Source organism: Phlebotomus papatasi, chromosome 1 (genome assembly GCF_024763615.1).
Source record: "Phlebotomus papatasi isolate M1 chromosome 1, Ppap_2.1, whole genome shotgun sequence".
Lineage (NCBI taxonomy): Eukaryota > Metazoa > Arthropoda > Insecta > Diptera > Psychodidae > Phlebotomus > Phlebotomus papatasi.
The window spans coordinates 11,136,494-11,279,803 of NC_077222.1; the positions used below are offsets into that span (position 1 = coordinate 11,136,494).

General features: G+C 35.7%; 10 protein-coding genes across 12 annotated transcripts; 6 read left to right on the top strand and 4 right to left on the bottom strand.

Annotated features, from left to right (window-relative positions):
* The first annotated feature begins 4,780 nt into the window (after window positions 1-4,780).
* LOC129798474 (zinc finger protein 271-like) lies at window positions 4,781-7,659 on the top strand. Its single transcript, XM_055841630.1, has 2 exons — window positions 4,781-7,081; window positions 7,149-7,659. Exons 1-2 carry the CDS (start codon window positions 4,854-4,856, stop codon window positions 7,495-7,497), a joined length of 2,577 nt encoding a protein of 858 aa, XP_055697605.1. The 5' UTR covers window positions 4,781-4,853; the 3' UTR covers window positions 7,498-7,659.
* Window positions 7,498-19,953, bottom strand: LOC129798475 (RNA polymerase I-specific transcription initiation factor RRN3). Its single transcript, XM_055841631.1, has 2 exons — window positions 18,097-19,953; window positions 7,498-7,763 (listed from the first exon to the last, which is right to left on the bottom strand). The coding sequence occupies exons 1-2, from the start codon at window positions 19,659-19,661 to the stop codon at window positions 7,544-7,546; spliced, it is 1,785 nt and encodes a 594-aa protein (XP_055697606.1). The 5' UTR covers window positions 19,662-19,953; the 3' UTR covers window positions 7,498-7,543.
* A 2,524-nt stretch (window positions 19,954-22,477) lies between these two features.
* On the top strand, window positions 22,478-28,700 carry LOC129798476 (probable cytosolic Fe-S cluster assembly factor GK14772). The gene is made up of 5 exons (XM_055841632.1): window positions 22,478-22,640; window positions 22,733-22,828; window positions 22,897-23,566; window positions 27,924-28,137; window positions 28,208-28,700. Exons 1-5 carry the CDS (start codon window positions 22,578-22,580, stop codon window positions 28,602-28,604), a joined length of 1,440 nt encoding a protein of 479 aa, XP_055697607.1. The 5' UTR covers window positions 22,478-22,577; the 3' UTR covers window positions 28,605-28,700.
* A 5,538-nt stretch (window positions 28,701-34,238) lies between these two features.
* LOC129798477 (probable chitinase 10) lies at window positions 34,239-46,668 on the top strand. Its single transcript, XM_055841633.1, has 5 exons — window positions 34,239-34,692; window positions 34,773-35,227; window positions 35,292-38,558; window positions 40,392-42,589; window positions 45,843-46,668. The coding sequence occupies exons 1-5, from the start codon at window positions 34,403-34,405 to the stop codon at window positions 46,593-46,595; spliced, it is 6,963 nt and encodes a 2,320-aa protein (XP_055697608.1). The 5' UTR covers window positions 34,239-34,402; the 3' UTR covers window positions 46,596-46,668.
* Window positions 46,669-59,050: 12,382 nt separating this feature from the next.
* LOC129798479 (glutamate dehydrogenase, mitochondrial) lies at window positions 59,051-77,982 on the top strand. The gene is made up of 5 exons (XM_055841635.1): window positions 59,051-59,422; window positions 59,599-60,071; window positions 72,147-72,901; window positions 76,962-77,166; window positions 77,248-77,982. Exons 2-5 carry the CDS (start codon window positions 59,660-59,662, stop codon window positions 77,517-77,519), a joined length of 1,644 nt encoding a protein of 547 aa, XP_055697610.1. The 5' UTR covers window positions 59,051-59,422; window positions 59,599-59,659; the 3' UTR covers window positions 77,520-77,982.
* A 4,164-nt stretch (window positions 77,983-82,146) lies between these two features.
* LOC129798478 (DNA polymerase eta) lies at window positions 82,147-88,986 on the bottom strand. Its single transcript, XM_055841634.1, has 3 exons — window positions 88,692-88,986; window positions 87,833-88,621; window positions 82,147-83,440 (listed from the first exon to the last, which is right to left on the bottom strand). Exons 1-3 carry the CDS (start codon window positions 88,847-88,849, stop codon window positions 82,177-82,179), a joined length of 2,211 nt encoding a protein of 736 aa, XP_055697609.1. The 5' UTR covers window positions 88,850-88,986; the 3' UTR covers window positions 82,147-82,176.
* A 115-nt stretch (window positions 88,987-89,101) lies between these two features.
* LOC129798482 (ubiquitin-like domain-containing CTD phosphatase 1) lies at window positions 89,102-90,257 on the top strand. Its single transcript, XM_055841638.1, has 2 exons — window positions 89,102-89,339; window positions 89,403-90,257. The coding sequence occupies exons 1-2, from the start codon at window positions 89,174-89,176 to the stop codon at window positions 90,191-90,193; spliced, it is 957 nt and encodes a 318-aa protein (XP_055697613.1). The 5' UTR covers window positions 89,102-89,173; the 3' UTR covers window positions 90,194-90,257.
* Window positions 90,258-93,201: 2,944 nt separating this feature from the next.
* LOC129798480 (DNA-binding protein Ets97D) lies at window positions 93,202-94,982 on the bottom strand. Of its 2 annotated transcripts, XM_055841636.1 has the most exons (4): window positions 94,801-94,981; window positions 94,534-94,736; window positions 94,336-94,468; window positions 93,202-94,272 (listed from the first exon to the last, which is right to left on the bottom strand). In XM_055841636.1, exons 1-4 carry the CDS (start codon window positions 94,907-94,909, stop codon window positions 93,356-93,358), a joined length of 1,362 nt encoding a protein of 453 aa, XP_055697611.1. In that variant the 5' UTR covers window positions 94,910-94,981; the 3' UTR covers window positions 93,202-93,355. The 2 variants fall into 2 exon arrangements, with proteins under 2 accessions (XP_055697611.1, XP_055697612.1); XM_055841637.1 differs by having other exon boundaries at window positions 93,202-94,468; window positions 94,801-94,982.
* A 2,940-nt stretch (window positions 94,983-97,922) lies between these two features.
* On the bottom strand, window positions 97,923-106,012 carry LOC129798483 (structural maintenance of chromosomes protein 2). The gene is made up of 3 exons (XM_055841639.1): window positions 105,768-106,012; window positions 104,454-105,671; window positions 97,923-100,108 (listed from the first exon to the last, which is right to left on the bottom strand). The coding sequence occupies exons 1-3, from the start codon at window positions 105,933-105,935 to the stop codon at window positions 97,979-97,981; spliced, it is 3,516 nt and encodes a 1,171-aa protein (XP_055697614.1). The 5' UTR covers window positions 105,936-106,012; the 3' UTR covers window positions 97,923-97,978.
* Window positions 106,013-106,237: 225 nt separating this feature from the next.
* On the top strand, window positions 106,238-123,098 carry LOC129798484 (5-aminolevulinate synthase, erythroid-specific, mitochondrial). 2 transcript variants are annotated; one of them, XM_055841642.1, is made up of 3 exons: window positions 106,238-106,402; window positions 111,797-112,247; window positions 121,692-123,098. In XM_055841642.1, the coding sequence occupies exons 2-3, from the start codon at window positions 111,827-111,829 to the stop codon at window positions 122,915-122,917; spliced, it is 1,647 nt and encodes a 548-aa protein (XP_055697617.1). In that variant the 5' UTR covers window positions 106,238-106,402; window positions 111,797-111,826; the 3' UTR covers window positions 122,918-123,098. The 2 variants fall into 2 exon arrangements, with proteins under 2 accessions (XP_055697617.1, XP_055697616.1); XM_055841641.1 differs by having other exon boundaries at window positions 106,249-106,402; window positions 111,761-112,247.
* The last annotated feature ends 20,212 nt before the right edge of the window (window positions 123,099-143,310 follow it).

Genomic DNA, 143,310 nt, shown 5'->3' on the forward strand with positions numbered 1-143,310 from the left:
AGGTATTATTTACAAGCCTGGGCCTAATACACTCATTGGAACTATCATTTTAGTGAAACAAACTATCAAAAAAAATTTTAATTTTTCTGAAGTGTTACTTTTTCTTTGGTAATAAAATAGTTGGAAAAACCATTTTATCGATATGGAAACTATAAAATCCGATGTAAAAAGAGAAATGTGGTGCTCCACGACCCCATACATTGAATTGGCCGGTAAGGCTAACTTGCCTAGAATGCTGTGAATTTTTTTCTGTATAGTCTATAATTTTTCAAAAAACTTAATAAAATTGAAAATTGACTAAGAAGTGTACAATGAATGCAATTTTTAAACATATTAGCTGCAAAATAAGATTAAATTTTAAAATTTAACAATGGAAAATCGATTTAAGTAAATGATTGAGTTTAATGGCATATATGGACGATATTTTATCCTAGGCAATTTTAATATCCAATGTGGTCCCAATGTGGTGACCCAATGTGGTCATATTAGTAAAAAGATGTTTTTTTTTTAATCAAAATGTATAATATTATACTTATTTAAAGTTCATTAGCCGAGGAACAATAAATATATTTTCACTTATAAAGAAAATTAATTAATCTGCAACATTATTCGATTCTAATTTTTCTATTACAAATGTTTGACAAATCTGAGTTGTCGACACTGTACCAGTCGGGTAAAAGTATCTACGTCACTGGCGGTTCGATCTGGCCCACCTTATACTTGAAACATCTTGGGTTTTACTGACGTAAATTTTGTTCCTAAAAGCAATACTTTCGAAAGCCTGATGATGTTATCTCTTCACTTAATTCTCAGGCAATTATTTCAGATAGCAATAACATAGTGTAGAGGTAAGAGTGACAGAGCTTAGAGTTGTCCGAAGTAATTTCAATAACATCAATAACAGTTTTATAAACATATTCATTACATTATTTTTATAATACACTTCATAAAATTTTGCAATCTAAGGACACTTCTTTGAACGTCCTATAGTGCTAAAATTGTATGTATACAACTGCATGTAGATAAAGATTAAGGTCAATATTCTAGAAAACTGTATTGAAATTCTTATATATTGCATGTTAGTCATTCCCAAAAACACAATTTTCTATCTGGATGATTTAAATGGGTGGAAATTCCATCGAGAGGGATGGAAAGTCATCTTTCTCGCTAAGCCATCTCTGGCAAAGCTAATTTTCGCTCAAGAAGAGCAGAAATTAAAATATTTCAATCGGTCAATAATCACAAATCAAGTCTCTATCGTGTCAACCCCATAAAAGACACCCTATTTTGCCATAAATTATAATTATAAAAAACAGAACAGCAGTGCCTCTGAGGATGAATTTTATATCCTGGGGGTTAGGGGGAGGCCCATTAAGAATCCACAGAGTGTTTCTGAGATGTGTAAATTTTACTTGAAAGGCTCAGACGAATTTTTGCCCTTGCCAAGATTTTTTTTCGTTATATTTTCTTCAGCGGGATAATTATTTTATTGTGCTCACAGTGAAAATTGAGAAAATCCTAATCTTTTTTCACTCAAACGCTGAAACGGAACCACCGGAACCACCCTTTCTTGGGATGAAGCTCATTTTAAGATCCAACAATGCCCGTGAATTGCCGTGAATTAGAGAAAAGGCACCATGGAAGACACTTAGCTATTTGCAATAAATTTGCCATGCCTCATAAAAAGATGTGGCAGTATTTTCAGCAGCGAATAGGGTTGTTTTCCCGCCAAAAATACCGCGTCGCATTTTCACGAATAAATGAAAGCGCGTTCGATTGAAACATTATTGCGTCAATTCTGTGAACAAATTAAAACATTATCCTTTCGCAACTATTTTCGGTATTTGCATCAACTCTCGGTATCCCTTTCACTCTTTCTCTTTAATTTTGCTGGACAATAATTTACATAGGGGAAACCGGGGCACCACCAAACACGGGGTACCACCAAACACTGCGATTTTTTAATCGGAAATTGAATATAAGAGGACAAGACCGATAGGAATTTATAGGCACTATAGAGATGCTTGTCCACTGAAGGAATGATCGAGATAGTCCAAGTAGTTTAGAAATAAAAATTCGTGTTTGGTGGTACCCCGTGTTTGGTGGTGCCCCAGTTTCCCCTAACTCTGTTGCGAATTGCGATTCAATAAGTTCCTGGTGCAATTGTTTGTTTTAATTTCATAATTAATTGGAACTTTATTATGAACAGTTTTGTTAAAATTCGAGGAATATTATTAAAAGCATTACAGGAAGTAAGAAGATATCATCTTAATGCCCCGTACCGTCTTAAGGATTAGTCAAGTTATGACTTAGTTTAGAGGAATTATAAACAAAAAATAATTAAACAGAATTCTTGAAATATTTTTAATTAAGCAATCCAGCTTGTTTTCTGTAGGGGAATTCTGTAAAGTCTGACAATGCCATATGACAAATTTTCGTGGTAAAATTCGAGAGCAGGACAGTATTAATGGTCAGTGAGCATTGAATGACCAGTGCAAGGAGCTCTATGAAGCTCTGAGTAATTGATATAAATCCCATTTTCCAATAGTTTGCCTATTTTACCACATAAAAAAAATTAAAATTTGTCATATAACATTGTCATACTGTTATAGAATTCCCGTACTGGTCAGTGTAGACATGAATGCTTCTAGGGAAGACTTTCAAGCTTGGCACACACTCTGGTTTCGAACAGTTCATATTTTTCCCATATTCTTTTAATGAATCTGACCTAATAACAATATAAGTATCTTAATAGCTAATCTTAAGTTTCACATTTCCTGTAAAGATTAAGTGTTCGAAGCCAAAGTATGTGCGAAACCTGAAAGCATTAAGCTAACCTAATAGTTTTTTTTCAAAGCCTGAGGATTAGCAACATTTATGTTAAGATTTTTGTTTTTTTATTTCATAAAACAAGGTATTTTTATTTTAGGAAATTTTTAAGACGGTTGAAATAAAATTATCATTTTTTAGGACCATAAAATTCTTTACGTGTACATTTTTTATAAATCAGATACCTTTAAAACAAGGTTAAAACCTCCAGGGCGAATATTGCATCAGGATTAAATAAAAGAATTATTTATATTCGAGTTTCTCACATGAAACTATAGTTTCATGTGAAACTCGTTTAATTAGTTATTATAATTAAAGTTTAAGGCTTTAGTTTAAGGCTTTAAGGAAAAAGTTTAAATCATATTTCCGGGGTTTTCTATTGAAGAATATGCAGACACTTCAGAAAAACCCTTTTTGTTCACGAAATAGGTAATTATTTCATTTAAAAACTTCAAGAAATTTTACCAATAAAGATTAGCACATAATTTAGCTAAACAAAACGAATAAACAACAGTCACCTTATTGTGTTTTTCATTGGAAAAAATGGTCGATCGATGAAAAATTCGATGGTGAAAAGGTACACTTTTGATTTTTCTGAGAAATTAACAAATTAAAATTTGTGAATATGAACGGATTTTCGCTATATTTGGAGCAAAATTAACTAAATAATGAAACTGTGGTATAAAAAATATATACAGTAGACTCTAGCTAATTCGGCTCTTTTAAGATCGGGCTACTTTTTAATTCGGGCAACAGTTAAATTTGAAAAAAGTTTATTGACATTTTTGAAGTTCGATCGTGCCCCACTTGAGCTTTACTGTCTTTTTTTAACTTTAAAACTTTCTATAAATATGAATTTATACTAATTGTATAGAGGACAGATAGTCCTCCAATAAATCGAATATTGTTTTCCAATAAATTGAATTGAATTGAATTATCGAATGAAGCAAATATGCTCAAATTTGACATGGTTTGTCTTAGTTCTGATGTGTTTTTGCATTATTATGTACGGCGTTATCACACTTGCACATTAAAATTTTAATGTGATTCACATTAATTGTCGCTTGTGAGCGTCCAAATATCTTATTTGTGTCTTTGAGTCATTTAATATTTGGGGTTTTTCTATTTATTGATAAAGAAGTGGACTTGGCCTGCAAAAATAAGTTTAAATTTACCTAAATCATAAATATTTTTCACATTAAAAAATTAAAGAGAAAATCGCATTAATGCTTTTACATCAAATTTTGCGGGCCAAGTCTACCTTTTTATCAACAAATAGATCAAATTTTGAATATAAAATGATTCAAACACACAAATTACACATTTAGACGCTCACAAGCGACAATTGATGTGAATCATATTAAAATTTTAATGTGCAAGTGTGATAACACAGTTAAGGGGTTTTCATGATATTTATAATAAATATGAGTATGTGAAATTAATATGTGGATACAGATGAGCAAAAAAACGTTGCATTTCAAAAGGTTCGTTGCCCGAGAATTTCTCTCTAATTCGGGTGGCATTTTGGTCCCAAATGCCCGAATTTGAGAGAGTCTACTGTAAATATAATAATTTAGTACTGTATGTATTTATTGTGAAAACAATGATGTTTCCATTTTGAGTAGCGAAAAATTTCCATTTGGAGCAGGTTCTGAATTAGCTTAATTTTACTACTTACCAAAAATCTTTACCTTTATGGAGACTTAATTTTAAAATAAAAAAGTATTGCAATTTTATTATATTCAAAAACTAAAAGCAACCTAAATAATTTTTAATTTATGAGTGAATAGGGTAAATAGTAATTAAAAATGAAGTTGATTTTCTAAAAAGATTTTTTTAAGTTTTTACGAATTTCGTAGGAAATTGCATGCAATCGATGCAATCCATGCAACTTAGTTAACGGACAAATTTCAAATTGAAGTAAAATGTTCTTTGGGTAATCCTTCAGTCTGCTAAATAATTTTGACAATGTGAGTTTTGTTTTTGTTTTGATTACGTGGGAAAACTTAATTTTTCACACCAAAATGCACAATCCTGACCAGAATCTTCCGTCCAGTGAGACTCTGATATACGTGTGTAATGAAGAAGCCCAAGATCAGGCGAAGAACATCAGAGATCATGAAAATCTGCAAAATCTCGAAAGTTCTGTACCTGAAGGAGCACCTGGAAGCTTACAATCCCCAAAAGTACAATTCCCCTGCCACCTGTGCCATCAGAACTTCAGTAGGAAGAGCCTCCTGAAGCTGCACCGGAAGTCTCATCAGCTGTCAAAGCCCTATAATTGCAAGGAATGCTCCAGCGGCTTCAACAATCTCGACAACTTCTTGCTCCACATGGTGACGCACAAGACTCCTCCAGTCCGATGTCCTACCTGCAAGGTTGAATTCCAACGAAGATCCAGCATCCGGGGACATATTAAACTGCATTTTAAGAGTGAAAATCTGACTTGTGCGAAATGTGAAGGTGTCTTTTCATTTCAAATGGACCTCCAGGAGCACTCTAAGGAGTGTCTGGGGAAGGAGAGAGTTCCGGCTGAAAAGCCATTTGAGTGTTCAGTTTGCCAGAAAACTTTTGGGAAGAAAAGTGTCCTGAATCGGCATTTATTGATTCACACGGGGAAGAAACCTTTCCGCTGTGACATTTGCCGGCAGACTTTCACCCAGAAAAGCTCCCTGGTGGTCCACAAAGTCATCCACACGGGTGATAGACCCCATCAGTGCCCTAAATGCTCCCTCAGCTTCATCCAGAAGACCAATTTGCAGTGTCACTTGAAAAGACTTCACAGCAGTGACAGCCAGAAGTTTCCATGCAAAGAATGCTCCTGCAGCTTCCGGAAACTAAGTGCTCTGAGTCTCCATGTCAAGAAGATTCACCAGAAAGCTCAGGAGGAACTGGGGAAGGGAAATTCTGGAGAAGATGAGCAGGGGAAGTTTGTGAAGTTCACGGAATTCCGGGAAGATGGAACCAAAGTTCTGCATGCAGTAAAGGAGCTCCGGGAGGGAAATAGAAAGGTTCTGGAGTGCAATTTCTGCCAGAGGAAGTTGGAGGATTTCTGTGGGTGGCTTCAGCATCGACAGGAGCATGTGAAACCGCATCCGGAAGCCAAGAAACTGCCGGAAGGGCCGGAAAGAGCCCTGCCTGGCCGGAAGAGGCAGTTTCCGGAAGAAGCTGAAGAAAAAAAGACAGAGCCAGCGACAATTGTGTTCCAATGCAGCCGGTGCCCTTTGAGCTTCAGCCAGAAGACAAAATTTACTGCCCACTTGCGCCAGCACAACAGAGAACTCTCCCTGGAGCGAAAACTGAAGGCTGTGACGGAGACTATTGTCGCTAGGCCGCATCAGTGTACAATTTGTCCCATGAGATTCACGAAGAACTGTCACTTGAGGGAGCATCTGATGCGACATCAGAACATCCGGCCGTTCCAGTGCGCAGTTTGTGGGAAAACTTTCTCCACCAGAACCATCCTCGAGGTCCATGGACGCTGCCACACTGGCCAGAAACCCTACTGCTGCCTAATGTGCGACAGGATGTTCACAACAGCATCCGCCTGCAGGAGGCATGCAGAAGTCCACAGCGTTGAGAAGAAATACGAATGCCAGAAATGCAGGAAGAGGTTCAAAACCCAGGAATCCTTTAGGAAACACTCAATAATTCACGATGGGATGGTGCAGCAGGTGGATAAGGCTCCGGTAGAGTCAGAAAATACCCCTCAAATTCCTCTTCCTGAACTCACAGACCCCGTCCGGGAAGAAATTGTCCTTCAGCAGCCACTTGAGAATATTCCGGAAATTGATGGTCAGTGGCTGGATGAAAATCAACCAAAAACCTTTATAGTCATCCTGGATGATCAGAACTTCGAGCCTGTTGAGGAATTTCTGCCTGTTTTGGATGATACTGTGAGAAATTCACAGGAATTGTCACCTAACCTCATAAAAATCAGTCCGGTCGATGGGGAAACTGACAGTACAACAATCTTCTCTTGGACACCGCAGAAGCGTCAGAAACCACCTGAAGAGGAATATATACTTCCTTCGCTCGAGCCCATTGCCCTTCCTGCCCAGGAAATCCCTCAAATCAGTGAAAAATCCCGGAATGAAAAAAACTACAAGAAATGCCCGAATTGTTCGAAGAAATTCATCAAGCCAATTGATCTCCGAAGGCATCTGAGGACTCACACAGGAGAGCGTCCCTTTCGCTGTGAGGAATGTGGGAAATCCTTTTCCCTGGAATCCACCCTGAGGAATCACCGAAGGTAGGTCCTTCTTTCGAAAAATCCGCTTTTGACGCATTCAAATAACTTCCTGGACTTTTTCCACCAGGATCCACTCAAATGACAAACCAAAGTTCACCTGCGTGACTTGCTTGAAGGACTTCTCCTCCAAGGACAACCTAAAAACCCACCTGACCGTCCACACGGGAGTAAAGTCCTTCGAGTGCCTCTACTGCGACAAACGCTTCCGGACGCTGTCCAACAGGAATGCCCACCACTCCACCCACCTCAAAAAAATCAACAGCACAATCCAGGCAGAAGCAGAAAACTCCCTAAGAACAGTTCCCTCCTCCAGGGAAGTACTCTCGAGCCCTGAAACCCTCACTGAAGACCCTGAAAACCCTGAAGTCCCTGAAAACCTTCCCCCTCTCATTCCCATCCAATCTCAAACACTGTGATTCAAATAATTTATCAAGATTTATTAGAAAAATCTTATTTTTTGATTTATGCGTGAAATCCCGGCGACAGACTGTAGCCAAATTGCATTTCGGGACTCTTGGCCAGATCGCTAGAGGATACCTTCACGCGTTTTTCCGCAATAAAGTCATCTTCATCACCAATTGTGTCTTTCCTTTTTCGCCTAGCTTCATCTTCCTCAACTGGCTTTTCCTCAGCCTCGCTCGCTTGGTATTTCAGGTAAATCTTCTCGATGTACTTTGAGGATCTGAAAAGAAGAGCCGTTAAAATTTGAATTTCGCAAGGGGGAAACAATCCAGCTCCGTGGTGTACAAATAAAAAAAAATTCAGAGAATTTCAATTTTAATTTGAAAAAAATTAATAGACCTTGATATTTTTTTTCAATAAAATCTGATATCTTTTTAATTAAAAAGGGGAATGAAAAATAATTTAAAATATCCTAAATCTAAATAGATTCAATAGAAAAAGGCAGGGGCATGACATTTCCTATGTTTCTAGCGAGCCGAAAAAACTTTTGAGTTTATTAGCTGTTTTCTGTCATTGTATAATGAATTAGCAAAAAATACTAATACACAATAAAAGCCAATTCAATAACGAAGAGGCAACCGAAAACCTTAAATTGGCAATCTACATAGTTTTGGAGATATCTCGTGAAATGTGTCCGAAAACAGGGAAAAATTACACTAAAACTGATCGCATTTTTCAGAGCTAATGTAACCCTCCTGGAAAAAGGAGTGGCAAAGCATCCCAACCTTTGAGAAGTTCTCGAATTCATGACTTAAATAGTATACCTCAAAAGTACTTTCCGATCATTTATCATTTACCGGTTCTCAAACGATTTGAACCGATTCATAAATCACTCTAAAGATCGAACAAAATAGTTTGAAGAGTAATAAAATTGATTTTCGGACAAAAATTACTTATCGGTTCACGACTGATTTGAATCGATTTTATAAATCACTCAAAACATAACCGATTTATGATCATCATCAAAAATGAGCGAGTTTCTCGCAAAATATGCATCGAATGGGTGTGATAAATTTCAAGTATAGTAAGGCCATGTAACTGCGACGATTGCAAAACTCGGATGCCACAACTGATTTAACTCCGATAAATCCACTTTAAATATAATTTATATTTTTATTCCCATAATTAATCACTGCAGTAACATGATATAACTATTCTAATTTAAGAAAAACCAAAAATTATATTTTTATCGATTTAATAAGTGGGTGAAACAAATATATTTCAAACTCGGGTCACCTGGATTTGTACTAAAAATTTCGTTTCCAAGAAAGTTTTGCTGTGAATGGGAATTGATGGAATAAAACTTTAAAAAAATGTTTTTGAAATAATATCTTCTCATTTTTATGCATTAAACTTTTCCTTAAAATGAGCATCCGAGTTTCATCGAATTCAACGAAGTTAGAAAAAAAGCATCGCAGTAACATTCTTGCGCATATATTAATATTATCGTAATTTTATTAATTTTCTTCAATATTATTGCTAAAATTCATTTTTTTATCATGATTCTAAATGAAACAAAGAATAATTCTATTGATTTGGAATGGGGAAAAAATATTTCATCAGTTCAGAAACGAGCGTTAAAATCGTACTTTCTGAAAAGCATCGGAATTACCTCGCTTTATAATAGTTTCGATATTTTAATGCAGAACTGTAAATGTAAGGACTTTAAACAATTTGTAGGTTATTTACAGCATAGACTCACATTGCTGACCATAAAGATGAATAAAAACAAATACAGTACCCGTTCTCTAATCCAGATCAGCGTAATCCGGACTAGTTCTCGGCGGTTACATTTAAAATAATTTTGAGGTTATGTATACATGTGTGTTCAGCAATGAAAATGAATTATCCTGTGATGTTTTTGTTTAATAAATGAAGTACAATAGCCTAGAATTCTATAATTATGTCTTTGAATCTTTAAATCTTTACGTCGAACAAATTCAAAAAATCCATCCGGATTACAAAGCGGGCATTGTAACAAAGTACAGTAGACTCTCTCAAATTCGGGCATTTGGGACCGAAATGTCACCCAAATTAGAGAGAAATTCTGGCGACAAACTTTTGGAAATGCAACGATTTTTTATTTATCTGCATACACAGTTTACACACTCATAATATCGTAAATTGCATGAAAACCACACACCATGCCAAATTTGAGCATATTTGATTCATTTGAGAATTATAATCAAATTTGAAAAATGACAACAAATTTTTTTCAAATGTAACCGCTGCCCGAATTAAAAAGTAGCCCGATCCTTAAAGAGCGGAACTAGCGAGAGTCTACTGTATCATAACAAAAATCTGTAATTCATTAAGATCCAATGCTTACCTTATTTAGTATTCAAAGTTCTTAATTTTTTGTTACAAGACAAATAGAAAAGCAATATTGATTTGTTCCAAGGCATATTGTACAATTTTGCCTTCAAATCTGAAGGTACGTGCCTCTGAATCTAGAAAAAGTTTCTGAAAATATTGCTATCGAAACATCAAACGAGGTATTATTTATAAGCCTGACTGTCAGTTCGATTTGGCCCACCTTATACTTGAAACGAAACATCTTGGCTGACCATACTCCTAGATATAAATCTTAGATATAATATATCTATATCTCCAATTTATTTTGAATTGTGAGGTTATGTTGGATTTACTCTAAAAAAAATCCATAATTAAAAAGGTAATAGGAATACGGCAATGGTTTTAGGGCAGAATCATATAGACAATAAAATGCTCGCCGTAGCCTCACCGTATTTCGTTAATTTACGCATTTTCATTGCAATTCTTACGCAAATTCTCGATTAACGTAATACCTTATGTCATACTAGGCGGCACTAGGTGAAAATAATATAAGAAAATTGAAGAAATAAAACGAAAATTCGATAAACGGTGAGCAAAAAGAACTGTACGATTCTTACAGTTTTTTTGCTCACCGTTTATCGCATTTTCGTTTTATTTCTTAATTTTCTTATATTATTTTCACCTAGTGCCACCGAGTATGACGAGTATGACATAAGAAGGTAATACAATAATGGAAAATTTGTGTAAGAATTGCAATGAAAATGCGTTAATTAACGAAATACGGTAAGGCTACGGCGAGCATTTTATTGTCAATGTGATTCTGCCCTTAAGATTAGAGTCTCAAAGGAATAGTAGCGGAGATGACGTACGGAACACTTTTTTTTTGGAAAAGCTGGAATCTGAGACTTTTTTTCAGAGAGTACCTCTTGAATTTTCTTTTTCGATGTCCAACTATAGAGCCACTGAGAACAGCTGTAAAAGTGTGCTTCCACTAACGAAAAGTATTTTTTCAGATTCTTTTCAAGTGTTCATTCTGTGTTCTTTCAAGATGATCAATAAAACAATGAAAAATAAAACACCATTCGAATACTTTTATTGCTTATTTTTCAGCTTTTTCACCAATTTTCATTAAATGTACAGTAATGGTTGCTTCCGGTGGCAAATTGCTGTAGATAAAATTTCTTTGATGATCGCAATAATCAACAAATTTTTGTGTGTAAATAGGTTCAGCTCCCAGTTTCCTTATCATTTTCTTCCCATCATCTGTGACTGAAAGGTCTACGGTATATTTGAATCCCAGCAGAACTGCATGATCAATACTCTGTTGCATGAGTTTTATACCCAATGATAGTTTTCTGTAGTCCGGTCGAAGAGTACCTATAGACAGGTATAGGGCGTCTTTTACGTTGTATCTTTGTCCTATTTTTGCTTGAAGTTTCATTTCTTCAGCAAAAATTATTCCACTTAGATCATTTGGGTATCCTCGCAGAGTGACAAGATCATTGAGCTTCTTGACATACTCACGTGATTCGTCTTCATTGAACTTGTTTGCTAGGGCTACTCCAATTAGTTCTTGTTTTTCATCATCAGTGAAAGCGAGTACTGAAGTTCCTGATTCCATGGTTTTGGCATAGTGTTCCCTGTTTTCAGGAGATTGAGATGGTATTGCACGTTGATAAGTGGGAATGAGTGGGAGGAAGTTCTTTTTGAGGAATTCCATTACTGATTCGAAGTCTCCCCTTTCAGCTAATCGAATTAGAATTGGACGATTTTTTATGCACAACCTAGACCATCCTGACACACTCATTTTGGAAATAATACTGAGCTACATTGACTTATCTTCGTCGTTGAATTGTCTTCTTATCTCTCATTCTTACACTTCATCTGTAAATTATCTTCTATCGGACAACTTTATCTCTGAATTATCAAATACACCACCAAAATAGACTGTAAGAAAATATTTTAGAACTCTGCAAAGATTATTATAGAATAGCGAAAGTTTTCAGGGTCATAACTGCAATCTAATTGGAAGAATTTGTCTGATAGCAGAAAATTTACAGCTGAAGTTAGAAAATTAAAGATAAGAAGATAATTAAACGACCCAGATAAGCCAATGGCTCAGTATCATTGTTACCATGAACGTGTCAAGATTGTGCTTAAAAAATCGCCCAATGCTAATTCGATTAGCTGAAAAGGATGATTTTGGTCAAGTATTGGAATTCCTGAAAAAGAATTTTCTTCCGCTACTTCCTACGTATCAAACAGGAATACCATCTCAATCTCCAGAGAATAGGGAACACTACACAAAAATCATGGGATTAGGAACTTCAGTGCTCGCTTTCACCGATGACACAAAGCAAGAACTGATTGGAGTAGCTTTAGCAAACAAGTTCAATGAAGACATATCCCGTGAGTATCTCAAGAAACTGAAAGATCTTTCCATTCAGCGAGGATACCCAAATGATCTAAGTGGAATAATTTTTGCTGAAGAAATGAAACTTCAAGCAAAAATTGGAGAAAGACACAATGTTAAAGAAGCACTTTACATGGCCGTGGGATGCATTCGATCGGATTTCAAGAGACTTTCACTGGGTAGAATTATCGTGCAGAAATCTATTCATCATGGAGCTCAAATGGGCTTGAAAGTTGCCATAGAACTTTCCTATACAGACGAAGGAAAGAAAGCGATAGAAAAATTGGGATTTGAACCTATTTACACACAAAAATTTGTTGATTATCGCGATCATCAAGGAAAATTCATTTACAGCACTGTTTCGCCTGAAGCTAGAGTTATTGTACATCATATGAAAATTTCCATGAAATAAACTTATAATATTTTATTATAACTAAATGGTTGGAATTATTACATAAAACAACGATAAAACTCTCATATTCTTTTATGGCATTTCATAGTTAATTTAGTCTTCAAAAAAGATTATTCATCATATTTAACAACACTTGCCTGACGGCATATAATTTTTAGTTGAATATAAAAGAAAGGAGAGTTAAGAGACAGACTCTTCAGGCAAAGGTAACACCTCAGTATCGCTGCGACTATGACCATCTTTAAATTGTGCTTGAAAAATCGCCCAATGCTAATTCGATTAGCTGAAAAGGGAGACTACGATCTAGTAATGGATTTCCTAAAAAAGTACTTCTTCCCATCGGTTCCGACCTATCAATCGGGATTACCAGCTCAATCCCCAGAGAATAGGGCACACTACTCCCAAACCATGGAATCAGGGACTTCAGTGCTCGCTTTCACCGATAACACGAAGCAAGAACTGATTGGTATAAGCTTAGCGAATAAATTCAATGAAGACGAATCCCGTGAGTATCTCAAGAAACTCAAAGAACTGTCCACTTTGCGAGGATACCCAAACGATCTCAGTTCATTGATTTTCGCTGAAGAAATGAAACTTAACGCAAAAATAGGAGAAAAGTACAACATTAAAGAAGCAATATACCTATCTATATGTAGTGTTCGATCGGATTTTATGAAACTATCACTGGGTAAATTTCTCATACAGCAAAGTATTGAGCAAGGATATCAATTAGGATTCCGTCTTGCAATTGGACTTTTAGTTACAGAAGAAGGAAAGAAAGTAACAAAAGCAGTAGGAGGTGTACCAATTTACACCCAAAAATTTATTAATTATCGCGATCATCAAGGAAATTTTATATACAGCCATCTTTCACCGGAAGCAAACATTACTGTCAATGCTATGAGACTTGGTAAAAAATAAGTTAAAGTTGTGCAATAAAGTGTGTCTCTTCAAATTGTTTTAGAGATTTTACCTTGTTTATTTTTTTATTTCTCATTTGAAAGTAAGCGTATTATGTTTCCACACGTATCTCATGCTCTGACGCAAAATCTCTGGTTTTTCATGAAAATGAAAAAGAATAAAAGGACCATTTGAGCGAACGTTGCTTACCAAGGTTCGCACATTGGATGGTATAGGTTCGTCATTGCATTTTTTCCTGAAATAGTTCTTACTCAATTGAAAATTATTTATCTATTGTTAGATATGACCATGTTCTTTTAAGATCGGGCTACTTTTTAATTCGGGCAGCAGTTAGGGTAAATGTCCTAATCCAAAACCATTTCCAAACGCTTTAACTTTGACAGAAGATTCAACACATTAAGTTCATATTTTTTCTGAAGAGAATTACATAAATTTTCTCCTTGACTCTTCTAGAATGTTACTCTTTAGTGAAAATTCTTTAGATATAATTTGAAAACTTTTTAAATACAAGAAAAATACGCGAGTGTAAAATGTTCTATTGGAAACATATTAATTCAAATGGAGACAAGGGAAAGTTTCTAATTGGAGACAAACAGTGTAAGTGAAACCGCGACGAAAAGCTTCCAAAACCTTGTTGAGTTGCTCTTGAGTGCAGGATTTGTTCTTATTCCTGTTCTTTTCTCCTTTCCCATCTAAAACAATAAGTAAATCTCTCCAAAAAATATATTTCCGGGGTTTCCTATTGAAGCATTTGCAGAAACTTCAGAAAAACCCTTTTTGTTCATGAAATAGGTAATTATTTCATTTGAAAACTTCACGTACCGTTAACAATAAAGATAAACACTTAATTTAGCTAAAATTAGTCAGAAATATGTCATAAATGTTAAACAAAACGAATAAACAACAATCACCACATTGTGTTTTTCATTGGAACACATGGTCGATCGGTGAAAAATTCAATGGTGATAAGGTACACTTTTAATTTTTCTGAGAAATTAACAAATTAAAATTTGTGAATATGAATGGATTTTCACTTTATTTGGAGCAAAATTAACTAAATAATGAAACTGAGGTATAGGAAATATATACAGTGCCCGCTCTCTAATCCGGATCGCCGTAATCCGGACGAGTTATCGACGGTTACATTTAAAATCATTTTGAGTTTATGTATGCACGAGTATTCAGCAACAATTCAGCAATGAAAATGAATTATCCTGTGATGTTTTTGTTTAATAAATGAAGTATAATAGCATAGAATTCTCTAATTATGTCTTTTCAAACTTCTTTAAAACTTTTATTCTAATTCTAGAAAAAAACTTGTGTTATATTTTCGAGACGTTGAACAAATTCAAAAAAATCATCCGGATTACGAAGCGGACATCTGTCATATTGTCTCCCAATCATCCGGATTACGAAGCGGGCACTGTAAATATAATAATAAGGTACTGTATTTATCATGAAAACAGTGACGTTTCCATTTGGAGTAGCGAAAAATTTCCATTTGAAGCAGGTTTTAAATTAGCTTAATTTACCATATCACTTATTTATTTATCACTCTTTTTTTATATCACTTATTATTGTTATACGATCACAGTTTTTGAATTATTATATGCTCACTTTTATTTTTTTTTTGTTTCCCCCCTTACCTGTCCCCCCCTACCAAGGTCTTAGGCCTTTAGGCCTATTTTGACCAGTATCCTGTGTTGAAAATCCTTTAAAAACCAAAAACGTCCACAAAAATATATACCAAAATCATCAATCTATAAATTAAAATATCTCCCAAATACTGAGGAAAAACAATAAATATTTAAGACGGGAACTTTACACATTAATGGCCGTACTGTGCTCACTTTTATTTCTTTGATATTATTTGTAGATCTCTTTATAATATGTTTCTTCGTTTGCTATTTTAAGAATATTTTATATGCTCAGTTTTTCATTATTAATGCACTTATACTTTTCTCTTATATCATTAAATATTCTGCATTGGATCACTATTTGATTTATATCTTCCACGATTTCGTACTTATCGAATAATTCTGTGTCTTCTTTTTTTATTAGTTTTAGAAACTTCTTGTCACAGCAATGTCCACTTCTAATCCTTTGGATTATTTTTATTTGATCACTTCTTAAATTTATATTTTTGAACCATAGTTTTTTTTCTAATATTCAATGTCTGATTTCATGGTTGAATTTTCCTTTAGTTTCACAATTTTTTTTCCACAAATTTGTCTTTTTTCACATGAATTCTTTTCTTGTTCTGTCCACATCTTTTCTATTTAAGCTACATTCGATACATATCGCGGATTTTCGTGGCTCGCGAAGTTTCTCGCGGGTCGCGAAATTTTTCGCGGGTTTTCGTGGCTTGCGAAGTTTTTCGCGGATTTTCGCCGGTCGCGAAAAACTTCGCGGATTTTCACGGGTCTCGAAATTTTTCGCGGATTTTTGTGGCTCGCAAAATTTTCCGTTGTTTTTCGCGGATTTTCTCGGGTCGCGAAATTTTTCGCGGATTTTAGCGATTCAAGTTTGAGGCCTCTATCTCTCATAGTTTGCGAGAAAATCGACTTTAAAGTTGTTTAGACGTTTTTATGTATTTCTCTTCGATTTTTTTTTTCATTTTCAAGTGAAATTTTTGTCAATCTCTGATAGATTCCGAGAAAATCGACTTTAAAGATTTTTTAGACATTTTTAAACATTTCTCATCCATTTTTTTTTTTCATTCCTTTAAGAATTATTTAACGAAATTTGCATTATTTACTGGCACTGGCTTTTTTCTAATTACAGTAGACTCTCGCTCAATCGGCTCTTTTTCAATCGGGCGAAAAATTTGTTGACAATTTTCACGTTTAATTATGAAGCTAATTTGCTCAAATTCGCTGTAGTTCTTCCTATTTTATCGTGATTCTTTATAATTGAGCGCTTTTTGTGGAATTTACAAAGACTTAGACGCCCAAATCTATCAATAAACCGGATGACATTTTGCCCCAAATGCCCAATTGAGAGAGTCTACTGTATGTACGTGACTTCTGAATGTAAGGTTATGTAAGATCTAACTTAAAAAGTACAAGTGCAAACACCGGCATAAAGTAAAATTATAACCTGAAAAACTCAAAATTTGTAAAAGATTCGCTAAATTCTCAAAGAAGGATTTATAGAACTTTTCTTTCTAACCTCAATTTGTTAGATATTCATTCAAATTTTTTAGGTTATTTAGGACATTTTAAGGCAATCTTTACTAATTTTAATGGCGCTGGCACACCTCTTCAATTTAGTGAAATTCAATCGATTGAAATTTTAACCTCTTATTCTTTTAAACTGAAATAAGATAGGGTGGAATAACCGGCTATCGCCATGTTTAGGAAAAAATTAAATTCATTTAATCATAACTTTTGAATCCTTGTTACAAGATAAGTCAAATTTGACACAAAGTTACTTAGATGTATTGGCTCTAGATACGTGAAAATAATAATCCTAGAACGCTGGACTACTTAAAAAACTGATTTTTATTAATAATGCAAAAATAACCATTTCGTCGCCACTTTTTACCACTTTTCGCCAGTTTTGTAAAATTTGTAACCACTTCTCGCCACCCACTTGAAAAGAACCACACTCGGTTATTTTAGGCAATGCTATGAAAAGAATACATTCACCATTTCTCTTTCCTTGTGATCACTTTATTATTAGTCTCTTTAAATGATTTTTCTTCACTTTTATTTGAGAAATCAAATTATGGGGCTTTTGCAGAAAGTAAACAATGCAGATTTGACAACTGAAGTGTTAGCGTCGCCTATTGAAAAGATATGGCGACAGGTGGTAAAATCAATTCCAGAATATTACCGCTTCTCGCCATGCCTCATTTTTATACAAAAATAATATAAAATGAAATATTAATTGACTAAATACAAATTTTATGTATTCCACAAATGCAATTAAATATTCAATAGACAAATTATTTACCTAAATAGGTATTTTTGGCCTGATGAAAATTTGACGACACTTAGTACATTTGGTAAGAGATGTTGGATTCGATGCACTTGCTTAAAATATTGCTCTAAAAAGTGATCAAAATCGTGAATCCAAAACGAATAATTATTATTTTTCGATTCTATGCGTAGAAGCAGAAACAATACAAAAAAATTGCGACTCATTTATTTCATAAATTGCGAAAAATAGCGATTTCAATGTAAGTGGCGAGAAGTGGGGCACTGGCGAGAAGTGGGGCACTGGCGAGAACTGGTGATTCCACCCTATGTTTGTCTCTTTCAATTTTCCAATTTCAATTTTAAATTTCATTTGACAGAAAGAGACAGCTGTATCTGATCTCAGTTTGAAAGTGTAAAAGGTAAAATTTCAATAAAAATCGATTGAATTTCATTAAATTGAAAAGGTGTGCCAGCGTCATAAGGAAATTTAGGTCCCATAAAAAAGTTTTTCTATGTACACCTCAAATGCTGACTTGCTCTCCCTTGATATTTTTTTGAAAATTTTTTTTGTAGGAAATTTTTTACTTACTTTTTGAGAAGAAACGGATCAAAGGGGAAAAAGGTGTCTAGGGACTCTTCAGGCATCTCTACGTCACTCATGTAGACAGTGGCCAGTTTCTTCCTGGCATTGCGCTCCAGGATCGTGTGGCAGTAGGTCAGTTGATGAGCTCTCGTGACTCCGGCAAATGCTGTGGCGATGGGAGGGAGGCAAACTCTGAGTGGATTGAGTGGCGAGGTGACAATGGCTGACAGATGGAGGGATTGCAGGAACATGAGGCTCTTCTTGTCACTGGTCAAATCCCGACTCCGGAAAGCTATTACGTAGAAGATGGCCTGGCAGATGGAGAAGAAGACTCCATGGGCCCGGATTGAGCCATCGCTGCGGGAGGAGTCGTAGCCGGAGATGTATTGATGGGCAAAGCCACAGAATTCCTTTAGCATCTGCCTCAGGAGTTCCAGGGGCAGGAATTTTGCCCTGGCCATGAGGCTGGCAATGTAGAAAATTGAGACTTGGCGGATAGCCGGAGCCACATTGGGATTGCACACTTTGGCCCAGAGATTGCTGACGAAGTGCTGGACGAAGGCCGGTCGGAGGCTCATGGTGTAGAAGATGAAGAACTGAATGTGATGGGGATTGTGAGCAGGAAGGATTACTGTCTCAAAGACATTCATTATGCTTCTAAATGTCTGCTCTGAGGATGTTGAATTTGTGGTAAATGTCTGTTCTAGGAATTGGAAAAGTTTCCCCAGGCAGATGTCCAGGGATTCTGCCAGGGAATTCTTCATTTCATCCGGTCTGTACTCCCGGACATCGTCCATTTCAAAGATATCCTCCATCTCTTCCTCATCTTCTGCCTCTTCAATCTCATTCCTCGGAGCATTGACGTCGACTTTCAGGAGACGTGTCAGGACAATTTTGAGGATGTCTTCTGTGAACACGGGCTGGTAGCTGAGCATCCAGAAGATGTTGTGAATGTAGCCACTGAGAATGTGCGGGGAGCGTTTGAAGTAGGGAAAGAGGGTATCGATGGCTCGAATGATCACAGAAGATGCCATTGGAATTAATTCTACTAGCTTAGCCAGTACCTCATGGACATCATTCAATTTCTCCCGGATTTCCTCATTGGGAGTCCCAAGAGGCCAATTAACAGCTGCATTTTCCTCAGGAATCCACGTACTAACTAGTCTATCAATCCCATGTCGAGCATATTTATTGTGGGTCACTAGCAATTCCAGCAGGAAACCTTTGAATTCTTCCCGGATCTCCGGACTCTTCTCTGTCCAATTCAGGGAGAGAATTGTCTCGACAAATCCTTTGAATTCTGGCTTTAGCAGATGTATACACTCTTTGGAATTCCTCACTATCCTCAAGAAGATATCATCCGTCAGCACGGAAGTCTTCATCATCATGATATATTCCTCATAGTCGGCAAAATTGCCCTCCATGGCATTCTTGAGGACATCCTGCACAGTCTTCTGACATGTTATGCTAAATCTCACCTTATTCTGCACCTCCTGGAACGCCCGATCACGTCCAATCGTAGAATGATCCTTCAGGATGGACGTTAGTGTCCTTTCACTGATTACTGACATTTTTCCTGGCGTTCCTGGCCCATGTGCTTCCACGAGGTTAGACAATGTTTGGCTTATTTTCCCCAAAAACACTCTGTATCTCACTATTTATTCACTTCCTACACACTCCTTGGTATCCCTTCTATCACTTTTCACTAAATTCACTGGAAAATTGAACAGTTTTCCCAAAGATTTCACAATTTTTTGCAACTTCCTAAATAGCACAGCTGAGCACACCCTAAATTAAATGCGTACTGCGGAAATTGTCCTACTGAAGGTCGACGGAAAAATCCAACAAACTGCTAGAAAAGGCCTATTCGAACAAATCTTACTGAAAATGGAAAAATTTTTGCTTTTGACAAAAATGATAAGAAAATATCAGAAAATACCTGAGAAAAACACTTTCAGAGCCGTAAAATTCTATAAAATTGAACAAAATTCAACAAAATAAATTTCAAATGGGCTCACTCCAACGGTGGCCATGTTCAGTGTTGCCAACTGAAGGAGATTTTCCCTCGATTTAGTAGAGTGGGCATCTAGCTCCTCGCGTCATTTAGGGTCATATGACCCGGGGAAAAAACAATTTTTTTGACTTATTTACATTAATTGAAATCTATCGGTTTGTGCACGACATCATAATAGAAGGATGTAAGATTCTTGGTTAATTTTCTCAAGACTCCAGATATTCAGGAAAAGAAAATATTTGAGATCAAAAATCACGAATTTCGAACTTTGTGAAATGACTTTTCTTTTCCAAAATTTTTAATATTAATTTTTTTTTTCAGCAAAAAGTTCTTTAGAGACACAAAATAGAATATCCAAAGAATGTATGTTGCATATTTTGATATAATAAACTACTCTCAATTTTCCAGAAAAGCGTGTAGAATTTTCCGGGTCATATATGACCCTATTGTCTCCAAGGGTAACAGTGTTCTCGTCCCAAACCTATAGCGAAATATACAGTAGACTCTCACTCAATCGGCTTTTTTTCAATCAGGCGAAAAATTTTGTTGACAATTTTCACGATTAATTATGAAGCTAATTCGATCAAATTCGCTGTATTTCTTCCTATTTTATCGTGATTCTTTATAATTGAGCGCTTTTTGTGGAATTTACAAAGGCTTTGACGCTAAATTCTATCGCTAAATCGGATGACATTTTGCCCCATATTCCCGATTGAGAGAGAGTCTACTGTAGTTGGGACATTGTTATTCTTTGTGAAATGCAGGTGGGACATCTTGCTCCTGGACATTTCATCTTATATCTGATGAATTATAACATATTCTACAATATTTTAGAGTATTCTGCAAGCGTCTCATATTGTGCAATTGTATTGTGTGTGAATAAATATGTGGATAAGTTTATTTTTGCCAAATACCACTCAAAATATTGTGACAGTGACTGTTCAAGGGACTACCATTAAGATTTCTTGAACACCAGGAGTACAGTGTTCATCAAGACAATCCAGTTTGCCATGGTTTTGGCCAAATTAGTAACTTCAAGCAAAAAAAAACTGTTAAAAAGCCCGTGATATAGATTTTGAAAATGGTATGTACACTTCCCTTGAGAGGTGTGATTAGGAGAGAATCATACCTAACCGAGCTCTTAACTGACCGTCAGAATGCAGGGAAAAAATGGTTTTCCGAGTGTCAAAAAAACATGTGTTAGAAAAATAGCTTAAAATTGATTTTTAATGCGTGATATCTCCTACAAACGGTGAAAACAAGTAGATGAAAGTCTCATCTAAGTAGTTGATGCCCAAATTTTTGTGTCCGGTGTAATGTTTTTGGGGAAAATGAGGCTCACAGAGGTGGGAAAAAATGGTACGAAGCTGAGTTAACCAGGGCACATTCGTAAAAATGCCGCTACATTTTCATTTTCCTGTAGAGGAAAATCCAAGGACTTCCAGGAATTTTGTGAGGCAGAATTATGAACCCAATAAACAAGATATTTTTTTGATATACAGTAGAGTCTCGCTATAGGCCATCGCTCTATAGTCCACAATTTATCGACCGTTGATTTCAAAACACTGATTTTAAGTTAGGTTATGTTTTTTAGTATGCGACATGCATAATTATTTTAATATTTTTGGCAAACTTTATTAAGTAGTTGTGATAATTGTGATCCACAATGAAGAAAGCAAGGACAAGTACCACAATCGCAAGAAAGTGGAAGCCGTCGAGCAATTTCAATTCAATACTAAAAATCATTGATAATTTTAAAAAATTACATGGACTATAGTGCGACCCAAGTGTCAAATTTGAAACCAAATATGGACTATAGCGAGACTCTACTGTAGTGATATAATTGATTCGATGTGTGTGGCATTCAGTAAAAAATCTCAAATCTTGGACTCCTTTTTTAATACGAACCTTCAAAACCTTCCCCTACGCACACAATAAATATCCTTGACAAGGCAATACTCCCGGTGAATATTCAAATACAGTGCCCGCTTTGTAATCCCGATGATTGGGAGACAAAATGACAGATGTCCGCTTCGTAATCCGGATGGATTTTTTGAATTTGTTCAACGTCTCGAGAATATAATACAGTTATTTTTTTGTAGAATTAGAATAAAAGTTTTAAAGAAGATTAAAAAGACATAATTAGAGAATTCTATGCTACTATACTTCATTTATTAAACAGAAACATCACAGGATAATTAATTTTCATTGCTGAACACACACGCATACATGACGTGACCTCAAAATTATTTTAAATGTAACCATCGATAACTCGTCCGGATTACGGCGATCCGGATTAGAGAGCGGGCACTGTACAAACATTTGAAATTTAGAAGATTTTTGGGAGATTTGAGCATCTCATGTTGGCAACACTGGCCATGTTTGAAAATCTTCTATCTCTTTCCCACGCAGGCTGTGAAGTTTTTGTTTTTGTGTTTTTTCTCAGAATTTCCACTAATTTTCCAAGTGAATCATGTCAGGATTCAGTGGAGCCCTCCAGCTGACTGATCTGGATGACTTTATAACACCGTCTCAGGTAAAAAATGCGCTTTCCCTCCATTCCTTTGAGACTTCCCGGACTTCCCCAAGGCCTTGCAGTGTCACTGTAATTTTCCCTTTTCTGCCCAGGAATGCATAAAACCCGTGCAGATTGAGAGCAAGAAGAGCCAGACGGGATCTAAGATCAAAATACAGGAAGATGGAGCATACTATGTGGACTCAGAAGTGAGTTTTTCGCAAAATTCCCAGTTTTTCACAACATAACCTCACTTTCCCACTCCTGGAACTTTCAGATTGGCCTCCAGAAGCTCCAAAAGGTGGAGATTACTTTGTCCGATTGCCTGGCATGCTCTGGGTGCATCACATCAGCTGAGAGTGTCCTGATCACGCAACAGAGCCAGGAAGAACTCCTTCGAGTACTCAGTGAAAATGAGGACAAGAGAAAATCTGGGCAGGAGACCAAGCTCATTGTCTTTACGGTATCACAACAGCCAATCCTCTCCCTCGCGAAGAAATACAATCTCTCCGTTACCGAATGCACTTCCCGCCTGGCAGGATACTTCAAATCTCTGGGAGCTGACATGGTTCTCAGCACAAAGATTGCCGATGATCTCGCCCTGATCGAATGCCGGGATGAATTCCTGGCACGATACCTGGCAGAGAGGAGTGGGGAGAAGCACAAAAATCTCCCCATGCTGTCATCCTCCTGTCCAGGATGGGTTTGCTATGCAGAGAAAACGCATGGGAATTTTATCCTGCCCTACATCTCCACCACGAGATCCCCCCAGCAGATCATGGGGATACTGGTCAAGGAGGGCCTGGCGGAAAAGGAAAAAGTGCCCAGGGACAGGATCTACCATGTGACTGTGATGCCGTGCTATGATAAAAAACTGGAGGCTTCCCGCGGGGATTTCTTCGATGAAGTGTCCCAATCCAGAGAAGTCGACTGTGTAATAACATCCAGTAAGTACCATTCCCTTTGAACTCTCTATTTTCCACTTGAAATTATTTTTCCTGCCAAAGAAAAATACCGATTACTTTGAGAAAACATTTTTTTTAATTCTCTGAGAAAAAATAGGCTACGATTAACTTTTTTTCGTCATAACTTTAACACTTTTCGGGTATAAAAATATATCAACATTTTTTAATGTTAATTTTACACCTTTTTAAGGGTAAAATTAACATGAAAAAGGGTAACTTTAACCCATAATACACCTAAAAAGCATAATATTTACACCGATTTCGGATCAATACTGCAGGATAAAATTAAGATTTCCGGAATGTTATTTTAACTTTTTCGGATTTCTCTCAGTGTTATATAGAATTGGTAAAAAATCGATTTTTGTGCATGACTACAAACTAAAAGAATGGCCAAATCCTGGAATATTTTTTGCAAGAACCGAAATAATTCCTGAGCAAAGGTATTTTTGACCAAAAAAAATAGAAATCCGGAAAGAGTTAAACCCTGTTTCTTTTGAGTCTTGGAAAATATTCCTTACAGGTTCGTGTTTTAGATATGATCTCAATACCTTTTTAAATTTCTCGTAGTTGTGTCTCGGCTAAAATAGAAAATCTAGCAGATTTTTTTAAATAAATAAATAAAAAGAAAGAGGAAATAGGCCAAGATTCAAGATTGTTAGTTATCACGGCTGATCAATATTTTCTACGAAAAAACTCAGAATTTCGGAAATATTTTAAGCATGAAGAGAAGATATTCAAAAGAGTTTTATAACCCGAAAGACAGGCAAAAACTGAAGAGGAGTGCTGCACTGAATGATGAGAATTTGAATTAGAATGGAATGTTTTGAATCAGTTCGCCTTCGTTAAAATTGTCCTTGAAGGTTTGTTGCTGAGATAAAATTTCCCGAATGACTGTTATAATAACCCAAAGTGTGTCTTGGCTAAAATAGAAAGTCATAGTCTCCCGAATCTCTTCCGGTTGAGCTTCTCGCACTTTATCTGCTTTGGCTGGCTACACTGAGAGAAATCCGAAAAAGTCAAAATAACATTCCGGAAATGTTAATTTTACCCTGCAGTATTAATCCAGAATCGGTGTAAATATTACCCTATTTAGGTGTATTATGGGTTAAAGGTACCATTTTTTCATGTTGATTTTACCCTCAAAAGTTGTAAAATTAACATTAAAAATGTTGATATATTTTTACACCCGAAAAGTGTTAAAGTTATGACGAAAAAAATTAATCGTACCCTCTTTTTTTCTCAGTGTATGACTGGAAGGTCTTCCTCTGCCATGATCATCAAGATTATTGATTAACCGGCCTCAGGAAGACCCTTTTGTCATTCACTGTAGTACACATACTCTATCTTCTTCATTCTCTGTATCCCTATAAGCGTTATCGCAAATAGAAGCTCAATCAATGGCCAATTCCAAAAATACCGAAAATAAACAATAAAATTTTCTATTCCCTTTCGAAATAATGTAAAATAGTAACGAGGAGTGGTTCATTGACAGAAATAGAAAATGGAAATATATAAATATTTAATTTTATTAATATTAATATTAATGAAATTTCAAATCGGTTGCAAGAGAGAGAATGCGAAAATCTGGTCAAGTTCATGAACGCAGTCAGTCAAATTGGTAAATGTATTTATTGCTCGAACTCACAGAGAGCAGAGCAATGTCTATAATCAGCTTCGTTTTCAACCTGTTACCGATCTGGAGCGTAAACGGAAAGAGATATCAACTTCCTTATTGGAGGTCTTCTTCGGACGGAGATTCTCAATGAAAAACCATTACTTCCAATGGTTTTTTCTTTCCCTCCTGCAATCCCTCCAAAACTTTGTATTTTAATTTATTTCAAAAACGCCAAATAAATTCGTATATGACCGAAAAATTTTCGATATCGAATGTTCGAATGTCAAAGTTGAATCACTCTGGAGGACGTAATTTAAAATCCGGGTGCTTCGGTCCCAATCGGTAATGAATCATTATCTTTGTTATTAAATATTCTTTTTTTCTGTCCGTAAACTTGTAACCCAACTAGAGGCCAAATTTCCGGTCTTAGAAGAACCGAAAAAATGTTCGACATCGAATGTTCGAATGTCGAAGTTAAAGCACTTTGAAGGACATATTTCGCAACCGATTTGGTTATATTTGGATTTTTTAGAAAGGTCTTGAAATTTCCAACTTAATTGCATCGGTCCCAATCGGTAATGAATCGGTAAAGTACCCGTAAATGACTTTATCTTTGTTAAATATTCTTTTTTTTCTGTCCGTATACTTGTAAGCCAACTAGAGGCCAAATTTTCGGTATTGAAGGTACCCCCACATAATTCGACCTAGAGATCAATACAGTAAACTCTCACTAAATCGGCTCTTTTTCCATCGGGCGACAAATTTTGTTGACAATTTTCACGTTTAATTATGAAGCTAATTTGCTCAAATTCGCTGTAGTTCTTCCTATTTTATCGTGATTCTTTATTATTATTATTATTAATCGTATCGAGATATTTATTACAAGGTAATCATTTTTACAATGTCATATCCCGTGTTGGAAGAATTTGCGAAGTCCATTGTAGACCGCCCAGGAGCGCCTTCCCGTAGTGTGGTGAATGCTTCTTCCATGCTCCCGGAGTTGTTGGGCGAGGCGGTGCATTTTTATTACGTTATATTACAGTGAAAATGTCTTTTTCTTAACATTCAGATCTTTGCACCGGGCGGGACTCGAACTCACAACAGTGAATCGAGCCAGGGAATCGATCCGCCCAAGAGCCAACGGTCTTGCCTATTGCGCCACTGATTCCCCTGATTGATAATTGAGCGATTTTTAATATATATAATTGAGCGGAAATACAAATCCTTCTGCAACGACTCGAGTGCGAGTAAGAGTTTCGAAAATTTGCCTTCTGTTTTGAGTGACAATTTTTCAATCGTAATTCAAAACGGAAGTCCCTGCTTTATAATTATTCTCAAAAACCAATTTTTTGAATTATAAATAGGCCAAATAGCCTAAAAATCGGTTCCGATCAAAATTCCGAAAGCCTAAATCCGGGGACGAAATTATACGGAGGATAATGTGTGGAAAAATTTCCCAAAATACAGAAAATTTCCCTTTTCCTTCAGCAACCGCGTACACACACAATCGTGGGAGTATCCTTAACACTTTTAAAAATTCGGGATTTTGGATTTCGTAATTTTGACGTTCCGGATTTCGCCTCATTTGGGATTTTGGCATTCTGGATTTTGGATTTTCAGGATTACGCTCTATTCGGTATTTTGGCGTTCGGTTTTTTTACCCTCCCGCGATTTCTGGCCTTCGGGATTTGAACCTTTTCAGGATTTTGGCGTCTAAGATAGTGGTGCTTGGGATTTTAGCGTTTAGGATTTTGGCTTTTCTAGTTTTCGGCTTTCGGGATTTTAGCTTTCAGGTTTTTGGCTTTCGGAATTTCAGTCCTTTCGGCATTTTGGCGTATTCCAAATTTTGGCGTCAGGAATTTTGGTTTTGGGGATTTTTTTGGCCCTTTCGGGATTTTAGCGTTCAGGATTTTGGCTTTCGGAATTTTAGTCTTTTCGGGATTTCGGCCTATTCCAAATTTTGGCGTCCGGAATTTTGGTTTTGGGGATTTTTTGGCCCTTTTGGGATTTTAGCGTTCAGGTTTTTGGCTTTCGTAATTTTAGTATTTTCGGGATTTCGGCCTATTCCAAATTTTGGCGTCCGGAATTTTGGTTTTGGGGATTTTTTGGCCCTTTCGGGATTCTAGCATTCAGGATTTTGGCTTTCGGAATTTTAGTCTTTTCGGGATTTCGGCATATTCCAAATTTTGGCGTTTGGAATTTTAGTTTTGGGGATTTCTTTGGCGCTTCCGGGATTTGAGCGTTCAGGATTTTGTCTTTCGTAATTTTAGTCTTTTCGGGATTTCGGCCTATTCCAAATTTTGGCATCCGAAATTTTGGTTTTTCAAGATTTTGTTCCATTTTGGATTTTGGTTTTTGGGATTTTTTCTCCCTTTCGCGATTTTGGCTTTTGGAATTTTGAGGTTTGGGATTTTTATAACAAATTTCAATTTATTTAATAAAGTTTTCTGAAGGAAAACTCATTTAATCAAAGGTTTTATAAAGTATTCAAGTTTGAGTAATAACGGCCACCGCCGTCTTAGTAATCAAACCGATCTTTAACCAGGTCAAATCCAAAAAATAGTGCATTGAATAGCATTTGATTGAAACAAACAGTGATTAAATTAGCCCCAAAAGAGCCCCATCTTTCCCATCTTTTCACTGGAAAATCATTAAATCGAGCATCCAGCAAAATCTGGTTCACTTTGAAATACCTTTGAAATGCTCGAAATGATTTTCTTTCAGTTGAAATTGAGCAAATGCTTCTGAAAGACGGGAAATCATTGAGTGACATTGAGGGTAGGGCTTTTGACTGGCCCTGGCCCCTACCTGAGCCCCATACTCAAATCTGGGCCAATGAGACATCAGGATCTGGAGGATACTGTGAGCACATCTTCAAGTACGCTGTGAAACAGCTTTTCAATGAATCCATTGAGAAGCTGGAATTCAAGAGTTTGAGGTGAGTTCTTTTTTAATAGGGATTTTTCTGGGGTTTTTTTTTTGCTGATCTGAGGGATGGGTTTTTGTAGAAATCCCGACTTCCGGGAGATATCCTTTGAACGTGGAGGTGAAACCATTCGTTTTGCCATTGCCAATGGCTTCAGAAATATCCAGAATTTGGTGCAGAAGCTGAAAAGGGGGAAGTCTATTTATCATTTTGTGGAGATAATGGCTTGTCCATCTGGGTGCTTGAATGGAGGGGCTCAAGTGAGGCCAGAACAGGGAGTGTCCACGAGAGAATTGTGTGGGAGTCTGGAGAAATTGTACAGTGATCTGCCACAGTCGAATCCGGATGATTTTGAGGGGCAAAAGAGGATTTACAATGTCTTCTTTGGGGGATATCAAAGCGATAAGGCTTCAGCTAAACTTCATACAAAATATCATGCTGTGGAGAAGATGAATACAGCTTTGAACATAAAATGGTAAAAAGGAATTCTTGTGGGGGATGCAGATGAAACCAAAAGTAATAAAAAAGATGTTAATTTCCTTTTTTGAAGAGAAAAATGCATTTGTGAGAAACAAGTTTTGAGTATTTTGTGCGGATTTTATGATAATCATCCAGGTTGATGATCTTGTTGTTTTTTCTTTTCGTTCGGCAAATTTACATAAAAATGGGAAGTGGGAATCTCAAGATGAAACTAATGAAGAGAGTCTGGAGGAAAGAAGTTTTTTTTTTGGTTGCGATTGGAAGACGGAAGAAAAGCCCACAGAAATGTTGCTCGAAAAACCTGAAGAAGGTGACTAACCTCATGATTGCGCAACAGAGAGAAGCTCATTTAAAATACGTAAGATTGTCTACCAGAATGTCTGGGCAAGAGTGAATTCCTCAGTGATTCTCCCGGCCAAGTCAAATCGTAAACAATCCCAAGGACGTTCAGTGTCTCTCTTGCTCTGTCCAAGAAAAAAAAAGCCGCTAATGTTCCTTCTTGCGGCAGAAGTAGCATAAAATTTAAATGTTGATGAAATCCTCCTGTTGATACGACAGATTATCGTCTCTTTTTGGGGAGTGTTAATGTCCTCTGGAGCCATCGTCAATAAAGTAGAATCCAAGAACAAGAACAAGAAGCAGAAGAGAGGAGAAAACAAGAGAACAAAACGAGTTTGTCACCAGAATATTGAGTATTTTATGGAGGTATCCAAGAAAGGCGGGTGGCAGGTTTTCTTGGGCCTATAAAAGTAGCGTCTCACAGTAAGAACGGAAACAGTATTTTGTGAAGTGCCAGTGGAAGCAGAACTCTCTCTATAAAGTGCAGTGTGAAAAAACTCTATTCTAAAAAGCCTTGAAAAATCAGTGATTTCTACCTCATAATTTTGTGGAAATTTTTTTCTCTCTTAAAAAAGTAAAATGTGAAAGTTCTGGGAACAGTTCTGAGTGATCAGTGTCGTGAAAATTTAATTTTAGAGACTAGTCAGTGAGTTATTTATGAGTTTTCCATCAGCAAGTGATCGAATTCGAGGAGATATCATTCAGAAATATTCGATTTATTCGTTTTTATAAAATTCCTTATGAATGTCCACCGCCGTCTTAACGTTATTTCTAAGGTCCAAGACGGAAAATGAAATGAATCAAAAGCAATTTTTAAGGGTTTTGTGATAAAAACTAAAAATTCGTGCATAATATTGAATTTGATCTTCAAGAAAAAGTCAGTGAGGAGCCCAGATTAATTTATTGTAGCTGAGATTCTCCACAGTGCCCTTGGAATACATGCAAATTCGATTTTGAGTTGATTTTAGGGGTAAAGAATCGCATCGAGAAAACTGTTCTTGGCAATCGAAATGGATAAAATTAGCACGACGCATTCCGAGTTGCATGGACTCCGAGGTCCCCCATAAAGAATCTCAGCTACCATAAGCCGATTTGGGTTTATCAGTAGTCATTTTCTCTCTTAGATAGTTTGAGCTAGGTTTTTCAGGACAATCTGTCCTTCCGGTGAGCGTCGGAATTTGTTGATCAAATCCTATGAATCAAACACACAAATATCACCAGAGCTTTCGACACTTATCGTGTCTTTCTCAGTGGTTATTGGTTGGTCTTTTCTTTAGGATTTTTGTCACTAATTCCTCTACTTTCTTATCAGTTTTGAATTTGATTAGGAGCATAAGAGAGTAGAGGAATTAGTGACAAAAATCCTAAAGAAAAGACCAACCAATAACCACTGAGGAAGACACGATAAGTGCCGAAAGCTATGGTGAAATTGTGTGTTTGATTCATAGGATTTGATCAACAAATTCCGACGCTCACCAGAAGGACAGATTGTCCTGAAAAATCCAGCTCAGTTACACCACCGTTGGCTATCCCTTTATACTTAGATAGTTTGAGTACAGAGGGCCAACAAAAGAAAAATAGTCCGGTAAATTTGGATACAGAGGAAAATACCCATGCTTTCAATGGCCCCTAGCTTCATAATGGCTAAATTTTTCCTGTTTCTCAATAAATATGACTCACCGCACCAATATTTTATAAACTAGGGGACAGTGTCCTGTTTTTAAAATACACTACGGAGTCACATTTATTCAGAAACATAGAAAAAATTTAGTCATTATGTAGATTGAGATCGCAGGGATCTGTAAAAACCGTTTGAAACCGAATAAACCTCAAAATAAGTTTGTTCATGAAGCGTTTTGACAATTGACGTACAAGTTTCATTTGACGTTTTTTCGGTTTCAAACGGTTCTTGCACACCTCTGGTGTAAAGCATTGGCACTTTCCCTAGTAATGGTCGGGGTACATTGAAGTAGAATGGGGACGTATGTGATCTTTCGAAAACTGACAATCTCTTACTAAAATTTTATCGAAATCGTTTCATAATGTCTCCTGCATACCTTTTAGATCAGTAAAATGTCATGAAATCAAAATTTGCGTCTCTTTTTTTCTCAAAAAATTCGTATAAGTCTGTCCTACTCTTTCGGACTCAAAATTGAACTCACCTAAATTTAATTTTGTATGATGTTCAAAACAAGAAGAAGAGTACGAGAAAGTAGGACAGAAATATGCAAAACGTTAGAGGAAAAAAAAAGATCTGAATTTCGAATTCAAGAAATTTTCCTGATCTAAAAGGTGTGCCGAAACCACAAAAACCGAAAATACAGTTCGGTCAAGACATTTTTGAATATACCTCAGGTCAAAGAACATCGAGGGAGCAGTGCGACAAAGTGCAACCCACCGTTATGCGGGCTTCAGATCTAGGCTTAGCCATGTGGCTTAAATTGTCTAATTTCTTATCGGTTAAGTTTTTTTTTGGAAAATTTTGACTTTATTAGATTATTAAGTGCAAATGACCTATTAATTTCTGAAAAATCAATAAGAACGGTTGTTCTTGAAGGTTTTGGGAGCCTCGGGAACTGGGCTTTCCTCTGGTCTGAAGATTAATAAACAAAATTAATAAACAATTAAATTTTTTTATTTGACAGACCATTTTCTTCTTTTACGCGAATCTAAATGCCTGAAGAAATAATTTTTTAAATATTTTTCTTAAGTTTTATTTTCTTTTATTTTTTTTAATCTACGAAGAACTCTTTAGGAAAAATCAAAAATTTGAAAAAAAAACTCAAAATTTATTAACGATTTATTAAATATTTGGAAATTATGTCAAAAAAGAACGAAAACTTGAAAAAAATATAATTTTTAAGTGCGTAAACCTTTTACACGTTTCTTAATAATAATAAAAAAAGAACTATAAGAATAATTCAAAATTTTAAGGAAGAAATAAAAGATTTTCAAAAATCAAAATTTCTTTACCAGTTTTTAAATCTTTAGAAACTACCTTTAAATAGCTAAGGAATATCTCAAAGAATTCCAAGAAATATTTTTAAAAACCCCAAAAATTATTTGCCAAATCGCTGTTTTTAAATCTTTCGAAAATATCCAAAATTCATAAAAATAAGAAAAAATACAAACTAAAACGAAAAAATAGAGATCGGTGACTTTCGTGCAAAGCTAAAATTTTTTAAAAGATATCTTTCAAAAGAAAACTTTAAGAATTCTGAATTCTGAAGAAAAATCTAAAATGTGGCAAATGTGATCTTCTAAAATCTTCTAATGGAAAATTATAATTTCAACAGGTTCAGACCGTAGGCTTAGCCCAGTTTCTGAAGGTCTCGAAGTCCTATATAACTAGAAATTTTAGTGGTTTTTCAGAATCTAATCAATCCAAATCAATCATTTGCTTTTAATATCTAATCGGATCCCGATCAAGATCCTGAATTCTTAAAAGTGTCATATTCACTCCCACAATGGCACCGGCCCTTGCTGAATGCTACGGGAAATTTTTCTCCGTATAATTTCGTTCCTTTCAGGATTTTTACCGCCATTCGGTAATCTGGCGATCGAGATTTCGGCTTCCAGGATTTTGGCCGGCACCGATCTTATCATAAGTCAAAAGTTTTCCAAAAAGCTTCTTTGATCAGAAAATAGAGAAGCTAAGCCTGGATAAGCCAGGTTTGAAGCCCATAGAAGCGGTGTTCTGAAGATTTTAAACGAAGTTTTGAATAATTAGAAGTATTGAAGGGTCTCACGTGAGCTGAGCACACGTTGTGACTTATGCCCCCTATACACTAGGAGCAACTTCTTTAAAAAATGCCCTTTTAAAGAAAATTTCCCCTATTCTTGTAGACAGAAACGTCAGAATTTAAAAAAAGGCAATTTTTGACAAAACTTACTTCTAGTGTGTAGACCTAGGATGATTAACTAACGGATGGAGCATTTTAATTCACAAATGGTACATTTTTCTGAAATTCTTTATAATTTTTAAGTCTTAGATCCCACAAAAATAAATATAACACGAAATGGTAGCCACATATACAGAGAATATATTTTTATTGAATTTAAAATTTTACTGGTGTTACAGATAGAAAATTTTTCAGAGAAATTCAAAAAATTGCGAATTTTACGTCTTTTTCATAAAGGTTTTATAAACTGTTATACTCGTGCAATCATTATAAATTTTATGCTAATAACATAACATTAGATACTCTTTCATTTGGTAAAAGTTTTAAAATGATTGCATTTGGTTTTATACCAAAACTAAAAAACCACTTAAGAAAAAATATACCATATTTTTGTACGAAAAATGTATGAGAATGCTCTGCTCTGCTGTAGACACCATTAAGTACTTCTCATATGTGTTGCTCACATGAAGTATACGGCGAAATGTGAAATTCTGTAAAGCATGGAACTGACCCTAAACCAAGCACTGTGCAGCATCCCTCAGGCAGGGTATACATAAAAGCTGGCCCGCAAGAATATTTTCACAAAGTAAGGATCTTATCGACGATCTAAGAACTCAGATCAAGAACGTTTTAAATTTTCTGTTTTAGCAAGAAATTCTAGATATTTTTTGATCGCGATCTTGATCTTGTCTTTGAAAATCAAAGAATGATGATCAAAAGATCGCGATCTTTTCAGATCAAGAATTCCTCTGTGATCTATAAGGCGACCCTATTCATAAGAGACAACTCTTATGAAAGCAGATCACCTCCCAGAAAGATTCCCAAAAAAAAACAGAATGGTCAGAGGAGAGTGTGTGATGTTGTCGTACCGGTTTTGACAAACACTCCAGGTTAAATCGATCAATGAACTTGCGTGAAATGAATACTAAAAGTGCCATCGACCCTCGGGGATCACGTCCCAATGGCAAAATGAGCATCTCCCGGGGAATGGAAGTTAACAAAAGATATATAGGAAAAAAAAAGAGAAGATCGAGAAAGCAAAATATGCAAAAGACATGTTCTCGCGTTCTCACCCACAAAACAAGGCTTTTTGCCGTTGCTCTCGCGCATAAATTATGCATTTTTTTCACCTTTAGCTAAAGTGTTTAGAGTTGATTAGGAAACAATTGGCGATCGATGATCAATGTTGATTTAATGTGAAACTATTCCTATTATAACAATTGATTTTAATTGTTATGTGTTACTTTTCTGTTTTTTAATGGAATCTTAGTAGGGAGATTCCGTCACCTTCGGAATTTTTAACAGTGATTGAATAATTGAGGGGTATTTCTCACTTGATCGGTTAGAATTTTTCCTAGGGGCGCTATACGAGATCATTTTAAGTTTTCACTCTCGCTGATTGAGTTCTCCCTCGTTAGACGATCAGTAATGCTGATGGAAGAATTCTCAATGAAGATTTATGCACTAAGTTCGCAAAGTTAATTGATCAATCATCGGTGATTATCTACTTTATAGCTTCTTCCGATTTGAACAGCTGGTGCTTAAGTTGATTCAGTATGAAAATGAAGTGTTTGTTCTTCGTGGTGAGTAAAACAGGTGTTTACTGTGATTTTTCTGTGTCGCTGAAATCAAAAGTGATCATCTTTTCTCAGGTATTCCTCATTTTTGCTAAAGCCGAGGTCAAGCACGAACCCGAACCTGGTACCCCAACCTTTGTCCGGTCTTCTGTGGAGAGTCCTCCGGCTCCTGATAGGGGCAAACTCAAAGAAGACTATACAGAATATCAACCATTTGGCTACAAATTCCTCCCACTGCGGAGTGCTGTTGAAAGTGCTCCGAGCGTGTCGTAAGTTTGAAAAGAGTCAATTGGGGTCTTGTGATTTTGGCCATGACACTCACGTAGGTGTTCTTCATTCCAATTTCAAGACTGTCTGAACGGATACCGTTACGAGACGCTGTAGAGGCTCGACCGGTGTATGATGATGAACCCAAGAAGAGGCGGAAGAGAGCAAGTTTCTACGATGCTTTTTTAGTACCCAACCCTTACTCCCTGACTGAACCCCAACCCTATAGGATCGGTTCACCCTATCAACAACTAGTTGATCTTTCTGATGTCGGCCAGTACAGTCAACTCATTCAACAACCCCTCCATGATCCTGTCCCATTAGCCCTCAGGCGTAGGGGAGAACCCAAAAGGTCCCAGGAACAGAAGGTCCTATGTTACTTCACCAACTGGGCCTTCTACAGGAAGAACGATGGGAAATTTTTTCCTGAACTCATTGACCCCTCGCTCTGCAGCTATGTCATCTACACCTTTGCTACCCTGGACATCGATAAGCTGACTATGAAGGAGTTTGATCCCTGGGCGGATCTGGAAAATGGTTTGTTCGATCAAGGAACTTGATCGGTAAACAAAGATTTGCTATCCTTGTTTTCGCTTTTTAGATCTCTACAGACGGACAACAAAACTTGACGTCCCGGTTCTTCTAGCTATTGGAGGCTGGACTGACTCAACCGGTGACAAGTACTCCCGTCTTGCGGCTAGTCCCTCAGCTCGGGGTAATTTTATCCGCAATGCCGTTACCTTCCTCAAGCAGTTCAATTTCAGTGGGTTGCTCTTCGACTGGAACTACCCCAAATGCTGGCAGAGCAACTGCAAGAAGGGACCATCGGCAGATAAAACGAATTTTGCAAAGTTTATGGAAGAAATGTCGGCTGAATTCCGACGTCAGGATCCTCCTATGACTTTGGGAGTTTCCCTGTCTGGGTACATCGAAGTGATCAAGGAGGCCTATGATCTAAAATCTCTGTCTCAGAGTGCGGACTTTATGCCTGTGATGACGTATGACTACCACGGAGCATGGGAAGGGAAGACTGGACATGTGAGTCCTCTGTTTGCTAGACCAGGAGATAGGTTCCCGCAGTACAACGTAGACTACACTATGCAAGAACTCGTTAAGATGGGTGCATACAGAGAGAAGCTGATCATGGGAATTCCTTTCTACGGTCAAACGTTCACTCTCAAAGAACAAAGTAGGGGGAGTATCGTCCTGGAAGGAGTCGAAACAAGAGGTGCAGGAAATGCAGGAGAGTTCACTAGGCAACCTGGTATGCTGGCATATTACGAAATTTGTGACAGGATCAGGAAGCAGAAGTGGCAATCCGGAAGGGATAATGCTGAAAAGTCTGGTCCATTTGCATGGAGAGACAACCAATGGGTTGGATATGAAGATCCCACGAGTATCGCTAGGAAGACAAAGTATGTTAGAGATGAAGGCTTCGGAGGAGTTATGGCTTGGACGGTTGATTTGGATGACTTCATGAATCGCTGTTGTCATGAATCATTCCCTCTGCTCAAAGCCATCAACCGCGGACTGGGAAGATTGAATTCCCAAGCTCCAGTTGCTGGAGATTGCACAAGACCGCCAACCCCTGTTACCCCAGTTCCACCTGTTATGACAACAGTGGGAGAAAATGGTGTTGATAGCATGCATCATCATACGGGATGGCCAGCTTGGACTTCAACTTCATCAACTGCGGGATCTTCAACGCCAGAGGTCACAACCAGTTCGGAATCCACAACAACCACACAAACTGTCTGGTGGTCTCCTACAACTACAACAACAACCACAACAACAGCTGCTCCTACGACTACAACAACAAGACCTACTACAACCAGACGTCCAACAACTGCAGCCCCAACTGTCATTCCTCCGCCAGTAAATGTAATGCCAATGCCTCATCCTGAGAATAAAAAATGCGAAGGACATCAGCATATTCCGAATGACAAAGATTGCTCATCGTACTACCGTTGTTCCCAAGGGGAGTTCATACTACAACAATGTGCAGCAGGACTGCACTGGAATCAAATGAATAATGTCTGCGATTGGCCGGCAAATGCTAAGTGTACGAAGGATTTGGATATTACTACAACAACCCCACCTAGGAGAACAACTCCACCTGCTACAACTAGATTTACAACAACACCTCCTAAGAGGACAACAACAACCGCAACTACAACAACTCAAGTTGCTTTCATTACGCATCCAACGGAGAAGCCATCAGATGATTCGCAACCATGTATTTCTGGCCAGTACTATCCCCACAAAGACTGTTCCAGGTACTACATCTGTGTCAACGGCAAGAAGGTAACTCAGATCTGTCCACCAGGTCTGCAGTATCAATACCAAGCATCAACATGCGACTGGGCAGATAAAGTCAAGTGTATGTCTGTTAATGAATACTTCAAACGACTTGGCTACAAAGCGGTGCAAGAGGGAGACTCTTGCGAGGAAGGAACCTATGCTCCTTTCCCAGGTGACTGTACCCAGTACCTCAGATGCATCCACAGTCGCTATGATATTATGACATGCGCCGATGGATTGCACTGGAATAACAATTTGAAGAATTGCGACTGGCCAAAAAGATCCGGATGCAAGGATGAAAGACCCAGCCAAGCTGACACTACCCTAGATCATAGGGAACCTCAGGGTCAACCTCCTAAAGAAGAGGATCATCCTCCAGTTCAGGAACTTGATGGGGAAACCGTTCCTGAGTCAACAAATCTAAAACCGTTCTCTGGATACTACAAGATGGTTTGCTACTTCACCAATTGGGCTTGGTATAGGAGGGGTCTAGGGAAGTACGTCCCAGAGGATATTGACACAAATCTCTGCACTCACGTTGTTTACGGGTTTGCCGTATTGGATTACTCAGAACTCGTCCTAAGGACCCACGATTCCTGGGCAGATATTGACAATAAGTTCTACGAGAGAGTGTCAGGAATGAAGAAGAGGGGAGTTAAGGTGAGCCTGGCCCTTGGTGGATGGAATGATTCGCAAGGTGATAAATACAGTCGCTTAGTTAGATCTCCAGCATCTAGGAAGAAATTTATTGAACATGCCCTACTCTTTATCGACAAGTATGGGTTTGAGGGACTGGACCTGGACTGGGAATACCCAGTTTGCTGGCAAGTTGACTGCAAGAAGGGTTATCCTGATGAGAAGCAAGGGTTTGCCGACCTAGTTCGGGAGTTGTCCGAAGCTTTCAAGCCCAAAGGATACCTTCTGTCTACAGCTGTATCTCCTAGCAAAATGGTCATTGATGCTGGGTACGATGTCCCTACCCTAGCAAGGTACTTTGACTGGATTGCTGTGATGACGTACGATTTCCACGGACAATGGGATAAGCAGACGGGTCATGTGGCTCCTCTCTACTACCATCCCGAAGATGAAGTTCCACACTTCAATGCAAACTTCTCACTGCACTACTGGATCGAGAAAGGGGCTCCTGCTAGGAAGATCGTCATGGGAATGCCTCTCTACGGCCAGAGTTTCACCCTGGCGGATGCAAAGAACAACGGACTCAATGCAAAGGCTCCAGGACCCGGACAAGCTGGAGAATTCACAAAGGCAGCTGGATTTTTGGCATACTATGAGATCTGTGATAGGATCAAGAACCGAGGATGGCATGTGGTGAAGGATGAACAAGGAAGGATGGGACCCTATGCTTACCATGGGAACCAGTGGGTGTCTTTCGATGATCAGGAAACACTGAAGAGAAAGGCTCAGCTCGTGAGATCCATGGATCTCGGAGGTGGAATGATTTGGGCACTGGATCTCGATGACTTCAAGAATCGTTGTGGACAAGGGAAGCATCCACTGCTTACGGTGATCAGGGAAGCTCTCAGGGATCCTCCGGCTGGCAAAGAACGTGAGTGATCTTATACATTTTGTCCCTCATTCATTATTTTGAAACTTTGAAAAAAGCATCTTCGAAATTTTTGGAAAATCACTGAAATTTTTGAAATCTATAACAATATGCATGAAATTTTGGAAATTTTCGTGAATTTTTAATGAAATTTTGTATTTTTTTGTTAAAATTTTATCCCAGTTATTTTAATTATTCCTTTTGAAGGCTTCAGCGTAACTCGACAAAATTAGGCTTTAAAATTTTGGAAATTTTCCTGAAATTTCAATAAAATTTTGTAGGTTTTGACTAAACTTTTTACTAATATTTTGTTTATTCCTTTTGCAATCTTTAACGTAAATCGACCAAGTTAGGCTTTGAAATTTTAAAAATTTTCATAAAATATCAATGAAATTTTGCATTTTTTGTCGAATTTTTTCCCTAATTTTAATTTTGTTGTTCCTGTTGATATCTTCAATTCAACTTGACCAAGTTAGGTTTTGAAACTTTGGAAAATTTCGTAAAATTTCAATGAAATTTTGTATTTTTTTGTCGAATGTTTTCATATCTTTGTTTTGGTTATTCCCATTGATATCTCCAGTTCAACTTGACCAATTTAGGCTTTGAAATTTTGGAAATTTTCGTGAAATTTCATTGAATTTTTGTATTTTTTTGCCGAAAAGTTTATTACTAATCTTTTGTTTATTCTTTTTGAAATCTTCAACTTTACTTGACCAAGTTAGACTTTGAATTTTGGAAATTTTCGTGAAATTTCATTGAAATTTTGCATTTTTTGTCGAAACGTTTTTTACTAATATTTTGTTTATTCCTTTTGAAATCTTCAACTTCATTCGACCAAGTTAGGCTTTGAAATTTTGGAAAACTTCGTGAAATATCAATGAAATTTTGCATTTTTGTCGAATTTTCCCCTAATTTTTATTTTGTTATTCCTATTGACATCTTCAGTTCAACTTGACAAATTCAGGGTTTAAAATTTTAGAAAATTTCCTGAAATTTGAATGAAATTTTGTATTTTTTGACGAAACTTGTTTTTTGCTAATATTTTGTTTATTCCTTTTAAAATCTTCAACGTTAGTCGACCAATTTAGGCTTTGAAATTTTGGAAATTTTCGTGAAATTTCAATGAAATTTTGTAGTTTTTGGTCGAATTTTTTCATAACTTTGTATAGGTTATTCCCATTGATATCTCCAGTTCAACTTGACAAATTCAGGCTTTGAAATTTAGGAAAGTTTCGTGAAATTTTAATGAAATTTTATATTTTTTGCCGAAACTTTTATTTACTAATATTTTGTTTATTCCTTTTAAAATCTTCAACTTTACTCGACCAAGTTATGCTTTGAAATTTTGGAAAATTTCGTGAAATTTCAATGAAATTTTGTATTTTTTTGTCGAATTTTTCCTTAAATTTTATTTTATTATTCCTATTGATATCTTCAATTCAACTTGACGAAGTTAGGCTTTGAAATTTTGGAAATTTTCATTGAATTTCAACGAAATTTTGTATCTTTTTGTCGAAACGTTTTTAACTAATATTTTGTTTATTTCTTTTTTAAATGTTCAACTTTACTCGACCAAGTTAGGCTTTGAAATTTTGAAAATTTTCATGAAATTTCAATGAAATTTTGTATTTTTTTGTCGAAACGTGTTTTACTAATATTTTGTTTATTCCTTTTAAAATCTTCAAGTTCATTCGACAAAGTTAGGATTTGAAATTTTGGAAATTTTCATGAAATATAATTGAAATTTACTATTTAACGATGAAATTTTCAAATTAGTTTGTTTTCTGACCAATTATGGTCTTGAAATTTTGCAAATTTTCGTATATTTTTCATCAGCTCCCCCTCAAACTTCCACAATGCCCAAGCCAGAAGAGCCAGTTGTAGATACAGCCGTGGAGAATGTTCCAGAAGCCCCTCAGGTTAAACCTGAAGGTCCTGCTCACTATGCTGAGGAATCTGTTGATGTTGAGTCTGATGACTCTGCGGAGATTTCCAATGAAGTCCAAAATGACTTCAAGGTGGTCTGTTACTTCACCAATTGGGCATGGTATCGTCAGGGTGGTGGAAAATTTGTGCCGGAAGATATTGATCCGGAACTCTGTACGCACATTGTTTATGGTTTTGCTGTGCTCAATCGGGAAACCCTGACGATCCAGCCACATGATTCCTGGGCTGATCTGGACAATAAGTTCTACGAGAGAGTTGTGGCGTTCAAGAAGAAGGGTGTTAAGGTGACAATGGCCATTGGGGGATGGAATGATTCTGCTGGAGATAAATACAGTCGATTGGTACTGAGTCCATCGGCTAGGAGTAGATTTGTGCAGCATGTGAGGGAATTTATTGAGAAATATGGATTTGATGGGTTGGATCTGGATTGGGAGTACCCTGTTTGCTGGCAGGTGGATTGCAATAAGGGATCGTCGAATGAGAAGGAAGGTTTTGTGGAATTGGTGAGGGAGTTGTCTAGGGAATTCCGGAAGAAGGGATTACTTCTGTCTTCGGCGGTTTCTCCGAGCAAGAAAGTTGTCGATGAAGGATATGAAGTAGCTGCTCTGTCGCAGTATTTTGATTGGATTGCCGTGATGACGTACGATTTCCATGGACAATGGGATAAACAGACGGGGCATGTGGCTCCGATGTATCAACATCCGTCCGATTACGAACCGACTTTCAATGCGAACTTCTCAATAAATTATTGGATTGAGAAGGGAGCGGATCGGAGGAAGATCGTCATGGGAATGCCAATGTACGGGCAGTCATTCTCTCTGGCTGAAGGGAATCGCCATACCCTGAATTCTCCGACTTACGGAGGAGGAGAAGCCGGAGAAGCGACGAGAGCTCGAGGATTCCTCGCCTACTACGAGATCTGCTCGAATATTCGGCAGAGGAATTGGCACGTGGTCAGAGACAAGAAAGGAAGGATGGGTCCGTATGCGTACAATCGGGATCAATGGGTATCCTTCGATGATGTCGCCATGATCCGGCACAAGAGTGAATACGTCAAGGCGATGGGATTGGGAGGAGCAATGATTTGGGCTCTGGATCTCGATGACTTCCGCAATGTCTGCCAATGCGAAGAGTATCCACTTCTAAGGACTATCAATCGCGTCCTTAGAAGGTATCCAAGTCCAGCTCCGAAATGCGTCCTGGAATCCCAAACGGAGTATGAGGATGACGATAGAACTCCTCCTGCTCCAACTACTTCAACGACAACTGAGAGAATCACCAGGAAAACCACACAGACTCCTCCCAAAAGAACCTCCACGGCAGCAACGGCCACGCCTGAAGGAGTTCCAGAAGATTCCCAGCCATCCCAAGGCAGCCTGGAGAATCAATCCTGTTCAGGAGACTCGATGATGCCCCATGAAGGTGACTGCAATAAATACTACATCTGCCAATTTGGACACTACGCCATTCAGAGATGCCCTCAGAATCTTCACTGGAACCGAGATCACTGCGACTGGCCAGACGCTGCGAAATGCCAACCCGGCGGAGACACAACAAATCGCCCTCTGGCCACCAGGAAGACAACAAAACAGCCCACAACTTCCACAGAATCCACCCAAGAACTCCTCACCGTTGTCACAGAAAAAACAACTCAAGCTCCAGAACTGCCACCAATTGAGTCCCCGTCAGATCCAAGTGGCATGAAAGTGGTCTGCTACTTCACCAATTGGGCTTGGTATCGTCCAGGAGAGGGCAAATACACTCCAGATGATATTGATCCAAATCTCTGTACGCACATCGTTTACGGATTTGCCGTGCTAAACAGGGATACTCTGACGATCAAGACTCACGATTCCTGGGCAGATATCGACAATCGCTTCTACGAGAGAGTGGTGGAGTACAAGAGGAAGGGCATCAAGGTGACTCTGGCCATTGGCGGCTGGAATGATTCCCTAGGAGACAAATACAGTCGCCTAGTGAGGAATCCACAAGCCAGAGCAACATTTGTTCGAAATGTAGCGGAGTTCATTGAGAAGTACGGATTCGACGGGCTGGATCTCGACTGGGAATACCCAGTTTGCTGGCAGGTAAGACCTAAGAGGTGACCAAGAAAAAAAAAGAGATTCGGGATCTCTAAACATCGAATAATCCGCGAAATCTCTTTTTCACTTTGTCCGTTTATTTTTGAAAATCGTCGCTTGCATCACTTAATGTCGTATGAAGTTTTTTACCGTTGATAATTTATTAATAATTTCAAGACCTTTTCAGCAAATATTAGGGTAAATGTCCTAATTCAAAACCATTAAGTTCATATTTTTTCTGAAGAGAATTACTTAAATTTGCTCCTTGACTCTTCTAGAATGTGACTGTTTAGTGAAAATTCTTTAGATATATTTTGAAAACATATTAATCCAAATGGAGACAAGGGAAAGTTTCTAATTGGAGACAAACTGTAAGTCAAGGGGGTAGGCAGTTTGATAAAATGTGAAGTTACTTCTCATTTGGTCTCATTCTCGCAATTTTCTAACTCATTTGAAGTAATTACATTAAAAAAAAATTTCTTAGTTCACTGAAAAAAAATGAGAGCTATATCAAATAAGTCACCAATTTTTAATTTACAGTAAACTAAGATATGTAAAACCCATATAAATAATGTTGCTTCTTTTCTACAGTCTTAAGTTTTAATTATTTCAAGCAGTTCACAAAAATATCAATTGATTTATTAATTTCAACATTTTTTTTAAACAAGGCATTTTTCGAGTAGTGTACTAACGGTCGACTTCAATTAGGTAACGCTTTGTGTTCAAGTAATAACTTTCGCTGAATCACACTATTCTTCTCGATTCACTCAAGAAAATGTTCATAGTTCTGTTTTAATTTCCGGGGATACCATAAGATACACCTTTTTGGAAACCTTGAAAAAGCCACTTTCGATGGACATATATTATACGGCTCAAAACTTTTTGGGAAAAAATCCCCAAGCAATTCTATACGAAAATTATTCACTTGCAAGACAACAATTTCATCGTAATTTTTCTAGAATTTCTGCTGAAATTATTGCTCTACATTCTATACAGCATTTCATGGTCGAATTTATACTTTCATTTAACTAACTCTTCGCAATCTTCGCTTTGAAAATTAATAATTTGTATAAAATAAAACAATTGTCCAATACCTTCTACAGAGAGTGAGACGGTCGATATGTTCCCCAATGTCTCTCTCTGTCAGCAGTACCTTGAGTGTCTTTCATGAAAGTCCATATAGAAAAAATAAGTGGCTACCCCCGTGCTATCATCATTCTCCCCAACGGCATCCGTCTTCAACCCGACCTGGTAAAAAACCGGAAAGGATTATGCACTCCCCATTCTCCTGTTCTATCTTAACCCCCAAGGCGGTAGACATGTTCTATATCACAGTGCGTTGTGTGCATTCTGATACACACAGTATCGCTTTATATCACGATAGGCCAGCCTCGGTTTGTGGATCTAGGCAGTGAATATGTATTTGTATTCGCCTGAATTCTATATCTCGAAACTTATTTCCTATACCAACCTCTCTATTTAGGCGGTTCATTGTCAATGCATAGGCATTACTTTTCAATTTACTCACTATAGGAATTCGAGATTAATACAACAGCTGAAAAATCTGCAGCTGCCAGAGACACTACTCTATTCACTGATCCACGGCGGTAGTGCCCATCGTGGAGGGTATCAGAGAATAAATGCCCCGGGGACGGTGACGAGTTTGAAGCGCTTGGATTTTTACACCTGAAACCCTGAAATCACCGTCTCCATGATCGCTATTGAGTTTTACTATCGATTAATGGCGTACAGTAGGCAATCGATGCCGATAGACAAGATTCAGTATTCTTGCGACGCAACCAATGTGTGACATTGCTTGCGGCGCATAACACGAAAACTCTTCAAAAAATTAAATCGTATATACGATAAATTTTGGCTGTTGAAAAATGGTTCGCACATGTTAATCATAGTATACTCCGAAAAAAACTGTTTTGTCAAATTAACAAGAAAAGTTTGTCAAAAGCGTTCTTCCATAGAGAATTTGAAAAAGTTCTGTCAAATCGGAGGCCAACTGGATCTTGCTAAAAGTTTGTCAAAAGTGTGTTTTCCATATAAAATGGAAGAAAAAGTTTTGTCAAATTGGTAAATAACATCCTCTTAACAAAATTTCAACAAAATCCATTTGTTCGTTTAACAAGACATGTTTTTCAGAGTATATATGAAAAAAACAAATGTATTTTCTGAAAGATAATTGTATTCGGATTATTCTAGGATTTTCGTTTTTTTTAGTCCAATGACTTCTCGAATTCTCGCACCTTTTTCTTAATTCCCTTTATTAAAAACTTGACAAACCCGTCTCCACAGTCTCAGAGGGATTTGTTCCACTTTCTCTCGAAATCAAGCAAGTTTTCAGATATCTGACTCTTCTTCCTGAGATTTGTCTTCAAAATTCCCCAGAATTTCCCAATCTTCCGCAGTGTAGAACGAGTTAAACATATTTTTCACAACCTTAGAATCCTTTGAGAAGATAATCGCTGAGTTTTCGCAACCCTGTTTTAGTTCTTTGACAGTGTTTGTCGATCCGATGGAGAGCAAACTGAGCTTTGTAGGTTATTATCAAAATAATCCTTTTCTTGATTTTATGAACCATGTTCCAAGGTATTCCCATCTTCTTGCCAACATCACGCATGGGAAGATTGAGTTGCTTCTAGAAAACCTCAAGAACTTTCTTTTCCATCCTCTGCTCCTGAGTCTCAGGCTTTCAGTCACTTCCTTATGACTTCTGAGCAACATTCTTCAGTTTCTTGAACTGAATTACAATCTTCCTGACTACTACAAGAGAACAAGAGAATCCTTGTTGGGCCACCACCACCAGTCGCGCTACTTTGCCCGATTTCCAAGACCTCGGTTATTTTAATCTCACAATTTTTTAACAAGATTTTCACCAAAAGAAAGCTCATTAAAATCCCTTCAAACGACACTGAAGAAAAAAAACAAAATCTGCGATTGACTTTATATCAAGCGTTGGCCAAAATTTTTCGTATTACACGTTTTATTTACGTGCCCTGTGCGGAAAGCATACCTCGCGGTGTCTCTTTCTTAGACTTTTTTTTGATAGAAGCCCAGAGAAGCCACAGTAACCTCATTTTCTGCATTCAATTTATTGAAAACAAAGTTAAAAAATTATTTTTAAAAAATTAAATGAACCACAAATATTGTATAAAAAAAATCGCCAAAATTCTCTTACGACATTTAGTGATGCAAGCGACGATCTTAATTTTTAAATCAGGCAAAATAATGCGACTTGAAAATCCTTTAGGTGGAATGCGACAAGGGATACCCAGATGAGAAGCAAGGTTTTGCGGATTTGGTTAAAGAACTGGCCCAGGAATTCCGTCCACGAGGATGGCTCCTGTCCTCAGCTGTCTCTCCCAGCAAAATGGTCATCGACAAGGGCTACGATGTGCCCACTCTTGCTGACTACTTTGACTGGATCGCCGTGATGACGTACGATTTCCACGGGAACTGGGACAAGCAAACTGGCCACGTGGCTCCGCTCTACTACTACCCAGGGGATACCTATGACTACTTCAATGCCAACTTCTCCATCAATTACTGGATCGAGAAGGGAGCTCCGCCCAGCAAACTCGTCATGGGGCTCCCGCTCTACGGACAGAGCTTCAGTCTGGCTGATCCCTCGAAACGCGGCCTCAATGAGAAATCCTATGGACCTGGAGAGGCTGGAGAGTTCACGAGGGCCGGAGGATTCCTGGCCTACTATGAGATCTGTCAGAGAGCAAATAGCGGAGGATGGACAGTTGTCAGGGATTCTCAGGGGAGAATCGGTCCGTATGCTTACAAAGGCAATCAATGGGTGTCCTATGATGATGTCAGCGAAGTCCGGAGGAAGGCTCAGTTCATCCGGGAGATGAAATTGGGCGGAGGAATGATCTGGGCACTGGATCTCGATGATTTCCGTGGGAGATGTGGATGTGGGAAGCATCCGCTGCTTAGGACTCTCAACCAGGAATTGAGGGGAATTTCTGGTCAGAGAGCTCGCGACTGCACATAAATCATCTCATTAATCTAATTATTTGTATCTCAGGCAGCCAAAAGCCTCAAATAAACAAATCCAGAATTTCTAATTTGACTTTTTTTTCTGCTAGATTGGCCAGGAAATTTCTCTTCTCGTTTCGGTTTTCTTGTGGCGTGAATTGGAAAGATTGACTCAAGAGATTATATTTCTTGATGGTTCGTCGAAATGGTTTTCTATTCATCTTCTTGGAAGCCAGACAAAGCAAAGTTGGTGGGAGATAAATGGAGTTAACGTTTTTTTGGCTCATTAGAACCAATTAAAAGGCTTGTTTTTTCTTCTCTGAGATCGTTAGAATATGGTTGTGAATTAAAAGATCTTATTGTGTTAACTCTTGTGTGACGATTGAATAATATTTATTATGCCCAGCGCACAGTAACTTTTGTTTGTAAACATGTTTTTAAAATTTCCTATGAGAGTGAGCGAGATGACTAGATCTAGATCTCACTCACTGTCATCGAAATGTAAAAAATATGTTTACTAAACAAAAGTTACTGTGCGTTGGCCATTATGCCCAACGCACAATAACTTTTGTTTTGTAACATGTTTTTGACATTTCAATGAGAGTGAGTGGGATCTAGCTAGATATATCTCTTTCGTCTCCTTTGGAACTCTGGGTACCCATGGAAACAACATTTTTTTTAGACTATCTAGAATCGATAAAAATCCGATTCTTCTGGATAAGTACAAATTATAAGGATATCCAAATCTAGGATATTTTTTACAGGATCCTAATTAACTCCTGAGCTTAGATATTTTTGGTCAAAAATCGTGAATTTTCGATTTTCTGCCTCCTTGCAGATATTGTGACTTTTTTTTATATTTCTAGACCAGAATAAGAAAAAACCTTTCGGGGCCAATAAGTATGACAACTAACAATTACAGATTACATAAATTCGAATAACAATTTTTTCTTAAATTTTCAAAAAACTTGTTCAAACTTTATGGGTACTCTCGTCCCCAAAAATCTAGAGGTCAAATGTAAGTGAGTTTTACTGAAATTCGTTCGCTGGATAAATTGTGGTCCGGAAATAGATATTCATCTCACTCATTCTCATGGGAAATTTTGAACACATGTTTACAAACAAAAGTTACTGTGCGTTGAACATTATTCTAAAAGGAAAAGGTTATTGTAGAAACTAGAGACTGACTGACTAGATCTTAAGTGTTTCAGAAAGTCAAGTGAATTCTCTACAATTTCTTTTTCTTGAAAGGATCGGTAGTGAAGTCGGCAATAGACGCAGAATGCACGATCTTGTGACAACCATTTCACAACTGATATGAGCCGATTTATAAACCACTTAGGAAACCGCTCAAAATAAGTGCCTAAAAATTAATATGATTGATTTTTAGACAAAAGTTGTTTTTCGTCTTATAACCAGTTCATGACCGATTGGAATCAGTTTAGGCTTGTCAGGAATTCCAAGACCTTTCCAACGAGCCTAAAATGACACCATTCGGATGAGAAATGCGCTCCGTAGAGCCTTTTAAACCTTTGACCTTGGAAAACCGTTATTAGGTCCTCTACTAAGTTTTTAACCTTTTTGATCAACGAAACATGAAAGATTTCAAGTGAAATACGAAAACTAATTCATTCAAATTATTGGCTCTTGCTAGCTACACATTTTTACCATCTTTTGGCATTATGACTGATGCAATCGAGTTCAGAATCAAAAGATCTTTCAAAAAAGTCTAAATTTGTCGAAATCCGTTAAAGATTAGCCCCCCCCCCAGGTCGGTTGACCTTTGACCTTGAATAATTCAAGATGGCGAATTTTCCGGTGATAGGTGTCTAAGGGCGAAATGTTCAGCTGGACTACCTCCGAAACAGATCCGAAAATGAACGAAATCGTCAGGGCAAATTTTTTGCAAAATTAGAAAAATCTCATTTTTTTTGCCTATTTTTGGGGGAAAGGGAACGCATGAAAAGGAAGGGGGGAAAACTAAAGAGGTTTGGTTCGAGATAAGGTCATTTGAGGAGGGGTCATCGAAGACCGGAAGTTGATATCTCTTACCGTTTAAATTTCATATGGGTCAAAAGACGGAAAAAGTGCGAAAAACAGTATTTTCAAAATAAATCTATTACCGTTACTTTCCCGATCCATCACCGATTGTGACCGATGCAGTCGGGTTCAGAATTAAAAGATTTTTCAAAAAAGGTCCAAATTTGTCCAAATCCGTTATGAAATTAGGTCCTCCAGGTTGGTTGACATTTGTCCTTGAATAATTCAAGATGGCGAATTTTCCTGTGATAATGTCTAAGGACGAAATGTTCAGCTGGACTACCTCCATAACATATCCAAAAATGAACGAAATCGCCAGGGCCAATTTTTTGCAAAGTCAAAAAACATGTTTTTGGTGGGCATAAATGGGGTGAGGGGAATTTGGATAAGTTAGTTAGATAGAGAATGTTGACTTGTGGGGGGTCACCGAAAACCGGAAGTCAATATCTCTTACCGTTTGGCAGCTAGGATGGAGTGAAGTTGAAAAAAACACGATTGTTATTTGAAGTTCGAGCAGTTAAAAATTATAACTTAAAATTTCAAGAAGATTCGTTGTTTGTTTTTCCTTCAAAAAAATCTCGAAAATAGCTCGTTTTTAGCTTCCTAATTAGGGTGACCCCCTTAAACGGAAGTACACAGTGCCCCGGCATTCTGTACATACCCGGTACCGAAGAAACCCGCGTGAAATGGCTTTATTTCCTTTATTTAAATCCGTTTTTAAAATAATGACAGTAACAATTGTAAAAGTTCTTTTAACTGATTAAAATTAAAACCTTAAAACTTTGCAGATGTAAATTGTAATAAGCTTTAATTAATTATTTTTTTTAAATAAACTTTAGAGCAAGGTCAAGTTGCAACTCCAATGCTAAGCACAACAAAGCCTCTAATCATTCTGTAAATACAAAGTTAATCTGTATACGTATAGCTTAATGAGCGCAATCATTAAACAAATTATTTACCTTTCATCTTTATCTACTTTCTTCCCAACTCTACTTTACATATTGATTAGAAAGATAATGCAATTGCAGGAGAGAAGAGAGAAATCCAGGGCATTTGGAACAATTGAGAGAAAATTGCTGTGAGAATTTCCAAGTGCATCCAAAGAGAGAAAGTTCAAGCGGAAATATTCAATTTTAACTCAATTGAGTTTTATTTATTCTTATCTTTTTTTATCAGAGTAACTCTTCTACATTTCCTTAGCAATTTTCTTCATCATTTTCACTGCCATTTTTCACTTTGAATCGGTCTTCTTGGGTGTGGATTTGCAGGAGCATTGGCAGGATGCATCACACTTGCAGCTGCTTCCGCACTTGTCTTGGGTACACTTGCAATCTGGAACGATAATTGGGCACTTATAGCACTTCCTGAAACACTTCTTAACTCCAAGAAATTTAAAGAGAACTCCTTACCATTTCCACATCCTCCGCACGGCATTTTGAATGATTTCTGGGTTTTTTTTTTTTTGCTTGCTTACTTTAAAGTTCTGGAGTAGTAGTGCTCTCCTGGTGATCTCTGTTGTCTTACTGAGTGGTTTTCGTGTTGCTGAGAGATTTTATAGACTGCGCTTGTGCTGAGAGTTGGACTGGAGAGAAGGAAACTTTTACAAATCCATCATTGGTGCCGGCTGCACAACTCTTGTCTCTTCTTTTATTTTGATTCTCACCCAAACAAGAGGCTTAGCAAACAGCGACTGGGGAGGGCCGAGGGGGCGGCCTACAACAATCTTGCTCAAAGAATCTCCAAGAGGCGGCAGATTTTCTTGGACAGATTCCATCAATTGGTGGCCTTTTTGGGAACAGTTAGGAGAAAGAATAGCCCAAGGTTATTTTCTCATTGAGGTCATTCACATTTAAAAGAGATCAATAGGCGATCATTGGGTGGTTCTTGTTTCTTATTGAAAGGCTTTTGGAGTGTTCTATTGCGACTCATGAGCTTCTAAAAAATAGTTTAGATTGGAAATTATGCAGTTTTGGGGGCTTTTACCCAAGGAAGGCTTCTTCAGAATGTTGAGATACTTTACTTACCGGGATAATCGTTGACCTTCAAATGATCTTCAAGATCATTCTATACTCTTTTGGCATTTTCATCTTGATAATGCGATATGCAACTTAAAGTTTTATATTCTATTATTTTCTATTCCTATATTTTATTTATTATATTGAGTTTGGGCTCGATTTTGAGAAATGATTTTCTTAAAAACAAAGAAAAGAATAGATAATAAGATTAAGAAGTCAAACTGAAATATCATTTAGAAAATTTTACAAATATTTCTCATAAAGTTGTTAAACCAGTATTAATTAAAATTACCATTTTTAGATCTTTAAAACACAAAAATATTATAAAATAAGGACTTTATTATAGAATTTTAATATTTATTGTCCATGATAGAGAAAACAAAAGATTATTACTGTTCATTAAATGCACAATTTTTATAATTTTTAATTCGAAAAAATATATAATAGCCGTACTCACTATGGCGCTGTTATCTTGTAATATCGTTATCTCGTTATCTCGTTATGTTCTTGTAATAGCCGTACTCACTATGGCGTTGTTATCTCGTAATCTCCGTAATCTGTTATCTTGTTATAATTTTTCATTTATAAAAGCCGTACTCACTATGGCGCTGTTATCTTGTAATCTCGTTATATCGTTATCTCGTTATGTTCTCGTAATAGCCGTACTCACTATGGCGCTGTTATCTTGTAATATCGTTATCTCGTTATCTCGTTATGTTCTTGTAATAGCCGTACTCACTATGGCGTTGTTATCTCGTAATCTCCGTAATCTGTTATCTTGTTATAATTTTTCATTTATAAAAGCCGTACTCACTATGGCGCTGTTATCTTGTAATCTCGTTATATCGTTATCTCGTTATGTTCTCGTAATAGCCGTACTCACTATGGCGCTGTTATCTTGTAATATCGTTATCTCGTTATCTCGTTATGTTCTCGTAATGTATTTTATAAATGAAAAATTATAACAAGATAACAGATTACGGAGATTACGAGATAACAACGCCATAGTGAGTACGGCTAATATTTGTAATGCTATATTACTGCTAATGATTAGGAATCATTGTATCTCTTTAGAATGTACCTTTTTTTAGTATAACATTCTTTTCAATATCAATAGCATTCAAAATCTTTTCAATATTTTGCCTTAGGGCCCTAGACAAATTTATGCCCTAGACTTACTGCTTCAGCCGAGATGCGGTTTAGTACAAAATAATGGAAATGCAGTCTAATAATTATTTTAAAACACTGATTTTCTGTTTTTTTATATTATTTATATATTTATATTTAGAAGCTTCTATATTTTTGTAAAATGTTGAACTTTACGAAAACAGCTAGTAAAATCATTTCTTCAATCATTATTTTGTGTTATTTTTGTTTTATAAAAAAGAATTATTGGACGTAGAAAGTTTTCCCATAAGCTTGCATGAACTATGGTCCTTAACGTATTTTTAAAACTTCAAACCATCTTAGAATTCATCCAATGCGAAGTCGAAATCTTATCAATATAACTCTTATGTACGATACGTTATTATTATCTTGAATTCACTAGTAAATGATTATATAGTTGTGTTACTTTGCGAACATTCGAAGTAGCATATTCAGAATGCGATGGATATCCCTAAAGCCAGTTCAATTAAATTAGTTTGTAAATTGATAAATTGATAGACGGGTTTTTCTGCATATATAGTAAGTCTCAAAACATCGAATCTCCTTTGTACGGTGTCTAATCACTAAAAAGCTAAAAATCACTTTTTTAGCTCGATTTTTTTAAATTGTATAAAAATTATGCAATGTTTTAGCAGGACTCTGCAATTTTTATTCTTTTGAAAATTCAATAGAAAATGTGATTTGCGAACTTGGAACTTGGAGCTTCGTAGAGCTTTTAGAATAGATTTGGACTTAATTCATACTAAATTATTAAACTCTGGTTTAGAGTTTTTCACATCATTAGGGTTAAAATTCTGTTTAAAAATGAAAGTTTATTTTAATATTTATATATGTGAAAGATCTTTTAGAATATTTTATAAGATATTAATTTTTATTTTAACCTTTAAAGCTCCTAAGTAGTCATTTTGCGTATTTTTGATTAAAAGTTCTAACAACCGCTTGAAGAAGTCTAAATTTCATGAATATATACATTGTTGCATTATCTCAATGATAAGATTTTTTCTGACATTGTATTGTTATGGTTTGTAGACTTTGGTCTAAGAAGCTTCTTGGAGCTTTCAAAGCTGTTCAGTTAAAGACGTAGGATTTTATTAATAATAGGGGTAAATTGGCAGACTATCCTCATGAAACCGTCCTTCATACGTAAAGTATAATAGTTTCCTCGAAAATTTAAAAAAAAATCTAATTTTAAATAATTTTAATTTAGTTAAAAATCTAATTTTTATAAAAACTTTGAGGAAAAAATTCACTTAGAAACTGTTCAAGGAAATTCTGTTTTTTTAATCGACTTCTGCACCGATTTTAACGATTATAACGACTACTGGATTCTCTCTAAAACGTTCTCATAGGATTCATTAGCTTTTTATTGGAGAAAATACCGTTTTAAACTTGATAATAATGTTCCAGAAAAATGTTCTTAGATCAAAAACACCTTACATCTTACCTTAAAATTCCTTACACTTCCAAATAAATCAGCATAAATCATATGACCATTTTTGGGTGCAAATTTCGATAATGAAAAGTATTCTTTTGTGTGTTTAAAAAAAAATAATTAAAATCTAAGGTTTTTGGCGGATTTTGTAAGCTAAATGCTTTAAATAAAGCCACTAAGAAAACTTAGCGAGAAATAGATTAAAAATTTAATAAAAATGCTCTTTACGAATCACAAAAACTTTTTAAAAGTTTTTTTTTTCCAAAAAATCAAAGCTAATGTTGAAAGATCTAGACTAGAGACATTCCTAAGGAAAGAGATAAGCTTCTTCAAATTCTCTCAAAAAGCCTATTTTAAAATTAAAAAAAAATAGATTTTGTGCTACGCGTTTGAAACAAATACCTAGGGTGGAATAACCGGCTATCGCCATGTTTAGGAAAAAATTAAATTCATTTAATCATAACTTTTGAATCCTTGTTACAAGATAAGTCAAATTTGACACAAAGTTACTTAGATGTATTGGCTCTAGATACGTGAAAACAATAATCCTAGAACATAACGCTGGACTACTTGAAAAACTGATTTTTATTAATAATGCAAAAATAACCATTTCGTCGCCACTTTTTACCACTTTTCGCCAGTTTTGTAAAATTTGTAACCACTTCTCGCCACCCACTTGAAAAGAACCACACTCGGTTATTTTAGGAATTGCTATGAAAAGAATACATTCACCATTTCTCTTTCCATGTGATCACTTTATTATTACTCTCTTTAAATGATTTTTCTTCACTTTTATTTGAGAAATCAAATTATGGGGCTTTTGCAGAAAGTAAACAATGCAGATTTGACAACTGAGAATGTACGAAGTGAAGTTAGCGTCGACTATTGAAAAGATATGGCGACAGGTGGTAAAATCAATTCCAGAATATTACCACTTATCGCCATGCCTCATTTTTATACAAAAATAATATAAAATGAAATATTAATTGACTAAATACAAATTTTATGTATTCAACAAGTGCAATTAAATATTCAATAGACAAATTATTTACCCAAATAGGTATTTTTGGCCTGATGAAAATTTGACGACACTTAGTACATTTGGTAAGAGATGTTGAATTCGATGCACTTGCTTAAAATATTGCTTTAAAAGGTGAACAAAATCGTGAATCCAAAACGAATAATTATTATTTTTCGATTCTATGCGTAGAAGCAGAAACAATACAAAAAAAATTGCGACTCATTTATTTCATAAATTGCGAAAAATAGCGATTTCAATGTAAGTGGCGAGAAGTGGGGCACTGGCGAGAACTGGTGATTCCAATACGGTTTTTAATCCCATATAAATTACTTCGGGTTTTTTGGATGGTTTAGTCATCAAAAGAAATTTAAAAAGAGTAAAAGCGCTTTGGGCGAACGTTCTTAAGGTGAGCTAAATTCTGATGTTCTTGAATATGATTTTTGGTTTTATTCCTTTTTATTTGTTTGAATATCGAGTAAGGTACGGGCAACGGTCTTTCCCTGCCCTTCTTTGCTATTCCGAAGATCACCAATTTGTATAAGAAGTTCTATTTATATTTATAGAATATTTTATCATGTTTTTTTTTATTACATTTGTAAAAAAAAAAACAGATAAAAGTTTATGTTTTATTTAACATCTTGTTTTATTATCTCCATGATAAGACCTTTTCTGACAATGTATTTCACTTACTTTTGCTTTAGATAATTTATTTGGCTTTCTAAAATACAAAAGAACGTTAATATTTTATAAGAATTGCAGATTCTGTATAGGGGGAAGTGGGGAACCTTTGAAATGGGGCAGCTTTGAAATTGAGCCTTTTCTCATATTTCTAAATTAAATTGAGCCTTATCCTGATGTAATTTAGCTTTGCAATTGATTTGTTGAGCTAAATCATATCACAATAAGGTCCAGTTTTATTTCAAAATAGGGGAAGAAGCCCAATCTCAAAGCTGCCCCAATGCAAATTTGCTGTTTTCCCCCTATGGGGAGATGGGGCTACTTTGAACTGTGGGGCTACATTGTTATACGAGTTTTTTTTGCATATTTGTAATAGAAAGTGAGTTTTAACAAGATGTATTTTCGATAGACAAAATAATTGTGGACCTAAATAAAATAATTGTAAGGACCAGCTCCATTTAAAAATAAATGAAAAAGTCGTAGGGGGGAGTGGGGAACCTTTGAAAGTGGGGCAACTTTGAAATTGGGATTTTTCTCTTATTTTTAAATAAAATTGAGCTTAATCGTGATATAAATTTAAGTGCACAAACAGATTCAGGGCCGTAGCGCTGGGGTGAGGAGGCATTGAGGGGCAATACCCTACATTAAAACTTCCGATGCTCTACCTTAAAAACCAAAAACTAAGATAATGTTCTAACTAACTGTTCGTAGTATGATAAGGTAGAGAAGAAATCAATATCCTTAAATGGCCTGATACATCTAATCTAATAGAGTTATCGATTGAAGTGCTTAATGAAATCGGTTAAAATCGTATGGAAAGTCAAACGATAATTTTGTAAAAAAATTTAAATATTTTCTCAAACATCTTTTAAAAATAAAATAGAATATTTATCCATCTATTTGGCATTGTTATTAATGAGTTGAAATTGCAGTTATTTGATGATTAATTAAATGAAATAATGTTTTTCAATGGTTCTGAGCAAAACGAGCGTAAAGGTTCTTACATTTCTTACACAATAAACTCAATATATTTCCTTTTCTCATTTACGCATTCTCTGTAATAATATAATAATTTCTCAATTTTTTTCAGCATATTAAAAAAATATTTAATTTAAGCTCAGGCATATAAATGTACAACATTAACATAACCTATATTTTCTAAATTCTTGATTTAAAATTTTTAAAAATTTAGTCATTGAAACCTTATTTTTGGAGACTTTAAAAAAAAAGAAATTTTTCGGTAAAGAAGTTTTCTCGGAATTGGTCCATTTAAAGTCCAAAAATCAAATAGGGGGAGGCTTTGATCGTTCGCACATACGCTACCTTCAGACACTTCATATTTCTCCCATATTCCTTTATGAATCTCACATATGGCTATATATTGTAATAGCTAACCTTAAATCCCATCTTTCCTGAAAAAATTGAGAGTCTAATCCTTTTTTCCTAGTTTCAGGAAACAAAAAATAAAAACAGGTCCAAAACTGTAATTTTGCTGTGCAATATTTCATACGATTGTGCAGAATTAATATCACTTTTCTGAAAAACTACTATCACAAAGGGTAGAAGGGTTATTAGGAATCAGATTTATGTAAAAATCTTTTAGGCTGAACAGGCACTTTTTGTGGGTGGAACAAAATTCACAAACTTGACTCAGATTCATCGATCGCATATAGAAGACTGCTTCTTTCAGATATTTTCCAGGAAACTTCATTTTAGATACGATCCCTCATATTCACATCTATTGTAATCTACCGATTTGATCCACCACTAAAAAGGAAAACTTAAAAATCGTAAAGTTGATAAACAAGAAGTAATTTGACTCAAATAGGCTGCAGTTGAGTAATTATTAAGCAATTTTGCATTTCTTTGATATAAAAATATTTTTCAAGCTTGCACAAACTGAATGTGCAATGAAAGAATCACATCTGCAATAAGCTCATACAGTTTACAACTGGTTTTTTGACAATCTTTGACATAACCTCACTATTGTGTTGTTTTGCATGACAAAGAAAAGAAATTGTCCGTGAGAAGCTGTTTTGTGAAAATTTTAGCTTGTTCACCTGCTGAAGCTCAATATCTGAGCTAAATCCCGATTCCTGCAGCTGCAGGAACAGAGAAATCTTCAATGATGCGCATTCAAACGTTTTTGTGCATATCCGGCTCCGTGGAGGAATGGTGGAATCTTGTGTGGTCTTCTCGCTTGCAGAGTTTTAGTCAATTTTTAGCTTTAAAAACTTATTGATTCGTGTAAATTTGGTGATATTTGGACTTTTTAAGAAAGTATTCATCAGATTTAACCGTTTCCGGAGTGAAATTCTCGTAGAACCAATCAAAAAAATGGTTTTTAATGTCAATAAAACATCTCTCAGAAAAGTTTCAAAAAAGTGATATTAAAATGTTTTATTCTATATAAAAATGGTTTAATCAAGTAGATTAGAGTTCCCTTTAAACAATGATGTGCAACTTTTAGTGTCCGGTGCAAAATTTACGGTGAAAATGGGGTGTTCAATGATGGCGTGAATCGTGTGCGATAATAGAAACTTGATTCATCTATCGGATAAATCGCCATTAAATTTTCATTTTCCTCTGGAGGAAAATCTAAGGATTTCCTGGAATTTTGTTTGGTGGGATTATAAACCTTATAAGTAAGACATTTTTTTGGCATAGTTGGAGAATCCATACAGTTTGCATGGTAGTCAGAAAAAATCACTGAACTTGAACATCATTTTTGTATGCGAAAGTTCAAAGCCTCCCCCTATTTCCAGTTAGCTGATAAGTTAAACTAATCCTTAAACGAAAGATTTTATGTTCACTTGATCACAACGTATTCTACATTCTACAAAGACAAAACATAGTTTAACGGCGTTATCACACTTACATATTAAAATTTTAATGTGATTCACATTAATTGTCGCTTTTGAGCGTCCAAATATGTTATTTGTGTCTTTCAGTCACTTAATATTTCTGGTTTTTCTATTTATTGATAAAGAAGTGGACTTGGCCTGCAAAAATAAGTTTAAATTTACCTAAAACATAAATATTTTTCACATTAAAAAATTAAAGAGAAAATCGCATTAATTTTTCGCATTAAAGCTATAAATCAATTTATATCAAATTTTGCGGGCCAAGTCTACCTTTTTATCAACAAATAGATCAAATTTTGTGAATATAAAATGATTCAAACACACAAATTATACATTTGGACTCTCACCACCGACAATTAATGTGAATCATATTAAAATTTTAATGTACAAGTGTGAAAACACAGTAAAACACGTCAAAACTGGTATTTTTGTGTATGAAATTTTCTTAAAAATTCAAATTTCATTTTTTGAAATTTTTTTCGTTCAAAGACTATAGTTTAACTCATCAGGTAACAGGAAATATTTGGTTTTTGGTTTCCAGATGAATTAATTCCGAGAAATCTTGTCCAACGAAAAGTATGTTTTTTTCAAGCCCCAAAGGATAAATTTTTAAAAGAAAATTTCAAGAAACAGTTTAAATGTTGTACTTTTATATGCGTAAGAGCTTGAATTAATTATATTTTTTACTATTTTCAAAAGAAATTAGAACAAAATCTGCTGTTTTTTTTTTGTCAATTTTGACCCACATAACCATATGTATCGAAGAATTAGATTTTTTTTTAAAATTTGTCTTTGAATAATTTTTTTTTTTGTTTTACTTCATTCACTCACATTCAAATGAAGTGGACGGAAATTGACTAACCAAAATAGACTAATCAAAAGCCTACCTTAAATTCAACTCTAGCTACGGCCCTGAACAGATTGAGAAGCTAAATTACATTATGATATGGCTCAGTTTAACTTAAACTTGGAAGAAAAATCCCAATTTCAAAGGTGCCCCACTTCCCTCTATCACAATCTAGCCCCACAGTTCAAAATAGCCCCACTTCCCCCTATAGACTTTCTCACATTCTGACCCTCAATTCCACCCATTTGTATAAATCGTATTCCTTTTGTAAAAATATTGATTTTTTCGCTAGCATTTACTAAATTTTCTAGAGTTTAAGATTTTTGTTTCATTGGGATTAGAGAATTTCCCTGATCCTTCCAATTTCCCTCCATAAACTGCGCAATTTCAACGTCCCAAACCAAGTCACATTTGCCCTTGAAACTTGTCTGAAATCTCACGAGTAAAGTCTTTGTTTGATATTGTCTGAATCATTTTGGAATCTCTGTGGCTACAGTCTTCAGTATTTACTAGAAATTTATAACTTTCGCCCACAAATCCCGAGTGATCTCTCTTGAAAGTCTTGGAACTCTTGAAAAGCACGTGGTGGTGTCCGTTAAATCTTGTGGAAATTTGAATTTTTCCCCAAGGATGGCGCCATAAATTCGCGAATTGAAACATCCACTAGAGGCGCTGGTGCAGGTAGTGTGCTTTTGTGGGACGGAAAATTGCGGGGGGCGTTTTTTTGTTCAGTGGAGTGAAATTGAAAGTCTCCGGCGCTGCGAGGGGCTCCTATCTCGGTGAGTATCCAACTGACACACACACTGCCCACCAATTCAGCACACACGTGCGTACGCGAGTGGCCGGGAAGGGGGGAGAAAATGTGCTAAAAAAATTCTGATGGGGCGTGACGTCATCGACATGGGCACTAAAATCGTGTCCGGACGATTTTGTCCGGCGCTGTCGTGAATTTCAGTGTTGGTCGCGCTGTCGTTGGGTTTGCTTGGAAGAAGAAAAATCGCGGGAGATTTGTGAAGATGTACCACCTGAGGAGTATTGTGAGGCATACGGCTGTCCGGAAGGAATTGGCTGCTGTTGCCAGGTGTGCCCCAGTGGCCTCGTGGCAGGTATCTCGTGGGTATGCTGATCATCAGATCCCCGAGAGACTCAAGGATGTTGGCTCAGCCAAGAATCCCAAATTCTTCGACATGGTGGAGTACTTCTTCCACCGTGCCTGTCAGATTGCCGAGGACAAACTGGTGGAGGACATGAAGGGACGCATCAGTGTTGAGGAGAAAAAGAAGAAGGTCAAGGGTATTCTCATGCTCATGCAGAACTGCGATCACATCATCGAGATCTCCTTCCCGCTGAGACGTGACTCTGGGGATTATGAGATGATCCTCGGCTACCGTGCCCAGCACAGTACCCATCGAACGCCCACGAAAGGAGGTAAGTCTCATTCTTTGCAAAATTCTCTTTCAGGGCCCTCATCGTCATCAGCTGCGAGCTGAAAGTGATTTTTTTTTCTCATCGCGGGTCAGTGATTATCTCACCTTCTCTCTTGTGCTCATTCTTCTTCTTCGCCTTCTCGGAAGATGTGAACGGCTTTAAAAGTGTTGGGGAATTAGCTGATGGGATTCTAGCACGATTTCTCGAGAGATAAAAAAGAATCATTGAATCGCGAAGTTTAGGGGCAATAATCGCGAAAATTGTGAACGCTTTGGGAGGTTTCCAAACCTAGAAATATTTTTTTTTTATTTGCTCAGATTTAAATAGGGCAAGTGTGCCAAATTTCGGCCAGCTTGCAATTCCGGCCACCTTTTTCCTCGAATTTCCATGATTTTTTAGTTTTTGCAAACTCTAGAGATTATGCAATGCAAAAGAATAACAAAAAAATGTAGATTCGACAATGAGATGACGTGAAAAAAATATTGGAAGAATTCCTTAAGTGCAAGGAACTATGAGAATGAAGGTGGCCGAAATAGGGCACCAAATTTTTATTCATTTTAAAATGTATTAAGAATGATTTTATAATAAATAAAGACAGTAAACTCTTTACAAGGTTCCAAGCAACATTCTTTAAGAAAAAAGAATAAAAAAAATCAATTTGAATTTAAAATATTACATTTCAAACTCTAGACTTTGACGCTCGTATGCAACTATACCGAAATTTGGCACACTTACCCTAGGTTTTATTATTTCTTTTTAAAGTATTTTTTTTAATCAAAGAATCAGAGAAAAATTGGTATTCAATAATCTGAAAATCAGATGAATTCCTCGTTCGTATAAATTCTTTTCAGAATAATATTGATATTTTCTCAAAAATCAAGTTCAAAACTTGAAAAAAATACTAAGCCGAGACACACACCGGCAAGCACTTAACCCTTTAAGGACGATTGGAACACCGGTGTCCCATAAAGAAAATAATTTTTCCTGACTACCTAAAGTTATTTTTTTCTTATGTCTGTACATAATTGTAAAGTAGAAGGTTGAAGGAATCTAGAATATTTTTTGCAAGTCTCTAGCCATTTGCTGTATAGTAAAAATTTAAGCTCAAATATGGCGATTTTTTAAATTCTCAAATTCATAAATGATTTTATTTATTTTTTATACTTTCAGTTTTTTTTAAGCAAAACCCTTTTGGCAATGAAAACTAGAATACTCATACGTAATATTTTTCATTAAAGCGAAAAATATTATTCATTGGTATTGTTAGAAAAATTACTTAAATTTTTGGACTATTTTTGTTCCTATCGTTCATATAAGCACAAAACACACCAAATGAGACTCTGTCGGACTTTCCAAGGTTAGATGTTAGACTTATCATTGATTATGTTTCCCAGTTTAATTTTTATTGTTGATTTTCAGTCCGTAAAAAGTGTCTCGTCGTTAAAGGGTTAAAATAGTCCAAGATGTTTAGTAACGATAACCACAAGAGCGCCGCTGTAAGAAAATTATTTATTGCTTACCGAACCAAAAAAAAATATTGCAAAGCAATTTTGATCTTCTTGGAAAAGCGAACATTTGCGTTAGCACAGACAGCTACCGGTTTTAGTGAGAGTCTCAGTTATGTAAAAAAAATCTTAGCATGATGTATTTTTTTGAAGAGAAAACTAGCTTTTGGGATAGAAAAATTAAGAATAAAAACTATCTCTAATTTGAAACTAAACATAAAATATTAAAAAGAAATATTTTGAAAATTTGAAATCCACAAGATTTAAATTCCTTCAAGGCCTCTACGCATTGAGAGCAATTTTCGTCAATAATTGATTTTTTGAATGAAGTCGTCTGCACTGATATCCGGAGAAACGTCAAAATTCTGTCAGAAATAAAATTTCTAATGAACGAAAATTGCTTTCAATGTGTAGAAATCCTCAAGGCTTGCTTAATTTAGCCACAGATCGTAACTTTTCTAAATTTATACTTTATTTTACTTGCTTTTTGTTAACAAAACGAGAGAAACATTTAGGAACTGGGTTAAATATTCAGTTTCTAAATCACGTTTCTTTGCGAAAGTTTCTTCTTTAAGGCAGGATTCAAACTTGAATATATAAATTCGAAATTATTCTTTTGAAATAAAAAATATCCTGATGAGATTTGCCTACTTTCTGGGGCACAAAATATCCCTTTTCGAAAGCTTAGTGAGCAATATTCTCCATAGAAATCACCCTTTCGAATATATCGCTGAATCCAAAGGATTGACATTAGCTCTGAAAAAATGTGACCGATTTTAGTGTAAATTTTTCCCTGTTTTCGTACACATTTCACAAGATATATCCAAAACTACGTAGGTTACCAATTTGTAGTTTTCGGTTGCGCGTTCAATATTAAGTTAGCTTTTATTTTGTATTTATATTTTTTGCTAATTCATTTTACACTGACAGAAAACAGCTAATAAACCCAAAAGTTTTTTCGGCACGCTAAAAACATATGGGAAACATAGGAACACTGAGAGAAATCCGAATAAATTAAAATAACATTTCGGAAATGTTAATTTTACCCTGCAGTATTGATCCAAAATCGGTGTAAATATTACCCTTTTTAGATGTATTGGGGGTTAAAGTTACCCTTCTTCATGTTAATTTTACCCTTAAAAAGGTGTAAAATTAACAATAAAAAATGTTGATATATTTTTACACCTAAAAAGCGTTAAAGTTCTGAGAAAAAAATGTTAATCGCACCCTCTTTTTTTCTCAGTGAAATGTCATGCCCCTGGCTGAATCTTTCACATTACGTAATCAAATTGCAAAATGAGTCTGCTCATTGAGCAGACTCAATCTGCTCAAGCAGTGCTCAATCTTTCAAAGAAAAAAAAGTGGTTGAAAAATTTTATACAGGGTCTTTCTTTTTTACGTCATCGTCACCATAATTATTAATCCCTTTGATTTCCTGTCCCATTATTGTTAAATATATTCTTCGAAATATTTCGAAATTATATAGAAAGTTTGAAAAGTTTTTTATTTTAGCCAAGACACATTTGGGATTGTTATAACAGAATATGGAAAGATTTTATCATAGAAACGAACCATTCGGCACTTATCATTCGAAAAATACCTTTCGAAATAAAAATATCTCACTGAACAGAGCCCAAATACAAGTAGATTTTGATTCTCCAATAGTGTCTTGGATAAAAGGTAAATGGAAGTCTCTTTGCACAAAAAGTCGTTGATGTTCGAAGAATTCAAATTCAATTTCGAATTTTTATATTAAAATTTCGAACAAGATGGGGAAAATTTATCAAATATCACACTAAAAAGCTGGCAAAAGAGTTACTCAGTGATTATGGAGTGATTAAATAATGAGACAAGAACAGTAAGCATCGCTGTTCTGTTTTTTTTTTTCCTCACAAAAATATGAAGACCGACATTTTGACACTTGTGAGCACTTCGAAATTCGAACAGAAAGTCTCTTTTTTGGATCTTCAGATAGATTTTCGAATTTTTCAAGATCTACTTGTGGATGGTAATACTTTCTCTCACAGTGTCTATTTCTGACCTACTGGTGCACAAAAATAACTCTTCGAAAGCTCAATCAGCACTATTCGAATATTTCGAATATCTAAGATCTAAGCTTTCAAACAATCAGCTGTTTTTATGACGAATATCAAATGCTATCAAGGTTTTCTCCAATGCCAATTTCTCAAGATTGGAAATTCTGCTAATATGGAATATGATCGATGTGATTATGCACAATTTCAATATGAATCTTAACGATACTCAAAAATACTGAACTAAAATTCGTAACAAACAACAAATTTGTAACGATTCGAAATAAAATATAATGTCTTGCAGACTTTCTATTTTAGTCGAGACACAATTGAAAGTGTTATAACAGCTAACTGAGACATTTTATTCAGACACAATCTACAATCGGAGATTTTCCAAAACCCACTGGTGCATAGCACAGTAGAATGTATTTTTAAAATACCCTCGTTTAAAAACAATCTAAAAAATGTGCAATGGCATTGAGGGTTCATATAATAGTGATTCTTTGAAAAGCACCAGAAAAATATTCATCTAGCGGCTCATTCCTGAAATAAAATTTCTAAACGACTGTTATAATCCCCCAAGTGTGTCTCTTTTATTTCGAAAGACGGACATAGAATTACGAAACGAAATTGAAACGTTTCACTTTGTTTCACAATCTTTCTTTCGGAGGATCCCCTATAATTTCTTTCTAACCTAAGACACACTTGCCATGTTATCTCAGAAACAAACCACTAGGGCAGTTTATCCAAGACTCACATAGTAGAATTTCTTTTTAAATATCCGTTTAAATGGGGCCTAGGGTAAGATGGGTAATTCGGAATCATGTTCATTTTGGATTTTTGAGATTTTCTCACTGTTTCAGATGGTCAAAGAGAAAAAGAAAACCACGAAGAAGTACAAGACTTTACATTCGAGAGTACTTCTTCGTCGTTTTTTTCTTCCTTTTGTCATCTAAAACTGATAGGAAACTTCAAAGTTCCGAATTAGACATTGTTACAAATTACCCCATTTTACACTAAATGCTTTAAAATGCACTGAAAGTACTTTTTATTCACAAACTAATTTAATAATATTAACAATTTATAGGTGTAAAAATATATCAACATTTTTTAATGTTAATTTTACACCTTTTTAAGGGTAAAATTAACATGAAAAAAGGTAACTTTAACCCCTAATACACCTAAAAAGGGTAATATTTACACCGATTTCGGATCACTATTGCAGGGTAAAATAAACATTTCCAGAATATTATTTTAACTTTTTCGGATTTCTCAATGCGGTAACAGAATTGAACGAATTAAACTTAAGCCCAATATCTGCTTCATGCATAACGAGAATTTTTGCATTAATAAATTCTAGTTTTGATAAACAATTTACATGATTAAAATTCATGATCAATTACAATTCAAAAGCCATATAAAATTATCTCGGAGGCTTCCTCTTTGGACTAGAAAAGCTCTGTTTTAGCTCTGTCGTCACAAACGGAAAAATTCACTGTGTCTCTGTATTCCAAATGCCCGGGCCTGACCTATAATTAATTCCACATGATTCTAAGTCATTTGGAAATATTTATTGTTCAAATGAAATCCATGACCATGAAATGTGCCTTCTTGATGGGGGGAACTTTCTCGGAGAATAAGTTCATTAAGAAAAAGCCAAGTAAATGTGGGTCAAGTCTCGTGATATCAATTGGGATTCTCATCAAATCACTGTGAGTGCGAAATTTTCTTCAATCTTCACAGTGCACCTTCTCTATTTCTATATCACCACAGAGATGTCACAGAGAGAATTACTCTTCATTTTCTTGTGCCTATACGAGAATGTATGGGATTTTCGTCTGAGAAAAGTCGCGCGAAAACATTTCCAAGGTCTCTTCTCTCTAAAACTTCTCTCACATCGTGTCAGGCGCGTCAGGTCCATTCTAAAAAGATTGGTCATCGAACATTTTGGGGCTGGCGTAACAGGTTTCACAGCAAAAAACACACAATTTTTCTGTCGTCTATCGCGAGGGAATCGTCTTCGCGGTTGCCATGTGTCTTACCTGGTTTCCCTCCACTCCAACTTCCTCCTCCACGGCCATCAAGAGCGCAAAACAACAAAAACTGTATCAACTTTTTATGTAATAGGTCTCCCTAATTAATTACAAGTGGCTTCACACATTCTACATGTGAAAGTGAAATGAGGGCAACATTCCCCTGATTGATGTATTTTTAGAAAAAAAAAACAAATACATTGGTGAATCTTTATCACTTTCGCCTGATTGCATTCGATATGATCTTTTCTTTTGTGGGCGTATTTTTTATTAGATTTTTTTTGGACAGCGAGAGAGGGAGAAAACCTTGATAAAGAACTTTTTAAGTCACCTTTGGGGCTTTTCAGTGCTGCATTTCTGAAAAGCGTGTGACTTTTTGTCACATTTCACATAAGAATCTTATCATTTGTCCGTGATCTCACACTAATTGTTCAAGTTTAACTTTATCACAAATACTACGCGATATTGGAAAATCCCAAGGGGTGAAGAGCTCTGGTCAGATGGTACTTGAAAAGTGTCCAATGGAAAGGCAAGCTACACTGAGAAAAAAAAGAGGGTGCGATTAACCTTTTTTCCTCATGACTTTAATACTTTTTAGATGTAAAAATATATCAACAGTTTTTAATGTTAATTTTACACCTTTTTAAGGGTAAAATTAACATGAAAAAGGGTAACTTTAACCCCTAATACACCTAAAAAGCATAATATTTACACCGTTTTTGGATCAATAATGCAGGGTAAAATTAACATTTCCGGAATGTTATTTTAACTTTTTCGGATTTCTCTCAGTGTAGGGTAAGATGGGGTAATTTGGAATCATGTCTAATTTGGAACTTTGAGATTTTCTCACTGTTTCAGATGGTCAAAGAGAAAAAGAAAAAAAAACCACAAAGTGCAAGACTTTACATTCAGGCAAAGGTGTGCAAGAAACGTTTGAAACCAAACAAACGTCAAATTAAAATTGTACGTCAAATGTCAAAACGCTAACTGGTTCGAATCTTAGGAGAGCTTTTTCGAAAATGCGATTTTGGTAGCCGTGACATTGTCATTTCAGTTCACGTGACATTGTCAGAAGTCACATATTTGAGACTTCTGGCAATTTAAATGACAATGAATTTTGTTAAACAAATCAACCATGACGTACTGTATTTTAATAAAATCAAGTAAAGGGATTTCATTAAAAAATCAATGAATTGCCTTTTCGAACTCATATGATATGACAAAAAAGCTCGATTGGCATTGTCAGGTTTCGAACTCACGCGTGACAATGTCACGAAAATTACAGAATTCCGCTACTGGACAAACTTATTTTGACGTCTATTCAGTTTCAAACGATTCTTGCTGACCCCTACATTCAGGAGTAACAAGTAGCTATTGAAAAATTCGAAAATCTATTTGAAAAGCTAAAAAAGAGACATTTACATCTTGAGCAATTCGAATTTCGAAGTGCTCAAGTGTCAAAATGTATTGGTCTTCACATTGTTGTGAGGTAAAACACAAAGCAACGACGTTTATTCTTTTTGCCCCATTATTTAATTACTCTATAATCACTAAGTAACTCTTTCGCGAGCTTTTTAGTGCAATATTTCATAAATTTTCCCCATCTTGTTCGAAAATTAATATAAAAATTTGAAATTAAATTTGAATTCTTCGAACATCAACGACTTTGTGTGCAAATAGAGTTCCATTTACCTTTTATTAACATTTTATTTATTAATTAACCTTTTATTTTTTAATTAACATGAAAAAGGTTAACTTTAAGCCCCAATACACCTAAAAAGGGTAATATTTACCCTTTTCCTTTACTCCCTTGATCCTAAATCCTCAGTCTATGATAGTTTGGGCTGATCCTTTACTGCCAAATTTTTCGAGCTGAGTATTCTCCAGGATCAGCCTGTGTCTATTTTCGGCATAAAGGCCAGATGCTCTGCTTTTAAGGTCAGTGAAGGAAGGTTTCATCCATTTCATCAATTTTGGACAGACAGAGACGATTTTCTAAAATCCCATAAATTCTCTGTTTTGAAGTGAAACTCTGAGCTCTGCGTCAATCTCGCAAATAAAATATTTCACTTAAATGCATATACTTTGCTCACAAGAATTATAGCCTTAAAGCGAAAAATCATCTTGTAGCGAATAGCACATCAAATTTAAATTAATAGCCCTCTTGAACATTCTAGAAACGAAATTTGCTAGTTTTGAGCTGTCAAAAATTCAGCTTCCTGATTGACTGATACTGACAGTTGATGACAGCAGCTGTCAAAAATTTTCAGTACACATTAAGCGATTTGGTTTAAATATTAGATGAGATCATATATTCTGTCAGTAGAAGAGGTAAAAAGTTTGGAGTGGTATATCTCAGCTCCTGATGAACATAATTGGATGAGTGAACTATTGTTGGAAAGCTTGGTTCATTAGCTTTCAGAATCTGGTATATGTAATTGGCTATGGGTAAATCATGGTCATCAGAACCATTTATGTCGAAGAAGACACTTTTTGCAGCGTCATTTTTGACCATCTCCTGCTGGGACCAGGAGTGACCCACAATTCTCGCACTTGGACTGTTCGTTAGAGGAACTCAAAGGGTATAATTTGTAGAAGAAACTTTTTTTTGGACATCTTACTTTTTTTTATTCATCGACTTTTGCAAGAATTTTAACATTTTACACGCAAGGAAAAAATTACAAAAATCCTAAAAGAGTGGTTTCTGGAGGGGAAGGATAGACGTGGGGATGAAATTGATATGATATTTGGATTCCTTGGATCAACTAATGGGGGAGTACTTAGAACATTCCAAGTCGATATCTTCATTAGTTTGTCCAGAAAATGAGATAAAAGGATTTCTGTCATTTTTTTCTATGCGTATAAAATGTTAAAATTCTTGCAAAAGTCGATGAATAAAAAAAAGTAAGACGTCCAAAAAAAAAGTTTCTTCCACAAATTATACCTTTTGAGTTCCTCCAACAAACAGTCCATGTGCGAGAATTGTGGGTCACTCCTGGTCCCAGCAGTAGATGGTCAAAAATGACGCTGCAAAAAGTGTCTTCTTCGACATAAATGGTTCTGGATGACCATGATTTACCCATAGCCAATTACATATACCAGATTCTGAAAGCTAATGAACCAAGCTTTCCAACAATAGTTCACTCATCCAATTATGTTCATCAGGAGCTGAGATATACCACTCCAAACTTTTTACCTCTTCTACTGACAGAATATATGATCTCATCTAATATTTCGAGGGAATAAATCTACCTAATTGACGGTAAAACTTACTTTTCTATATTTATTATAACTTTATAGAATATTACAAATTCATACAATCACCGTAAGTGGCGCTAAAGTACATTTTCTTATTCAAATTCTTCCGTTAAACAAATTGAACCAAGATAGCAACTGAGATATTAAATAATTTGATGAATAATGAATAGTTTAGGAGAGAGAATGAATTGAATAATTTTTCCTGTTTGGTCCAGATGGAAGCGGATAGTGAGACAAATTGATTTTGAAATGAGAAATAAGCCCCTTGAAAAAATATTCCTCTATTTTGTGCTTATCGTTTTGCGCGTAGAAAAGTGCTGGAAAACAATCATAAATTTGTGCCTTGTTGAGACTAAAAATTTTTATTGTAGCACTTACATAAGTTTGTTCTTCCTCCCCAAATGACGGAGTTTCCGACTGCGCGATAAAGGCAGCAATTCAAGAGGGATTTTGATGATCCAAGCGAGGTGTGGATTTCATAAGGTTTCACATGGTTTCTGACTCTATTTCCAATGCCAATTTGCTACTGCACAAGTTCAGGAAAATGTGTCTCAATTAGAGGCTATCGCACTTGATGTTCAGGGAGCACGACAAAAAAGCATCAAATCATTTAATTGACCCCATAGAGATTATCAATTTACAAAGAAGAAAAAAAAGATGGAAGAACGTTTTTTGGTTAATCTGAGCAAATAATCTGGTTATAATTCGTTGAAGTATTTTTTTTGGTAGTCAGCACACTTCCAAGAGATGAAGAGAAAAAAAATGAGCAAAATGATGAGAAACAATAAATTGTGATTTTCTCGTGAGATATCTCTCTGTAACTAAGGAGTCTCTGTTCAGTGTTAATGGAATTATTTGTCAATTATTGTCACTTGATAACTGGTGTGTTTTTCAATCATTTGTAGCATTTGTTGAAGCAATTATCGTGATTCAAGATGAATCAACATGCACGAGAAAAATAGCTTTGGAAATTGAGGTGAACAAAAACAAATAACAAATTTTCCACACGCATTCAGAATTCTGAGACAAATATTTGCTTGGTATTATTGAGAAGTTGCAGGAGAAATCTGCTTTTATAAATTCGAATTATCAAGATTGAATTCGAGAGTCAAAATTATCCTGGATTTTTGATTGGATAACATTGATAGCTCATGTGACAGCTAGATGACATTTTAAAGTGACAGCTGTCAATTATTCTGAAATAGTTATTCTTCCAAATAAATAGTTTTGGAATCGCCCAAAAAATCCAATGTCAGATCTTGATAAGGGATGCTACTAAATTTTTATTTGATATTTATTATCTGTTTTCTCGCATTTGTAATTTATTATTCACCTTGAAAAAGATACGTCCATTGCCGTCTTAACATTATTAACCCCCTTTAAGAGTAATATCAATATTTTTGATTTTATAGCTAAAAGTAAGATTTTCAATTCAAATATTTGTTACAATTTCAAATTTATATATTTCTTTAGTAATCACATTTATTTCTATTGTGATGTGACATTCCTGTGATATTTTTTTAAACGTCACAAGATTTGACAATAGCTGTCAGTAAATTTCTAACCTATTTTTCTAGCATTGTGATTTTGACTTAACCTAAAAAATAATTTAGATTTTAAATTTTGAATTGCAAAAAACTTGATTTTCTTTAAAAATCTCATTTTTTTAATAAGTAATCACAAATTAAAAAAAAAAAAAAACAATAAAAAACAATCTATTATTACTTTTAATTAATTTTACAAAGATTTTTATAGTCGTAAGAAACGCAATGGGTTTTCAGGCAGTTTAGAACATTCTGAGTATCTTAGAATTATTTTAGTTTGTACAAAAGTCTCTAAAGAACCAGTTTAAATAAGACGAATTTTTCAAAATTGCTGTATTTCTTATTTCTGACCTCTTCTCTAATTTTTCTTAAAAATCTTTATGTTTTCTAAGGATTTCCTTGCAACAAATATTTGATAAAACAATTTTAAATCGCTGAAAAGAAATTATTTTAAATCTTTCGAACATTCTATGTAATAATATAGTTTTCTGATTGACAGAAACTGACAGCTTGATGACAGTTGTCAAATAATTTTCCGTTACAAATTTGAAGCACACCCAAGAGAAAAAATGTATGTATGTATGTATGTTTATTTACAACTTAATGAGCAGAAATATAAAATATTATATGTCATTAAGGATTAAGGATACCTAGCTTAAGCTGTTTGGCACCTATAAAAGAAATAAATACTACGCGTGCGCAGCCTGTCACGATCGAGTGTACAGTGACCCAATGACGTTCTTAACAGCTTCCGAGTCCGACATGAAAAGCCACTCTTCCAGTGCAGCTCTACTTAGAGGGTAAATCATGCGCAAGAGATTATTTACAAGTAATGGAGCAGAGTATTTGAAAAATTTGAAATCTTTCTGATCTAATTTCCCATTTTTCCTTAACAATGAACAGTGCTCAATATTGAACTCTAATTTTTATAAATTAAATTAAATTTTATTCCTGAAACCTTTATTTTTAGAATCTTTAAAACATTTAAAAAGAATCAAATCTTGAGAAAGTGTATCGGAAAAATTATCAAAAATGCAATTCACTTCCTAAGTTTAAATTGACAGTTTGATGACAGCTGTCAAAAAATTCTCTATTTTAATAAAAGTCAATTTTGCAATACATTTTCAGCTTTACTTTGAATATATTTCAAAGGTTAGAAAATGTCAAAATTACATTCACTTTTATGGCTAAAATGACAGCTTATTGACAGCTGTCAAATAATTCTGTTTCATTTGTTAGGTACATCGCACGTTTAAAAAACCTCATAAATCTTTCAAGAGTTTCATTGAGTTTTTGGTTTAGATGCCCTTCTAATTCCCCGTTTTTTCTTAACACTGAGCAGTAGCAGTACTCAAATTTGAACTTTAAAATAAGATTCTTTATAATTTTTATAAATTAAATTATATTTTATTTCTAAAGCCTTTATTTTTGAAGCGTTTCAAATATTTAAAAAGAAAATGTATCGAAAAACATTGTCAAAAATGCAATGTACTTCCTAAGTTTAAATTGACAGTTTGATGACAGCTGTCAAATAATTTTCCGTTACATATTCAAAAAAAAAAAGAAAATGTACAAAGACAATTTACGGGTATCGCGTTTGTCTTGTAATTGAGAAAAAAACAAACACACCTTTTAAGCTAAATCATCTGATGTCTTGCTAACTATTTGCGTGCTATTTGTGTGACTCGCTCACACCTTCCAGGTATTCGTTTCTCAATGGATGTGTCGCGTGACGAAGTGAAGGCCTTATCGGCACTCATGACGTTCAAGTGTGCCTGTGTCGATGTGCCATTTGGTGGCGCAAAGGCCGGCATTAAGATCAATCCAAAGGAATACTCTGAGCATGAATTGGAGAAGATCACACGGCGTTTTGCCCTGGAATTGGCCAAGAAGGGCTTCATTGGGCCGGGTGTTGATGTTCCGGCTCCGGACATGGGTACGGGAGAGCGTGAGATGAGTTGGATTGCTGACACGTATGCCAAGACAATTGGCCATCAAGATATCAATGCTCATGCCTGTGTCACGGGAAAACCAATCAATCAGGGTGGTATTCATGGGCGTGTCTCAGCCACTGGACGTGGTGTCTTCCACGGTCTTGAGAATTTCATCAATGAAGCCAATTACATGAGTATGATTGGCACAACGCCCGGTTGGGGTGGTAAGACTTTCATTGTCCAGGGCTTTGGTAATGTAGGTCTGCACACATGCAGGTACCTCGTTCGTGCTGGAGCCACATGTGTTGGAGTCATTGAACACGATGGCTCCATCATGAATCCCAATGGTATTGATCCCAAAGAATTGGAAGACTACAGAAATGAGAATGGCACGATTAATGGCTTCCCCGGAGCTGAAGCATACAAAGGAGAGAATCTGATGTATGAACCCTGTGACATCTTCATTCCAGCTGCCGTGGAAAAAGTCATTACCAGTGACAATGCTCATCTGATTCAAGCAAAGGTAAGTTCCTCCTGAAACAACATCCCCCTAAAATCATCTCTAAAATCCATCTCTGAACTAAAGAATTTGACACAAGAACCAAGAGAAAAAAAATCATGATCATTTCCCCCAAAGAGATATTTATAGCCCAGCATCAACCATTTTTATAATCACAGAATTGTATGTTGTCTTATTTTTGTCGAATAGTTAATGTTTTCCTCTCCTGCAAAATTTTATACTCTCATTACACTCTACAACTTCTCGTTGATTTTTGCTGAATTGCATCAAAATTTTGCACACGTTCTGGATTTAGTTAGAAGATAGATAGATAGAGAAAGAGAGAGAGATTTTCGATTCAGACATTTTCCGCAAAAGTTATGAGATCATGTGGTCATGATGGATAACAGCTCGAGTAAAAATTATGTAACGCGAGGAAAATAAATAGAACCGATTAGTACAGTGCCCCAATGAGAAATTGATACACATTGCGACACTTTTCTTTCGGGCAGTTACTGCAGAAAATGCAATACAATGAGCAATTCTTCGTTAAGTGACGACTGGCGCATTTGATGCAACTGCATCTGGTTTCTACATTCAACTTGCGCATGTCCAAATTTCTTACATACATTGCATTCAATTTTAGTATTTATTTATTTATTTAATTCATGTCCCTGTATACTAATAATACATTATGGGGCTGTACATAATATAATTTATTTGGGCATTTGTTTACAATGCTAATCAAGAATCTGCTAATTTGATAGATTTGTTAGTAATGTAGAAAATTTATAAACAGAATCAATGTAAACTGAATGCGTAATTTTGGCGATCCTAATACAAATTTTGCGCTACTTTTGGAAAGGATGATACTTCAGAAATGAGACGCTCAGAGCAGAAGTGGACTGTTTGAATAGGGAAATGCATATAAAGGAGACCACTTCTGCTCTGAGCGTCTCAAATATGAACTTTTAAGCTGGACAATTTTTCCTGAAATTCCACTGAAAAATAAATAGTGGCAGTATTTATCGCAAAGAAGAATTCAGTGAAATATAATAAACACGAGCAAAATGTGTTGTTGTTTGGGAAAGGAAAAACCAAGATTCGTCTCAGTTGTAAATTCCAGAGAGATGAATAATAATGACAATAATAATAAAAATATATTTATTTCCAAAAATATAATTATCCATTTTGCAATTCGGAAAAGAAGAAACAAAAACAATAATAAAGTAACTAAAAAGAAGAAATAATTGAGGCGCTCAGAGCAAAAAACTCTAAGTCGTATGCATTTCCCTATTAAAGTAGCGTTTTTTGCTCTGAGCTCCTCAATTATAACCCTAAGCTTCTCAGACTTCGTTTTCAAAAACAAAAATCCCAAAAGCAGCTGCACAGAAGTGTCTGTCATTCAGGACACTTAAAAGCAAGTTCTTAACTCTTTCGTCTCTTTTGGGACTCTGAGTACCCAAAGAAGCATATGAATATTCTATGAAAAACAATGTTTTTTTAATTATTCAGAATTTATAAAAATCCAATTCTTGCGGATGATTCTATAAGGATGTCCAAATGTAAGATATTTTTTTGTAGAACCTCAATTAATTCCTGAGTTTAGATATTTTTGATTAAAAAATGGTGAAATTGGCTTGCAGCATATGCTGCGGTCCGGAAAGAGTTAACCCTTTAACTCTTTCGTCTCTTTTGGGACTCTGAGTACCCAAAGCAGCATATGAATGTTCTGTGAAAAATAATGTTTTTTAATTATTCAGAACTGATAAAAATCCTATTCTTGTGGATGATTACAAACTATAAGGATGTCCAAATGTAAGATATTTTTTGTAAGACCTCAATTAATTCCTGAGCTTAGATATTTTTGATTAAAAAATTGTGAAATTGGCTTGCAGCATATGTTGCGGTCCGGAAAAAGTTAACCCATTAAGGACGATTAGAACACCAATGTCCCAAAAAAAATCCTACGGCTTTCTAAGATTAAGTTTTGCTCTAAGAAGTCAGAAAAAGTAATTTTTTCGGACCCTCAATTTTTGACCCATTCGTCCTTAAAGGAATAAGGTTGAAGCCTGAATTAGAAGGACAAAAATTAAAGAAAAGACCAAGCTTCATGAAATGTTCAGCATATGTTTATACATATTTCAAGTGCTTAACTTAAATTTTTTCTAAAAAAAATATTACAAATTGGCGGAATAAAGCACCTCGTCGCAGCACTTCCTAATTGGCGGGAAATCTACAGCACGTAATTTTTGTCTGAGTTCGATCTTAATCATCACAAAATTTCATGTTCCTCGATCGGCCCAAACGTTCTAATGGTTCTAATTGTCAAAATTTTAAAAATGATTACATTTTGGATCCTCTCGTGAAATGCTACTTCCCCTTCTAACATCGTAAGTTCATAAAACCATCGCTAGGGGCGCTATTATTAAAAAGAAAATTTTTCAATTTTCTAAGTTAAATAAATCAAAAATTCCATTGTGCATCGGACTGACATTTTAGTATGTTGTAGCCGCAGATTATACTTATCAAACAAAAAAAATACTTAAGTCGATCCATAACCCCTGACCCGAGCTATAAGGGGTCAAAGTTCGAATATTGACCGGCCACTATATCCGGTTCTAACTAACATTTTGAGCTAAATTTTGGGTTTTTGGTTTCATCTCGATGAGCACTTTCAGATGGAAGTTCAAAAAGTCACCAAATGAGGCGCTGCGATAGCGTAAAAATTCATCAAAATTCTAACTCATTTTTCTCAAAAACGGCATTGTGCAAGTTAATCAAATTTTAGAGTGTTATATTCCAGTCCAGGACGTTTCCAAAAATGGGGCGTAGGTGCGCTGTGATTATAATAGAACCGGAGATATGAGGGGTCAAAGTTCACGAAATTCAAAAAAATCATTTCTCCGGTTCTATTTAACCGATTTTGATGAGTGAGGGCTCAAACGAAAGATCTCACAAAATTCTACAACTTTCTAGAACATTTGAACTTCATAGGACCAACACCAGGGGCGCCACAGTCGAAAAACCAATTTGAATATCACATAACCTCAATTATCTCGACTGTCTCTGAATCGATTTTGATGATTACTTCAACATAATTGTAGAGGACATTTGTGTCTACATTTCTATACTTTTGAGATGCTTTGTCATTGTCATCTCTTTTTATTAAGAAATTCTTTGTTCCCATTTGGTTTTGCGAAAAATTCCCATTTAGTTTAGATGCAGAATTACTCCAATTCTGTATCCTGGTAGCAAGGGTTTCCGAAATCTCAGAATTTTTCAAAATTGCAGATCCCGGGTTTGAAATATTTCACTCACTCCGAATTTCGGAATTCTGGAATCTCGAAAATCTCTGGACTAGGTAAATCCCGGGATCCTGTAAATCCGGGACCCCGAAAATCCCAGGCGGTATCCTGGGATCTCAATATTTAGGAATTTCAGGATCCCGAAATTCCGTTTTATCAATGGTATCAATGGTATTATTGGGGTTAATCCCAATCCTAAAAAGGGTTGAAATCCCCGGATATCGAGACCCCGGCGGAATCCCGTATTGGCTAGTGAGTTTTTTAGAGTCTCTATTTTAAGCTTGATTTTTTAGCTAGGGTAACGTGTGGTATTCCAGGACACTTTTTAGTACTTTCAAATTTCAAACAGCCTAATGATTTATCAAATTATTTTTTTTCTTTGTTGATACAAATATTTATATTCTTTATTCTATTCAGAATAAGATTATCATTCACCGAGAGAAATCCGAAAATGTTAAAATAACTTTCCGGAAATGTTAATTTTATCCTGCATTATTGATCCGAAATCGGTGTAAATATTACCCCTTTTAGGTGTATTAGGGGTTAAAGTTACCCCTTTTCATGTTAATTTTACACTTAGAAAGGTCTAAAATTAACATTAAAAAATGTTGATATGTTTTTACACCTAAAAAGTGTTAAAGTTATGAGGAAAAAAGTTAATCGCACCCCCGTTTTTTTTCTCAGTGTTAGTATAACACCATAAATCCGAACATTCCCCGTTGAATTTCTCTTTAATTCGGTTGTAGCTGATTTTTTTTCTGAATGACGCTTTTCAGATCATTGCTGAAGCTGCCAACGGACCAACAACTCCAGCTGCTGACAAAATCCTCATTGACAGGAATATCCTCGTAATCCCTGATCTGTACATCAATGCTGGTGGTGTGACTGTGTCCTTCTTCGAATGGTTGAAAAATCTCAATCATGTCTCCTACGGACGTCTCACTTTCAAGTACGAGCGTGAATCAAACTACCATTTGCTGGGTGAGTTTCTTTCTCTCTTCCCTTGCTCCTGCCTTCCCTTTCAGCTCCAATTTTAATCTCCGGGGACTTGTCCATTTGCAGAATCCGTCCAGGAGTCTCTGGAACGTCGCTTTGGACGTGTCGGTGGACGAATTCCCGTGACGGCGTCTGAGGCTTTCCAGAAGCGCATTTCTGGTGCATCTGAGAAGGATATTGTGCACTCTGGCCTTGACTACACCATGGAACGATCCGCCAGGGCTATCATGAAGACAGCCATGAGATTCAATTTGGGATTGGATCTGAGAACTGCTGCCTATGTTAACTCCATTGAGAAGATATTTACCACCTACAGAGATGCTGGATTGGCATTCTAGGAAGTTTTATTAAAAAAAAAAGAAAGAAAGAGAGAGAAAAATTGAAGGGAAGAGACGATTCCTCCGAGACGATATTGTCAAGTCAAGACACATTTTAGCCCCAAAAAAAATTCGAGATTCACTTAGAAAATTTTTGAGAAAAAAATCACTCTTTAGATTTAATTAAAAAATTAATGAATAATTGTTGAATTTTCTCAAAGAAAATTCTTCTCTGAGTTTTCTTGAAAAAAAAATCACAAAGTAGATTTTTTTTCGCATTGATACTTAAAGCATTTGCAAGGAAATCTTTCACACTTCACCAAAAACAAAAAAAGATGCTTCTAGAAAACTCTTTTGGAAATGTTTAGAGACGGGTATTCTTTGAAGGAAATGCAAGAAAGCCTTTCTCCGTGTTCGAAAAACAAACAACTTACCGAAGGATAAGTGAGATATCTAAATAGCTGAATAAAGGATATAAATATTATTGATGCTTTTTTTTTTATTTTGAAAATGTTGCAAGCAAAAGCGCAGCGGAAACTGGATTTTGGAAGGACTACGGAAGCTTTTGATCAACTTCTTTTCAAAGAAAGCTATAATATCGTCTTAAAAGAGATTTTAGGGCAGAGGTGTGCAAGAACCGTCGAAACCGAATTATCGCTAAAAATAAGTTTGTTGTAGTAGCGTTTTGACAATTGACGTACAGTGCCCGCTTTGTAATCCGGATGATTGGGAGACAATATGACAGATGTCCGCTTTGTAATCCGGATGGGTTTTTTGAATTTGTTCAACGTTTCGAAAATAAAATACAAGATTTTTTTGTAGAATTAGAATAAAACTTTTAAAGAAGATTAAAAAGACATAATTAGAGAATTCTATGCTATTATACTTCATTTATTAAACAAAAACATCACAAGATAATTCATTTTCATTGTTGAACACACATGCATACATAACCTCAAAATTAGTTTAAATGTAAACGTCGAGAACTCGTCCGGATTACGCCGATCCGGATTAGGAAGCGGGCACTGTACATGTTTCATTTGACGTTAATTCGGTTTCAACGGTTCTTGCACGCCTCTGTTTTAGGGAAATAATCAAAATTGGTTTAGCATTGAATTTTTGGCAAATTTTTAAGTGAAACTGAAGAAAAGTAAGGTTTTTGAGAAAGTATTTTCTATTCAATTTACAGCTAGAACTCCACAGGGAGAGCAGCAGGGTAAGTGCTCATAATTTGGGACAGCTTTTAATTTTGGACACTGAGGGTAATATTGGACACTAAAAATAACTTGATTTTTTTCTAATATTTGGTGAATCAGGATTTGATAAATTTAACGATGCAACTCGGTCAGTGACTCTAGAAAAAAATTCTGATATTAAAAAGTTACATTGCTGTTTTTTTGTTTACTAATTTGCAAGAGTTTTTTACCTGGACGATTTTTAAAATTGTGGAAACCTGAAGATTTGTGTTTTTTTCAACGTCACGCTGTTTGTCAGATTGTCCGTCCGGCTCTCGCTAGCTCTAGAGATGAAACAGTTTGAGATAGCGACTTAGGACCTTTGGGGAACCCCTTATAAGTTGACCCAAAGATCGTTAACATATCCCTCATTTTCTCTCCAGTGCTTCCTTTCCTTCGAAACCCATGTTTTTTGGGATTGCTCATAAATGCTTCGTGCGATTTTTTTTAATTTTTGGATACGTTTTAGAGATTAGCCAGGCCGACATTTCGTCATTCGTAAGCCGTGAATTAGTTTTTCATATGATCTTTTGGTGCTTACTGGTCTTCTAGAGATCAAATTGATTCACAAAATCACAAAAGTATTTGAAAATCAAATAACTCAGGACTTAACCGATTCATTACCGATGAAGACCGATACAGTCGGGTTCGAAATTACAATGCCTTTCCAAAAAATCCAAATCTAACCAAATCGGTTGAAAAATGGGCCTTCCAAAGTGGTTGACATTTGACTTTCAATAAATTCAAAATGGCGAATTTTTCGATCATAGGTATGTTTGGACAAAGTGTTCACCTGGACTACCTCTAAAATATATCCGAAAATCATTGTAAAAGCTTGGGTCAATTTTGAGAAAAACCGAAAAATATGATTTTGAAGGGGATAGAGAAGCGGAAAAAACGTCTAAAAATATTGTTTTTTTACTGGGGGCCATCGAAGACTAGAAGTCGATATCACTTATCGTTTAAGCTCTAGAACAGTGACAAGTTGAAAAAAAGTAAATTATAAAACTGCTCTATCTTTGTGTTCGAGCAATAAAAGCTCTAGAAAGCATATTTCACACTTGTTGGGATCATGTTTGAGAAATTGGAGAAAGGAGAAAGTGTCATTTACTTTAGGTGAGCCAAAATTCTCAACAGTGTATTGCGGGCAATGCCCTGACTGATTTATAAATTGGCTCAAATCAGTAAGTTGTGAAGCGATTACAAACAGACAAGTATTTTTTTTGTTCGAAAATCAATTCCATTATACGGACTTCAGACCTAAGGCTTAGCCATATGGCTTACCTTCTCTAATTTCTTATCAATCAAGATTTCATCGACAATTATCACTTAAGATTGGATATTATGATCACGTGATCCATTAAGTTTTGAAAGATCAAAATTGGTTGCTATTTCGAATTTTGAAACCCTTGGGAACTGGGCTAAACCTTAGGTCTGAAGCCGGTATAACTCTTCAGACTATTTTCCGCCAACTTTTGAATAATTTATGAATCGGTTCTAATCGACACATCGCGCATTATGTCTCCAAGATCGCGTGATCAGTCTCCAAGATCGTGCAATGGGTACTAATCGGCAGATCGTGTAATTTGTCTCCAAGATCGCGAGATCAGTTTGCAAGATCGTCGAATCGGTTCTATTCGGCAAATCACGCTAATCTGTCTCCAAGATCGTACGATCAGTCTCTCAGAGAGTAAAATCAGTTATAATCGGCAGATCGCAATAATATATCTGCAAGACCAATCAGTCTCCAAAATCATGGAGTCAGTTATAACTGGCAGATCGCGTTAATCTGTCTGCAAGGTCGCGCGGTCTCCAAGATCGTGGAATCAGTTAATCGGCAGATCTCGATAATCTGTTTTCAAGACTGTGCGATCAGTCTCCAAAATCATGGAATCGTTTCTATTTAGCAGATTGCGTAATTTGTCTCTAAGATCGCGAGATCAGTCTCCAAAATCATCGAATCGGTTCTATTAGGTAGATCACGCTAATCTGTCTCCAAGATCGCACGATCAGTCTCCAAGATTGTGGAATCAATTAATAATCAGCAGATCTCGATAATCTGTCTCCAAGACTGCGCGATCAGTCTCCAAGATCGTGGAATCAGTTATAATCGGCAGATCGCGATAATCTATCTAATCGATAATCGATCAGTCTCCAAAATCGTGGAATCGATTCTATTCGGCTTATTCGGCAGATCACGCTAATCTGTCTCCAATATCGCACGATGAGTCTCCAAGATCGTAGAATCGGTTCTAATCGGCAGACCGTGCTAATATCTGTGTTCAATACTACGCGATTATTCTCCAAGATTGTGGAATTTGTTCTAGTTATTCGCCAGATCGTGCCAATCTGTCTACAATAACACGCTATCAGTCTTCAAGATCGTGGAATCAGTTATAATCGACAGATCTCGATAATCTGTCTCCAAAACTGCGCGATCGATCAGTCTCCAAAATCGTGGAATCGGTTCTATTAGACAGATCACGCTAATCTGTATCCATGATCGTACGATCAGTCTCCAAGATCGTGGAATCAGTTATAATCGGCAGATCGCGATAATCTATCTAATCAATAATCGATCAGTCTCCAAAATCGTAGAATCAATTCTATTCAGCCTATTCGGCAAATCGCGTAATCTGTCTCCAAGATCACGAGATCAGTCTCCAAGATCATGAAATCGGTTCTATTCGGCAAATCACGCTAATCTGTCTCCAAGATCGCACGAGCAGTCTCTTAGCTCGTGAAATCAGTTATAATCGGCAGATCGCGGTAATCTGTCTACAAGATCGCGCAATTAGTCTCCAAAATCGTGGAATCGGTCCTAATCGGTAGATCGTGCTAATCTGTCTTTAAGATCGCGAGATCAGTCTCCAGGATCGGGGTGATTACGCGATCGGACTCCAGTATTCCACTGATCGGCACCCAAAGTGAACCGCGAGTGACAGACCCCTGTTTACCCCCTGTAATTAATTCTATTTCTCGAATTTCTGGAATTAATCAATATTTAAGGACAAAATATCTCCCTTGACGGACTTGACCATCTGTAAAACGTATCCAGGGGGGAGTTTTCTGTCCCTTTCACCAGATAATTGAACAGAAGAAATACTGCTCGTCTGAACAGGATGTTTCCATGATCATGGAAGGGTAAGGCGTCTCATGGATGGACGCTAGGACACTTTCTACAAGATATTCAAAAATGAAAAGCATCGGTGGTCTCTGGTTCTTGAAACATTCCCGAAAGAGTAGTTTCTGGAAGGTGATTGATCAGATGAGAAAATGCATACGTTATTTCGATTCTTTGGATGAACTTTTGGAGGGGAGAAATAATTCAATTCGATATATCTTACATCAATTCGTTCAGAAAATTTGCCACCCTGAGGTCTTCCAGGATTACCCAAATTAAAAGTCAAGAATTTACTAAAAAAGGTTTAATGAAATTTTCATCACAAATTTTGGGTAAAATAGCTGGCTATGTTTTGCATTTTGGGGCTCTTTCCGGAAGCTGAAGTCTTCTGGGAGCTCACTTCTTGGCGATTCATCTCCATGTGCAACTTCCTGGCCACATGGTAGTCCGCATGCTGGACAAACTCCCCAATGGGGATTTGTTTCCTGCACTCTGGACACTCCTCAGTTGGTTCCCTCGGTTTCCGCTCCTCCCCTTTGCTCAGGAACTTCTTGATCGTCGGCAATGGGGATGCCTTGGACATCTTCATCTTCTTAGCCGCTGGCGGGGCTGATACTTTCTCCTTGACTCCCTTTCGAAATTCACTTCGCTGTTCCTGACTCAGTTGCAGCGCGAAATGGTAATCTGCATGTGATGCTGCCTCGAATTGGGATATCCTCTTGTTGCACTTCTCGCAGACCGTCATGAACTCTTCCGGGAGGACAGGACGAGAGAATTCTGCGTAGGTTTTCTTGTATTCCGGAGTGGAGGCTTCGTAGACTGAATTGCTTTCCGGAAGGGCAGATGGAGATTTTTTGGGAGTTACCGGGAGCGATTTGGAAGTCGATGGTTGAGGAGAATCCTTCAGGAGTTCCTCGGTTTCCTTCTCGAGAAATTCCTGGAAGAAACCATCGCTTCTATCTTGGGATTTCTCTGGAGTTTCCTCAAGGACAATTGCGGTTGTAGGATCTGGAGTCTCTGATCTCTCCTCAGCTGCATCATTCTCCAGATACTTCTGAAAAAATCCCTGTTCCTCTTCCGTTTCCTGAGGCTTCTCCTCCTTTTTCTTGCTCTCCTGCTTCTTGAACATCTCCTGGATGGGATTTTTCTTAGGAAGCTGATTCTTCTCGAATTTACTAACACTGAGCCCAAGCAATTTGATCGGATTGTTCAGCATTGAGGGATTTTCAACAACGTAGAAGACATCTGTGTTCTTCTTGATCACTTCAAAGGCATCATCAGCCATCTTCTGGGCATCGTAGACTTCCAGGTGAACGCTCCTTGAGCTGGCAATATCTTCCTTGTCTATTGTTTGCGTAAAGCTCACTGTGAGCAGTTTCCCGCGACGATTGTTCTCCTCCTGATCCTTCTCTAGTCGATCAACAACTTCAGAAGCCAATTCCTTGAGCCAATGAATCAGGGTATTCACTCCAATTATTGCTCCTTTCCCTGGAAATTTCTTGCAGCAACCGATACTTTTGGAGATTAACCGGGTTACGACCGGCTCCAGGTCAATTCCCCGAGCCAAATAGTACAGCCAGGTACTGGAAAAACCATTTAGAAGCCCCCATATTTTTCTGGTGCCTCATACAACTGCTTAAAATTCTTATGATACCGTAAATCTCAATCCCAAAAGAATTTAATTATTTTCAATAAGATTGATGCTTTTCCAATCCCAAAAACATTTTAAATGGGATTGGTACGATTAGTCCCTATTTTTTTTACCTCTTCGGAGAAGTGGTTGGTCAACTATCAGTCCCATTGCATTGTAAAATTCAATCCCAAAAGAATTTAATTATTTTCAATAATTGGGATTGATGCTTTTTCAAACCCAAAAACATTTTAAATGAGATTGGTCCCTATTTTTTACCTATTCGGAGAAATAGTTGATGAATTATCAATCCCATTACATTGTAAAATTCAATGCCAAAAGTTATTGAATGTAATTAACAATTGGGATTGGAACCTTTCCAATACCACATGTATTTTTTAATTGAACTTATTAGCCGCTTTCTTATTTTCTTTATTCATAGAAATGGACAGGTGATCTTACAATTCCTAAAATTTCTATGATCTCTGATTGGTATAAAAAATTTTAACAAATATCTTTCCAAATCCCAAAAATTATTTTATTGGGATTCGTTCTCAATTGTGTTTTTTTTTTTTAAATCTATTCCAAGAAGTTAATAAATGATTATCAAGACTGCAAAAATTGTATGATCTCTAATTGAATTCCGGTATTAAAAATTACACCAAATATTTTTAAAATCAATCCCAGTGAGTCCCAAAAGATTTTGAGTTAGTTAATTATAACTGGGATTGGAGACTTTTTAATCCTAACAATATTTTTTATTGGGATTTGTTCGCAATTATTTTTATTTTAATTATTCAGATAAACGGTTATTAAAGTCGTACTGTAAAATATACTGTAAAACTCAATCCCAAAAGAATTTAATTATTTTCAATAATTGGGATTGATGCTTTTTCAATCCCAAAAACATTTTAAATGGGATTGGTCCCTATTTTTTCACCTATTCGGAGAAGTAGTTGGTGAATTATCAATCCCATTGGATTGTAAAATTCAATCCCAAAAGTTATTGAATGTAATTACCAATTGGGATTCATACCTTTCCAATCCCACGTAAAATTTTTAAAATTTCTATGATCTCTAATTGGTATTTTAAATTTTAGCAAATATCTTTCCAAATTCAATCCCAATAATGTTTTTGAATTTATTTAATAATTGGGATTAGAGATTAGTCAATCCCAAAAATTATTTTATTGGGATTCGTTCTCAATTGTGTTTTTTTTTATCTATTTCGAGAAGTTGATAAATGATTATCAAGACTGCAAAAATTGTATGATCTCAAATTGCATTTAGGTATTAAAAATTACACAAGGTATTTTTAAAATCAATTTCAGAGAATCCTAAAAGATTTTGAGTTCATTAATAATAACTGGGATTGCAGTCTTTTCAATCCCAACAATATTTTTTTTAATGGGATTGGTCCACAATTGTTTTTATTTAAATTATTCAGATAAACGGTTATTAAAACCGTAGAATTTTCATGATCTTAATCGATTTTTAGCATAATAAATTAGGGCAAGTATTTTAAAAATCAATAGCATGATATTGTAAAATTTAATCCCAAAAGAATTTAATTATTTTCAATAATTGGGATTGCACCTTTTTCAATCCCAAAAAAGTTTTTGGGATTGGTCCCTAATTTTTTTTATTTATTCGGAGAAGTAGTTGGAGAAATATCAATCCCATTGCATTGTAAAATTCAATCCCAAAAGTTTTTGAATATAATTAACAATTGGGATTGGAAGCTTTCCAATCCCACATATATTTTTAATGGGACTTATTAGCCGCTTTTTTATTTTGTCCATTCAGAGAAATGAACAGAAAGATCGTACATTTTTAAAATTTTCGATAATCAATCCTATGATTTATGAAATTTCAATCCCAATAGTTTTTTTGAATTTATTTAATAATTGGGATTGGAGATTAGTGAATCCCAAAAGTTATTTTAATGGTATTCATTCTCAATTTTATTTCTTTTATCTATTGCGAGAAGTTGATAAATGATTATAGATAATCTAAAATTGCATTTCGGTATTAGAAATTACACCAAATATTTTTAAAAGCAATCTCAGTGAATCCCAAAAGCTTTTTATTTAATTTTTAATAATTGGGATTGGGATTGCAGTCGCATGATTTTGTAAAACTCAATCCCAAAGGTTTTGAATTTGTTTAAAAATTGGTATTGGAACCGTTTCAATGAAAACAATGAAAACAATGAAAACTGCAAAAATTGTATGATCTTCAATAACATCTCTTCGTATTAGAAAATACACCAGATATTTTTAAAATCAATCCCAAGATTTTTTTAATTGAATCACAGAAGATTTTGAATTTATTTAACAATTGGGATTGATGACTTTTCAATCCCAAAAATATTTATTATCCATTTGGATAAGAGAATAAATCGTAAAATTTATTATTAATTTAAATTTAATTTTGGTGTCACAAATTAGAATAAAATATTTTCAAAATTAATCCCATGATTATGCAAAATTTCATCCTAAAAATTTTTTATCCAATGAATAATTGGGAATAAATCTTTGCAATCCTAATTTTTTATGAAATTAAAACTGAAGCGTTTTTCGTTTTAGGGAAAATGTTTTCAGAAACAATCCATTATTTTAATCCCAAAAGTATTTAAATGTCATTAAATTTTGGGATTGGACCAGTTTCAATCCAAAAAATAATAATGGGTAAATGGGTAATGGGTAAAATAACAAGATTTTAATTTACATTTTAGAACAATAATTTGAACGAACAATAAAGACAAATAACTGAAAATTCAATCCCAAAGATTTTGAATTCAGTCAATAAGTGGGATTGCTGACTTTTCAATCCCAAAAATACTTTTTTAACGAGATTTATCTTCAATTGTTATTCTTTCATCCATTTGGATAAGACAATTCCCCATTCTTAAATCCGAATGGATTTAAAAATGGGAAATAAACCTTTTTAAATCCTGATTTTTTTATGGGATTGAAACTCAAGCGTTTTTCATTTTAGAGAAAATGTTATCAAAAAAAATCCTAATATTTTATAACACTTAATCCCAAAAATATTTAAATGTAATAAAATTTTGGGATTAGACGGATTAGACCGGTTTCAATCCCAAAAAAATCAATGAGATTATTACTTGTAAAATACATAGGATCTTAAATTACATTTTGGAGCAATAATTTGGACAGTTAAGGCCAATATCTGAAAATTCAATCCCAAAGATTTTGAATTCAATAAAAAATTGGATTGCTGACTTTTCAATCCCAAAAACATTTTTATTGGGATTGGTCCTGAATAGTTTTTATTTTATTTACTCAAGCAAGAAGATAAAAGGTTATCAAAACCGTATAATTTTCATGATCTTAAATTGCATTTTGGGATTGTAAAATGCACATATCAAAATCAATCCCAAGACTTTGCAAATCTCAATCCCAGAAATTTTTTAATACAATTAAAAATCTGGATTCGTATTTTGAAATTTTGAAAGATTTTAATGGGATTTGTACTCAAACGATTTTTAGATCAATCCCAAAATATTTAGTGGGATTGGAGTCTTTTCGTGAAAAGTTTATGATCTGAAATTGTACTTTGGGCCTTTTTATAATACAAATATTGAGGCAAATATTTTAAATTTCAATCCCAAAGTGTTTTAACACGAATTCATTCACCAAATGGAATTGAAGATTTTCCAATTTTCAAAATTTCTAATGGGATTTGTATTTAAATATTTTAAGATCAATCCCAAAATATTTAGTTGGATTGGAGTCTTTTCGTCAAAAGTTTATGATCTTACAATTTAAGCCAAATAGTCTAAAATTCAATCCCAAAGGCCTTTAATTTAAATTCGATCTTCAATTGGGATTGGAGACTTTACAATTCTGAAAATTTCTAATGGGAATGGTACTCAAACATTTTAAGATCAATCCCAAAATATTTAGTGGGATTGGAGTCTTTTCGTAAAAAGATTATGATCTGAAATCGTACTTTGGACATTTTTGATAATACAAATATTAAAACAAATATTTTAAATTTCAATCCCAAAGTGTTTCAACTCGAATTCAATCACCAAATGGGATTGTAAATTTTACAGTTCTGAAAATTTCTAATGGGATTGGTACTGAAACATTTTAAGATCAATCCCAAAATATTTAAGTGGGATTGGAGTGTTTTTGTAAAAAGTTTATGGACGTTTGGTATTACTGGTATTATTGGGATTGGAGATTTTAGTCTTTTCTTTACCAATTCTTTTCATTTTCGTATTAGAACAAGATTGGGAATCCCAAACTCAATCCCACTTTGGGATTCGCTTTAGGCTATAGAAACCAGGAGCAATAGAAGAAGAAAGACTTACCCATCTTTATCGTTGAAAGCTTTCCGGAGCTCAGCTTCTGAATACTCCAAGAGGTCCCCCATGAATTTCACGTTGAGTTTCTGGCACACAATCTCCCCAAACTTCCCTCCAAGGCCTCTAACTTTGAGAATGGGCATCTCCTCGAAGAGCGTCTGGACGCAATCAATGCTGATGACTGTCTGCTTATTCGGCTTATTGAGTCCCGCCACGAGCTTGGCCAGGATTTTATTGTGCGCAACTCCAGCTGAGCACTCGTAGCCTGTTTCATCCTTAACAGCCCGACGGATATCGTTGACAATTGTGGCTGCCACGAGGAGTTTCACTTCATTCCTCTTTTTGACGTCTTTCTCTTCCGAAGTGCACGATGCATTGACAGCACGGAAATCCTCAAGTTCCTCAGCTTCTGGAGTGCCCTGCGTGGAGGACATTCTAGCTGAGAGACTCCTCACGAAGTCTCCGAATGTCTTGTGCCCAACTGCGTAGGTATTGGTGACATTTTCTGGTTTAATAAAATACTCTCCTCGGTCCATTTCCTTCATTCTTTCGAGGACATTGCTAGTGATGTCCAGATAGGCCTCGTCTACGCTTGCCCTCTCGAGATTGGGTGTGAAGGACTGAAGAACCCTGGCTACGTCCTTCCCAGCATCTCTGTACTTTGTCAAATCAGCTTTTTCCCTCACCGAAGGCACCCTCACTAATTCTATTTCCGGACAGTGTTTCCTGGCTTCATCTCCACGCATGTGGCGAGTGACACCTCTCGCTCGTGCTGGATAATTAACCGCAATGATCCTGGAATAAATCCCACGGAGGTTTAATGAACATTTTCTGAGGATTTCAGTGAAAATTTGAGGATTTTTACCCGCCTCCCATCCAGGAATTGTACTGAACAACCGCCATGGGCTTTCCCTTGAGCTCTGGATTGAGTTTCTCCTCCACCTGACAATAGAAACAATCCATATCCACAAGAACTACTATTCTCTCATAAGTATTGCTAAAATTCAACTCGGAATTGGTCATTTTTGTAGAAAAACTCGAGAAAAACCAAAAATTTCACAACTTGTCAACACATCTTTTTCCCTCCTAAAAATTCTTGCAGTTTTTTGTGCAATTCAAATTGAGGTTATGTAAGGCCTATTGGGATTTTTCTCCAAAAAAATGGGAAAAATTAGCCAGGAGAGGTTCAGGAAGAAAATTCTAATGAAATACTTTGAGGAAAACTGTAGAAAATTGGGGATTTTATGAAAATTTTCCAGTTTTTTTGCCCAAAAAAAGTGACAGTTGCAGGTGGCGCCACAGTCCACGTAAACAAAATTCCTCCGGAAAATTTTTCAGTGGAAAAAAATGAGCGGCCTGAAAGAGATCAGAATAATTGTGAAATGGAGTGGAAAAGAGTATGAAATTGGTGATTTGACTGAACAGGACACAGTGGCCTTGCTGAAGCATGAGATATGCAAGAGGACCAATGTCCAGCCGAACAGGCAGAAGTTGCTGAATCTCAAGTACAAAGGTGAGTGTTTTTGGGGGCTGATTCTGGGGCTCCTGGCTGATGGTCAGGACTGAAATTTTCCAGGTAAGTTTGCTCCTGATGACACCAGGCTGTCTGCCCTGGAGATTAAGCCGAATTTCAAGTTGATGATGGTGGGCAGCATTGAGGCTGACATCGAGGAAGTTTGGAAGGTGCCTGAGGAGGAAGATGTGATAGATGACTTTGACACAGCGCATCCCTTCGAGGAGCAATCGTATGACAAGCAAGAGGTGTATCTGACCAAGATCAGCAAACGCATTCGTGACTACAAGATTGAGATGCGAAATGAACCGAGAGAAGGAAAGAAATTGCTGGTCCTGGACATCGATTACACTCTTTTTGATCATCGCTCATCGGCTGAGCAGGGCAGTGAATTGATGAGGCCATTCCTGCATGAATTCCTAACATCTGCCTACCAGAACTACGACATTGTGATCTGGAGTGCGACCGGGATGCGTTGGATTGAGGAGAAGATGAGACTTTTGGGTGTCAGCACCAATGAGAATTACAAGATTCTCTTCTACCTGGACAGTGCAGCAATGATCAGTATCTACACGGGTGACCATGGGGTGATCGATGTGAAGCCCTTGGGAGTGATTTGGGGCAAATTTAAGCAATTCTCAGCCAAGAACACCATCATGTTCGATGACATTCGACGCAATTTTCTCATGAATCCCAAATCCGGGCTACGGATCAGACCCTTCCGTCAGGCCCATATCAATCGCTCAACAGACCGAGAACTCCTCAAGCTTGCCGTCTACCTCAAGGACATTGCTGAACACTCTGAGGACTTCTCCAAGTTGGATCATCGCAAATGGGAACACTACAAACCCTAAAAATCTCTTTTTGCATTTTGTCCTTTGTCTCTTCCAAGCAAATAAAATCTTTTTGTATCCTTAACATCTTTTTTCTTGTTGCTAAAGGTCGAATGGGTCGAAGGATTAAAATTTCTCTCAAAAAGTTGCTCTGGGCAAGGGGCCATTCATAGAGAAAAAGTATGCCATCTTTATGTTTCTAGAATTGATTATGCGTTTCTTGAAACATTATCGTGTTTCTCAGATGTTTCTTATCCTTTTGATGTTTCGGATGAGCATTTCCGTGTTTCTCGAATGTAATTTAGCAAATTTAAGCAATTTTTCGTGTTTCTTGGATGTTTCCACGTTTCTAGAAACGTTTCAATATTTATTGAATTCAATTTTGCGATCTTTTACACACGTTTTCGTGCCTCCTGGACACATCAACGTACACACGGCTCTTCGTTATCCGGCTGATTGGGGGACAAAATTACATTTAGGTTTTTTGAATGATCAACGGTTTTTATATTTTGTGCTATGATTTTATTTTCTGTCTGTCAAAGAACAAGAGAATTTTCTTCATGGTATGCTTATGTTTCATTTTTTTTTTATCACAAATTTGTATTAAAAACTTCGATAGAATGATAATAATACTTTAATTTACACTGGAGAAACTTCATGTTTAGTAAAAATAATTTTGAATACATCAACCGACAGTGTTTGGCAGCTGTCACCCGGATAACGAAGTTCCGGATAACGAAGAGCTGAGTGTATTTATAAAAACGTTTAAAGACTTCAGATAAAACGTTAGAATCTGCTACTTCCCGGTCAGAATTTGTTTTATTTCGTTTCCGCATTTTCGAATTTCTTGATTTCAATTTTATAAACGTTTCCGTATTTTCTGGATGTATTTGTGCATTCTAGATTCTACTTGAATATTTCGTACTTCTAGTATGCTTTTGCAATTTCAAAAACGTTTTTGTGTTTTTTTTTTGTATACACTTTCGTGTTTCTAGAAACATTTCTGCATTCCTCGGATACGTTTCGTGTTTCTAAAAAGGTGTTCGTGCATTTTGCATTCAATTTAGCAACACAGTTTTAAGGTTTTTTTTGGAAGTTTTCAAGGTTCTTAAAACACTTTTTTTGGAGACATAACCGTTTTTCTAAATACTTTTCCAGATTTTTTAAAGTTTTATGTTTCTTTCTTTACGTTTCTGAGTACATTGACGAAGTTTGCGAATTTATAGAAACATTATCGACTTTATGGTAAAGTTTTTTGTTTTATTATGTATTCTCGTTTGTAAGAACGTTTCCAATTGTCTTAGATTCAATTTTATGGTAAGGAACCGACGTACTAATTTATTACTACCAGCAATAATCCGATGATTGTCGGATGGAAAAGTTCAGACCAGAATAAAAAAAATCTTTTTTTTCCAGAGCTTTCGGTGTTCTATACGCACCTTTTCTTCAGTGGTCGAAAATGTCAGGTTTCTGGGGCTGAACGAAAAATTCTGGGCTGAATTAAAATTCTAATTCTTGGCTGAAATTTCCCATTCGACGATCACCGGATTTTTGTAAAGGATTCAATTTTGTGATTCTAACGTATCGATGTTTCTAAAAACGTCTCCATTAATCTCATTTTTTTTTTAAAGAAGTTCACGTGTTTCTTCTATTGCGTTCCAAGTTTTTCCAAACATTAGAAAAATTCCTTAAAAGTGTTTCCTCATTTCTATAATTATAAACGATTCTAAGTATCCCAGATGCGATTTTGTGATACATTCAATTAACGCCTCCCTCCTTTCCATATTTCCTAAGGCTGTTTTTCTTGAAAAGTTTCCGATTTTAGATGCGTTCTGCACGATTCTTCACTTTTAAGAAAACGTTTCTGGATTTTAGAAATGTGTTTTTAAAACCCGGTTCCGAATTTTTGAAAATTGGAAACATTTTTAAAAACGTTTCCAACGTTCTGGAAAAGTTACCATCGGTTACCGTGTTTCTTAAAGACTTTTTATAAACGTTTTTGGACAGATCTACGAGTTTATAAAAAACGTTTTTGGATCTTTGGAAAAACTGATTGCTTGTCCGAATTTTGTACAAATAATTCCGAGTTTCTTGGATTTTATAAATGTTTCCGTGTTTATAGACGCACTTTCGTATTTTTGAAGAAATTTTCGTGTTTCTTTGATTGCGTTTTCATATTTCAATTTCTCGAAACGTTTCCTATTTATTTTTCAAATGTGTTATCGCGTTTATGAAAACGTTTCCGTATTTGTGAATGTAAACGATCGTGTTTTTTTATTGCATACGTGTTTTTTTTTGCTTCCGCGGCTTCTGTGTTTCTAGAATTTTTTTTTTTAGATTCCTCGAAAACCTTGCATGTTGTCTGTAATTCTATTTCGCATTTCATTGAACCCTTCTGTGGTAAATCTTAGTCTTGATCTTGATTCTCATTAGTCCAAAGTCTCCAAATTTTTAAAGAGGTTATTTTAGGAGTGAGGTTATTTATAGCACATAACCGAAAAAACCAACTTACCGGGGGGTAGACATAACCTAACCTTGAAAAATCGCCAGAAATCTCTAAAGAAAATTTCCTAGTTCAATGCATCGTGGACGTGGAAATTATCTATAGTAATTTATAAATTTACAAACTTTCACCAAACGTTCCAGCATCATCTTAAGTGACTAGCATCTGCTGTTTTAAGGTTAGAATTTGATTAATTTTCTTTTAACTTTAGAAACATTTGAGATCAGTTTTTTCGTTATCAGAAAATTCTTAATATAACTGCAATTTAAGAGTGAGAGAGATGAATAAAATTTTAAAATTTTAAGGTTACACTAACATAACCTAAAATTTTTACAGTAACTCAAAAAATAACAGAATTAGATAAAAGTATCCATTAATTTTATTCGACTTCCGTGTTTAAAACTTTTTTTTACTGAAATCTGTTTTCCTGTAATTTTATTCAAATAACCTTGTAATAACATAACCTCATTTGTGACTTTCACTCTTTTTTATATTGGAAATAAAAATAAAAACACTTTTGGGATTGGGATTCAAAGTATGTAAAACAGTAAAACTTTTTTATACAGTAAATATATTTTTTTCATTCAGAAAGTAATTAACGGAATTTGAGGTTAGACGAAAACTAACCTCAAATTCCGATTTATAATCCAAATTAAAAGAAATCTGTCCTACCAGTCTCCTCAGATTGTTGCTGAAAAATCCCATTCTGATGATTTATCCCTGGATTCAGCCTCCATGTCGCATTCCATGACCAATCGGGCAAGATCTTTAGCATCGTAGCCGATCAATTGCTTGAGATCGCACACGAATTTGTACACAAATCTCCTGCCGTGCACCTTGGAGATCATATCGCCGTCGTAGTAGTACCTCAGGGCCCTGGACAGTTTTTCATAGTTCATGGTTGGCTTATTTTTGCGTTCCCCCCAGAGCTGAGCCACCCTCTCCGGATCACTCAGCTTGAATTCCCCATTTCCGCCCACCCACTGAATTATCCTCCGATGCTCAATGTCCGTGAGGATTTCCAGCAGGAACTGCCACAGCTGAATCTGTCCATTGTTCCCGCTGCGATTGCCACAGAAAATCGGCTCCATCCGGATGTTGTCCATGGACAGGCGATTGGTAGTCTTGACAGGGGATGTTCCCTTGCCTTTGTTGGCACTTTCTGTGGGCAGGGCCCCCTCCTTGGCAGCCTCTGCTGGAGATTTCTGCAGCACAGCCACAAATTTGCACTTTCGCAGTAGTTCAAGGTGAGTCCAGAAGAGATCCCCAGGATCATTGGGGACTTTCTTCTTGAATTCCGGCAGGGAGATACTACAGAGCTCCTTGCCACTGATGCACCAGTCAGACAGCTTTATCTGAGTCAGATTGAACTGTCGGACTGCCCACTGTAGCCAGTGACGTACCTGGGCTGTTGTCCAATCCCTGGGATTATCAGGGATTTGCAGACGTGCCTGATCCCGCTTAAACTGATTGTCTATCGCCCACTGATCCCCAAATTTCTTCTGAGCCACCGGAATACTATCCTCATTCTCATTGTCACTGAAATCTTCCACATTCTCGAAATTCTGGGAGGACTTTGTGCTGCCCTTTGAACTTTCTGGAAGCGAAAGGAACCCATCACTCACCCCGGGATTTGCTAGAGAATCATCATTCTCCTTACCAAGGACATCATCTGTGGGCTTCAGGACGTCAATTATGTTGATTTTGTTGGATGTTGTCAGCACCTGCACGTTGATCTGAACCAATCCCTCACCCTGAACACACTGATCAACGAGGTTTTTGTGTCCCTCCAGCTTTAGCAGCAAAAATACCCTTCAGAAACTGCCCAGAAACCCCGGAAAAACACTCCCGGACTTACCATTTGTGCATCCTGCAGCCAAAACTGAAAGTATTTGAGATTCTGACCCAGTCTCTCCTCCAGCAGCGATCGCAGCTTGTTCAGCGGCTCCCGGATGTCCATGTGGAGGATGATAATATCGTCAGTGTCATCGACGCTGGTCTCCTCGCGGTTGTACTCAAAGAATGGGGCTCCGGATATCAAGTCAATGTTTTCAATAGCGCCTGCAAAACCAAAACATCAACTCTGAAGCGTCCTCCTGGGACTGTTCCTGACTCTGCATCTCACCCAAGTCATTTTCCTGATCATACGCCATCTCGTCCTGCGATGTGTGGTCATCAGAGTCGTCTTCTTCCACTTTTATTTGGGTTTTATTGAAGGTTTTCAGCAGATTCATTTAAAAGAGAAGCACCAAAACACGCTCCCACTTGTGACACTTCGGTACACTGTTAGAAACGGGATGGGATGGATGGGAAGACAACCTAACCTCCCATCCAGTGGCGTAGTCAGATTTTTTTTAGGTTAGATTGAACATAACCTCATGTTAACGTAAATTTAAATTTAAATTTAGCTTCCACCGAGCGCCATGAGCGCGCCTAGCGGAAAATGAGAGAGTGATAGAAAAAAGAAAGAAGAGACTATACGCAAAATTAATTTGTCAAGAAAAGTGAATTAAAACTTGTTAAAAGATAAGACGGTTTATTTTATTTGGCAACACTCGGCAACACCTCAAGAAAAATCGGTACCCAAGGCAAGATGGAATTTCACCAAAGCTGCCTGGGACTAATACTCTGATGATCTCGATGTCGTCATAGTCATAGACTTTATTCCTCCTAAAGTGAGTTCATATGACCGTTTTGTCTCCGCCTTTATTAGCACAGCAAAGAAACACATTCCACGGGGTTTCTGCAAGGAATATGTACCAGGATGGAATGAAAGATACAAGGAGTTGTTTGAGCAATACCAGGCATCTCCAAGCCAAGGTGTAACTTATGAACTCCTGTCAGAGCTTAATAATAATCACAGGGAGAAATGGAGAGATTTGACGGCGAATATCAACTTCCCAATGTTGCCTTAGGGCCTTGACAGACCTGAGGATTAGCCAAGAGACGGCTTAGCGTAATTATATTGGAAATAATGTTCAAACTACATTTCTATCATTTTCCACTAAATCGTCTCTCGGCTCAAGTAGTAAGTGTGTTTAGGGCATTAATCACCGCGAACGATGTGGCGAAGAACTTATAGTGCAAACATTCAAAGTTCCGGTAGATAGCGATATTGCCCGCGAAGTGAAGAGGGAACTGCGAGAACTCAAGACAGGACTAGAGAACAATCCAACATAATCTAGGAGGGAGTTCTCACTAGCCGAACTAAACATGGCTCTAAGAAAAACCAAAAAGAGAAAAGCCGGAGGTCCTGACGAAATTTCTCCAGAGTTTATAATTAATAGTGGCATTAAATGTAAACCAGGAAAAGATGGAACCGAACCAAATCACTTTAGACCTATTGCCTTCCTGTGCATTTGCTACAAACTTTTGGAGCGTCTCATACTTAGCCGTATAGAGTCACCCATTGAGGCTGCCGTGCCCAAAGAACAAACAGGTCTTAAGAGTGGGAGGGATTGCTGTGAGCAAGTCCTGGCTCTTACATCTCAGATAGAGGCAAATTTCCAGAAAGGATTGAAGACAACGACAGTGTTTGTTGACTTGTCAGCTGCATATGACACTATCTGTGCCAAAACTGGTTCCATGCCTTTGCATGTAAATCATAAATTTAAAGACAACTTTGCTCAGTAATCGGTATTTCACTGTTTGTCTTAGTGGAACACTTAGCCCTGTGAAGACCCTCAACAACGGACTCCCTCAGAGATCGGTCTTGGCTCCAGTACTTTTTAATCTGTACACCAGCGATATACCACAAACCAAATCAAAAGGATTCCACTCTACATGACGCTAGAATCTTGACAAGGGATCTGAAAGTCCTAGGTGAGTATTTCGCAAAATGGAGGCTAAAACCGAACCCCAGCAAAACTGAGGTGTCAAATTTTCACTTAAAATGGCAAACGCCACTGCACTGTCGATGTAAAATTTCACCCTAGAAACAACCCTTACCTACACGAAAAATTTAGAGAACCTTTCGAATAAATTAAAAACAAGGAATAACCTAAGGTAAGCTTGCTGGCTCTGGTTGGGGACGGCTGAGACGCTGAGACTCTCAGAACGACAGCGCTCTTCCTAGTCTACTCGACAAATGCGTACTGTGCACCTGTGTGGCATAACAGTGCACATTTTCGCACTTATTTTAAAGTATGGCTTACAGGATGGTTCTTTTTAAGGCTTACCTAGAGCATTTTTTGCCTTCTGGGATGCTTTACATGAATGCAATTCTTATGGCTTACAAGTATTTATTACTATAGTTTTACAGAATTTTCTTACAAATGCTTTACATGTGTATTTATGTAAGGTATCCTTAAAAATCATAAAAAATGCATCTAATAGCTTTCTTATGCTTTACAAGTAAGGCTTACGTAGGTGAAAACTGTGGTTATACCATGTTAAACCTCCATAAGCGATAGTGATTAGTAAGGCTTACATGCACTTACATGTAAGGCTTATGTAAGACATCTTTTCGCTGCTGGGGTACAAGTAAGTTGACGTATGTCAATGAGGCCATGTGGAACTGTCCATAATATTCCTCCGCCTCACCTTACAACAAGCAATAGTGCAGCGGTGGTAGAAAGTTAATCTTTCAGACACTCCCCTCTGCCAAATTGTACAACAGGCTCCGAATACAAGGCTAAGGTCCAGGAAGCCGTTTTGGAACACTGCAAAGCGCCTTCACGATGAGGCTTTTGATATTGGCACTAAGTGGAGGAGCGAATGGAGAAATTCACAGGCTAAAAACTCATTTTTAATCAAAGTCCTTACTGAGCGGCTAAATGGAATTCTTCCCAGGAATGAGTGAGCCACCCTGAACAGAGTTTGGAGTGATTGCGGAAGAAAGTGCATCGACTCTACAAATGGGGTATGGCCAAATGGGGTCAAACAATAAAACATATCCTGGAAGTGTCCATCTCGCCAGTTCAATGAAGGAATTAGTGTTTTGAACGCAGTGACAGGTCTGGCCATGTCCTGGCTACAAAACCTGACGTGCAATTGTAAAGAAGAGAATTGTAATGAAGAGTGATTTATGTTTTTCAAATCAGCGCTTGGGCAGAAGACTTCATTTTCCCACATCCGCTGCTTGGTGTCACATTCGCACGGGCAAGGGTTTCTACTGATCAAGCGTCTGCAGAATGCACGCTTTATCAGAAGAAACCCTATATCCGTGCGATGCAAGACCAATGCAGGGATGTGGGTGGGCGCAAGATTGCGTGCGTTGCTAACTTATATATAAAGAAAACACCAAAATTCAAGGTAAAAAATGGTTTATTAGCCAAAAGAAAAAGTGATTACTTCGTGCGCGTTTATTTCTTAGCCGTACGAATGACTCCGGACATCCCATCCTCAAATTTCGTCCTGAACAGGACATTGGCATTGCTGAACATGCCATCCTTGAGGGAGACAATGATGAATTGAGATTTCTTGAAGTGCTGCTTGAGCATTCCTCCAATATTTTGCGTATGGGAGAGATCCAGGGCAGCATCCACTTCGTCCAGGATGTAGATGGGAGCTGGATTGTACTTGAGCATGGCCAGGATGAGTGAGAGTGCTACCAGGGACCTCTGGCCACCGCTCAATTCCGTCAAACCCTCCTTCCACAGCCCATTGAAGCCCACTTTGACTTCCAGCCCTTTGAGATAGTCCCCATCCACGGGAACAAGCTTAGCTGCAGCTCCTGGCAGGATTGACGTGAAGATCCCACTGAAATTCTGTCCAACCTCAATGCAGGCCTTTTTCACCTCAGCCTTCTTCTCCTCCTCAATCTGTTCCATTGTCTGCAAGATTTTCCCTTTATCGTGATTCACGAGATCCCTGCGTTTCACCACCTCCTTGAATTCCTCTTCTTCCCTCTCCAGCAACATCATTGCCTTCTCATTGATAGTCCTACTCATCTTATCCTTCATCTCCTGCATCTTACTCAACTTCTTCTCGGCCGTCTTTGGATCTTCCTGCGAATAATCGTACTTGGTGTTCTTCGTCCCAAAATATTCCTTATCCTCCAGAATCCATGAGAACTTCTTCTCAAGTGCCGTTTTCTGATTTTCTGCATCCTTTCCCTCATTCTTCATCTTGGCCAATTCTGATTCTTGCTTCTTGATCTGCAACTGCAACTCCTGGTTCTCCTTCGTGTGCCTATCTATCGCCCTTTTCTTGTTATCAATCTCTCTATTTTGTGAGGTTATGTGCTCCTTCATTACGCGTACTTCCTCCTTGAGGACAGCTATCCTTTCTCCGAGCTCCCCTGCAGAACCAGAAAACTCTTCCAGGGCCGTTTCCATCTCCCTGACCTCCTTCTCTCTCGACTCCATCTGACCCATTCCCGTTTCCACGCTGGTTTTCAGCTGTTCAATCTCCATATTCATCACATCATACTGTTCCTTCTTCTTCTTCCACTTGTTGCTACTTTCGGTATATTTTCGCTTACAATCCGCCAAATCTGCTTGAGCCTGCTTCAACTGACGCTCCCTGAATCCCTTAGAATCTGCCAACTGACTCTCCAGCATTTTGATATTCTCCTTTTCCTTCCGACAAACCTCCCTGGCTTCTGTCAATTCCTTCTCCAGAGCCTCAATCTTCGCCTTCATCGTCTCAATCTCACTCTGATGCACTTGAAAAGTTGAATTGGCCAGACGTCCATTGGCCACTTGCAATTCATGCTGAGCCAACTCCAATTGCTGCTTCAACTGATTGTACTCCCCAGCAATCCTCTGCATCTGCCCCATTCGGCTCTCAATGTTCTGCAATTCAGCCTTCTTGGCATTGTAGCCCTGTTTGAGGTCCTTAATTTCAGCCACATCCAGCAGAACGGCCCCGCCCTTTGGCCTAGAACCACCTGACAAACTTCCAGATGGATCAACGACATCCCCATCGAGAGTCACGCATCTGGACATAACACTCTGATGGAATGTCACATTCTTGGCCACATTGATGTCCGTACAGATGAACGTATTCCCAAAGACATACTTCATCACTGGCTCCAACTCCTTCTCGTAGCTAATCAAGGACAATGCATGGAAGACATTGTTCATGCCGCCCACTTTCTTAGCCACTGCCACGGTATTCGGTGAGATACACCGGCTGGAAATCTTATTCAAGGGAATCATCGTTGTTCTCTGCTGAAGGTCCCCCTTCTGCAAGATCAACTTACTGGTGACATCCGTGTCCGTGACGACATTGTACAGAGATCCCCCTGCACAAATCTCAAGAGCCAAGCAATAGCGCTTGTCCTTGACCGTAAACAGATTGCAGAGTCTCCCCTTAACGCGATTCTTATTGAATTGGGGCTCAGGATCGCGATATTGGAAGTCAAAACGATGGGACCCTTTTTGATCCATGAACTTACGCATATTCTGCATCTCACTCGACAGCGTGATCCGACGATTCTGGAGCTCCTCAATCGTACCATCTTCATAATCAATACGACTGAGGGAGTTCTGTTTTCAAAGTTACAGGAATAAAAAAATTGAAGGGCAATACCCGGGAAAGCAAATTATTTTGTTCATCTTGAACTTGTAAGACGAATCGGTTCCGAGGCTAAAGTACTGACGTTATTATGAATATCTAGACATCTAGAGATTGATTGGGTACACAAAGGGACTTTTCTCTACTAGAGGTAGCCCTCTGAATTAAGGATTTTAACCAATTGCATTGAGCACTTCAATCGTTAACTCTATTAGATTAGATGTATCAGGCCATTTAATAGGAGATTTAATAGGAGAAGATCCTGGTTGACAGCTCTTTTGAGTAATAGGGTTGTCAGGGTTACGGTGGCTGAACAAAACATTTTCGCTTCAGTAAAACGGGGTTGTCCTCAGGGTGGTATCTTGTCACCACTCTTTTGGAGCCTTGCTGTTGAGGAATTGTTAGAGGAGTTAAATGATAAAGAAGGAATCATACCTAAAAATTCTATACCATAGGATACGCAGACGATATTGCAATAGTTTTAAGAGGTATTGACTACCACACTATTTGCAATAGGATGGAATAAGCTTTTAGAATCCTGGAACGGTGGTGTAACAACTCGGGATTAAGTGTCAATCCAGAGAAAACCAATTTGGTTTTATTCACCAGGAAAAGATCGTTCAAAGCAACAACCCTGCCGATTCTCTATGGCAAAAGTGTTGCTCTTAAGGATGAAGTAAAATACATAAGAGTGATTTTAGATAAGAAACTTCTGTGGAAAAAACATTTGGATGAAAAACTTAAGAAGACCTTGCGCTGCTTTTGGCAATGTAGACAGATAATAGGTAAGAATTGGGGAATGTCGCCGAAAATGGCACACTTCGTATACACTCAAATGGTACGACCAATTCTCACTTATACGTCAGTCATTTGGTGGCCTAGGGTCAATCTCAAATGCACTATAGACGCCCTTAATAGGCTCCAACGACACGCGTGTCTCGCTATCTGCGGAGCTTTAAGGGCTACTCCAACTGCTGCCTTGGAACTGATACTTAACTTAACCTTCCTGCTTATCTTTCTAAAAGGGGAGGCAGTTAAAGGAGCTTTAAGATTAGAAAGCGGATGCTTATGGAATCTCAGAGGAACTGTAACTGGACACTCTTGTATTTTAAATCAAATGATACTTACAGTAGACTCTCTCTCAATCGTGAATATGGGGCAAAATGTCATCCGGTTTAGCGATAGAATTTAGCGTCAAAGCCTCTGTAAATTCCACAAAAAGTGCTAAAATATAAAGAATCACGATAAAATAGGAAGAACTACAGCGAATTTGAGCGAATTAGCTTCATAATTAAGCGTGAAAACTGTCAACAAAATTTGACGCCCGATTGAAAAAGAGCCGATTGAGTGAGAGTCTACTGTAAATATCCTATTCTAGCTATGACTTTTGGCTCTTCTACATGTCCTGCAGAATGGAGCAACCGAGCAACAACCCCAACATTTTTCTAAGTTGTGAAATCAATTCGATAGGTAAATTAAAATATAAATTAATATAAAAAAAACGAATAAATGCAAAATAATGATAAAGGAAAAAACAGCAAATAAAAAAATGATAATAAAAAAATCAAATAAATTTACCATTGGAATTGCCAGGGAAATGTATAGGGAAAGTTCTACATGGATGTGGATAAAATTCAGAAGCCTTTCTTGGAGAGTTAATTGCGATAGACCCCTCATTTTATCCTAAATTTGGAACAAATTTTTCGGAAACAATAAATAATTTTAAAAAATGCATTTTTAATTTCAACCAAAAGAAAGAAACAGTATATATCCTGGATCTTACATTTTTTAGGTTAGAATTTAATTATCATCATAATTTTCAACCGCATATTCCTATTGGGATCACGATTAGTCGGATTTTAGAAAGAATTGTGGATTTGTAATTTATCCACGACGAAAAAAGTAATTTTAAATTTCTTGACTTTTAAATGGGTTGAATTCTAACCTAAAAACTTAGGATTCAATTCACTGAAAATTCGAAGAAATTCAAAATGTTTTTTCATTGTGAGCAAAATACTGATCAAACATTGCTTTTAAAATCAGATTGAAAATGGGTCAAATTACAAATTCAGTTGATTACTACAGGTTAATAATTTAGCTGACTAAAAACGTATCCAGCGTTCCCTAACTGTCATATCAGTGCAATCAGCGAAATTATTGAATAATTAGTAACTGATTTATACTGCACTACTCCTGAAATCCCTGAATTGACACCCAATCGTTCTTCCCAAATGCAATATGTTTTGATTTTTTAAGGTTAGACTCATCAGGCCAAATATAACCTAAAAGTTTTGTAACAGAAAAAAAATCTAACAATTTCTGTAGCAGAAATTCTTCATCATAAGTTCACAAAGATTTCTTTATAGACTCTCAGCGGCAACAACAAAATTCTTTCAAGTTCTTTTCAATTTTATGAATAAATACATAACCTCTAAATAGAAAAGCAAAATCCGATCCAAATTATTTTTAATATTTATGGATTGGTTTGTTAAATTCTGAAAGGAATATGATGTTTCTGTATTAAATGAGAGAATCACGTCAAATTCGACTTGGGAATTTTATTTTCAAGGTTAGGGTAGTTAAACATAACCTCAAATTATTAAATAATCCCTTCTGATTTTTCTCTTTTTTTGAATGGGAGATAAAATTATTTACCAATTTCATCTTCGAAATCTCTAAAGTTTCTCTCTGAGCGTCTTTCAACCCTTTAACTCTTTCCGGACAATAATATCTAAGCTCAGGAATTAATTGAGGTCCTACAAAAAATATCTTACATTTGGTCATCCTTATAGTTTATGTTTATAATTATCCATAAGAATCAGCTTTTTATCTGTTCTGAATAATTAAAAAAAAACATTGTTTTTCACAGAACATTCATATGCTGCTTTGGGTACTCAGAGTCCCAAAAGAGACGAAAGAGTTAAGGACGATTGGAACACCGGTGTTCCATAAAGAAAATTATTTTTCCTGACTACCTAAAGTTATTTTTTCCTCATGTTTGTACGTAATTGCAAAGTAGAAGGTTGAAGGAATCTAGGATATTTTTTGTAAGTCTTTAGCTATTTGCTATACAGTAAATTTTTAAGCTCAAATATGACGAATTTTTAAATTCTCATCTTGAAAATTAATTTTAATTATTTTTATACTTCCAACTTTTTTTTTAAAGCAAAACCGTTTTTCAAACATAATATTTTTCACTAGAGTAAAAATTATCATTCATTGGTATTCTCAGAAAAATTACTTAACCCATTCCTTACCATGGTATTATACATTATACGCAAATTGACTGATTTTAGATGATTTATTTCTGGGCAATTGATATTCGAATTTCTGTCGGGAATGGATTTTTGGTTACTTTAGTCCTTCAATTACTTGCAAAAATTTCCCGACAGAGATGAAAATACATTTTGTTGTTTTTTTCTCGCTTCGCGGAAAGTTATGCAAAATTCTTGCTTAAAATGGCGCACGGAAAATTCGACATCCCGTCGAATTTGTTAAAATTGACCTCTTTCCTCTTTCCTGATTTGAATTCTAGTTGCCAATTTGTTTTCTTGGATAGTTACTCTGTCTAAATCAATAGAGTTTGTAATAAATTAATGCAGAGGTCAAAATAAGTTTGTTATAGTAGCGTTTTGACCATTGACGTACATGTTTCATTTGACGTTAATTCGGTTTCAAAGGTTTCTTGCACACCTCTGAATTAATGTACAGAATTTAAATCCAGTGACCGTTAAGACGCGTGTTTAACGGCGGATCCCCGCGCCCCCATAATGGATAATTTTTTTTTCTTTTCAAAAAATTCATCTATTAATCTGTAGGAAACTAATCCCAAAATATGAATATTCTATCTCAAGTATTTCTGGTACATTGACTGAATGGGTTAAATTTTTAGGCTATTTTTGTCCCTATCGCTCATAGAGGTAAAAAATACACCGAATCAGACTCTGTTGGATTTTCTAAGGCTAGATGTAAGACTTTTTACTGATTTTGTCTATCGGTATCATTTTTATTGCGTATTTTTGATCCGCGAAAACTGTCTCGTCGTTAAAGGGTTAACCTCTTTCGTCCTTAACCTCAAATTATTGAATAATTTCTTCTCGTTGGCTTTTTGCTTTGTCATTTGCCTACAAAATTTCGAGGGAGTTTATTTTTTCTTCAAACTTCTTTTAACCTCATTTTCGTCTTTTCCCCTAACCTCAAATTTTAAAATAACCTCAAACTTTAGTTGAAAAGATAACCTCAAATATTTTTGCACTCAACTTCAAGATGAACAAAATAAATTCACTAGAAAGATTTTCAAATGAAAAATTTACTCACCGTGAGCTTTTCCACTTCCCTCTCGAGCTTCCTGACCTGTTCCCTGTCCTTTTCATAGGCGCTGTCTGCTGACCGCTTCTCTCCTTGTTTCTCCTTGACCACTTTGGTGAGCTGCCTGATCTCCACCTGGCAGTCCTGGATTTTCGTATTGGACTCAGATGCCAGCTGCTTGGCAGCCATAAGTTGCTCCTGGAGCGTCACCGACTGCCCGTCGGCTGTCGTTGACACTCCCGCCGTGATGGCTTCCAATTTGTTCTGGGCAGCTTCGTAGTCACTCTTTAGCTTCTCGTTCTGCTCCTCCAGTTCCTTGAAGGTGGCATCCGAACTGTCGAGTTGATTGGTTTTGCTCTGAAGGAGTTTCTGATCATCGTCAATGCTCTTCTTCAGGTGCTTCATCTGCTTCTTTTCGGCCTGGATTTTGTCCATTAGGGCTTTCTTCTTGCCCGTCAGGACGGAATCTTCCTTGATGAGCTCCGTGAGGGCGAGTTCTTTCCCCTTGAGATCTCCACCGGAATCTCCCTGAAGTTTCTCATAGAGTTCCTCAATTTGAGCCTTTAGTTCTTCATTTTTCTGCTGATTGTTCAGGATCTTCTGGTTATTATTCTCTATGGATGACTTCATCTCGTCCGTTTTGGCTCTGTTGCCATCGGAAATCTTGAGGAGTTTGAGGTAGAGGAATGAATAGTGAATCCGATTGAGATGTTCAATTTCCCGGCAGACTCTTTGATACTCCAGGTACTTGCCACGTTCCTCACGGAGCTTTTCGAGTCTGGGCAGGATTTCTTCATTGATGACTCCATCCATTTCTTTGAGTTTGGAATCTTTCTTCTCGAGCATCTTCACGGATTTCTCCTTTTTCTCCTGCCACACGTTGGTTCCGGCGGCTTCCTCGACCAGGGAGAGGATCTCATGGGGCTTCATGTTTAGGACTTTGGTGATGCGACCCTGCATGATGATGAAATTGGGATTGTTGATGTTCAGTTGGACTGAACAGAAGAGATTCTTAACCCTTTCATTTGGGGCATTTCTTCCATTGATCAGATACTTGTTCTTCCCCCCAACAACCACCTGCCTCGTCACGGAGATCTCATCGTTCTGCTCATAGCCCACGGGACACTGATTCTTGTCCCGATTGTCAAAGACAAGGGTAACATTGGCCGTGGTGACGCCGGCTTGTCCTCCCTTGTACACCAAATCCTGCAGCGTTGTCGCCCTGACCTGCAAATAGAAAAGATTCCCAGTTATTGAGAGGCTTTCTTTGACAATATTCCGAGTGGAAAAGCCCCCCCAAATCCCAGGAAAATTGAAATCTACCTGGCTCAAGTTGGTGATGCCAAGGACGAAGCATATCGAGTCCAGAATATTGGATTTTCCTGTCCCATTCAAGCCGGTGATGGCATTGAATTCCTTGTCGAATCCTGTGATCTCTGTCCTGCGTCCGTACGACTTGAAACCATCCAAAACCAGGGATTTTATGTACATTTTCCGCGTATTTGAAAACTTTTTTCCGCGGTAGACGCCAAAATTTAAATCACTTTGACATAACGGTCGTGAGCCGAAAAGAACGAAGAATTCAAACGGCGGCGGCATGGACTTTTCGCAAATTTCTACATTTTTTCTTTTATTAAAAAAGTTTAATTTAATTAAGTAATCCTTGTAGAGAACAAATGGAACAAATAGAAAAAAACCTTTTTTAAACAAAAAAAACACGATGTGTAAAAAATTCTGAATTTGAAGTTTCCCGCTCAACAACTTAACGAAAGCTTCGATTTGACGTAGTCTGAGGGAGGGGTAAAACTGCTAGAACGATTTGTTAAAAGACGAAAACTTGGGGAGAAAATCGTCAGTGCTGCGAAAATTGTGAAAAAGACAAGTGTCGAGTGTAAAATTGTGAATAAAATTTGTGCCCAAGTGCAGCTACTAAGATAAGGATATCAATTAAATACTGAGTAAGTCAATTTCACAAGTATTCAAACAGTTTTCCACGAGGGAAAGTTGCTCTTTCCATATGTGAAATTTTTGCCACAAAATCTCAGAAAGCATTATGCAACGTACAGTACAACTTTTACTTTTGGCACTGAATCTCCCCATCCACATCATCTGTGTGGCGTGACACAGAATCTCCGTGAATCTCTTGGCAGGAAAGTTTTATCAGCAAAAAAACATCCAAAAAGTGTCACTGCCTTCAGGGGTATTCACACCTCAATTTCCCCTTTTTCCAGAAACAAGAAGGGTCCATTTCTCTCCCGCTTTCTCCAATTTGCACGAAAAAGCACGAAGATTTGTTTGATTGAACGCGGGAAGAAAGTGACACTTGTTGGATTTTTTGAAATTGTGCAAAAAAAATGAAGAAATTTCGTGGTAAAATGATGTAAAAATTTGGAAATCGCTGACTAAACAGATAGCCAGAGAGTTGAAGCAAAAAATGTCTGTGACTGTGTTGGATGACAAGCCTTGGGAAGTGGAATAATTACCAGTTTTACCTGGTTTATTGTGAGGCTTTTCAAATGAATAAATCATTATCAAGCAAACAGCACAGTTTTTTTTTTTCACAAAAGTTCCATGGAACTGTGCTTGGAGCTAGAGATGGGAATTACAATTGCCAGTCAATACTGGCTTTCAATTAAAAAGATAAAATTGTAGGAAAGAAAAATGTGTGGTTTCAGCAAAGATCTTCTATTTTATTAGTTTAACAAATTTAACCTTTAAAGGACAAAAAAGAATTAGACAAACTGATTTGATCAGATCGGATTTAAGAATAAGGGCAGAATCACATTGACAGTAAAATGCTAACCGTATTTCGTTAATTTACGCATTTTCATTGCAATTCTTACGCAAATTCTCGATTACCGTATTACCTTATCTCATACTCGGTGGCACTGGGTGAAAATAATATAAGAAAATTGAATAAATAAAAGGAAAATACGATAAACGGTGAGCAAAGAACACTGTACGATAAAAACCAATTTATCTCGAAATGTAGCCGAACAATTGATAGGTTTTTCTCAGTGAAATTGAAGGGCTTTTAATGGTTTGTTTTAATGTTTGAGCGCTCGCTTCATAAATGCAAGTGTCCCGGGTTCGAGTCTGCTTTATATCATCAGAAATTTAGCTCAAATCCTTTTCTTTCTTTCTTGTTATAACACATCTCGGATTTTAGGGAGCTAAAATCAAAATGCATAAAAAAGCATACAAAATGTGAATTGTTTTTATTTCAACTTTCCTCTGACTGTGAAGGAGTAGAAAGCTGAAACTTGGTATGGGATCGAAGTTTATGAAAGGTTCCTAAACCATCTATATAGGCTTCTCCTCCCCCCACTCCTTCTTGTAGCCCCCATACAAAATAATGTTTTTTTTTCACAATAACTCCTCTGTGAAAAGAAGTACAGTGCTGTCTCTCTATATGCACACTCTCTATATGCACAGCTTTTGTGTCGGTTGCATTCAAAATCGATTTGTTTACATTTTGACAAAGTAATAAAGAAAATTATTTTCTTGGTAACTAATTTTTCTTGTTTTTAATTTTCTTAATTTTATTTTTTTCTGTCTCATATTATATTTAAAATAACACGGGAAATTCTAGAACAATAAAAAAATGATAATTTATTAAAAGAAAGAAAAAAACCGTTGGGAATTTCAAAAAAAGTTGTGCATATTCAGAGAGAGAACTGTCAAATAAAGTACCCAAACTGTGCATATAGAGAGACAGCACTGTAGAATTCAGAAACTTGGCATAGGATCAATGGCAATGGAAGGCTCTTTAACCGTTGTGCATATACGTTATATGTAATAATGAGGACTTTTCTACTATAATTCCCAACGCACAATAACTTTTGTTTGTAAACATATTTTCAAAATTTTCTATGAGAGTGAAGGAGATGACTAGATCTAGATCTCACTCACCCTCATTAAAATGCCAAAGACATGTTTACAGTACAAAAGTAGGGTAAATGTCCTAATTCAAAACCATTTCCAGACGCTTTAACTTTGACAGAAGATTTAACACATTAAGTTCATATTTTTTCTGAAGAGAATTACATTATTGACTAATAATTTACATTATTATTGACTCATCTAGAATGTGACTGTTTAGTGAAAATTTTTTAGATATAATTTGAAAACTTCTTAAATACAAGAAAAATACGCGAGCGTAAAATTCTCCTATTGGAAACATATTAATCCAAATGGAGAGAAGGGAAGTTTCTAATTGGAGACAAACAGTGTAAGTGAAACCGCGACGAAAGGCTTCCAAAACCTTGTTGAGTTGCTCTTGAGTGCAAGGATTTGTTCTTATTCTTGGTCTTTTCTCCTTTCCCATTTAAACAATAAAAAAATCTCTCCAAAAAATCATATTTCCGGGGTTTCCTATTGAAGCATTTGCAGACACTTCAGAAAAACCCTTTTTGTTCACGAAATAGGTAATTATTTCATTTGAAAACTTCACGTACCGTTAGAAATAAAGATTAGCACTTAATTTAACTAAAATTATCCAGAAATATGACATAAATGTTAAACAAAACTAAAAAAAAAACAGTCACCTCATTGTGTTTTTCATTGGAAAACATGGTCAATCGATGAAAAATTCGATGGTGAAAAGGTACACTTTTAATTTTTCTGAGAAATTAAAAAAATCAAAATTTGTGAATATGAATAGATTTTCACTTTATTTGGAGCAAAATTAACTAAATAATGAAACTATGGTATAGAAAATATATAAATATAATAATTTATCGTGAAAACAATGTCGTTTCCATTTGGAGTAACGAAAAATTTCCATTTGGAGCAGGTTTTGAATTAGCTTAATTTACCCTAATTGTACGCTACACAGTAAAAAAAATTAACACTATTATAGTGTGTAATCTTTTACACCACTATTATAGTGTATGGTAAGGTATGAACCCTAATGCTGATGCATTATTTTTTGAATAAGCATTTATTGGATTTATTATAATTATACTTTGTACTTTTGGAGTGAGTTAATAAATGGAGTTGGAAGGAGAAAGATCGTGGCGTTCTTAGTTACCACAATAGTGTTAAATTTGGAAAAAGTGTTTAATTTAAAATTATTTAATTTAAAGTTGTTGAATTTGAAGATGTTGTATTAGATATTGTTGAATTTTTATGTGTAAATTCAAAAATTGTTGAATTCTGTTTATTGTTGAATTATCTTTTCATTTCGAAGATTTTGATTTTTTTGCCTTTTTAGACATTTTTATTGGTTTTTCCTGTACTTGGGATCCCCTCTAATGCAAAATGATTACATCTGATGCTCGGATCTTCACGATATACTTATTATGCATATAAATATTTGATGTTCTATATGACTTTTGGCCAATGAAAAGCATCTCGACTGAAGTATAAGTCTTAATGGGAAATTTAACAATTTTTACACAACTTTTGTCTCAAAATTCAACAAATTTGATTGAAATACACAAGGCTTCATACTATAATAGTGTTAAAAATTATGATCAAACTATTATAGTGTTAATTTTTGATCATGTGACAAAAAATACCATAAAGTTGTGTATTTTTTCACACTATAATAATGTGAAAAACTGTAATCATACTATAATAGTGGTAAATTTTAGAATTTGTCAAACAGTTTTAAATCACGAAACATTGTTGAAAAATTTTTATGATTATAACAGTGAGAAATTGTACACAGATCGTAATTAAATAGTTAATTTATCCGATTTCACACTATTATAGTGTTAAAATTTTACACATTTTCAAATGAAACAACGTTGTTGAAAATTTTTCAACTATAATAGTGGTAATTTTCAATCACGTGACAATAAATTATAAAAATTTTGTGCATTTTTTAAACATTTTTAAATTAAACAACAAAAATGATCGATTTTGCACTATTATAGTAGTAAAATTTTACACTTTTTTTTTACTGTGTAGGCATAACTCCTCTCTGAGAAAAGGTATAAAGCTGGAACTCGGCATTGGAACAAGGTTTATGGAAGGCTATTCAGTCATATAAAATCTGATTACGATTTCAAAAGAAAATAAATAAATACATCAGTTAGAAAAAAAAAACTAAATATGTGATGATTCTACACTCAGTCCCGGCATTAAGTCCTTCGAGATTGTGCACCTGTCGGAATTATGCACATATAATTATTCAAGTTTGCCTACCATTGGGAGTCAATTTATGAAATCATTTTTGAAATACGCCTGAATGTATACTCCGTTGCGAAGCGGGAATTTTGAAAACATTTTGCTACTTTTCCAGAATAAAAATTTAATTTCTTTTATTATTTCTATAAGCCTTGGTTCCAGATTTGACACTTGGGTCGCAGTCCATGTCATTTTTTAAAATTATTAACGACTTTTAGTATTGAAATTGCTCGACGGCTTCCATTTTCTTTGCGATTGTGGTACTTGTCCTCGCTCTCTTCATTATGAATCACAATCATCACAACTACTCAAGTTTGCCAAAAATATTAAAATAATTATGACAGCATTGCATGTCGCGTACTAAAAAACATAAACCAATTTATAATAAATGTTTTGAAATCAACGGTCGATAAATTGTGGACTATAGAGCGATGGCCTATAGCGGGGCTCTACTGTAACGAGTTCGAGAATTTTGTAAAGTAAAGCATGAGACTCTTTCCCCTCTTGGAACCAGGTTTTGAAGAAAATTCTTTATTCCTACTTTAAGGGGAGGGGGAGGATATGTCAAAATTCCATCAAAAAATACAATTTTTGAGGGAAAATTTTAAATTTAACCTCATAATAAAAGCTTTTTGGAACTGGTTTTTTGAAATGATAGTTTCAAAAGGAATTGTGTAAAATTAAGAATTCTCAAATTATTAAAGTTTAATTTTTTGTCTTAAGGCCTCTACGCATTGGGAGCAATTTTCGTCAAAAATTCCATTTTTGACAGAATTTTGACGTTTCCTACGTACAAAAGTGCAGAATATTTCCTTAAAAGCAATTTTTGACGAAAATTGCCCCCAATGTGTAGATGCCTTTACGGAATAAGAGTTGTGCGTGGGCGGGGTGGTTAAACTAATCAAACATATTTAGATTTTGCTGAAATCATGTGTCGTACAACTGTTTCAAGTAAAAAAAAAGTCTCACAAACTAAGAATAGCTTATCAGTTCATACGTCCATGAAATTGTGGTTGTAAATGAGGATTTAGAATAATAATTTGCCAGTCAGCATGTGGTTTTCAATTAAAGATAAATTGTAGTACTTATAGGAATAATAAAAAGAGAAAAGAACAAAATGTAAACAATTTCAGAGCAAACTTTCGAGAAAGCTTCAATGTTATCTGTCTTTTTCTGGTTAGGTCACTCAGTTATAAAATCCCATTTGTTATCACCAGTCAAAATACGCGGTAAGCAGTGTTGAGAAGATGCCTTGCCCGTTCCTCAGTAACTTCAATGCCAACTTCTTGCGCAACAATGCCTCACTTTTGCTCAAGACCTACGGACATGCTTGTCCCGTAATTGCCAACACTCTTCAGGTGGAAATTGCTCCACAGTTGGCTGTGGCCAAGCGTGGCTTCAGCTTTCTCTCCAAGAATCCCCAGAATGAACAATCTGAAGGATCTGGGAAAAAATGTCCTTTCCTCTCTACTGCAACCACTTCGAAATTGGTGAAAGAAGTGAGGGAAGACATCCAAGACATTCCAGCTACGCGACCATTCCACTATGAGGAATTCTTCGCTGAGCAGATCATGCGGAAGAAACGCGATCATTCGTATCGAGTGTTCAAGAAGGTCAATCGCCTGGCAGAGCAGGGAAAATTTCCGCGAGCCATGGAGTATTCCTGGGGTGAGTAATTTTTTTTACCTTTCAACCCAATTTCAATTGCTTCAGAATTTATTCTGAAATTTCCCGGCTGTCTAGGTATTAACCTGTTAAGGACGAGAGGGTCAGAAAAATCACTTTTTCTTAATTTTTAGAGCAATACACAACTTTAGATGGCCGTAGGAAAAATTTCATTTTTGGGTCTCAGGTGACCCAATCGTCCTTAAAGGGGTTAACAGTTGGCAAATAACTGGCTAACACTTCGGGTTGGTTGCCTAACAAAAACATCTGACTTTTTGTTAAAAAATGTAACACTTCAACGTTCATGGTGGCCACTAGTGGAACTAAAACCAGATTTTTTACTGCCGCTGTTAATATTCTGTTAACAGCGTTCACAGTAAAAAATCGTGTAAAAAAAATAACGTGTAATTTCCAAATTACACTAAAAAATTGTAAAATTTTATTGTTACGACTATTTTGTGTAAAAAATAATTTGTGTAAAAATTTTCAGCGTGTAATTCAAAGGTGTAATTTTTACCACTATTCAAGTGGAACACGTGGAACAGTGTCACTTAAAAAGTGCACAGTAAAAAATCGTGTAAAAACAGATTATAGATTACAAATCTGTCACCAAAATCGCATCCTTAACAAAGAAATCATTCCAAATAAACAAGGCAATTTTATTCTCGACATGGACGAATCTCTGGCGGCCATGAAGAAAGATGCTTGAAAATTAAGCCTCGGTAACCAAAAAAACAAAGTGGGGAAAATTGTGAAAAGAAAAATTGCAAGGAAAATAAAATTACACGCTAGAAATTACACGTTTTTTTAATTTTACGCTCTCTTTTTTACACATATTTGAAAATTACCTTCTGCAAATTACACGCGAAAAATATTACACGCTGGAAATTACACAAAAAAATTACACAATGAAAATTACACGTTTTAAAAATTACACGTTTTAAAAATTACACGTTTTAAAAATTACACGTTTTAAAAATTACATGTTTCCCAAAATTACCACTATAGTAGAGATGTAAAAAATTACCTATACTATTATAGTAGGGGAAAGCGCGCTACCTTCGGACGACTCAAGCTTCGAACAATTCAATTGTTTCTTTATGTTTCTTATGAATTTCACCCATATCTCTTTTCTGAAAATTTGAGGAATTGGACTAGCTATTAAAATATAATATTATAATGGCCAACACATTAAAAAAAATGATTTGTGCGAAGCATAAATCGTCCGAAGGTAGCGCGCTTTCCCCTAGTACTTTTTTTACTGTGTTGTTAATATTCTGTTAAGAGCGCTGTTATTCTGTTAACAGTGCTGTCACCGTTCTGTGAATACCTTTGTTAAGAATATTTTTCCAAATTTTTTATAATCTTTCGAAAAATAAGACATTTTTTTGCAATATTTTTTCATCTTATATTTATTCTAGTAGTCTTATATTTCATCACATTTGATTTCATTTGTTTTTAATTCTAAATATAAAATATATATGGTTATGAGAAAATAATTTAGTTTAGGACATTACATTGTTTATGGTGCTAACGGATAAGATACTCAATAACTTGAGGAATTGCTGGACTTGTTTCCCACTCTCTTGTATTTTGTCCTTCGATGCTGTTACCTTCTTCTTTGATCTTTTTGGCAAAAAATCTATTGTGTGCAGTCGTTATTTCCAGAATTTCCGGTGGATGAGAAATCCATGGGAATTTGGATGATTTCTGGCCAGCAGAACGTACAAAAATGCATGAGGAGTCTGAAGGCCGGACATTCGCATACTTTCTGGAAATTTTCCTTTTTTTCAGCACAAATTTCTTGCCAGAAATGGAAAATCATGTACATAGTATGGCAATAAAAATTGTGGATGAGAAATATCGGGGAATCCGAATGATTTTCTGGCCAGGAAACTCAAAAAATTTACGAAGATCCCGATGGTCAGGCATTCGCGATTTTTTTTATTTCAGTTGAAATTTCTAAATCTAACTTTGTATCTTAATAATATTTTACGCAGATTTAGAAATTTGATATCTTGTTGAGAGCTGTCAAAAAATCCAAAAGGAACCTGCGTTTTATTTTCGAAACTCGTCGATGCGTTACTTGTGCCCTGTAGCTGAAGAAGTTACCACCATTGGTAGCAATATTACGCAAATGTCACTTTCCAGTGGCCTAAAATTGTTAACAACGCTTGGTTATGAATTACCTGTTTAGAAATAAACTGTTTATGTAGAATGTCCTGTGATACTTCAAAGAGAACAATAAACCCAAGTACCTGAATGTAAAAACAAAATATCCGGCGAAAAGGATCCAGTTTTCCGATATCACTTCTTTATTTTATGGATAATAACAATACACTTCCTACCACAAACTTTCAAAGGCTAAATAATAATTAAATTAAAAGGATAGCTTTAGATCAGAGGTGTGCAAGAAACCGTTGAAACCGAATTAACGTCAAATGAAACATGTACGTCAATGGTCAAAACGCTACTACAACAAACTTATTTTGACGTTAATTCGGTTTCAACGGTTTCTTGCACACCTCTGCTTTAGATTTCTTAATTTTCCCTTCAATTCACGCTTCCATGAGGTTTTTGACAAGAGAAGACTGGATGATGATATGATGACAAACTCTTTAGTACACAAAAAATGTCGTTCTAGAATTTGTTTCTGAAGATTTCCGCCAGAGCGCATGGTGTTCTTCACCAACGCTGTTAACATTCTGGTACCAAGACCTGTGGATTGTTAACTTTGGTCAGCTGGGTTGTTGTTCAATACAACTTTGATGTGACATAGAAAAAGTGCAATTAGAGGCTTAGCTCAAGGATTATTTGTGGAAATGTATGCACAAAATTAGCATGAAGCAAAGCGTTAACTCTTTATGCATTTGTTCTAGCAAATCTTTGTTTTTTATAACTTTCTGGCTTTTGGAGAGAAAACAGACAGAGATACCAATAACAGTTTAAAAAATATATTAAAATTTTCTTTTCTCAATAACCCTGCTCTGCATGGTATGGATCTCTCTGAAATTTTAATATTATTATAGGACTAACTATTAAAAACCGTGGATTATGTGCAATTTACAGCTTACAATACAAGTGGATGTTGACATCTTCTTCAACTCTCGTTTTATTTTTCCCGTCAGCGTGACTTCGGTTTTGGGTCGAAAGTTTCGGGCATACACCTTTCACTTAATATTAGCCCAAAATGATTTAATAGGCCTCAATTGGGGGACGTTAGGGTGAGCTTTCTTCCTTCTTGACAACAGGTATGTCAAGTTCCTCCAATGCGTTCATTGTCTTCCTTGAGTAATGGCTGGGTGCTAGGTCTGGCCAGAAGATCACATTGTCCCTTCGATGATACTTATTGATGAAAGCTTCCAGCTTAGGCAAGCAATCTCTGATATAGACGTCAGAATTTTGCGTTAGACTCTTTGTGAGGAACGCGGGCTCAGACATTCCAGCAGCACTGATTGCAAGCCACAAAAGGACCTTTTTCGGGTACTTAGTATGCTCAACGTACTTATCTTTCTTGTCTACATTGTCCTCACGTACATAATAATACTGCCCCTGCCACTTATTACCATCCATGGTGAAATAGGACTCATCGTCCATGACACAAACAAAGTCGTTCTGAGCGTGAAAAACATTTTGGATCAAAAGAGACAAACGAATTTTCTGAGTCTTTTCCTGAGTTTCTGAGACAGCTGGCTTCGGTTTTCTGGTTCTCTTCTTGATTCCCATAGACTCCAGATACTTCTTCACCGTTGTTTTGCTACATTCAAGTTTGTTACCAAGCTCGCGGTACGACTTTGCTACTTTATTGGATGTTAACTTGCAAGTCGAGCCCGCATCTTCGATTGACTAAGGGTGCTAAAATTTCCAGATCTCTTAGCTCGTGTAGTGATTTTTCGCTTCCCATAGTTCGACAGGATGCTATAAATACTCCTTCGCGATATTCTCATAGTCACAAAATGTTCTACGACTTCAGATTTATTCAATGTGGGATGACTGTCCTGAAAATTACAAACTAATTTTCGTCTATACTCTTCAGTATTATTTGTGGGAGCCATGTTTCCTAACTAAATCTAGCAAAACTTTTATGTCATGTTAAGAACACATCTGGCAACACTGTAAAGTGGTATAAAAGTGACTGGTATACATTTTATTTTTTTTAAGCCTTCAAACTTTTGTGCAGATTTCACTGCCCATACGTTATTAGAGTATTTTCAAACGATTTTCTTGACATTTTTTGCTTGGAACTAAAAATTAATCGAAAATCAAGCCTGTTTCGACTATAATCCGCGAGGTTCGCCACTTGTAAAATGCTTTTCGCATTGACGGAGCCATATTGACACTCATTTTGACACTCAAGATACTTCGAAATTCGAACAACACTTTAGCCATCTCCCGGACTAAACACAAAGTGAAAAAGCGTTTTTTGGCTTTCGAAACCGATCTTCGAATGTTTTTTCACGTGCTCTGATCTACGATTTTGATGGAATTCGCCTTATAAACTAATTGCTTCATCTTATTATATTGCTTACGTTTCTTACAATGGTGTTCCTGGTAATTATTTGATTATTTATCGTATCTGTTTTATATTTAATTTAAGCTATTTAATTGTCTCGACTCGATGATCGCAAGTGCTTTTAATGAGCTAATAAATTTTATTTCCAGATGTTTTTTTTGTTAACAGATTTTTTTTTTATTATTGCACTCGGATATAGAGAAATGTAAAGTGTCATCAGTTTTTTTTTTTGCATATTTCATAAGTTTCTGGTTTTTAGAAGGGTCAAAGCTTACATATTAAATTTGCTTTGCTGACGTAAATTTAAATAAAATGAGTTAATCCATGCGTAAACTGAAGTGTACAGCGATTGTTGAGGAATTACATTCATAGCTTAATTTGTATTTCACGTCACGATGATTTGTAAACATTTAGAAAGAAGCAGAAAAACCTGTTCTTTCTGCAAATAAAGGGAACTTCATGAAATGTTGATAGTAAGGTCTGGAAAATATTTTTAAATTGTAAAAAAAAAGTCATGAATGTCATGAATGAATAGTTAAATGTTACAGATTTTTGCTATGTGCCTGCCTTGTTTCTAAAGCAATTACAATTTATTGCTCTTAAAACAAAATGATTATCTCGTGACTAAATAAATCTCAAGTTTTTTAAAACAACAAAATTTTTGAACCTGATCTGTTATTCTTATTTAATTTCCTTATCTTGTTATTCTTTTTGTGAGATAACAAGGAGTAATTTATTAGTTTAGTTGTGTACTGCAATGGGTTTATTCGTTTCTGCATCAAAAAGCTATAATTCAAAGTGGGGAAGGTGGGAAAATTGCAAAATTGACCTCTTTTTATCATCACACAATGAAAAGTAATAAATATTTGAATAATATGTGCCGTAAGCGGTATAGATAAAGTCATTTGGAGGTCACATTAATTTCCGATTTAGTAACCTTTTCCAGCTGATTTGGTTGGAAATGATTCAGTCAGAATTATTTGATTTCTATGCGGTATCACTCCATGTGTATTGGCACAACTTTCTTATCTAATTGGAAAAACGATTATCACGCTTTTCATCGTGAGTAGGCATTCTTTTTCTGCTTTTCTTGTTTCATTGATTACGTTTTGTATCGCAATTTATGAAATGATTATTTTAATGAATGATTTAATATGATTTCTTCAATGAGGCTTGCAATTTAATATTGCATTTTAATTTATAATTGACTTTTTTTGATTGCGATTAATAAAGTGTTCTTTGCGTTACTAAAAAAAGACTAAAATTGTGATTAAGAGCAGAATCACATTGACAGTCAAATACTCACCGTCACCGCCAAAGCCTCACCGTTTTTCCTTAATTTACGCATTTTCATTGCAATTCTTACGCAAATTCTCAATTACCGTATTACCTTATCTTATACTCTGAGGCACTAAATGAAAATAATATAAGAAAATTGAAGAAATAAATCGAATTTTCTTTAAAAAGGCATTTTTTAAAGAAATTTCTCCTAGTCGTGTAGAGGCCAGAGACCACAAATTATGTGCGAAAACAAAATCTTCATTTGTTGACTAATTTTACCCTGGTTTCCCCTAATGAAAAATCATTTTCTTTTCATTTTAACATCAAAACTAAAATTTACATTTTAATATAAACGGAATTTTATTGTAAATTTCATTTATTTAAATATTTATTGATTTAAGTATAAAAAACTTGAGAGATTTTTGAGGTTATGATTTAAAAATCTTCGGTTTCTAAGTAAGGGCAGAATCACATTGACAGTAAAATGCTCACCGTCACCGTCAAAGCCCTCACCGTATTTCGTTGATTTACGCATTTTCATTGGAATTCTTACGCAAATTCTCAATTACCGTATTGCCTTATCTCATACTCGGTGGCCCTAGGTGAAAATAGTATAAGAAAATTGAATAAATAAAGCGAAAATGCGATAAACGGTGAGCAATAAAACTGTACGAAAAAATGTAGCAAAAAAACCCTACAGTTTTTTGTTTTGCTTACCGTTTATCGCATTTTCGCTTTATTTATTCAATTTTCTTATACTATTTTCACCTAGTGCCACCGAGTATGAGACAAGGTAATATCGTAATGGAAAATTTGCGTAAGAATTGCAATGAAAATGCGTAAATCAACGAAATACGGTGAGGGCTTTGACGGTGACGGTGAGCATTTTACTGTCAATGTGATTCTGCCCTAAACCAAAATCTTTAGTAGACAAAACATCAACAATATACTCTCGCTAATTCGGTTCTTTCATATTAAAATCTGGACTACTCTTTTTAATTCAGGCGACAGTTTAATTTTAAAAAATTGTTCACATTTTTCAAGTTTGGTTATGATAATTGAATGGAAAAAAAATTCTCAAATTTGCTATGATATTTCATTGAATTTACAATAAATATGAATATGTAAATGCAACATAAACATTTGTAGATGAACAAAAAAAATCATAGCATTTCAAACAGTTTTTACTTCCGATTTCTTCTCTAATTTGAGTAAAATTTCGGTCCCATGTGCCTGAATTTGAGAGAGTCTACTGTAAATTAACAAAAATAAGTGCGTTCTTCAGAAATATTTCTTGCTATGGTTTAATAATGTCATCTTTTTATTTTTTTTTTAATTTATGCGTAACAACCTAAAATCCTAAAACCTAAAGGGCGATCTCAGTGGCGCAATAGGCAAGACCGTTGGGTCTTGGCTGGATAAGATCTCTGACACGAAAGGCGACACGAAAGTTCTTAAATCGCGCGCAATTCAACTGTGAGAGAGAGGATAGAGACACAAATAACTCACTTGACAAACGTCTGGCGGCGCTGCGGTTGCAAAAAATCTCTGGAATGCGACAAAATATTTTCTTCTCTATTTTATCCTTATTAGCAGGTCGTGTCCCTTCTTGTAATATGTACTTTTGCATTCCTTATTAACCAAAATAGCGTTGTACAAAAGGGTTTTTCTCAAACCTATCCTGAATTTTGGGACAGCTCAAAAGAATATGAGTCTTCCAGCTCAAAATTTCATCCCAAAGTTTTTGTTGTAGTATCGACAATTATTCCCATTAAACCCAATTATTCAATTATTCAACTAAATTATTAAAAGGATTTTCTTGTAAAAATGACTTAACTTTAAGGAATTAAGCAATCTTCACATTAAAAAACCTCTACGTGGATTTTCGCGGCACTTTGAAGAATCTCAACAGGCACCACCATATTCCCTTCGGCTTTTCTTTTAGCTCAGGTCTGTAAATATAGGGTGAAATGAGGTAATTTGGAACCATTTACAATTTGGGACACTTGAGATTTTCTCACTATTTCAGATGAGCAAAGAGAAGACAAAGACCGAAAAATAGAATAAAAAGACGATTAAGAAGAAAAGGAACAGATTTCTTCCTTTTGAATCTCCTTTTGAAAATCTCAAATGTCCCAAATTGTAAATGGTTCCAAATTACCTAATTTTACCCTAAAGCACTACCTCGGACCAAAAAAAACTGGAAGCATGGAAGGAGCATCTATATTGCGAGGAAGGCGCTTCTGGGTGGTCTACACATGGACTTAGTGGATTCTTCCAACACGGGATACAACAGCAGCAATATAACATGATTACATTGTAACAAGTATTCCGAAAGGATTAATAGCCGTACTCACTATGGCGTTGTTATTGTAATCTGTAAAGGACTGTTAAAGCCATCATCGTGAGTGGCAAAATAGTCACTTTGACGTTTCGTAATCTTGTTAAGTTTTTTTGTTTACATTTTGGTTTGTTGTCACAATGAGTCGCAAGTACAATAAACAGCGTTTTATTAATTTCTTGGAGCAGGAGGCAAACTGCGATCTTTTGGATGTGAATGTTCAAGAAGAAAGGCAAGTAAGAAATTGACTTCCTACGAAATTACAATTTTTACCCTATGAATTTTTTTTGATGACTGGCTCAAACCAAAACACTGCACAAATTCTGAGGTTATGTCATTTCTCATTCAATTTTAGCTTTTTCTGAAAGCTCCGAAAGCTTTCGGAAAGGCATGAAGTTAGCTGCTAGTACTTAACAAAATAAAATTTTTACGAGATTACAAGATTACGCACCCCAGAGTCCATTATCTCGTTATGTTCTCGTAATGTATTTTATGAATGGAAAATTGTAACAAGATTACAGATTATGGAGATTACGAGATAACAACGCCATAGTGAGTACGGCTAATAATAATAATAACCTAACATTTCAAACTAATCTTTTCTTAATACAGTAGACTCTCTCTCAATCGGGAATATGGGGCAAAATGTCATCCGGTTTAGCGATAGAATTGAGCGTCAAAGCCTTTGTAAATTCCACAAAAAGCGCTCAATTATAAAGAATCACGATAAAATAAGAAGAACTACAGCGAATTTGAGCGAATTAGCTTCATAATTAAACGTGAAAATTGTCAACAAAATTTGTCGCCCGATTGAAAAAGAGCCGATTGAGCGAGAGTCTACTGTAATAAAAGTAATGCGATCATTTTTATGAGGTTTCAAATATTACAAATTGTTATGGAAATTTCTGTTTGGGCATCATTAGTAAATCAATGCAAAGTTTTATATCCAAATTGCTGATATTACAACTTTGTGGGTTTCATTGTTTTCATGTGATTAAAATAGTTAATAGGAATAAATTGCATGTTTTGCATTAACACTTTAAGGACAATTGGGTCACCGGTGACCCAAAAACAAAATTTTTCCTACGGTCATCTTAAGGCTTTGCTCAAAAAAGACATGATTTTTTCTGACCCTCTCGTCTCTTTAAAGAGTTAAACTTGGAAATTTCATGTTATATAAGGTTATAGGTTTTACAGCTTCAGCTTAATAAAGCCCAATATGCAATTAAAGACTTATTCTCCTACGAAAATTATTTTCTTTCAAAATGTAGAGATTAAAAATATTCCTAAACCCTAATTTAAAATTCTCCAGGCGAACGTCCAATCACCGTTTGGTGTTCCAATGATTACTTGGGCATGTCATGTCATCCGGAAGTGAAGGCGGCTGTCCGGCGTGCTTTGGAGGAGCATGGGGCTGGTGCTGGTGGTACGAGGAATATTTCCGGTAATTCGCTCTACCATGAGCGTTTGGAGAAGCGTCTGGCTCAGTTGCACAACAAGGAATCAGCTTTGCTGTTCTCCTCGTGCTTCGTGGCCAATGATTCGACACTGTTTACGCTGACACGACTTTTACCGGGCTGTCATATCTTCTCGGATGCTGGGAATCATGCATCGATGATACAGGGTATTCGGAATAGTCAAGTTCCCAAGCATATCTTCCGTCACAATGATCCCAATCATTTGAGGGAATTGCTGATGAAGGTGGACAAGGGAGTGCCAAAGGTGGTGGCTTTTGAGACGGTGCACTCGATGACGGGAGCAGTGTGTCCGTTAGAGGAACTCTGTGACACAGCTCATGAATTTGGAGCGTATACGTTTATCGATGAAGTCCATGCTGTGGGATTGTATGGGCAACATGGGGCTGGGATTGGGGAGAGGGATAATCAATTGCACAACATGGACATAATTTCTGGGACCTTGGGAAAGGCTTTTGGGAATATTGGAGGCTATATTGCTGGATCGGCTAATCTCGTGGATATGATTCGTTCGTATGCGGCTGGATTCATCTTCACAACTTCACTCCCACCGACCGTTCTGGCTGGAGCTCTCAAGGCCGTGGAGATTTTGTCATCGACCGAGGGAAGGGAACTCCGACGGCGTCATCAGACCAATGTGCAGTACCTGAGGACTTTGCTGAAACGAGAGGGTTTCCCAGTGGAGCCGACGCCAAGTCATATCATTGCTATTCGGATTGGAGATCCGCTGAAGTGCAATCAAGTGTCGGACTTGTTGATCAAGGAATTCGGGCAGTATGTTCAAGCTATAAATTATCCAACTGTTGCGCGTGGACAGGAGAAACTGCGTCTTGCACCGACACCCTATCACACGCCAGAAATGATGGATACCCTCGTGGCCAATATGAAGATTGTTTGGGAGCAACTGGAGATGAATCTGCTCCGGGAGGAGGAGCCAGTGGTTTGTACCACATGCAACAAAACTTTCTTGCTGGACAAGCTAAAGGTGAATGCTATCAAGTGTAACCCTTTGATGCTGTGTCAGGTGCCTAATTGCCCACAAATCGCCCTGGCGGCGGCGTAATTTGGGAAGGAAAACGGCTCAAATGACCAGAATCTGCACCACAAAGACATCCCAATACCAGAATCGTCTTCGTGTTTCTACTTTCTCTCACGGTTTAGGTGATTTAACAGTTTAACTGTGTTTTAATTATGCTACTTTAATGTTATTTTAGATGGGAATAAATGTTACAAATTGCGAAAAATATTTTTTTGACTTCTTCTTCTTTTATTTTATGTAAGGCTGTCGGACTCACTCGGGTCATAGCCATATTTTTCTGACGTTTTTGAAAGTCGGCTTGGAGGCAGCCTCTTTGCCCCATTGCAAAAGAAAGCGGAATAGGAATAACAAGCGAAAAAATCCTCGGAATTTTCCACTATTTGCCTTAAAAAATTCCATAGGAATTTTCCATAATAGGTTCCAAGGAAAATTTAATGGATTTATGCTGGATTTTTCATATAGAATACATCCATGGAAATGCTCTTGGAATTTATGTGGATTTTTCCACCAAAATAAAATGGAGAAAAAATGAAGCTGTCACATGCACCTCGTGATTTTACTTCCGAATATTAAAGAAATAGCAAAGATTACGAGGATTATAATATGTTTTACTAAATCAGCAATAACGAATTAACACTTTAAGCAATAAAAAAATATTTTGTAAAAAAAATAATTTTTTCGAAAATATTTATTAATTAACATAAAAACAGTATTATTTTAGGCTGGCGACCTATTTAATGTAATCACTTCATTATTATCTACACGAAACGCAGTGTCGCATAATTAATTATATTATAATTGCCACATGAATCACTAGAAATGTTTGCGGAAGGTTTGGAAACAAATTCTAAAAGTTGTCGCAACACCATTTTATTTGTTTGACATTTCAGAAAACTAGTGGAAAAATCCATATAAAACACTATGGAAAGATAGTGGAAATTTCCATATGTTTTTTCCAGCTTATCCCGCGGACGTTTCACGTGTGAGTTTCCATATAAATGTTCCGCGGAATACCGCGGAATTTAACGCTGGAATTCCAACATGTCGTACTAGTAAATTCCATGGAGCACTATGATTTCCATGGAATTTCCGGCTTTAAATTCCATAGGAAAACTTAGTGGAATTTTAGCGTCAAATTCCAGCGAATTTAGCCATTTGGACGCAAGTTTTCCATTGGAATTTTTGCGGAATTTTGCTATGGGGTGGCTATATGGACCTGATTGAGTCTGACAGCCAAAACGTAAAACGAGAGCGAGAGAGAGAGGAGGAGGCAAAATGATGTGGAACATGTGGAAGGTAACATTGGACACTAAAAATAAATTGATTAAAATGATGGATTTTTATTCCAATATTTGATGAACAATGAATTCTATCTAAATATTTGTTCTTTTTGGAAGATTTTAACACTAAATACGTTAAATTTTGAATATGATTTGAATTGAAATTGCTTTGTTGAAAATTCAGTGTGAGCAATTGCTTACGAGAATATGACAGAACTTCGTGTTTACTTCAGTTCTTATTTAGCTGTGGTGAAGTACTAACAATGTTTCTTCGCATTTTTTGAGTGATATTATTGAATACTCATTGAATATTGTGTTGATTCATGTTAGTGGTGATTTGTACATTTGATCTGAAGTGAGATTTGCCTTGTGAATTAGATTTTTCGTGTGAAAAATGGGAAATGTTTTAAGACATTCACCAGTGAGGCGATACTCCTTATTTTGGACAGGTGTTTTTCTCACGAAATTTCGTGAAGTTTTAGCTTTTGTGATGACTAGGTTGGACAAATGCCTGGAGAAACAAAGGAGCATCATCTCTACGAAAGAGATGTAGCGAGAAATGCCTTGAAAGGCTCCCGGAAAGGTCAGGGCATGAGCGAATCCGCACGTACTTGGAGTACCGAAGTCAACTCACTTTAATGAATGATATGGAAAGTTTCCAGGCTTCTGTGACATTCTACGTTTCCCTTACATGAACAGGAAGAGGACTTGGTAAGTTTGGTTCATGTAATGAAGAACAATGGGCATCCTGTTGAGGCGGATTAGCTGTCCAAATTTACAGCCAAGTTGGCCAAATTAATAAACAAGTTGTCCAAAATAAAAGTCAAATTCACCTCTACATATCAATTCATTTTTAAACGTATTAAAACTAATTTTAATAAAAACAAAAACAATAAACCCTTGCTAAGTTTCTAAACAACCCTTCTGAAAAGAGAGTAACAAAACAAGAAATGTCAATTAGTATAGAAAATATCGCACTTCAAACTTCAAACTTCGATGCGTATAAGCAGACTGTCCAAAATTATGAGCACTTCCCCTATGGGTAAATTTACACGAAAATGTTTTTAATTTAGTGGGAAATATCTAAAAAAGATCTTTAAGAGACCAACCGGGTTTAAACGCGAATATCTCCTAAACAAGAAGAGATAGACCCCCCAAAGTTGGTATCAAAAAAAAAAAAATTTTTAGGCATATTTTGTATGCAAATATTTAAACGTGAATATCTCGTAAACTAGAAGAGATAGACCCCCCAAAGTTGGCATCAAAAAAAAAATTTTTTTAGGCATATTTTGTATGCAAATCTTAAACGCGAATATCTCCTAAACTAGAAGAGATAGACCCCCCAAAGTTGGCATCAAAAAAAAATTTTTTTAGGCATATTTTGTATGCAAATCTTTAAACGCGAATATCTCCTAAACTAGAAGAGATAGACCCCCCAAAGTTAGCATCAAAAAACAAAATCTTAGGCACATTTTGTATGCAAATCTTTAAACGCGAATATCTCCTAAACTAGAAGAGATAGACCCCCCAAAGTTGGCATCAAAAAAATTTTTTTTAGGCATATTTTGTATGCAAATCTTTAAACGCGAATATCTCCTAAACTAGAAGAGATAGACCCCCCAAAGTTGGCATCAAAAAAAATTTTTTTAGGCATATTTTGTATGCAAATCTTTAAACGCGAATATCTCCTAAACTAGAAGAGATAGACCCCCCAAAGTTGGCATCAAAAAAAATTTTTTTAGGCATATTTTGTATGCAAATCTTTAAACGCGAATATCTCCTAAACTAGAAGAGATAGACCCCCCAAAGTTGGCATCAAAAAAATTTTTTTTAGGCATATTTTGTATGCAAATCTTTAAACGCGAATATCTCCTAAACTAGAAGAGATAGACCCCCCAAAGTTGGCATCAAAAAAAAATTTTTTTAGGCATATTTTGTATGCAAATCTTTAAACGCGAATATCTCCTAAACTAGAAGAGATAGACCCCCCAAAGTTGGCATCAAAAAAATTTTTTTAGGCATATTTTGTATGCAAATCTTTAAACGCGAATATCTCCTAAACTAGAAGAGATAGACCCCCCAAAGTTGGCATCAAAAAAAATTTTTTTTAGGCATATTTTGTATGCAAATCTTTAAACGCGAATATCTCCTAAACTAGAAGAGATAGACCCCCCAAAAAAAGAACAAAAAGGAATTTTTCAGGCATATTTTGTATGCAGATCTTTAAACGCGAATATCTCCTAAAATAGAAGAGATAGACCCCCCAAAGTTAGCATCAAAAAACAAAATCTTAGGCACATTTTGTATGCAAATCTTTAAACGCGAATATCTCCTAAACTAGAAGAGATAGACCCCCCAAAGTTGGCATCAAAAAAAATTTTTTTAGGCATATTTTGTATGCAAATCTTTAAACGCGAATATCTCCTAAACTAGAAGAGATAGACCCCCCAAAGTTGGCATCAAAAAAAAAATTTTTTAGGCATATTTTGTATGCAAATCTTTAAACGCGAATATCTCCTAAACTAGAAGAGATAGACCCCCCAAAGTTGGCATCAAAAAAAATTTTTTTTAGGCATATTTTGTATGCAAATCTTTAAACGCGAATATCTCCTAAACTAGAAGAGATAGACCCCCCAAAAAAAGAACAAAAAGGAATTTTTCAGGCATATTTTGTATGCAGATCTTTAAACGCGAATATCTCCTAAAATAGAAGAGATAGACCCCCCAAAGTTGGCATCAAAAAAAAAATTTTTTAGGCATATTTTGTATGCAAATCTTTAAACGCGAATATCTCCTAAACTAGAAGAGATAGACCCCCCAAAGTTGGCATCAAAAAAAATTTTTTTAGGCATATTTTGTATGCAAATCTATAAACGCGAATATCTCCTAAACTAGAAGAGATAGACCCCCCAAAGTTGGCATCAAAAAAAATTTTTTTAGGCATATTTTGTATGCAAATCTATAAACGCGAATATCTCCTAAACTAGAAGAGATAGACCCCCCAAAGTTGGCATCAAAAAAAATTTTTTTAGGCATATTTTGTATGCAAATCTTTAAACGCGAATATCTCCTAAACTAGAAGAGATAGACCCCCCAAAGTTGGCATCAAAAAAAAAATTTTTTAGGCATATTTTGTATGCAAATCTTTAAACGCGAATATCTCCTAAACTAGAAGAGATAGACCCCCCAAAGTTGGCATCAAAAAAAATTTTTTTAGGCATATTTTGTATGCAAATCTTTAAACGCGAATATCTCCTAAACTAGAAGAGATAGACCCCCCAAAGTTGGCATCAAAAAAAAAATTTTTTTAGGCAAATTTTGTATGCAAATCTTTAACCGCGAATATCTCCTAAACTAGAAGAGATAGACCCCCCAAAGTTGGCATCAAAAAAAATTTTTTAGGCATATTTTGTATGCAAATCTTTAAACGCGAATATCTCCTAAACTAGAAGAGATAGACCCCCCAAAGTTGGCATTAAAAAAAATTTTTTTAGGCATATTTTGTATGCAAATCTTTAAACGCGAATATCTCCTAAACTAGAAGAGATAGACCCCCCAAAGTTGGCATCAAAAAAAATTTTTTTTAGGCATATTTTGTATGCAAATCTTTAAACGCGAATATCTCCTAAACTAGAAGAGATAGACCCCCCAAAGTTGGCATTAAAAAAAATTTTTTTAGGCATATTTTGTATGCAAATCTTTAAACGCGAATATCTCCTAAACTAGAAGAGATAGACCCCCCAAAGTTGGCATCAAAAAAAATTTTTTTTAGGCATATTTTGTATGCAAATCTTTAAACGCGAATATCTCCTAAACTAGAAGAGATAGACCCCCCAAAGTTGGCATCAAAAAAAATTTTTTTAGGCATATTTTGTATGCAAATCTTTAAACGCGAATATCTCCTAAACTAGAAGAGATAGACCCCCCAAAGTTGGCATCAAAAAAATTTTTTTAGGCATATTTTGTATGCAAATCTTTAAACGCGAATATCTCCTAAACTAGAAGAGATAGACCCCCCAAAGTTGGCATCAAAAAAAATTTTTTTAGGCATATTTTGTATGCAAATCTATAAACGCGAATATCTCCTAAACTAGAAGAGATAGACCCCCCAAAGTTGGCATCAAAAAAAATTTTTTTAGGCATATTTTGTATGCAAATCTTTAAACGCGAATATCTCCTAAACTAGAAGAGATAGACCCCCCAAAGTTGGCATCAAAAAAAAATTTTTTAGGCATATTTTGTATGCAAATCTTTAAACGCGAATATCTCCTAAACTAGAAGGGATAGACCCCCCAAAGTTGGCATCAAAAAAAATTTTTTTAGGCATATTTTGTATGCAAATCTATAAACGCGAATATCTCCTAAACTAGAAGAGATAGACCCCCCAAAGTTGGCATCAAAAAAAATTTTTTTAGGCATATTTTGTATGCAAATCTTTAAACGCGAATATCTCCTAAACTAGAAGAGATAGACCCCCCAAAGTTGGCATCAAAAAAAATTTTTTTTAGGCATATTTTGTATGCAAATCTTTAAACGCGAATATCTCCTAAACTAGAAGAGATAGACCCCCCAAAGTTGGCATCAAAAAAAATTTTTTTAGGCATATTTTGTATGCAAATCTATAAACGCGAATATCTCCTAAACTAGAAGAGATAGACCCCCCAAAGTTGGCATCAAAAAAAAATTTTTTTAGGCATATTTTGTATGCAAATCTTTAAACGCGAATATCTCCTAAACTAGAAGAGATAGACCCCCCAAAGTTGGCATCAAAAAAAATTTTTTTAGGCATATTTTGTATGCAAATCTTTAAACGCGAATATCTCCTAAACTAGAAGAGATAGACCCCCCAAAGTTGGAATCAAAAAAAATTTTTTTAGGCATATTTTGTATGCAAATCTTTAAACGCGAATATCTCCTAAACTAGAAGAGATAGACCCCCCCAAAGTTGGCATCAAAAAAACAAAATTTTAGGCATATTTTGTATGCAAATCTTTAAACGCGAATATCTCCTAAACTAGAAGAGATAGACCCCCCAAAAAAACAAAAAGGAATTTTTCAGGCATATTTTGTATGCAGATCTTTAAACGCGAATATCTCCTAAAATAGAAGAGATAGACCCCCCAAAGTTGGCATCAAAAAAAAATTTTTTTAGGCATATTTTGTATGCAAATCTTTAAACGCGAATATCTCCTAAACTAGAAGAGATAGACCCCCCAAAGTTGGCATCAAAAAAATTTTTTTTAGGCATATTTTGTATGCAAATCTTTAAACGCGAATATCTCCTAAACTAGAAGAGATAGACCCCCCAAAGTTGGCATCAAAAAAAATTTTTTTAGGCATATTTTGTATGCAAATCTTTAAACGCGAATATCTCCTAAACTAGAAGAGATAGACCCCCCAAAGTTGGCATCAAAAAAAATTTTTTTAGGCATATTTTGTATGCAAATCTTTAAACGCGAATATCTCCTAAACTAGAAGAGATAGACCCCCCAAAGTTGGCATCAAAAAAATTTTTTTAGGCATATTTTGTATGCAAATCTATAAACGCGAATATCTCCTAAACTAGAAGAGATAGACCCCCCAAAGTTGGCATCAAAAAAAATTTTTTTAGGCATATTTTGTATGCAAATCTTTAAACGCGAATATCTCCTAAACTAGAAGAGATAGACCCCCCAAAGTTGGCATCAAAAAAAATTCTTTTAGGCATATTTTGTATGCAAATCTTTAAACGCGAATATCTCCTAAACTAGAAGAGATAGACCCCCCCAAAGTTGGCATCAAAAAAAATTTTTTTAGGCATATTTTGTATGCAAATCTATAAACGCGAATATCTCCTAAACTAGAAGAGATAGACCCCCCAAAGTTGTCATAAAAAAAAAAATTTTTAGGCATATTTTGTATGCAAATCTTTAAACGCGAATATCTCCTAAACTAGAAGAGATAGACCCCCCAAAGTTGGCATCAAAAAAAATTTTTTTAGGCATATTTTGTATGCAAATCTTTAAACGCGAATATCTCCTAAACTAGAAGAGATAGACCCCCCAAAGTTGGCATCAAAAAAAAATTTTTTTAGGCATATTTTGTATGCAAATCTTTAAACGCGAATATCTCCTAAACTAGAAGAGATAGACCCCCCAAAGTTGGCATCAAAAAAAATTTTTTTGGGCATATTTTGTATGCAAATCTTTAAACGCGAATATCTCCTAAACTAGAAGAGATAGACCCCCCAAAGTTGGCATCAAAAAAAATTTTTTTAGGCATATTTTGTATGCAAATCTATAAACGCGAATATCTCCTAAACTAGAAGAGATAGACCCCCCAAAGTTGGCATCAAAAAAAATTTTTTTAGGCATATTTTGTATGCAAATCTTTAAACGCGAATATCTCCTAAACTAGAAGAGATAGACCCCCCAAAGTTGGCATCAAAAAAAAATTTTTTAGGCATATTTTGTATGCAAATCTTTAAACGCGAATATCTCCTAAACTAGAAGGGATAGACCCCCCAAAGTTGGCATCAAAAAAATTTTTTTAGGCATATTTTGTATGCAAATCTATAAACGCGAATATCTCCTAAACTAGAAGAGATAGACCCCCCAAAGTTGGCATCAAAAAAAATTTTTTTAGGCATATTTTGTATGCAAATCTTTAAACGCGAATATCTCCTAAACTAGAAGAGATAGACCCCCCAAAGTTGGCATCAAAAAAAAATTTTTTTAGGCATATTTTGTATGCAAATCTTTAAACGCGAATATCTCCTAAACTAGAAGAGATAGACCCCCCAAAGTTGGCATCAAAAAAAATTTTTTTAGGCATATTTTGTATGCAAATCTATAAACGCGAATATCTCCTAAACTAGAAGAGATAGACCCCCCAAAGTTGGCATCAAAAAAAAATTTTTTTAGGCATATTTTGTATGCAAATCTTTAAACGCGAATATCTCCTAAACTAGAAGAGATAGACCCCCCAAAGTTGGCATCAAAAAAATTTTTTTTAGGCATATTTTGTATGCAAATCTTTAAACGCGAATATCTCCTAAACTAGAAGAGATAGACCCCCCAAAGTTGGCATCAAAAAAAATTTTTTTAGGCATATTTTGTATGCAAATCTTTAAACGCGAATATCTCCTAAACTAGAAGAGATAGACCCCCCAAAGTTGGCATCAAAAAAAAATTTTAGGCATATTTTGTATGCAAATCTTTAAACGCGAATATCTCCTAAACTAGAAGAGATAGACCCCCCAAAGTTGGCATCAAAAAAAATTTTTTTAGGCATATTTTGTATGCAAATCTTTAAACGCGAATATCTCCTAAACTAGAAGAGATAGACCCCCCAAAGTTGGCATCAAAAAAAAATTTTTTTAGGCATATTTTGTATGCAAATCTTTAAACGCGAATATCTCCTAAACTAGAAGAGATAGACCCCCCAAAGTTGGCATCAAAAAAAATTTTTTTAGGCATATTTTGTATGCAAATCTTTAAACGCGAATATCTCCTAAACTAGAAGAGATAGACCCCCCAAAGATGGCATCAAAAAAAATTTTTTTTAGGCATATTTTGTATGCAAATCTTTAAACGCGAATATCTCCTAAACTAGAAGAGATAGACCCCCCAAAGTTGGCATCAAAAAAAATTTTTTTTAGGCATATTTTGTATGCAAATCTTTAAACGCGAATATCTCCTAAACTAGAAGAGATAGACCCCCCAAAGTTGGCATCAAAAAAAAATTTTTTTAGGCAAATTTTGTATGCAAATCTTTAACCGCGAATATCTCCTAAACTAGAAGAGATAGACCCCCCAAAGTTGGCATCAAAAAAAATTTTTTAGGCATATTTTGTATGCAAATCTTTAAACGCGAATATCTCCTAAACTAGAAGAGATAGACCCCCCAAAGTTGGCATCAAAAAAAATTTTTTAGGCATATTTTGTATGCAAATCTTTAAACGCGAATATCTCCTAAACTAGAAGAGATAGACCCCCCAAAGTTGGCATCAAAAAAAATTTTTTTAGGCATATTTTATATGCAAATCTTTAAACGCGAATATCTCCTAAACTAGAAGAGATAGACCCCCCAAAGTTGGCATCAAAAAAAATTTTTTTTAGGCATATTTTGTATGCAAATCTTTAAACGCGAATATCTCCTAAACTAGAAGAGATAGACCCCCCAAAGTTGGCATCAAAAAAAATTTTTTTAGGCATATTTTGTATGCAAATCTATAAACGCGAATATCTCCTAAACTAGAAGAGATAGACCCCCCAAAGTTGGCATCAAAAAAAAATTTTTTTAGGCATATTTTGTATGCAAATCTTTAAACGCGAATATCTCCTAAACTAGAAGAGATAGACCCCCCAAAGTTGGCATCAAAAAAAATTTTTTTAGGCATATTTTGTATGCAAATCTTTAAACGCGAATATCTCCTAAACTAGAAGAGATAGACCCCCCAAAGTTGGCATCAAAAAAAATTTTTTTAGGCATATTTTGTATGCAAATCTATAAACGCGAATATCTCCTAAACTAGAAGAGATAGACCCCCCAAAGTTGGCATCAAAAAAAATTTTTTTAGGCATATTTTGTATGCAAATCTTTAAACGCGAATATCTCCTAAACTAGAAGAGATAGACCCCCCAAAGTTGGCATCAAAAAAAAATTTTTTAGGCATATTTTGTATGCAAATCTTTAAACGCGAATATCTCCTAAACTAGAAGGGATAGACCCCCCAAAGTTGGCATCAAAAAAAATTTTTTTAGGCATATTTTGTATGCAAATCTATAAACGCGAATATCTCCTAAACTAGAAGAGATAGACCCCCCAAAGTTGGCATCAAAAAAAATTTTTTTAGGCATATTTTGTATGCAAATCTATAAACGCGAATATCTCCTAAACTAGAAGAGATAGACCCCCCAAAGTTGGCATCAAAAAAAAATTTTTTTAGGCATATTTTGTATGCAAATCTTTAAACGCGAATATCTCCTAAACTAGAAGAGATAGACCCCCCAAAGTTGGCATCAAAAAAAATTTTTTTAGGCATATTTTGTATGCAAATCTTTAAAGGCGAATATCTCCTAAACTAGAAGAGATAGACCCCCCAAAGTTGGAATCAAAAAAAATTTTTTTAGGCATATTTTGTATGCAAATCTTTAAACGCGAATATCTCCTAAACTAGAAGAGATAGACCCCCCCAAAGTTGGCATCAAAAAAACAAAATTTTAGGCATATTTTGTATGCAAATCTTTAAACGCGAATATCTCCTAAACTAGAAGAGATAGACCCCCCAAAAAAACAAAAAGGAATTTTTCAGGCATATTTTGTATGCAGATCTTTAAACGCGAATATCTCCTAAAATAGAAGAGATAGACCCCCCAAAGTTGGCATCAAAAAAAAATTTTTTTAGGCATATTTTGTATGCAAATCTTTAAACGCGAATATCTCCTAAACTAGAAGAGATAGACCCCCCAAAGTTGGCATCAAAAAAATTTTTTTTAGGCATATTTTGTATGCAAATCTTTAACCGCGAATATCTCCTAAACTAGAAGAGATAGACCCCCCAAAGTTGGCATCAAAAAAAAATTTTTTTAGGCATATTTTGTATGCAAATCTTTAAACGCGAATATCTCCTAAACTAGAAGAGATAGACCCCCCAAAGTTGGCATCAAAAAAATTTTTTTTAGGCATATTTTGTATGCAAATCTTTAAACGCGAATATCTCCTAAACTAGAAGAGATAGACCCCCCAAAGTTGGCATCAAAAAAAATTTTTTTAGGCATATTTTGTATGCAAATCTTTAAACGCGAATATCTCCTAAACTAGAAGAGATAGACCCCCCAAAGTTGGCATCAAAAAAAAATTTTAGGCATATTTTGTATGCAAATCTTTAAACGCGAATATCTCCTAAACTAGAAGAGATAGACCCCCCAAAGTTGGCATCAAAAAAAATTTTTTTAGGCATATTTTGTATGCAAATCTTTAAACGCGAATATCTCCTAAACTAGAAGAGATAGACCCCCCAAAGTTGGCATCAAAAAAAAATTTTTTTAGGCATATTTTGTATGCAAATCTTTAAACGCGAATATCTCCTAAACTAGAAGAGATAGACCCCCCAAAGTTGGCATCAAAAAAAATTTTTTTAGGCATATTTTGTATGCAAATCTTTAAACGCGAATATCTCCTAAACTAGAAGAGATAGACCCCCCAAAGATGGCATCAAAAAAAATTTTTTTTAGGCATATTTTGTATGCAAATCTTTAAACGCGAATATCTCCTAAACTAGAAGAGATAGACCCCCCAAAGTTGGCATCAAAAAAAATTTTTTTTAGGCATATTTTGTATGCAAATCTTTAAACGCGAATATCTCCTAAACTAGAAGAGATAGACCCCCCAAAGTTGGCATCAAAAAAAAATTTTTTTAGGCAAATTTTGTATGCAAATCTTTAACCGCGAATATCTCCTAAACTAGAAGAGATAGACCCCCCAAAGTTGGCATCAAAAAAAATTTTTTAGGCATATTTTGTATGCAAATCTTTAAACGCGAATATCTCCTAAACTAGAAGAGATAGACCCCCCAAAGTTGGCATCAAAAAAAATTTTTTAGGCATATTTTGTATGCAAATCTTTAAACGCGAATATCTCCTAAACTAGAAGAGATAGACCCCCCAAAGTTGGCATCAAAAAAAATTTTTTTAGGCATATTTTATATGCAAATCTTTAAACGCGAATATCTCCTAAACTAGAAGAGATAGACCCCCCAAAGTTGGCATCAAAAAAAATTTTTTTTAGGCATATTTTGTATGCAAATCTTTAAACGCGAATATCTCCTAAACTAGAAGAGATAGACCCCCCAAAGTTGGCATCAAAAAAAATTTTTTTAGGCATATTTTGTATGCAAATCTATAAACGCGAATATCTCCTAAACTAGAAGAGATAGACCCCCCAAAGTTGGCATCAAAAAAAAATTTTTTTAGGCATATTTTGTATGCAAATCTTTAAACGCGAATATCTCCTAAACTAGAAGAGATAGACCCCCCAAAGTTGGCATCAAAAAAAATTTTTTTAGGCATATTTTGTATGCAAATCTTTAAACGCGAATATCTCCTAAACTAGAAGAGATAGACCCCCCAAAGTTGGCATCAAAAAAAATTTTTTTAGGCATATTTTGTATGCAAATCTATAAACGCGAATATCTCCTAAACTAGAAGAGATAGACCCCCCAAAGTTGGCATCAAAAAAAATTTTTTTAGGCATATTTTGTATGCAAATCTTTAAACGCGAATATCTCCTAAACTAGAAGAGATAGACCCCCCAAAGTTGGCATCAAAAAAAAATTTTTTAGGCATATTTTGTATGCAAATCTTTAAACGCGAATATCTCCTAAACTAGAAGGGATAGACCCCCCAAAGTTGGCATCAAAAAAAATTTTTTTAGGCATATTTTGTATGCAAATCTATAAACGCGAATATCTCCTAAACTAGAAGAGATAGACCCCCCAAAGTTGGCATCAAAAAAAATTTTTTTAGGCATATTTTGTATGCAAATCTATAAACGCGAATATCTCCTAAACTAGAAGAGATAGACCCCCCAAAGTTGGCATCAAAAAAAAATTTTTTTAGGCATATTTTGTATGCAAATCTTTAAACGCGAATATCTCCTAAACTAGAAGAGATAGACCCCCCAAAGTTGGCATCAAAAAAAATTTTTTTAGGCATATTTTGTATGCAAATCTTTAAAGGCGAATATCTCCTAAACTAGAAGAGATAGACCCCCCAAAGTTGGAATCAAAAAAAATTTTTTTAGGCATATTTTGTATGCAAATCTTTAAACGCGAATATCTCCTAAACTAGAAGAGATAGACCCCCCCAAAGTTGGCATCAAAAAAACAAAATTTTAGGCATATTTTGTATGCAAATCTTTAAACGCGAATATCTCCTAAACTAGAAGAGATAGACCCCCCAAAAAAACAAAAAGGAATTTTTCAGGCATATTTTGTATGCAGATCTTTAAACGCGAATATCTCCTAAAATAGAAGAGATAGACCCCCCAAAGTTGGCATCAAAAAAAAATTTTTTTAGGCATATTTTGTATGCAAATCTTTAAACGCGAATATCTCCTAAACTAGAAGAGATAGACCCCCCAAAGTTGGCATCAAAAAAATTTTTTTTAGGCATATTTTGTATGCAAATCTTTAAACGCGAATATCTCCTAAACTAGAAGAGATAGACCCCCCAAAGTTGGCATCAAAAAAAATTTTTTTAGGCATATTTTGTATGCAAATCTTTAAACGCGAATATCTCCTAAACTAGAAGAGATAGACCCCCCAAAGTTGGCATCAAAAAAAATTTTTTTAGGCATATTTTGTATGCAAATCTTTAAACGCGAATATCTCCTAAACTAGAAGAGATAGACCCCCCAAAGTTGGCATCAAAAAAATTTTTTTAGGCATATTTTGTATGCAAATCTATAAACGCGAATATCTCCTAAACTAGAAGAGATAGACCCCCCAAAGTTGGCATCAAAAAAAATTTTTTTAGGCATATTTTGTATGCAAATCTTTAAACGCGAATATCTCCTAAACTAGAAGAGATAGACCCCCCAAAGTTGGCATCAAAAAAAATTCTTTTAGGCATATTTTGTATGCAAATCTTTAAACGCGAATATCTCCTAAACTAGAAGAGATAGACCCCCCCAAAGTTGGCATCAAAAAAAATTTTTTTAGGCATATTTTGTATGCAAATCTATAAACGCGAATATCTCCTAAACTAGAAGAGATAGACCCCCCAAAGTTGTCATAAAAAAAAAAATTTTTAGGCATATTTTGTATGCAAATCTTTAAACGCGAATATCTCCTAAACTAGAAGAGATAGACCCCCCAAAGTTGGCATCAAAAAAAATTTTTTTAGGCATATTTTGTATGCAAATCTTTAAACGCGAATATCTCCTAAACTAGAAGAGATAGACCCCCCAAAGTTGGCATCAAAAAAAAATTTTTTTAGGCATATTTTGTATGCAAATCTTTAAACGCGAATATCTCCTAAACTAGAAGAGATAGACCCCCCAAAGTTGGCATCAAAAAAAATTTTTTTGGGCATATTTTGTATGCAAATCTTTAAACGCGAATATCTCCTAAACTAGAAGAGATAGACCCCCCAAAGTTGGCATCAAAAAAAATTTTTTTAGGCATATTTTGTATGCAAATCTATAAACGCGAATATCTCCTAAACTAGAAGAGATAGACCCCCCAAAGTTGGCATCAAAAAAAATTTTTTTAGGCATATTTTGTATGCAAATCTTTAAACGCGAATATCTCCTAAACTAGAAGAGATAGACCCCCCAAAGTTGGCATCAAAAAAAATTTTTTAGGCATATTTTGTATGCAAATCTTTAAACGCGAATATCTCCTAAACTAGAAGAGATAGACCCCCCAAAGTTGGCATCAAAAAAAATTTTTTAGGCATATTTTGTATGCAAATCTTTAAACGCGAATATCTCCTAAACTAGAAGAGATAGACCCCCCAAAGTTGGCATCAAAAAAAATTTTTTTAGGCATATTTTATATGCAAATCTTTAAACGCGAATATCTCCTAAACTAGAAGAGATAGACCCCCCAAAGTTGGCATCAAAAAAAATTTTTTTTAGGCATATTTTGTATGCAAATCTTTAAACGCGAATATCTCCTAAACTAGAAGAGATAGACCCCCCAAAGTTGGCATCAAAAAAAATTTTTTTAGGCATATTTTGTATGCAAATCTATAAACGCGAATATCTCCTAAACTAGAAGAGATAGACCCCCCAAAGTTGGCATCAAAAAAAAATTTTTTTAGGCATATTTTGTATGCAAATCTTTAAACGCGAATATCTCCTAAACTAGAAGAGATAGACCCCCCAAAGTTGGCATCAAAAAAAATTTTTTTAGGCATATTTTGTATGCAAATCTTTAAACGCGAATATCTCCTAAACTAGAAGAGATAGACCCCCCAAAGTTGGCATCAAAAAAATTTTTTTAGGCATATTTTGTATGCAAATCTTTAAACGCGAATATCTCCTAAACTAGAAGAGATAGACCCCCCAAAGTTGGCATCAAAAAAAATTTTTTTAGGCATATTTTGTATGCAAATCTATAAACGCGAATATCTCCTAAACTAGAAGAGATAGACCCCCCAAAGTTGGCATCAAAAAAAATTTTTTTAGGCATATTTTGTATGCAAATCTTTAAACGCGAATATCTCCTAAACTAGAAGAGATAGACCCCCCAAAGTTGGCATCAAAAAAAAATTTTTTAGGCATATTTTGTATGCAAATCTTTAAACGCGAATATCTCCTAAACTAGAAGGGATAGACCCCCCAAAGTTGGCATCAAAAAAAATTTTTTTAGGCATATTTTGTATGCAAATCTATAAACGCGAATATCTCCTAAACTAGAAGAGATAGACCCCCCAAAGTTGGCATCAAAAAAAATTTTTTTAGGCATATTTTGTATGCAAATCTATAAACGCGAATATCTCCTAAACTAGAAGAGATAGACCCCCCAAAGTTGGCATCAAAAAAAAATTTTTTTAGGCATATTTTGTATGCAAATCTTTAAACGCGAATATCTCCTAAACTAGAAGAGATAGACCCCCCAAAGTTGGCATCAAAAAAAATTTTTTTAGGCATATTTTGTATGCAAATCTTTAAACGCGAATATCTCCTAAACTAGAAGAGATAGACCCCCCAAAGTTGGAATCAAAAAAAATTTTTTTAGGCATATTTTGTATGCAAATCTTTAAACGCGAATATCTCCTAAACTAGAAGAGATAGACCCCCCCAAAGTTGGCATCAAAAAAACAAAATTTTAGGCATATTTTGTATGCAAATCTTTAAACGCGAATATCTCCTAAACTAGAAGAGATAGACCCCCCAAAAAAACAAAAAGGAATTTTTCAGGCATATTTTGTATGCAGATCTTTAAACGCGAATATCTCCTAAAATAGAAGAGATAGACCCCCCAAAGTTGGCATCAAAAAAAAATTTTTTTAGGCATATTTTGTATGCAAATCTTTAAACGCGAATATCTCCTAAACTAGAAGAGATAGACCCCCCAAAGTTGGCATCAAAAAAATTTTTTTTAGGCATATTTTGTATGCAAATCTTTAAACGCGAATATCTCCTAAACTAGAAGAGATAGACCCCCCAAAGTTGGCATCAAAAAAAATTTTTTTAGGCATATTTTGTATGCAAATCTTTAAACGCGAATATCTCCTAAACTAGAAGAGATAGACCCCCCAAAGTTGGCATCAAAAAAAATTTTTTTAGGCATATTTTGTATGCAAATCTTTAAACGCGAATATCTCCTAAACTAGAAGAGATAGACCCCCCAAAGTTGGCATCAAAAAAATTTTTTTAGGCATATTTTGTATGCAAATCTATAAACGCGAATATCTCCTAAACTAGAAGAGATAGACCCCCCAAAGTTGGCATCAAAAAAAATTTTTTTAGGCATATTTTGTATGCAAATCTTTAAACGCGAATATCTCCTAAACTAGAAGAGATAGACCCCTCAAAGTTGGCATCAAAAAAAATTCTTTTAGGCATATTTTGTATGCAAATCTTTAAACGCGAATATCTCCTAAACTAGAAGAGATAGACCCCCCCAAAGTTGGCATCAAAAAAAATTTTTTTAGGCATATTTTGTATGCAAATCTATAAACGCGAATATCTCCTAAACTAGAAGAGATAGACCCCCCAAAGTTGTCATAAAAAAAAAAAATTTTTAGGCATATTTTGTATGCAAATCTTTAAACGCGAATATCTCCTAAACTAGAAGAGATAGACCCCCCAAAGTTGGCATCAAAAAAAATTTTTTTAGGCATATTTTGTATGCAAATCTTTAAACGCGAATATCTCCTAAACTAGAAGAGATAGACCCCCCAAAGTTGGCATCAAAAAAAAATTTTTTTAGGCATATTTTGTATGCAAATCTTTAAACGCGAATATCTCCTAAACTAGAAGAGATAGACCCCCCAAAGTTGGCATCAAAAAAAATTTTTTTGGGCATATTTTGTATGCAAATCTTTAAACGCGAATATCTCCTAAACTAGAAGAGATAGACCCCCCAAAGTTGGCATCAAAAAAAATTTTTTTAGGCATATTTTGTATGCAAATCTATAAACGCGAATATCTCCTAAACTAGAAGAGATAGACCCCCCAAAGTTGGCATCAAAAAAAATTTTTTTAGGCATATTTTGTATGCAAATCTTTAAACGCGAATATCTCCTAAACTAGAAGAGATAGACCCCCCAAAGTTGGCATCAAAAAAAAATTTTTTAGGCATATTTTGTATGCAAATCTTTAAACGCGAATATCTCCTAAACTAGAAGGGATAGACCCCCCAAAGTTGGCATCAAAAAAATTTTTTTAGGCATATTTTGTATGCAAATCTATAAACGCGAATATCTCCTAAACTAGAAGAGATAGACCCCCCAAAGTTGGCATCAAAAAAAATTTTTTTAGGCATATTTTGTATGCAAATCTTTAAACGCGAATATCTCCTAAACTAGAAGAGATAGACCCCCCAAAGTTGGCATCAAAAAAAATTTTTTTTAGGCATATTTTGTATGCAAATCTTTAAACGCGAATATCTCCTAAACTAGAAGAGATAGACCCCCCAAAGTTGGCATCAAAAAAAATTTTTTTAGGCATATTTTGTATGCAAATCTATAAACGCGAATATCTCCTAAACTAGAAGAGATAGACCCCCCAAAGTTGGCATCAAAAAAAATTTTTTTAGGCATATTTTGTATGCAAATCTTTAAACGCGAATATCACCTAAACTAGAAGAGATAGACCCCCCAAAGTTGGCATCAAAAAAAATTTTTTTAGGCATATTTTGTATGCAAATCTTTAAACGCGAATATCTCCTAAACTAGAAGAGATAGACCCCCCAAAGTTGGCATCAAAAAAAATTTTTTTTAGGCATATTTTGTATGCAAATCTTTAAACGCGAATATCTCCTAAACTAGAAGAGATAGACCCCCCAAAGTTGGCATCAAAAAAAATTTTTTTTAGGCATATTTTGTATGCAAATCTTTAACCGCGAATATCTCCTAAACTAGAAGAGATAGACCCCCCAAAGTCGGCATCAAAAAAAAATTTTTTTAGGCATATTTTGTATGCAAATCTTTAACCGCGAATATCTCCTAAACTAGAAGAGATAGACCCCCCAAAGTTGGCATCAAAAAAAATTTTTTTTAGGCATATTTTGTATGCAAATCTTTAAACGCGAATATCTCCTAAACTAGAAGAGATAGACCCCCCAAAGTTGGCATCAAAAAAAAATTTTTTTAGGCATATTTTGTATGCAAATCTTTAAACGCGAATATCTCCTAAACTAGAAGAGATAGACCCCCCAAAGTTGGCATCAAAAAAAATTTTTTTTAGGCATATTTTGTATGCAAATCTTTAAACGCGAATATCTCCTAAACTAGAAGAGATAGACCCCCCAAAGTTGGCATCAAAAAAATTTTTTTAGGCATATTTTGTATGCAAATCTATAAACGCGAATATCTCCTAAACTAGAAGAGATAGACCCCCCAAAGTTGGCATCAAAAAAAATTTTTTTGGGCATATTTTGTATGCAAATCTTTAAACGCGAATATCTCCTAAACTAGAAGAGATAGACCCCCCAAAGTTGGCATCAAAAAAAATTTTTTTAGGCATATTTTGTATGCAAATCTATAAACGCGAATATCTCCTAAACTAGAAGAGATAGACCCCCCAAAGTTGGCATCAAAAAAAATTTTTTTAGGCATATTTTGTATGCAAATCTTTAAACGCGAATATCTCCTAAACTAGAAGAGATAGACCCCCCAAAGTTGGCATCAAAAAAAAATTTTTTAGGCATATTTTGTATGCAAATCTTTAAACGCGAATATCTCCTAAACTAGAAGGGATAGACCCCTTTTAGGCATATTTTGTATGCAAATCTATAAACGCGAATATCTCCTAAACTAGAAGAGATAGACCCCCCAAAGTTGGCATCAAAAAAAATTTTTTTAGGCATATTTTGTATGCAAATCTTTAAACGCGAATATCTCCTAAACTAGAAGAGATAGACCCCCCAAAGTTGGCATCAAAAAAAATTTTTTTTAGGCATATTTTGTATGCAAATCTTTAAACGCGAATATCTCCTAAACTAGAAGAGATAGACCCCCCAAAGTTGGCATCAAAAAAAATTTTTTTAGGCATATTTTGTATGCAAATCTATAAACGCGAATATCTCCTAAACTAGAAGAGATAGACCCCCCAAAGTTGGCATCAAAAAAAATTTTTTTAGGCATATTTTGTATGCAAATCTTTAAACGCGAATATCACCTAAACTAGAAGAGATAGACCCCCCAAAGTTGGCATCAAAAAAATTTTTTTTAGGCATATTTTGTATGCAAATCTTTAAACGCGAATATCTCCTAAACTAGAAGAGATAGACCCCCCAAAGTTGGCATCAAAAAAAATTTTTTTTGGCATATTTTGTATGCAAATCTTTAAACGCGAATATCTCCTAAACTAGAAGAGATAGACCCCCCAAAGTTGGCATCAAAAAAAATTTTTTTTAGGCATATTTTGTATGCAAATCTTTAACCGCGAATATCTCCTAAACTAGAAGAGATAGACCCCCCAAAGTCGGCATCAAAAAAAAATTTTTTTAGGCATATTTTGTATGCAAATCTTTAACCGCGAATATCTCCTAAACTAGAAGAGATAGACCCCCCAAAGTTGGCATCAAAAAAAATTTTTTTTAGGCATATTTTGTATGCAAATCTTTAAACGCGAATATCTCCTAAACTAGAAGAGATAGACCCCCCAAAGTTGGCATCAAAAAAAAATTTTTTTAGGCATATTTTGTATGCAAATCTTTAAACGCGAATATCTCCTAAACTAGAAGAGATAGACCCCCCAAAGTTGGCATCAAAAAAAATTTTTTTTAGGCATATTTTGTATGCAAATCTTTAAACGCGAATATCTCCTAAACTAGAAGAGATAGACCCCCCAAAGTTGGCATCAAAAAAATTTTTTTAGGCATATTTTGTATGCAAATCTATAAACGCGAATATCTCCTAAACTAGAAGAGATAGACCCCCCAAAGTTGGCATCAAAAAAAATTTTTTTAGGCATATT

What these genes read in the sequence shown, in the direction of transcription:
- LOC129798474 (XM_055841630.1), top strand. Translation starts at nt 4,854, where the DNA reads ATGCACAATCCTGACCAGAATCTTCCGTCCAGTGAGACTCTGATATAC. An exon ending in ACCCTGAGGAATCACCGAAG is followed by an intron (nt 7,082 to 7,148) that starts GTAGGTCCTTCT and finishes TTTTTCCACCAG; the next exon opens with GATCCACTCAAATGACAAAC.
- LOC129798475 (XM_055841631.1), bottom strand. Translation starts at nt 19,661, where the DNA reads ATGTCAGTAATCAGTGAAAGGACACTAACGTCCATCCTGAAGGATCAT. An exon ending in GATCCGTTTCTTCTCAAAAA is followed by an intron (nt 7,764 to 18,096) that starts GTAAGTAAAAAA and finishes TCTTCTTTTCAG; the next exon opens with ATCCTCAAAGTACATCGAGA.
- LOC129798476 (XM_055841632.1), top strand. Translation starts at nt 22,578, where the DNA reads ATGTCAGGATTCAGTGGAGCCCTCCAGCTGACTGATCTGGATGACTTT. An exon ending in CATACTATGTGGACTCAGAA is followed by an intron (nt 22,829 to 22,896) that starts GTGAGTTTTTCG and finishes TGGAACTTTCAG; the next exon opens with ATTGGCCTCCAGAAGCTCCA. An exon ending in CTGGAATTCAAGAGTTTGAG is followed by an intron (nt 28,138 to 28,207) that starts GTGAGTTCTTTT and finishes GGGTTTTTGTAG; the next exon opens with AAATCCCGACTTCCGGGAGA.
- LOC129798477 (XM_055841633.1), top strand. Translation starts at nt 34,403, where the DNA reads ATGAAAATGAAGTGTTTGTTCTTCGTGGTGAGTAAAACAGGTGTTTAC. An exon ending in TCCTCCGGCTGGCAAAGAAC is followed by an intron (nt 38,559 to 40,391) that starts GTGAGTGATCTT and finishes ATTTTTCATCAG; the next exon opens with CTCCCCCTCAAACTTCCACA. An exon ending in AATACCCAGTTTGCTGGCAG is followed by an intron (nt 42,590 to 45,842) that starts GTAAGACCTAAG and finishes AAAATCCTTTAG; the next exon opens with GTGGAATGCGACAAGGGATA.
- LOC129798479 (XM_055841635.1), top strand. Translation starts at nt 59,660, where the DNA reads ATGTACCACCTGAGGAGTATTGTGAGGCATACGGCTGTCCGGAAGGAA. An exon ending in CTCATCTGATTCAAGCAAAG is followed by an intron (nt 72,902 to 76,961) that starts GTAAGTTCCTCC and finishes GACGCTTTTCAG; the next exon opens with ATCATTGCTGAAGCTGCCAA. An exon ending in ATCAAACTACCATTTGCTGG is followed by an intron (nt 77,167 to 77,247) that starts GTGAGTTTCTTT and finishes GTCCATTTGCAG; the next exon opens with AATCCGTCCAGGAGTCTCTG.
- LOC129798478 (XM_055841634.1), bottom strand. Translation starts at nt 88,849, where the DNA reads ATGACCAATTCCGAGTTGAATTTTAGCAATACTTATGAGAGAATAGTA. An exon ending in AATTCCTGGATGGGAGGCGG is followed by an intron (nt 88,622 to 88,691) that starts GTAAAAATCCTC and finishes GATTTATTCCAG; the next exon opens with GATCATTGCGGTTAATTATC. An exon ending in GCTTTCAACGATAAAGATGG is followed by an intron (nt 83,441 to 87,832) that starts GTAAGTCTTTCT and finishes TGGTTTTTCCAG; the next exon opens with TACCTGGCTGTACTATTTGG.
- LOC129798482 (XM_055841638.1), top strand. Translation starts at nt 89,174, where the DNA reads ATGAGCGGCCTGAAAGAGATCAGAATAATTGTGAAATGGAGTGGAAAA. An exon ending in GCTGAATCTCAAGTACAAAG is followed by an intron (nt 89,340 to 89,402) that starts GTGAGTGTTTTT and finishes GAAATTTTCCAG; the next exon opens with GTAAGTTTGCTCCTGATGAC.
- LOC129798480 (XM_055841637.1), bottom strand. Translation starts at nt 94,909, where the DNA reads ATGAATCTGCTGAAAACCTTCAATAAAACCCAAATAAAAGTGGAAGAA. An exon ending in TGATCAGGAAAATGACTTGG is followed by an intron (nt 94,737 to 94,800) that starts GTGAGATGCAGA and finishes TTGGTTTTGCAG; the next exon opens with GCGCTATTGAAAACATTGAC. An exon ending in GGCTGCAGGATGCACAAATG is followed by an intron (nt 94,469 to 94,533) that starts GTAAGTCCGGGA and finishes TTGCTGCTAAAG; the next exon opens with CTGGAGGGACACAAAAACCT.
- LOC129798483 (XM_055841639.1), bottom strand. Translation starts at nt 105,935, where the DNA reads ATGTACATAAAATCCCTGGTTTTGGATGGTTTCAAGTCGTACGGACGC. An exon ending in GCATCACCAACTTGAGCCAG is followed by an intron (nt 105,672 to 105,767) that starts GTAGATTTCAAT and finishes TTCTATTTGCAG; the next exon opens with GTCAGGGCGACAACGCTGCA. An exon ending in GGGAAGTGGAAAAGCTCACG is followed by an intron (nt 100,109 to 104,453) that starts GTGAGTAAATTT and finishes CTTTGAAAACAG; the next exon opens with AACTCCCTCAGTCGTATTGA.
- LOC129798484 (XM_055841642.1), top strand. Translation starts at nt 111,827, where the DNA reads ATGCCTTGCCCGTTCCTCAGTAACTTCAATGCCAACTTCTTGCGCAAC. An exon ending in AGCCATGGAGTATTCCTGGG is followed by an intron (nt 112,248 to 121,691) that starts GTGAGTAATTTT and finishes AAAATTCTCCAG; the next exon opens with GCGAACGTCCAATCACCGTT.